The following is a 144,179-nucleotide window of genomic DNA, read 5'->3' on the forward strand; positions in this document are numbered from 1 at the left end:
GGGGACCAAAACGCAGCGGGTAAAGTGCTCATCCTCTTATTTATTAAAGAAAACAGTTAATCAATACAAAACAAATGACAAAAACAGTCCAGTAAGGTGCATAGACTATACTAGAAACAACCACCCACAAAACCCAGTGAAAAGAAACACAGCCAAATATTACGGTTCCTGTGCTTCACCCCGCCCCTTCCCAATCCTCCCACCACAGAGGTGGCTCTGGCTCTGGCCGTAGCTCCCGTTCAGCAGACTCTGGGCTGCACGGCATCGCTGGAGGCCCCGGGCTGAGAGGCGTCGCTGGAGACCCCTGGCTGAGGGGCGTCGCTGGAGGCTCCTGGCTGAGGAGCGTCGCTGGAGGCTCCAGGCTGGGGAGCGTCTCTGGAGGCTCCTGACTTGGGAGCGTCGCTGGAGGCCCCGGGCTGAGAGGCGTCGCTGGAGGCTCCTGGCTGAGGAGCGTCGCTGGAGGCCCCTGGCTGAGGGGTGTCGCTGGAGGCCCCTGGCTGAGGAGCGTCGCTGGAGGCTCAGGGCTGAGGAGCATCTCTGCAGGCTACAGACTCTAGGCAGTCTCTGCAGGTTCCGGACTGTAGGCCGTCTCTGTCGGTTCCGGACTGTAGGCCGTCTCTGTCGGTTTTTTACTGTAGGCTGTCTCTGTCGGTTCCGGACTCTAGGCCGTCTCTGTCGGTTGCGGACTATAGGCCATCTCTGTCAGTTCCGGACTGTAGGCCGTCTCTCTCGGTTCCGGACTGTAGGCTGTCTCTGTCGGTTCCGGACTGTAGGCCGTCTCTGTCGGTTCCGGACTGTAGGCCGTCTCTGTCAGTTCCGGACTGTAGGACGTCGCCGGAAGCACTGGACGGGGAACTGTCGCCGGAAGCTCTGGATGGGGAACTGTCGCCGGAAGCTCTGGACGGGGAACTGTCGCCGGAAGCTCTGGATGGTGGACTGTCGCCGGAAGCTCTGGACAGGGAACTGTCGCCGGAAGCTCTGGACGGGGAACTGTCGCCGGAAGCTCTGGACGGGAACTGTCGCCGGAAGCTCTGGACTGGGACTGCGCACTGGAGGCCTGATGCGTGGGGCTGGCTTAGGAGGCGCCAGACTAGTAACACGCACCACAGGGCTAGTGCGAGGAGCAGGAACAGGACATACTCGACTGGGCAGGCGCACCGGAGGCCTGATGCATGGGACTAGCTTTGGAGGCGCCAGACTAGTAACACGCACCTCAAGGCTAGTGCGGAGAGCAGGAACAGGATGCACTGGACTGGGCTGATGCACTGGAGGAAGAGTACGAGGAGCCGGAACAGGATACACTGGACCATGAACCCTCACCGGCGGTCTGATGCTTGCAACTTGCATCACCGGTCCTGGCTCAATGCTGGCTCTAGCATGACACCTGTGAGGAGCTTTCACCAAGCGCACCGGGCTGTAGCTGTGCACTGGTGATACCGTGCGTATCTCCGCATAACACGGTGCTTGCTTGCTCCGTCGCTCCCCATAGTAAGCACAGGTGCTCCTTCGTGCCCTTTCCGCCAGTACCTCTCTCCGGAATCTCGCGTCAAGCTCCTCGCTTGATTCCTTGACTGGCTCCTCTTTGCTCCACGGCTCTGTCCTGTACGCCAGGGAAGTTAGGTCAGGGCTCCCCACTGACTCAGCCCAACTCCCCGTATGCCCCCCCCCAAAAAACTTTTTTTGGGGCTGCCTCCTCACCTTCTGAAATGTAGGATATAATGCCTCATACCTCCGTCGTTCCCTCTTAGCTTCCTCCATCTCCTCCTTCAGGCACTGGTACTCCCCAGCCTGGTGCCATGGTCCTTTACCGTCCAGGATCTCCTCCCATGTCCAGGACTCCAAATAGCTCTCTTGCTGCTCCTTCCTCCGCTGCTTGGTCCTTCTTTGGTGGGTGGTTCTGTAACGCTCGGCATTGAAGGGGGACCAAAACACAGCGGGTAAAGTGCTCATCCTCTTATTTATTAAAGAAAACACTTAATCAATACAAAACAAATGACGAAAACAATCCAGTAAGGTGCATAGACTATACTAGAAACAACCACCCATAAAACCCAGTGAAAAGAAACACAGCTAAATATGGCCTCCAATTAGAGACAACAACAACCAGCTGCCTCTAATTGGAGGTCATTGACAAAACTCACATAGAACTAGAAAAGCTAGATAAACATAGAAATAAGAAAACTAGAACCTAAACCCACAATACCCGACCACACAAAACAAACACCCCCTGCCACGCCCTGACCAACTACAATGACAAATAACCCCTTTTACTGGCCAGGACGTGACACCCGCCTCTTCCCACAATCCTCTCTACTCTGTGGTCTCGTGACTAATGTGCTGAATGTTTTACTTTTTGTTTTCACTGTTTGTTTGTTTCCATCACCCCAACAGGAACTCAGACAAAGGAGTGGAGATTGCTTACCTAGGCACATGCACTGGCCTCTCTAGAACCAGCCTGTTTGTTGTCCCAGAGCACCTATCCAATCAGTGAGTACGATACTGAGCATCTGGCAAATCAGTGCAACAACTGGGACAAAGCAATGTACAAGTGACTTGTACTTTCACCAGTGACTTGTGGTTTCTCCTCTGACTCCTTCATGTCTTCCTGTGTCTCATCAGAGACTTCCTGATGGCAGAGGATAAGGAGGGGGTGTTCAATGCTGACCACTTCCCTCTGTGGTACAAGAGAGCAGCAGAGCAGGTTCCCGGCACCTTCGTCTACTCGATCCCCTTTGGAGGTATGGAGACACTTACACAAAATGTACCTTTACTCTATGTCCAGAATCCCCTCACCCGAAACACACCCGCTCCTAACACAAAGTGTTACACCATTTACTTGCACTGTATTTTAATTATGTTGTCTTTGAAATACAACTTCATTTTACTTTAATCAATATACAGTTTCTCTAATATACAGTAGCTCACTCTCCCTTATTTGTAATTGAGTGTCATCTGTAGCCTATTTTCCCCACATCCCTCTCAATAGATCTCTTTGGTTAACTGTGTACTTTATCTCTGTGGGTTACCATGGAGATTCAGTGTATCTGTGTCTCTGATATAGGGTGTAGTTAGCCCCGTCGCTCTGGGAGACCTGCACACATTAATCTGGTCTCCTGTCGCTGAAGGCGACATCCTGAACCCCGAAAACATATTTACCAGCCTTCTAGTTTTTCTATTTCTGATCAACTTTTCCTGTCACCGAAGGCAAATCTATAATCCAGAATGCCTTACCAGCTTTTACAGACTATACACTCTGTGAAAAAAAACATTTAAATCCAACTTTTCCAGAGTTTACCAAATTCACACCATATCGCCTGTGAAAAGGCTGTACCTATTCACTGACAAAATCATAGGCGGGACAGCACGAAATGAGACGCAGAGACGTGACTTCAACAAAAAGGACAATGTAATCGGTGTTCTTCTTTCAACTCTCCCCGGGACCGTACAAACAAAGGCCAGGGTAATGGCTATCAAAAAAATTATATAAATAAATAAAATAACAGTTGGTGCCAAACAGGGAATCCTACTGTCCTGGAATTCATCATAGTCATAGTCTCTGGCTCATAATCACTCCCCCCTCTGCCCCTTCAGGGAGCACAAACAATAACCAGTCAATTGGCCTCAGGTGAGCTCATCAGTAGTGGCTGTACTGCGGCCCACCTCCAGCAGAGGGAGCAGTCGGACCACTTGACCCGGCTGATCCCTCACACACCCTAAAGCCAAAGGTTTGTTGCCAGCTGAGATCACGCGGTAATCTTGCATGGCGACTACTACGGAGTATGGGGACAAGGGAGTGACTTCTGGAAAATGTGGATTTAAACGTTTATTTTTACCATAGTTCACACATTTTATAGCCCGTACCGATCTGTAAGGCATTCCGTATTATAGATTTGCCTTGTGACGGGAAAAGTTTCACGTAAATAGGTAAATCAGAGGGGCTGATAAATATGTTTTCGGGTACGGGATGTCGCCTGCACTGACAGGAGACACCTGAAACCCCACCTCTTCAAGGATACCTGGGATAGATATAATGGTTGTTCCACTGGAGATTATAGAGGCCGTATGCCGGGAGTCGCCTGTACAAGTCTCACTGAGCAAAGAGGCTAACTACACCCTATATCAGAGACACAGATACACCGAATCGTCATGGTAAAACCTATCAGAGACACACTGAATCGCCATGACAACCCACAGAGATACAGTACACAGGATTAACTAAAGATATCTATTGAGTGGGGTGTGGGGGTGGGGGTGGAAAATAGGCTACAGATGAAATTCAACCACAAGTTAGGGAGAGTGAGCTACTGTATATTAGAGAAGCTGGGTTGTTGTACAGCTCATCTCTCTCACTGCTGTCTGTAATTAATGTGCCCCACTTTCTTCCCACTGAGGGAAAGAGAGGATCAGGATCTCACTGTTGTTCCCTGTTGTCTACCAGCCTCTACCTTCCTCTAACTGCTCTCATCCCTTAGTCTGTTGTAAAATATCCCTCCTTTACTGTCACCTCCCCTGTTTAATACTATAACCTCCTCCAACAATCCCTGTCCCCAGAGGTTCTGTAGTGCTAGTACCAGAACAGGTTTTTATTTCATAAGAACACATCCCTCTCTCTGTGTCAGAATCACTTCTAACATCCTGGTTGTAGACTACTGATGGGATTCCATCACTGAGTGTAGTGCTGTGGGTTGCTATTGCCAGCTGAAGGCTGTGGGTATGGTGCCATCTTTTGGCTAGAAAATGATTATTCCCTTTTGTTTCTGTGACTTGGTTTTCCAGTTGTGATGGTGCTGAGGGTGGAATGGAATATATAGTGTATTTTATAAGATCTATTGAAATAGTAGGAATTGTTATTTTCCATTTACAAAACATTTGTTGATTGAGGCTAATATCTGTGCTTCTCTGTGTTATTGTTTTACTCCAGGAAATGAGAATAAGAGTGTGGTTTTGGCCAGCACTGCCATACAACTGCTGGATGACAGGAAGTCGCCTATTGTTGCTTGTAAGCTCTCTTGAAAGCCCCTAACTTCTCCCTTAACTTCTCCCTAACATAGAGAGCTACTGTACCTGTTATAGGCTTGTAACTATAAATCCCCCTCTGAAGACATGTGAAGAAACTCTTTAATACATTTTTAATTCCTCTTCTAGATGTACAGTGTGCTGACTGTGTTCTGTTTGTGTTTTTGTTAAAACCCACTATAGCCGTTGGGATTCAGATGAAGCTGGATTTCTTTCAGAGGAAGTTCTGGACCGCTAGTAGACAGGTAGACACACACACACACACACACACACACACACACACACACACACACACACACACACACACACACACACACACACACACACACACACACACACACACAATATCCAGTGCTGTGACACATGCTTTATGGATTATTCTAATAATTTATTAATCTTATTGATTCGATCCAGTGTGCTGCTCTGGATGGGAAGTGCACCATTAGCTGTGATAATGAGGTAAGGCCAGACAGTAGCTGTCTGTCACTGACTCATGCTACTTCCTGTTTCTTAGCCTGTTGTCCGTGTCTCAGCTTTTCTACTTCCTGTCTGTACTGTCTGCGACCTTTCTCTGTTTCCTCTCAGTATTGAATTATTAAATGACGTCATGCTTTGAAGATCTGAATTAATGTTCCTTTCTTTATATCTAACAGGACATCAAGTGTTACCTTATAGACAACAACGGATTTATTCTGGTCACAGAGGACTACTCTCAGGTACCATTAATAATATACTAAATATGTGTGCGTATTGTCCTGTAGCTCCCCTGGTTCTTAGTATTTGCCTTTAAATAAACATCTTCCTCAGACGGGGCTGTTTTTTGGAGAGGTGGAGAGTGCTGTTATGAACAAGCTGCTTCTCATGGGCTCCTTCAAAAGGTTAGAGGAGAAATCATGTTACAGTCATTACCCTGAAAACACACACACACACACACACACACACACACACACACACACACACACACACACACACACACACACACGATGAATGGTCTATTTTCTCCTCTCTCTAGGATCACTCTGTATGACTACCAGGCTCTCTGTAGAGAGTATGCTGGCAGCAGTGACAGCGCACGCTCTATATCACATGTAAGTACTTCCCCTAAATATTATCACATGTAAGTACTTCCCCTAAATATTATCACATGTAAGTACTTCCCCTAAATATTTTCACATGTAAGTACTGCCCCTAAATATTATCACATGTATGTACTGTCCCTAAATATTATCACATGTATCTACTGTCCCTAAATATTATCACATGTATCTACTGTCCCTAAATATTATAACATGTAAGTACTGTCCCTAAATATTTTGACATGTAAGTACTGTCCCTAAATATTATCACTTGTAAGTACTGTCCCTAAATATTTTCACATGTAAGTACTGCCCCTAAATATTATCACATGTATGTACTGTCCCTAAATATTATCACATGTAAGTACTGTCCCTAAATATTATCACATGTAAGTACTGACCCTAAATATTTTCACATGTAAGTACTGCCCCTAAATATTATCACGTGTACGTACTGTCCCTAAACTACTCATCAGACTTACATACATCCAGTCAATGCTAATTATTTAATGTCTTCTCTCCCAGCCCTTCTCCATGGTGAAATGGCTCCTGACCAAACTTGTCATGTGAGAATAATAAAATAATCACCTTGATACGATAAAATGAGATGCACTGATTATCAACCACAGTACATATTATTGTATTATTATATCAATGTATGTTTGTGTTTTCCTCATCAGTTTCCTGCTGGAGTTCAACCTTTACAGCTGGTGGCATGTTGATCTCTCAGTCAAAGGTCAGTGTGTGCAAGAATATACCTTGAGGTGTGTGTGTGTGGTGTGTGTGTGTGTGTGTGTGTGTGTGAGTGCTTGCACACATGCATGTGTGTGTGTGAGTCTTTCGTGTCTTTATTATGTTAACATTTACATGTCCCATTTCCAGCCCAAAGGTCGAGGGGTAAGATCATGATGGTGCCATGTGACACGGAGTACCCTGCCTTCGTCTCTGAGTGTACCATCAAAGAGACCACGGGAAACATCGACTGTGAGGGCTGTGCCAGGTACTTGTAACACAGTTCCCTTACCTGTGTATTAGGGACCGATAAACTCACTTAACCTGTGTGTTGATGGTGTATACACAATACAGGGTAATTTCATGCATTAGTTCTGGGATAGGCGCCCCGCTAGCGGGACAACTTACGGTGAAACTGGAGGACGCGCAATTCAAATAAATAATCATAAACATTATGGATATTAAACATTTAGGTACATACAAGTTTCTTCAATCAGTTGAAAGCTTAAATTCTTGTTAATCTAACTGCACTGTCCGATTTACAGTAGGCTTTACAGCGAAAGCATGCCATGTGATTGTTTGAGGACGGCGTCCCACATCAAAATATTTTGCCACCGGCACAGGTTTCATAAATTCACAAATTTAAATATCAAATATTCACTTACTTTTTGAAAATCTTCCTCTGATTTGTCATCCAAAAGGTCCCAGCTATAACATGTAGTGTCGTTTTGTTAGATAAAATCCTTCTTTATATCCCAAAAAGTATTTTTAGTTGGCGCCATCGATTTGAGTAATCCACTCGTTCAACATGCCAAGATAGGAATCCAAAAATCTACCCCTAAACTTTGTTTCAACAAGTCAAAATACGTTTCTATTTAATCCTCAGATACCCTAAAATGTAATTAAACTATACATGAATTTCCAAGTCTATGTCCCTGTAGTAAAACTCATTATTCTTACTCGTTTTGGAAGAAACAAGCCTGAAACCTTGAACAAAGACTACTGACACCCAGTGGAAGCCATAAAAATTGCATACTGGGAGCTAGATTTAATTATTTCCCTATACGTTCCATTGTAATAGCATGGGCTCTCTCAAAAAAAAAAACATTGTTTTTTTTTCGATGGATTTTCTCCTACCATATCTATTGTGTTAGTCTCCTACATTATTTTTACATTTCTACAAACTTCAAAGTGTCTTCTTTCCAATGGTACCAATTATATGCATATCCTGGCTTCAGGGCCTGAACAACAGGCAGTTTACTTTGGGTACGTCAGTCAGATACGAAGTGGAGAAAATAGGGGCCTAGCCTTATGTTAAAAGCATCAACTGAATCAACTCAACTCTCTCTCTCTCTTTCTTTCTCCTTCAACTCAACTCTCCCTCAGATCTTTTGTAATTCAGCAGATTCCCAGCAGTAATCTCTTCATGGTTGTCGTGGACAACAAGTGTGACTGCAGCTCTGCCCCCCTGGTTTCTATGGATCCCATCGAAATTATGTATATCCTTTACTAACCCTCAATAAGTTTGAGTGTATTTTTAGTACAAAGCTTTTGTGAGTGTTTTTTAGTATAAATGTTTTGTAAGTAGATGGGTTTTGTAAGTTAACTGTAAGTGAACTCTGAACTTAGACTTTAGTGTTCTGAGAGCGTGAATAGCTTCTTCATTGTCAGAGGTATTAATACATTTCTCATACATGTAGGTATTTATGAAGCGTGCATTACGGTTTGGTTGTCTCATCATGCTAGAATGATGTTGCAGAAACGGTCACCACAGTATCAGTTAAATGTATCTGAGGTGTGGTTCATCATCAGTATTTCTATCCTTAACCCCTCTGAACACAATGAGTCTCTGAAATGTGATAGGCTGAAGTTTCAGAAAGACAGAAAGTGGCCAGAATCGTGTCATCCTTTTCACCCCGAGGTACGCAGTGTGTAGATATGTGTGCGTCTGCGTCACAATTCTGTGATTACACGGAAAGTACATGAACGCCTGTTTATGAGTGTTTAATAACATGATATTAAGCATATATGTGACCATCTGAATATTGTCTGAAGCATATAGATATATAGTGTATGTATTAATTCATTTCTATGGTCTGAAACTCCTGTAATGCCCCATGTGTCTGATGCAGGAGAATGCCATGGAGTGTGGAGGAGCAGCAAGCCTCTCTGCCCCCCTTACAGCAGCACTGCTCCCCCTACTGGCCACTCTCATTAGCAGGTGACCACACCGCCCTTGAGGCCCACCGTCCTGGACCCAACACTGGACCTAACACTGGAGAGATTGATAGACAGGCGCACCATCAAATGCTGACAACGCACAGGGAGCCTCGCCAACAAGAAGAACTTGCTCACAACTAACTGAGTTGGTTATTACCAAAAGAGAGACGGACCAATTGTAAAGCATCTCCCTGACCAGCAGAGAAATAAGAAATTAGACATTGTTCAAGAGAAACAGAACAATATTCCAATTGGAAAACAATATGGACATTAGACAGAAAAAAATATACCTGCGAGCAGCAATGAACGGGTTTCACAGGATGACAGAAAGGACACAAGAACAGTTGGATAACAAAGCCAGCCCTCTGTGATGTAGGAACTATCTTCCTTTATGTGCAGTCAGTGAAAGCATTACCATGTTGATTTAAATTTCAGTTGGTTCACTCCACACTAGCGTTCCTAAATACTTCAATACACTCTCACAGCTGTAGTACGCTGACTGCAAGCGGCAGGACAGGATTTTACAGAATAAAATATCCACTTTTCCCTAACATGGGCAACAATATGTGATTATACAGATATACTAATCACAATATTTGACATAATTTATTTGCATGAGACAAAGTCCACTTGATCAATAGTTATTGCTCTAGTATCATATGGTGGCACTGGTGACGATGAGATCTATAGTGCCACCATTTGGTCTGGTGCAGCCATCTAAGGTTGCAGTGACTTTATATTCACATAGCTTCTAAGGACATACATAAGGTTTACATACCACATTTCATTGCCCGTTGTCCATCGGCTCAGTTCTTGTAGCCAGTTGCCCATGGTGGAATTATCTGCAGGGCTTGACATTAACTTTTTCTGCCACTTGTCCTTCAGACAAGTAAGACAGATGTTTTACTTGTCCGAACGGTTAATAAGGAGAACTGGCCAAAACCTCCCTCTGTTAAGGTGAGAGCAATGCAGATAATTGCAAAGGCTACAAGTCCAGCGTTCATCAAAGCACATCTCCCCTGCCACGACCTGCCTGCACTCTTGGCTCTGTCTTATATCAGTTTGTCAGAGTTTTGGTCAGAGTCTTGTAAGCAGGCACAGGTGTGAGCAATTAGTTAATGATTTAGTGATATCTTCCCTTACAAGCTGTCCTACAGCTTCACCACACTATCTCCATCCTGGGTGGAAAAGACCATCACTGAGTTGTTCCAAAGCCATGTGGTACCTCTGGACTACGCTGGTGGCTGCCAGTCTTGCACTGGTCATGCTCCCCGAGACAGTTGGGCTCCCGTTGACCTTCCTCCCACTGAAAGAGATGCTGCTGGTGCTTCCCGTTGCTGAAGAATGCCGGAAGTACCGTCTCGTAGATGCTGGAGGTCAGATGACGCCTATCGTGTGCTAGATGCAGCTGGCAACAGCAGCCCTGGATGCAGAACATCCTCTCTCCGGGACAATCCACAGCAGACTTGAACCTCGGCCTGTGATAACCCTGGGTCATGGGTTGACCTCCAGTCGGCGGGAAGGCCTGCGAGGTTGGGCAGGAAATCTCTCTCTCTCCCACCCAGCCGAGTCGTACCGGAGTCTCTGCAAATGATCAAGGAACACAGGGTTTGAGTTGTTTGAAATGCACCACAGTTTCAGGACCTCTCTCCATCCAGTTCTATACGGCAGAGGACATCTAAAACCTGCTCTATCACTTGGAAAGGGTGTTTGTAGCACCTCTGTAACTTAGGACATACCCCCCCACTTCTTAGCCTTATTTCGAACCCAAACCAATTCAACCACAGATTAATATAGATAATTGGCACGAAAATCAAAGTTAGCTTTCTGCTGACCGGAGGCATTAGCTTGGTGTCTTTTCAATGACCGCACTAATGTAGACAAAGTGTCATCCAGCCACAATACATATTCACTGACAGATGTACAATTTTTCCTGTGATCTATGTCAAGCATCACATCGACTAGAAGAACAATTTCTTAACCAAACAGCACTTTCAATGGGTTGAACCCGGTACTTGCATGAACACTACTATGATAGACCATCATGACATACGGTAGAAGAACATCCCAGTTCAACACACTGTCCCCCATCCTGAATGGAAAAGACCGTCCATGAGTCACTCCGAAGCCATGTGGTAACTTTGGACCACACTAGTGGCTTCCGGTCTTGCACTGCTCGTGCTCCCCGAGAAAGTTGGGCTACCGTTGACCTCCCTCCCATTGAAGTAGACGCTGCTGGCGCATCCCATTGCTGAAGAAGACCGGAAGACCCCTGTCGTGGATGCTGGAGGCCAGATGACCTCTCTCGTGTGCTAGACGCGAGCTAGCAACCCATCTGACTGGGCATGATAAGCAGAGGTTTGAGATTTATGGATGTTCAACACATCCACAAACTCCTCTGTCCATTTTGAGATATAATCTCAGTCTACCAGGATGTACTTTTCCCGTTGGCGGTGTTAGTGAGGGGACCCAAGATATCCACTGCTATACGTTCACACGGTCAAGAGGTGACAGACAGGTTTAGGGGTGCACAGGACGTCCGCCCTTGGGGTTTACGGGACGTGCAGTCCACACACTCCTTACACCATTTTTCTACATTGTCAAACCACCCCGTCCAGTCAAAACGGTCTTTGGCTTTCCCCTGTAGCTGTTGCACTCCTAAATGACCCCCTGTTGTTGTGCTATGTAGCATGTCCAAAACTGTAGCTTTGCACAGCTTTGCGGAGGACCACTTGTATCTTACAAATGGCATCAGAATTAGGCAAGGGGACACGCACTAAACTCAGCCCTTGCACCTGAAGCTGATCCCATACTGGCGCATATTAATAAGGTTTGATTACTCTTCCTCCCTGCGCTTGTCCCCTATACTGTACTTCTTGTAAGCAAGAGGAGAAGGCGTATTTCCGCGTCTTCTTGTTGGGCTTCTGCCAAGTCATCCCCCACCCTTGCTTCCTGTTCTAGCCATGCCAGCTGGTTGACATGCATCAATGCGCAAACCACAGGGCACTGATCAGAGGGAGTGCTTGACGCAACACAGGGCACGGCAGAGAATGCTGGTAGCCTTGACAGGGTGTCTGCACTCGCATGCTGCTTTCCGGGACAGTGCACAATATTATACTGAAAATTGGCCAACTGTTCCACCCACCGAGCTAGCTGCCCTTCTAAACCTTGAAAGTTGTGCAACCATTGTAGGGAGATGTGGTCTGTACACAGAATGAACTCTTTGCCTAAGAGGTAATGTTTGAAGTATCTTCTTGAAAGTAACCATGCCCAACAGCTCCTTCTTCGCTGTAGCATACTTGCATTCTTGCTTTGTCAGAGCTCGACTAGCATATGCTACCACACACTCCAATCCTTTCTTCTTTGATATGGTACAGCTCCTATTCCTTCATTGTTATCATCGGTCTCTAGGCTAAAGGTCTTGTTAGGATCTGGGTAGGACACGACTGATGCAGTAGTGAGGCTAGCTTTCAACTGCGTGAATGCCCGCTGGCAGTTTTCCCGCCATTGAAACTGTCTTCCTTTCTCAGTAAGCTGATGCAGAGAGGGGCAAGATTTACCTGGTGCAGCTCGGAAAGAACTTCATCCAAATGGAGGAGATGTTCTTGAACGGTACGCCCGGACACAATAATGTCATCCAAATCAACTAAACGGGTGGTCTACTGTGAATCTGCTAGGACTACATCCATCAACCTCTGGAAGGTACTAGGTGCATTGCATAAACCAAAACGTAAAACATTGAATTCAAACACCGTTTTTGATCTGTCTTTGGGGTCCAACCCGACTGTCTCGAGGGTGGAGAACCAGCGAGCCTTGTTCAAACTGTCAAGAGCATCGTCAATTCTCAGGAGCAGGTAAGCATCTTTCTCAGTGACATCATTGAGTCTCTTTTTTTTTACCAGAATGACAGGGGCTGTCCAGGAGCTACATGAGGGGCAGATGACGCCATGCTTTAGCATCTGCTAAATGTTGTCTACGGCTTCCTGTTGCTGTTGGAGGGGGGATCCTGCACGGGGTCATTTTAATGGGTTTGGCATTACCGTATCTATCTGATGCATTGTAAGGTGAGTTTGCCCTAGATCCGTATCTCCTGTACTAAAAACAGAAGTGTGCCGATGGAGCAGTTCACGAATGGAATGATTTCGGCGCGTTCAAAACCTCTCTTTTCCAAACTAAATTGCACCACAATGGTGTTTACAGACCAGGAAGGGGTGATGCCCTCTTCACTCCGCTTTTCGAAGTCCACTGTTTCACTATCTACCTCCACCTCAGTGAACAGAGTGGCAATTTCCATGCCCCGTTTTAGAATCTTGTTCTCATCAGTCATATTAATTACACGTACTGGCATAACCCCCTGGTCAATTGTACACACGACGTGAGCCACCTTGACATCACAATGGTTGAGCAAAGAGGAAGAGGGTTCCAGCATACCTTTGGTGTACTTCTTGGGAAGACCTTCAACTGCCCACGGGATAATTACTTCGCAGTGGGGTGAGACTACTGTATCATAGTGAACAGTAACAAGTTTGGGTTGCTTAGCATCATACAACAACAAGAGAGGTAGCTTCTTTCCCATTAGTCGGTATCATCTTCCTCCATATCAATCACATCCCCAAATGTAGCTAGAAAGTCAGTGCCAAGCAAAATGTCTTAGGGCAGGATATCCACCATAAGAATTCAGTAACTACAGCTAAAGACTCAAATTGACAAATGGTTTGCCAACGGCTCAGGATCTCAATTTCCCGCCCATTAGCTACAGCAACTTAGCCCTGGTAACCCATCAACTCAGTGTCTCCATTAGTTATTTTTAGCTAGGGAAACAATTGAAGCTTGAGCCCCGGTATCAACTGGTAGACGATAGTCCCACCCACTTAGTTTAGCATTGAGGTACACCCTAGAAGTGTTCTTGTCACATGGAGAGGCCAGCCTAGAAGGAGGAGGAAGGGGCGAGCATTTGGCCTGCCGTGCACACCCGCTCTAGTTTCCCGGCAGGTAGGGGCAGTTTCATCTCATATGACGGTTACATCCACATTCCTAGCAGAATTTGCTTCGCCCTCGTTCACTCGGTCATAAGCAAACCCGCTTTGTTCCCTAGTAGCGGGCCTAGCAGACCGAAGACTGACACGCCAGTCCCCACTACATACATAATCAATAACATGATCACGTGTAAACATGTTGTTTCGTTATGCAGGCTGTTTCGTTATGCAGCCTCCTCCTAGCCAGGAAGTTAGCACAGTTCCCATTGTGACTGTCACAAGGGTCTAAACATTTCCCAATAGCATTTTTCAACTGTGTGTAGTCACTTCTATCCTCAACGGAGAGACCGCTATAAATGTCTCGAGCCCGCCCCGATAGTAACAAAGACATATATTTTAACTTGAGCCCATAATTCCAATTGTTTACCTTGGCAGCCATTTCCAACTGTCCAGCCCAAACAGACCATTCCAGCCCCAGACCGGTAAATGTTTCTGGCATAAAGACAGGGCACACCGACTGCATGTTGGGGGGAAGGGGCTGACCATTATATGGGACGGGGGCTGCGATCTGGGCCGCACCTGTGCCTAAGTTTGTGTCCTCATGGTCTGACATACTGTATATCCCACCACTGTAATAAAGCTCGCTAGACCACCTGATAGGTGGGGCAAGTACTGGATTGAGCAGATTACTGTGAGCCACCATCTTTGTTTGACCGGTATGGTATGGTCCAGCGAGGTTAGGACACCAACACTCAACACAGATATAGAAAACAATGATCTTTATTAACGACACCATTTCATAAGACAGGGTGCGTGAAATGCTAGGTGACCGTATAAATTCATTGAACCCCTTACTTTGAGCTACACACTCTGGAATCCCCTTTCTGTTTGCCCCACATACCCTACGTTATATTTAAAAAACATTTAACAAGACTAGGCCAACGAAAGAGGACATCTGACATGACATTGAACGTTTAAATGCAATATTTATACTCACCGAAAGCTGAGACTCCCCTCTCTTTAAAAACAGTAACAGTAGTTGTTTTAAAAACAGTGTTTAAGCTGCGATTACATTTTGAAATCTTGCTCAACTGTCATGTGCTTGCACTTTCAGAATGAGCCTCTCCTTTCACTCCGCGCACAAAGTAGGGAGAGAGAGTGAGAGCACACAGGAAAATAGGGACAGAACATAGGACATGACAATAATACATGCTGCTAATGGCTAAATATACTGAACAAAAATATAAACGCAACATGCAACAATTTCTAATATTTTACTGAGTTACAGTTCATATAAGGAAATCAGTCAACTGAAATATATTCATTAAGCCCTAATCTATGGATTTCACATGACTAGGAATACAGATATGCATATGTTGGTCACAGATACCTTAAAGGTAGGGGCATGGATCAGAAAACCTTTCACTATGTGGTGCAACCACCATTTCCGTCATGTAGCGCGACACATCTCCTTCGCATAGAGTTGTTCAGGCTGTTGATTGTGTCCTGTGGAATATTGTCCCCCTCCTCTTCAATGGCTGTGCGAAGTTTCTGGATATTGGCCGGAACTGGAACACGCTGTCGTACAAGTTGATCCAGAGCATCCCAAACGTGCTCAGTGGGTTACATGTCTGGTGAGCATGCAGGCCATGGAAAAATTGGGACGTTTTCAGCTTTCAGGAATTGTGTAGAGATCCTTGCAACAAGGGGCCATGCATTATGATGCTGAAACATGAAGGCGGTGGATGAATGGCACGACAATGGGCCTCAGGATCTCGTCATGGTATCTCTGTGCATTCAAATTGCCATCGATAAAAATGCAATTGTGTTCGTTGTCCGTAGCTTATGCCTACCCATACCATAACCCCAGCGCCACCATGAGGCACTCTTTTCACAATGCTGACATTAGCAGACCGCTCACCCACACAATACAATACATCTGGTCTGCGTTGTTGAAGGCCGGTTGGACGTACCGCTAAATTCTCTAAAACAGAGAAATTAATGTTAAATTCTCCGTAAACAGCTCGTGTGGACAGACCATCTTGCAGTCAGCATGACAATTGCACACTCCCTCAAAACTTTAGACATCTGTGGCATTGTGTTGTGTGACAAAACTGCACATTTTAGAGTGGCCTTTTATTGTCCCAGCACAAGGTGCAGCTGTGTAATGATCATACTGTTTAATCAACTTCTTGATACGCCACACCTGTCAGGTGGAGGGATTATATTGGCAAATGAGAAATGCTCATTAACAGGGATGTAAACTAATTTGTGCACAACATTTGAGAGAAATAAGCTTTTTGTGTGTATGGACATTTTCTGGGATTTTTTTATTTCAGCTCATGAAACATGCGACCAACACTTTAGATGTTGACTTTATGTTTTTGTTCAGTGTAGTTAAACACTGACGTAAGTAGCCAGACTAGGCTACATGATATGTTTTGAATTGGCTATCTACTTATTATTATTTCTTCTATAGGCTAGCTTACCTGCTGCTGCAATGCCTCTCTCTCCTTGAGCAACAGCCCCCTCGACTTTCATGACCTAACAAACCCTGTTTGCTGACCAACAATCTGCTATAACTGGGCAAATAACTCACTAACTAGCAAGGAATAGCAACGAATGTGCGCTGGTGTCTAAACACGGATCTAGTTTTAAATTCAAACCCACTGGCACCTGAAGCCCCCATGAGATCCCAAATCTAGAAGCAGTTTAGCTAACGCATTAGCTAGCTAGCAAAATGCTAATTCTGTTTAACAAGAAAACAGCTGAGATTCCACAAACACTGTAGCTAGCTAGCTAGGCCTCCTCAGCAGCAATGTTATTAACTGTCATTGAAGTTGGTGGTCACTACTGGTTTCAGATGACGAGTAAAACTCTCCGCCATGTTTGGTGTTTTGGTAAGGGCTCAGAATGACGTCACGCACCAAAGAAGCCTCAAAACCAATCACGACAGATAAGGAATAGGGAATTGTTAATTGTTTCCTTGTTTTTTTAATCAAATGAATACATATTTTGATGCTCCTGGACACATAATCAGTGATGTAACCTGGAGTCATAGGGTGTTTCGGGTCAACATCACACACCCTCGCGCAGGCGACCCAACCAAGGTTGATCAGATCCTGACTGGCTCCCAATGGATCTCCTATCTTGATCCAGGGACATTGTGCTGCTGATGGCTTTTCTCCTCTTCACTCCCTTGATGCCAAGTGCGCTGCAGGCTCTGTAGAGGGATTGCCCAGCAAAACCCTTGTTGGAGCCTACCTCGATAGGCATGCACCTAGCCTTCCAACCCTGCTTCTGAAAGTCGATGACCAGTCCCTCATACTTTGCCCTCTTCCTCTCGTATGCCTCCTGAAGACGATCTTCCCAAGGGACTGACAGCTCAAAAATAATGATGGTCTTTGTGGACTCTGAGACCAGGGTTATGTCTGGTCTCATGGTTGTCTTGACAATGTGCTACAGGAAACTTTGTATGTAGGTGTCTTTCCTCATGCTGCACACATTTTCACTTGATTTTCACTTGATTGTGTGTTTTGGATCATTGTCTTACTGCACGTTTGACGTTGATAGGCCATTGTGAAGTGGATTTACAAAGGATTTAAATGGACATGTCAAGTCTGATTTCAAGATTTATCAATAACCCTAAATGTAACAATGTTCCATGGGCCTACACACTGAATTTGGTTTTATTTGGACCTAGGGTTCATGAGAATACCTTTTTCAAAGATTTTCCTAAATGTCCAAGATGGAGGAGAATCTATCCTAACAGACCTTATGAGTCCTTGAGGAAAATGTGTGCAGCATGAGGAAAGACACCTACATACAAAGTTTCCTGCCTCTAGGTGAAACGGGGCAGCAGATATGAAGGTTTAAGTTAGACTGCTTATAACAGCGCCTCCTATAGGCCAATCAGTGCCATTCTTTTTTACCAAGTTACTCTAGTTTCTGTGTACAAAATTAGAAAACATCTATGCTTCAGTTATTTGACCATGTCAAGGGGTAAAAAATTGAAGAATAACAAAAGGTTTCACAGCTTCGCTCTGGATCACTAATAAAGGATGAGAAAGCACTGTGACAGCAATGATGAGATCCTGAGCACATTACAGACCCCTCTGTGGATGCCAGAGCAAAGAAACCAATATCCCTGTGTACTGTACATGCACTGTAGAAAATAACAAGAGTTAGGTCAAGGTAGTTATATGAATTAAAAGAACAAAAAAATTCCACCTTTTAAAAAAAGAGTACTATACAATTGAAAAGAAACTGTAAAAAAAGATGGTATAGAGACGTGATTGAACGATTTTAGAGGTAAATATTTGTAGCTTTATTTTGACAAATATAATTCTGTCTTTTGGGATATGGAAGGGATCATGTAAAATAACAGAGACGAGAGGATGGTTGAACTCAATTTATTCTGCCTGCTTTAAATTTTACAGCAGAGAACATCTTAAACAGATTAAAAATATGCATGTGAAGGATAAAAAAAATACATTTAAGTTATGGGAAAGGAATAAAGTTCAGAGCTCTGTCTGTAAACTGAAAATATGAACATTTGCATGTTTTACATTTTTATTGTAACCTATAACCCTTAATGTTTACCTCGAACCCAAACCCCTACGTTTGAGGACGCTGCTACTATCTAAATAAACACAAATACCTATTTTCTATCATCTGTCTTTCAGCTCTAATTCTTTACTTAACTTCAACAGTTGCATTGATGTGGGTGTTGATTTACAGTTACCCTAATGGAATTAGCTAAACAAATGAATAAAAAAGCTACTGTATTTAACCCTTATGGTTTATCATAATGATCGTACACAAAAACATGAGAACGAGTAAAACATAAAATAAGTTTAAATACAATCTTGGAGCCAGGTTATAATAGGGAGCAGTGATAATACTGTAGCCATTCTCTACATACAACATCCTGTAAGAGGCTCAAAGGGTGTGTTGCAGACAAAGGACATTTTACGATCAGTAGCTACAGTGCCGTGAAAAAGTATTTTCCCCTTTCAAATTTTCTCTACTTTTGCATATTTTTGATACTGAATGTTATCAGATCTTCAACAAAAACCTCATAGTAGATAAAGGAAACCTGAGTGAACAAATACCACAACAATTATATATTTATTTAATTTATTTCAGAGACATAGTTATGTAGCACCCAATACACCTGTGGGAAAAAATAATTGCCCCCTTTCACTCAATAACTGGTTGTGCCACCTTTAGCTGCAATGACTACAACCAAACACTTCCTGTAATTGTTGATCAGTCTCTCACGTTGCTGTGGAGGATTGTTGTCCCACTCTTCCATGCTGAACTGCTTTAACACAGTGACATTTGTGGGTTTTCAAGCATGAACTGCTCGTTTCAAGTCCTGCCACAACATCTCAATTGGAATTAGGTCTGGACTTTGACTAGGCCATTCAATAACTTCACATGTGTTGCTTTTTAGCCATTTTCACTTGATTGTGTGTTTTGGATCATTGTCTTGCTGCATGACCCAGCTGTGCTTTAGCTTCAGCTCACAGACAGATGGCCTGACATTTTCCTGTAGAGTTCTCTGATACAGAGCAGAATTCATTGTTCCTTCTATTAAGGCAAGTCTTCCAGGTACTGAGGCAGCATAGCATTCCCAAGCCATCACTCTACCACCACCATGCTTGACCGTTGTTATAAGGTCCAAACACTGTGGAATGCAGTGTTTGGTTTTCGCCAGGCATAATGGGACCCATGTCATCCAAAAAGTTATACTTAAATTCATCTGTCCATAGAACGTTCTTCCAAGAGTCTTGATGATCATCCATTTTGAGTCAACATTTTGGACGATATGGGTCCCATTATGTCTGATGAAAACCAAGGAAGCGTTTGGTTGCAGGCATTGCAGTTTAAGGTGGTACAACCAGTTATTGAGTGTAACGGGGCAATTTTTTTTCACACAGGGAATTGGGTGTTGCATAACTTTGTTCATTAAATAAATAAAATAAGTATATATATTTTTTTTGTAAACTCAGGTTTCCTTTATCTAATATAAGGTTTTGGTTGAAGATCTGATAACATTCAGAATCAACAATATGCAAAAATTGAGAAAATCAGAAAGGGGGAAAATACTTTTTCACGGCACTGTAGAGAAAGTCATAGTTGTGGTTTCAAAACTACATCAGTAGGCTGTCCTGCTGGGCTGAGGTTGCTGGTGTGTCGGGGATTGAGCTGTATACGTGGTACATATCAGACTAGATAAAAGAAACAGGCAGTTTCACTTTAGACCTTTGAAAATACACATTGTACATACTGTATTATTGATTTAAGATGATTTAGACATGAAGCGCGAAAAATGCTAAAGTTTGTATCATTTATTTGCATTGGATTTGTACTACAAATTGTAAAACGTTAGCATTTGGAAACCAGGTAAATAAAGCAAAGCATGGATTGTTGTCATACCTTGTCAAAAGGATGGTTACAGGGTAAGGAAACCAGTGTGTAAATGTGTAATTATGTTGAACTATCCCTCTAATTGAAGTTCCAACAATGCATTTGATGTGATATAAATACACTTTATTTTAAAGAAAACTATGATTTTGTCATCTCTTAAGAAACAGCTTGGGCAGCAACATCTGGGGCCTGCTTGGAGACTGAGAATAAAACCAGTTTGGTCCCAGGTGGACAGCCCATTTGAAACCAACATCTACAGCCTACTTATTGCTCTAGCGGGAAAATTGAGGACTTGGGTAAACACCTGGGACCCATGCAGGTAAGTCCTCAATTCACACGCTAGGACAACTTATGAAGCCCAACATGGCAACCACATGTGGGGCCAACGTGGTTATTTAGCACAAAACTTTGTAGGCCCCTTGTGGTTATTCTATATGAGGGCTCGAGTGTTAACCCTTCCTTAACCCACTTGGGTTAAAATCTGGGGCACCCACATGGGTTATCATACATTTGCCCACTGTGGTCCCTCAATAAGACCAACATGAACCGACATAAAGACCAACATGGCAACCACATGTGGGGCCAACGTGGATACTGAGGACAAAACTTAGTGGGCCCACTGTTGGGTTTCTCTAATGGGGCCCGTGGAACAGCCCTTCATTAACCGATATGGGTCCCACATGGAAATGTTGACTGAGAAGGTGGAGTGAAATAGATTTTTGTCCGTTATTCTGCTAATTTTTATCACCGATAAAACATTTGATCTCAAACGGTTTTCTGTTCCCAAAACGAAAATCTGTTACGAATAGAGTGGACTAAGTTTTGCAGACTATCCTTTGGCAAAGGCGTTGTTTAGAAGGAGTGCAAGGGCAAATTGAGTTATTGCACATGTGCACTTTACAGAGTAGGTGTTCCCTAACAGAAATATGCAAATACATGCTAAAACACGCCAATAGGATCTCGCTAGTTCATGCTTGGCTCTGCCCACCTCCTTGCTTGTTCTGCCCAACTATGATCCACTAGGATTATTTTGCTCCCATTGGAAACGACAGGCTGTGGTCTATCTTGGTTTAGTTATACAAATCTTTGCCTACATCTCCCAGAAAAGGATGTCAAGGGGACATTTTAGATCTAAGAAATATAAAATAAATAGTTAATATTTTCCTTATTTTTTTAAGTTATCTTGGTAATGTCTTTGTTTACCCTAAACATTGTCAAGTTGATAGGTCATTGTGAAGTGAATTTGCAAAGTATTTAAAAAAGAAAAATCGGATTCCCTGATTTATCAATAACTCAGCCATCTCTGAACCAATCACTTAGCTTAGCTAAATTAAGAGATGTACCATGGGCCTACATACCGAATTAGGTGTTATTTGGACCCTTCCTGAGAATATACGTTTTTCAAAGGTTTGAAAAACCTTTAGGGGGAGTGATGAGCTCTACAGCAGAGTCTCACAACTCAATCGCTGGTTGAAAACTGTTTTCTGCCCCTCCCAAAAGATAGAATTTGTAGATAATTGGCCCTCTTTCTGGGACTCACCCACAAACAGGACCAAGCCTGGCCTGTTGAGGAGTGACGGACTCCATCCTAGCTGGAGGGGTGCTCTCATCTTATCTACGAACATAGACAGGGCTCTAACTCCTCTAGCTCCACAATGAAATAGGGTGCAGGCCAGGCAGCAGGCTGTTAGCCAGCCTGCCAGCTTAGTGGAGTCTGCCACTAGCACAGTCAGTGTAGTCAGCTCAGCTTCCCCCATTGAGACCGTGTCTGTGCCTCGATCTAGGTTGGGCAAAATTAAAAATGGCGGTGTTCGCTTTAGCAATCTCACTAGTATAAAGACCTCCTCCATTCCTGCCATTATTGAAAGAGATTGTGATACCTCACATCTCAAAATTGGGTTACTTAATGTTAGATCCCTCACTTCCAAGGCAGTTATAGTCAATGAACTAATCACTGATAATAATCTTGATGTGATTGGCCTGACTGAAACATGGCTTAAGCCTGATGAATTTACTGTGTTAAATGAGGCCTCACCCCAGGTTACATTAGTGACCATACCCCCGTGCATCCGGCAAAGGCGGAGGTGTTGCTAACATTTACGATAGCAAATTTCAATTTACAAAAAAAAAACAACAATGACGTTTTCGTCTTTTGAGCTTCTAGTCATGAAATCTATGCAGCCTACTCACTCACTTTTTATAGCTACTGTTTATAGGCCTCCTGGGCCATATGCAGTGTTCCTCACTGAGTTCCCTGAATTCCTATCGGATCTTGTAGTCATAGCAGATAATATTCTAATTTTTGGTGACTTTAACATTCACATGGAAAAGTCCACAGACCCACTCCAAAAGGCTTTCGGAGCCATCATCGACTCAGTGGGTTTTGTCCAACATGTCTCTGGACCTACTCACTGCCACAGTCATACTCTGGACCTAGTTTTGTCCCATGGAATAAATGTTGTGGATCTAAATGTTTTTCCTCATAATCCTGGACTATCGGACCACCATTTTATTACGTTTGCAATTGCAACAAATAATCTGCTCAGACCCCAACCAAGGAGCATTAAAAGTCGTGCTATAAATTCTCAGACAACCCAAAGATTCCTTGATGCCCTTCCAGACTGCCTCTGCCTACCCAAGGACGTCAGAGGACAAAAATCAGTTAACCACCTAACCGAGGAACTCAATTTAACCTTGCGCAATACCCTAGATGCAGTTGCACCCTAAAAACTAAAAACATCTGTCATAAGAAACTAGCTCCCTGGTATACAGAAAATACACGAGCTCTGAAGCAAGCTTCCAGAAAATTGGAACGGAAATGGCGCCACACCAAACTGGAAGTCTTCCGACTAGCTTGGAAAGACAGTACCGTGCAGTATCGAAGAGCCCTTACTGCTGCTCGATCATCCTATTTTTCCAACTTAATTGAGGAAAATAAGAACAATCCGAAATTTCTTTTTGATACTGTCGCAAAGCTAACTAAAAAGCAGCCTTCGCAAATGGAGGATGGCTTTCACTTCAGCAGTAATAAATTTATGAACTTCTTTGAGGAAAAGATCATGATCATTAGAAAGCAAATTACAGACTCCTCTTTAAATCTGGGTATTCCTCCAAAGCTCCATTGTCCTGAGTCTGCACAACTCTGCCAGGACCTAGGATCAAGGGAGATACTAAAGTGTTTTAGTACTATATCTCTTGACGCAATGATGAAAATAATCATGGCCTCCAAACCCTCAAGCTGCATACTGGACCCTATTCCAACTAAACTACTGAAAGAGCTGCTTCCTGTGCTTGGCCCTCCTATGTTGAACATAATAAACGGCTCTCTATCCACCGGATGTGTACCAAGCTCACTAAAAGTGGCAGTAATAAAGCCTCTCTTGAAAAAGCCGAATCTTGATCCAGAAATTATAAAAAACTATCGGCCTATATCGAATCTTCCATTCCTCTCCAAAATTTTAGAAAAAGCTGTTGCACAGCAACTGACTGCCTTCCTGAAGACAAACAATGTATACGAAACGCTTCAGTCTGGTTTTAGACCCCATCATAGCACTGAGACTGCACTTGTGAAGGTGGTAAATGACCTTTTAATGACGTCAGACCGAGGCTCTGCATCTGTCCTCGTGCTCCTAGATCTTAGTGCCGCTTTTGATACCATCGATCACCACATTCTTTTGGAGAGATTGGAAACCCAAATTGGTCTACATGGACAAGTTCTGGCCTGGTTTAGATCTTATCTGTCGGAAAGATATCAGTTTGTCTCTGTGAATGGTTTGTCCTCTGACAAATCAATTGTAAATTTCGGTGTTCCTCAAGGTTCCGTTTTAGGACCACTATTGTTTTCACTATATATTTTACCTCTTGGGGATGTCATTCGAAAACATAATGTTAAATTTCACTGCTATGCAGACGACACACAGCTGTACATTTCAATGAAACATGGTGAAGCCCCAAAATTGCCCTCGCTAGAAGCCTGTGTTTCAGACATAAAGAAGTGGATGGCTGCAAACTTTCTACTTTTAAACTCGGACAAAACAGAGATGCTTGTTCTAGGTCCCAAGAAACAAAGAGATCTTCTGTTGAATCTGACAATTAATCTGGATGGTTGTACAGTCGTCTCAAATAAAACTGTGAAGGACCTCGGCGTTACTCTGGACCCTGATCTCTCTTTTGAAGAACATATCAAGACTGTTTCAAGGACAGCTTTTTTCCATCTACGTAACATTGCAAAAATCAGAAATTTTCTGTCCAAAAATGACGCAGAAAAATTAATCCATGCTTTTGTTACTTCTAGGCTGGACTACTGCAATGCTCTACTTTCCGGCTACCCGGATAAAGCACTAAATAAACTTCAGTTAGTGCTAAATACGGCTGCTAGAATCCTGACTAGAACCAAAAAATTTGATCATATTACTCCAGTGTTAGCCTCCCTACACTGGCTTCCTGTTAAGGCAAGGGCTGATTTCAAGGTTTTACTGCTAACCTACAAAGCATTACATGGGCTTGCTCCTACCTATCTTTCCGATTTGGTCCTGCCGTACATACCTACACGTACGCTACGGTCACAAGACGCAGGCCTCCTAATTGTCCCTAGAATTTCTAAGCAAACGGCTGGAGGTAGGGCTTTCTCCTATAGAGCTCCATTTTTATGGAATGGTCTGCCTACCAATGTGAGAGACGCAGACTCAGTCTCAACCTTTAAGTCTTTACTGAAGACTTATCTCTTCAGTAGGTCCTATGATTAAGTATAGTCTGGCCCAGGAGTGTGAAGGTGAACGGAAAGGCTGGAGCAACGAACCGCCCTTGCTGTCTCTGCCTTGCCGGTTCCCCTCTTTCCACTGGGATTCTCTGCCTCTAACCCTTTTACAGAGGCTGAGTCACTGGCCTACTGGTGTTCTTCCATGCCGTCCATGGGAGGGGTGCGTCACTTGAGTGGGTTGAGTCACTGACGTGGTCTTCCTGTCTGGGTTGGCGCCCCCCTTGGGTTGTGCCATGGCGGAGATCGTTGTGGGCTATACTCGGCCTTGTCTTAGGACGGTAAGTTGGTGGTTGGAGACATCCCTCTAGTGGTGTGGGGGCTGTGCTTTGGCAAAGTGGGTGGGGTTATATCCTGCCTGTTTGGCCCTGTCCGGGGTATCATCGGATGGGGCCACAGTGTCTTCTGATCCCTCCTGTCTCAGCCTCCAGTATTTATGCTGCAGTAGTTTATGTGTCGGGGGCTAGGGTCAGTCTGTTACATCTGGAGTATTTCTCTTGTCTTATCCGGTGTCCTGTGTGTATTTAAATATGCTCTCTCTAATTCTCTCTTTCTCTCTTTCTGTCTTTCTCTCGGAGGACCTGAGCCCTAGGACCATGCCTCAGGACTACCTGGTATGATGACTCCTTGCTGTCCCCAGTCCACCTGGCCGTGCTGCTGCTCCAGTTTCAACTGTTCTGCCTGCGGCTATGGAACCCTGACCTGTTCACCGGACGTGCTTGTTGCACCCTCGACAACTACTATGATTATTATTATTTGACCATGCTGGTCATTTATGAACATTTTAACATTTTAACATTTTGACCATGTTCTGTTTTAATATCCACCCTGCACAGCCAGAAGAGGACTGGCCACCCCTCATAGCCTGGTTCCTCTCTAGGTTTCTTCCTAGGTTTTTGGCCTTTCTAGGGAGTTTTTCCTAGGGAGTTTTTCCTAGCCACCGTGCTTCTTTCACATGCTTTGCTTGCTGTTTGGGGTTTTAGGCTGGGTTTCTGTACAGCACTTTGAGAATATCAGCTGATGTACGAAGGGCTATATAAAAATAAATTTGATTTGATTGAAAAGATTTCCAAGATGGAGGAAAATCTACCCTGTCCTTGAGGCCAATATGTTCAGCATGAGGACAGACACCTACATACAAAGTTTCAAGTATCTAGGTCAGGGGCATTAAACAAATGTTTCCCCGGGGGCTGCATTCGGTCATAAACGAGGTCCGGAGGACCCCACTGACAACTGTTTATATTTCCTCGCCATGAAAAATGTCCCTAAATAGTCCTCTATCCATCGTTTAAAAAAATGTTTAAGCTCCCTGACTGTCTAGCTTTCATTTCGGTGATTATAAGCAATCTAGACAGTCAAGGAACTGTATGAATGTAGGTCTATTACTGTTTCTAAAGTTTAGATTTGATTTTAGTCACTTTAAAGTACAATGAAATCAAAAAGTATTCAGACCCCTTTACTTTTTCCACATTTTGTTACGTTACAGCTTTATTCTAAAATTGAATTTAAAAGAAATTCCCTCACCAATCTACACACCATAATGACAAAGGAAAAACTGGTTTTTAGAATACTTTCCGAATGCACTGCATATTGAGTTTGTTTTTCCCCACTCAAACCAGCCGTATGTTTGACACTCCTGCTCTAGGTCAAATGGGGCAGTGGAAATGAGGGTTTAAGTGAGTCTTCTTATAACAGCTCCACCTATAGGCCAATCGGTGCCATTCTTTTTGACCAATTACTCATGGCCTCTCGTTTCTGTGTGACAAATTAGAAAAAGAGTTACCAATCTATGTGTCACGTCCTGACCCTAGTAGGATGTCATTTTCTATAGTAGAGTAGGGCAGGGTGTGACAGGGGGTGTTTTGGGTTGTTCTATGTTTTCTATTTCTATGTTTAAGTTGTAGTTTGTCTATTTCTATGTTGGGATTGTTTGGGGTTGATCTCTAATTGGAGGCAGCTGATCCTCATTGCCTCTGATTAGAGATCGTATTTAAGTAGGGGTTTTTCCTCTTCCTGTTTGTGGGTGATTATATTTTGTGAGTGTGTTTGTTCATCCTGTGTCACGGTTTGTTGTTTTGGCATTAAGTTTACTTTGTTACTTGCATTTAGTTTCACGATCAAATAAATATGTGGAACGAAACAGATGCTGCATTTTGGTCCCTTTCTTATAACAGCCGTGACACTATGCTTGAGTTATTTGACCACGATGATACTGACCTTGCGCTTTGATTTGGAAGGTATCTAGAAATAAAAAAAGGGTCACTATGCAAATTAGCCATTCTAAGAAAATCTTGAGACACATTTTTTCAAAACCAGTATCGATTAGCATGAGTCACAGTTCTATAGTAACATAATGTTAGTAACTATTTATACAAGTTCATGATATTATTACTTCAGATCAGACATCTTATTGAGCTCACGTTATTTAGTAGCAACAGCAATACCCCTCTAGGTAAAAAATAACATATTCATATCAAATTAGAATGGACTGATAAAATGAGACATCAACTTACCACAGCTATAGCTGTAGACTATTAGAAGAACTTGGAATGGAGGAATAACTCTCAGACAAGGAGGATGACCAAAAATAGATGACCAGCCATATCAGGGGTGAACAACACCATTTTCACAGATCCTCAGACTCTCACAAACTACTAGGAGTATGGTGTCTGTGACTGATAGAACGGTTTGAATAGAGAGATAGATGAGAAACTTCCTCGCAGAAAAACCACAAATAAAGTCCATAAACTATCAAGTAGTGTCTCACATCATGAGGTTGGGGGAAGGTCAATCAGTCAATGTTCTATAGTTATATTTTGCTCCTAAAATATAAAATGAACCCAAAAGCATTAGCTTCACTGTCAGAGTAAATTCATATGTTTATTTGAGGCCTATTTGACTGTAAGAACTTTGATAAAAAGAAGTAAGATTCATGTACAGCATTGGCAACACCCACAAGTTAATATTCTGGCTGTGACTCCATGTCTGGCTCTGTAACTCAACAACACTACATTTCTGTTGACATCTTGAGGTGCTTACAGTAATTGTCAGAAGCATTCATATGTTTCTCATGTTGGTATTTTTAGAGGGCGTATTTAGTTTGGGTTTTCATATCTGAAATAGTCTGGTAAAGATGTTAAATGTTAATTAAATGTAACCATAGCATCAGTTGAAGGTTTCTGAGGTTTGGTTCAACTTCAACAGTTGCTTTTATGTGTAAGGTGGATGTTGGTGTTATTTTACAGTTTGCTTAACTGACACCTAATGGAATTAGCTAAACAGATGAATAAAAAGCCAATATACTTATTAAGCCACCTCAGTTTATCAGAATAAAAACATGAGAAATAGAAATACCAAAAATACATTCACAGATACAGGCGTAAGAGATAGGTAGGTGTTTAACAGAAAGTCTTATTGTCTGACCATTAAACTCAAGACATGCTCTATATACAGCATCCTGTGAGAGACGAGCATTTAACTTGTTGAGCGGAACAGACATATGCCATTATATGAGAGGGGTATTCTGGGATCTGTAGCTAGAGAAAGTGACAGTTGTGGTTTCACTATGAGTTTGCTGGTCTGTCGGGGGATTGAGCTGTACATGTGGTGCATATCAGACAACAAGACAGAAACAGACAGTTTGACTTACAGTATTTTGCATATAAATGATATGGTAAGAACAATTTAAAGAAGTGCAGAACACAATCACATGGGTGATGGTGAATAAGACAAACTATGGCTATCATTTTTGTTTGTGCTGTACTTTTTGAGATGCCTGCATATCCACTCCAACAGTGGGCATTAATGTGGATGGTACAGAAGTGATCAAACTGTAGCTTCCTGTTTCCCCTGAATCCACCTGGAAGAGAGAGAGAAAAATAGATCTTAGTTATCCTGTCTGTCTGTCTAGAACAGCAGTCAACCAACTGTTGGTTTGACAGTTTGAATGTTCAAGGGTCGTTCTTGAATTGTGATGGCATTTGGGCATTAATACATTTTTGTTGATTTTTTATTAATTTAAATGTATTTAGGCACATCTTCCCATTATAAATCAACTGATATGGCAGATTAATGACTTTAAATCATGTTTACCATTATGGTAACATTTTGCCACCAGTAGAGTAACACAAATGACAATGTTTTGGTCGTTTAGGTTAATTACCCTTTCAAAATAATTGACTAAATCGATATGATTAATCGTTTTGCTCACAATTAAATTGAGTTACACCAATTGCACTTCGTATTTAGACACACCAAATGATCAATGGAATCCTCAAGTGTACGGCATACTAAAAGGGATGGATTCTTTTAGAATGTTCTTTAATGGCCTCCTGAGTGTCGCAGCGGTCTAAGGCACCACATCGCTGTGTTGCGGGGTTACTACAGCCTGGGGTTCAACCAGCTATGACCGGGCAGTCCCATAGGGCGGCGCACAATTGGCTCAGTGTTGTCCGGGATTGGCTGGGGGGTCTTTACTTGGCTCATCATGCTCTAGCGACTCCTTGTGGTGGGCCGGGCACCTGCAGGCTGACTCTGGTCATCAGTTGAAGGGTGTTTCCTCTGACACATTGGTGCAACTGGATTCCAGTTTAAGCAAGCGGGTGTTAAGAATAAAGAAAATCACTTATGGGTCAACATCTATATATTGCTCCCAGCGGTGATCAAAGCTCAGAACGCTTATATTGTGAACATTACGAATTTGTGTCACAACCAAAGTCTAATGGTTTTAAATGACTGTTTTGTATTGTCTGGAAACTCACTTGTAGACTTCGCTTGCAGTAGGTCTCTTAAAAAAGAGAAGCCGTGCAAAGTTATTAAACAGAGGTGCCTAGTTATTCTTCTATTGTTGATATCAGGTAACGTGCAGCCTAACCCTGGCCCTGATATGCAATGCCTCCAAACCCCCTCTGATTTTAAATCAAGATCTGGTCTTGGTATTTTTCATTTAAATGTACGCAGCCTGTTGTCAAAAATGGATGGGGTTAGGATTTGGGCTAAATCAACTGATGCTGATATAATTGTGTTTTCTGAAACCTGGCTCAGCAAGTCTGTTCTTGATACGGATATTTGTATAACTGGTTACAATGTTTATCGCACTGATCGGGTTAAGAAAGGTGGGGGTGTGGCTATATATGTAAAAACGAAATTCCCTGTAAGTGTGGCAAAGTCTGAAACTATTTGTAAACAGTTGGAATTTCTTGCTTTGAATATTGAGGTTTCTAAGGGTCTTTCTATAACTGTGATTGGCTGTTATAGACCCCCCTCTGCTCTCGGTGATGCATTTTCTTCTTTGACGCACCTCATGTCTAAACTTCTTTACAGTGAAATGATTTTGATTGGTGATCTTAACTGGTGTTGGTTAATGCCGGTGTCTGATGATTTAAAAATGTTTTGTAATTCTATGAATCTTACCCAGTTGATTAACTCACCCACTCGCCCTAATCTAAAATGCCCTGATAAATCTACCCTGATTGATTTGATATTGACAAATGTTCCACATAAATATTCTGCGGTTGGTGTTTTTTGTAATGATTTAAGTGACCATTGTGCTGTTGTTGCTATTAGAAATACTAAGATTTCTAAGTCTAACCCGCGTTTTATTCGTAAGAGAAATCTGAAGTGTTTCATTGAGCAGGCTTTCTTTCATGATTTGTTTTATTTTGACTGGAGCAAGATTGAGCTTATCCCTGATGTGTAAACTGCTTGGAAATTCTTTCATGATGGTTTTCTCCAATTAGTAAACAGACATGCTCCATTCCGCAGGTTCAGGGTTAAAGGGAGGGATAATCCATGGTTTTCGTCTGAGCTTTCTTGCATTGTTCACGACCGTAATCTAGCCTGGGCTAAAGCAAGGAAATCGTGTTCTGATGCTGATTGGCTTGTTTTTTAGGCAGTTACGAAACAAGTGTTCTCTCTCTTCTCAGGAAGGCCAAATCTGAATATTTTATGTCTGTTACCACTGATAACCTGAATGACCCTAGAAAGTTTTGGAAGGCTATTAAGTCTATGTCTGGTAACAGTAATGTTAATGAATTACCGTCATGTGTATTGAAGGGACTCTGTTGCTATATATGACAAAACTGAAATGCTGAATTGTTTCAATGAGCACTTTGTATCATCTGGTAGGCTGTTTGATTCAGTGTCCTCTGTCTCTGTACAACCTTGTGTGGATGAACCAGTGAGAGCTGGTCAAACTTTTAGCTTTTTGCCATTCTCAGTGCAGGTGGTACATAAAGCCCTGAAATCCTTAGATCAGAGAAAGCCTGCAGGTCCTGATCTTTTGGATCCCTGCTTTTTAAATCTGGCAGCTGATTTCATAGCTGAACCACTTGCATATCTGTTTAATCTAACCCTGGAATGTAATGAAATTCCAAAGATCTGGAAATCAGCATTTGTCCTGCCACTTTTAAAAGGGGGAGATCCAACTCTTTTAAATAATTATAGGCCAATCTCAAAGCTGTCACCCCTGGTGAAAATACTTGAAACCCTTGTGAGTGGCCAGCTAAAAGAGTTTTTATATACTAACTCTATTTTATCAATGTACCAATCGGGTTTCAGGAAGAAACATAGCACAATTACAGCAGCCATGAAGGTTTTAAATGATATCACTGAAGCTCTTGACAAAAAACAGCATTGTGTCTCACTTTTTATTGATCTCTCTAAGGCTTTTGATACAGTTGATCATGCTATACTAAGGCAGAGATTGTCGAGTGTAGGTCTTTCAGAGCATGCAGTTGCATGGTTTGTTAACTATCTGTCTGATAGAACTCAGTGCACTCAATTTGATGGGCTTAGGTCTGTTAAATTGTCTGTCTTAAATGGTGTGCCCCAAGGCTCTGTACTTGGTCCTCTCTTATTCACTATTTATATAAATAATTTAGACAAAAATGTCCAAAATGCGCAACTTCATTTTTATGCTGATGATACTGTTATTTACTGTTGTGCTTCATCTCTTACAAAAGCTTTCCAGAACTTGCAAACTGCTTTTAATACTGTTCAACATACCTTGTCTCAATTGAAGCTTATCCTCAATACTGACAAAACTAAACTTCTGGTGTTTTCTAAAGCAAGAAATAGACCCTGAACCTTTCACCTATTACTACCTTTCAGGGCAAGGAGATTGAGGTTGTAACCTCATATAAATATCTTGGAATTTTGATTGATGATGGCCTCTCTTTTAAAATGCATATTCAACAACTTACAAAAAAATTGAAGCTGAAATTAGGATTTTATTTTAGGAATAAGGCTTGTTTTTCTTTTGAAGCCAGAAGGAGGCTAGTATCAGCTACATTTATGCCTTTACTAGACTATGGGGATATTTTATATATAAATGCTTCCGCTCAGTGTTTGAGATCAATTGACACCCTTTACCATGGTACTTTGAGATTTATTTTAAATTGCAAAACCCTTACGCACCACTGCACTTTGTATACCAGGGTTGGCTGGCCTTCTCTAGTCACTCGTAGGCTCAGTCACTGGTATACTTTTTATTTACAAAGCCATTTTGGGTTTACTACCTTTTTATTTGGGCATTTTTATTGTTCAGAAATGTGGTGGGTACTCTCTTCGTTCGAGGGACTTTATCTTGCTAACTGTTCCAAATGTCCGAACTGAATTTGGTAAAAGGGCTTTTATGTACTCTGCGCCATCGTCTTGGAATGCCTTACAAAATACTTTTAAACTGGAAGAACTTGTCCCGATTGGTATTTTTAAATCACTGATGAATGATCTTGAGACTGATTCCCTGACCTGTCAATGTTTTTAATTTGCTGTTTTTGATTTTGTTATATTCTTTGTTCATTTTATGTTTTTTACTAGATTACTTGTAGTTTTTCATGTTGTTTGTCTAATTTTTGTAATGACTTGGCGCTGCCTATCTTGGCCAGGACGCTCTTGAAAAAGAGATTTTAAATCTCAATGAGCCTTTCCTGGTTAAATAAAGGTTAATAATAATAATAATAATATTTTTTGTGAGAATCTTTTTTACTTAAATTATTTGTGTGTTTACAGCATTTTTTTTACTTCAGTCTGATAAATATCTGAAGAAAAAGTTAATCTGATAATACCTGTGGAATATATAAATGCTTGATTTACACTACTGTTTAAAAGTTTGTGGTCAAGTAGAAATGTCCTTGTTTTTGAAAGAAAAGCACATTTTTAATCTATTAAAATAACATGAAATTGATTAGAAATACAGTTTGGGCGTTGTTAATGTTGTAAATGATATTTGTAGCTGGAAACGGCTGATTCTTTATGGAATATCTACTGAGGCCATTATCAGCAACCATCACTCCTTTGTTCCAGTGGCACATTGTGTTAGCTAATCCAAGTTAATCATTTAAAAGGATAATTGATCATTAGAAAAACCTTTTGCAATTATGTTAGCACAGTTAAAAACTGTTGTTCTGATTAAAGAAGCAATTTAAACTGTCCTTCTTTAGACTAGTTGAGTATCTGAAATATCAGCATTTGTGGGTTCGATTACAGGCTCAAAATGGTCAGTCCACTCTTGTTCTGAGAAATGAAGGCTATTCCATGCGAGAAATTGCCAAGAAACTGAAGATCTCATACAACGCTGTGTACTACTCCCTTCACAGAACAGCGCAAACGGGCTCTAATCAGAACAGAAAGAGGAGTGGGAGGCCCCGGTGCACAACTGAGCAAGAGGACAAGTACATTAGAGTGTGTAGTTTGAGAAACAGACGCCTCACAAGTCCTCAACTCGCAGTTTCATTAAATAGTACCCGCAAATCACCAGTCTCAACGTCAACAGTGAAGAGGCGAATCTGGGATGCTGACCTTCTAGGCAGAGTTCCTCTGTCCATTGTCTGTGTTCTTTTGCCCATCTTAATCTTTTCTTTTTATTGGCCAGTCTGAGATATGGCTTTTTCTTTGCAACTCTGCCTAGAAGGCCAGCATCCCAGAGTTGCCTCTTCACTGTTGACGTTGAGACGGGTGATTTGCGGGTACTATTTAATGAAGCTGCCAGTTGAGGACTTGCTGCCAGAGAGACTAGGCGAGATCTACCTTCCTGTGGGTTTTCAGTTCAACCTTAATTTAACACACCTGATTCTACTAATTATCTGCTCAACAAGACCTTAACTAGCTGAAACAGATATGTTAAATTAGGGTTGGACTGAAAACCTACAGGACTGTAGATCTCCAGGAAGAGGGTTGGGCAGCCCTGCTCTACAGGATCAATGTTTACAGGTCCAAAACAGCAAATGTCACTGCAAAAGAAAACATTTTGCCACCTCCAAAGACTCTCCAAAGAAATTCAGAGTCATCATTGTCCAAGACCAAGTCAAGACTGAGTGAAAATGGATCCCAGACCGAGACACTCAATATGTGGTATCGAGACCGAACTCGAGACTAAGAAAAGGAAATTAAAAACATGGTGGGGATATTATTTTGAGAACAAACGTTTAACATCTATATCGATTGCCATCAGTCAAAGTGCACAAGTAACATCATGTTAGTAACTACCCACTGGGTAAAAACTGGTTGAATCAACTTTGTTTCCACATCATTTCAACAAAAAATTAAATGTGATTACGTTGAATCAATGTGGAAAACTGATTGGATTTGAAAAAAATATTTGATCTCTTTTCACCCAACTTTTCATCTAAATCCAATAAAATTGGTGAAAGACCATGTGTTCTTAATGTTTTGTATACTCAGTGTACAATATTCACATGAAATATGATCAAATTAGACCCTCAATACCAACGATATAGCTGTATACAGTGTATATATAGTAGTGCAAGAGTTGGATCAGAGGAATAACTCACAGCAAAGGAGGATGATCAAAAACAGATGACGAGCCAGATCAGGGGTGAATAACGCAATGTTTCAGAGAAACAGACGATCACAAACTACATAATAAGTACCGTGTCTGTGACTGAGAGAATGCTTTTAATAGAGAGGAAGACGAGGAGCCTGCTCACAGGAAAACCACAAAGAAAGTCCATCAACTGGTGTGATTAGAGGTAAATGTCTCCTGCTCCTAACATGAGCCCAAACCATTTGCTTATCTGTCAGAGTAAATAACTATATTTTATTCAGGCTTTCTTTTTAACTATACTGCACAATAAAAAGCAGGTTTCATGTACAGCTGCAGTATATATTGACAACATCCAAAAGCAAGAAATAAGAAACAGTCTTGCTGTGGCTCCATATGACTCTCCACATTGTGCATTAGAGGCAATATCTTTCCTATCTACTGTAGTTACTAGCTTAATAAGATAATAGAGGTGCAGATACATAAGCAGTAAACAACGATACTGAACATTTCCATGGAAATATAGCATGACAAGTGGGGTTTCATTACTCATGACATGCTTGTTGTAATGGTCAGAAGCATGAATACATTTCTCATATTGGTGTTTTTGGAGGGTGAATTTAGTTGAGTTTTTTTTATATCTTGCTAAAAATGTCTGGTAAAGTAGATGAATAGTTTCAGTTAGATGTATCTGAGGTTTGGTTCAACAGTACTTCTGTCAATCTCCTCAACACAACTAGTCTCTGAAATATGATAGGCTGTAGTTTCAGAAGGACAGGATGCGGTAATAGACTCGTCTAACTTTACACCCTACAGTGGTGTATGTGTGTGTGTGCGTGTGTGCACTCGTGCACCTGTTTGCAGGTGTGGATACGTGACAGCATACATGTACTGGTTGGTATGTGATCTGTAGACTGTCTGTGACTGCTGCAGGAGAATGTAGGCATCTTTGCCTCCCTCACAGTAGAACTAACCACAATACAGATCATCTGTAAAATGTCCTTTGAATAATATTTTTAGTCCAGGACTAAGCATTTTTGTCTCTGGGAAAATCAGGGGAGAAGGGCCTTGGTCCGGGAGGTGACCAAAAACCCGATGGTCACTCAGAGTTCCTCTGTGGAGATGGGAGAACCATCCAGAAGGACTACCATCTCTGCAGCACTCCACCAATCAGGCTTTTATGGTAGAGTGGCCAGATGGAAGCCACTCCTCAGTAAAAGGCACATGACAGCCCGCTTAGAGTTTGCCAAACGGCACCTTAAGGACTCTCAGGCCATGAGAAACAAGATTCTCTGGTCTGATGAAACCAAGATTGAAGTCTTTGGCCTGAATGCCAAGCATCACGTCTGGAGGAAATCTTGCACAATATCTATGGTGATGCATGGTGGTGGAAACATCATGCTGTGGGGATGTTTTTCAGCAGCAGGGACTGGGAGACTAGTCAGGATCGAGGGAAAGATGAACAGAGCAAAGAACAGAGAGATTCTTGATGAAAACCTGCTCCAGAGCACTCAGGACCTCAGACTGGGGCAAAGGTTTACCTTCCAATAGGATAACGACCCTAAGCACACAGCCAAGACAACACAGGTGTGACTTTGGGACAAGTCTCTGAATGTCCTTGAGTGGCCCAGCCAGAATCCAAACTTGAACCCGGTCAAATATCTCTGGAGAGATTTGAAAATAGCTGTGCAGCGACGCTCCCATCCAGCATAACAGAGCTTGAGAGGGTCTGCAGAGAAGAATGGGAGAAACTCCCCAAATACAGGTGTGCCAAGCTTGAAGCATCACACCCAAGTGGACTTGAGGCTGTAATTGCTGCCAAAGGTGCTTCAGCAAAGTACTGAGTAATGGGTCTGAATACTTAGTTAAATCTAATTTTCAGTTTTTATGTACAGAAATGGCCAGAAAAAGGTGACATAGACAACAGTACATCGGTTTTTGGATTTTCTTGAATAATCAAGATCAAAATCAAATCATGTAAAATACTAACAAAGACGAGGGAATGGTTGAAGTCTATGTATTCTGGTTACTTTATTGTTTTACAGAAGAGAGCATTTCAAACGGAGCAAAAAACATAGGATTTGTATTTACTGTACCTTAAATCTCTTATAGAATAGGGATTTATTTTTTATTTTATTTTATTTCACCTTTATTTAACAAGGTAGGCCAGTTGAGAACAAGTTCTCATTTACAACTGCGACCTGGCCAAGATAAAGCAAAGCAGTGCGACAAAATAAAAAACACAGTGTTACACATAAACAATGTGTACAGTTTGTACAGTGTATATGGGAGGTGAGGGGGGAGCCACCCCTTTTCAACAAACAAAGCCATCCCCCATAGAATAATCGACTATCCTGACCGCTGGGCTCAAGTGTGCATCGAAACAGAATGTAAGCTCATGTTAACTGGAAAACAATGTAATGAAGTTGTGTTCTCACACCATTTACATCATAACCACTCCGCATTCACTGGTCTAAAAGGCTAGAATGTGTCTACAACACTGCACATTGAAGGAGCGACTGAGGTGCTGAGTAAATTGAAATTAAACTGGGAACTTGGAAAATAACAAATAAACATGGCAATTTGAATAGCATTTAGGAAATCTAAATTTTTCAGTTTTGATGATCTGATGTTGCCAACAATGTAAACATTTTTAAAACCAAATGTTATATTTTGTAGCTTATACAAAAAAGTATGTGGGCAATATCAATATCAATACTTTTGTTATAAGATCGGGCTTTTGGGGTTTGATAACTTTTGCTGCAAAAATTGTTAAATTAACATTTGTAACGGATTGGCAGTCGTGGTGAAGGAACGAGGCACAGGAAGCAGCGAGCACAGGGTAGTGGCGTATTTAATGTACACTCACTCATCAAACAAAATACTCCCAAACACAGGGGAGAAAATACACACGGCGTAAAATTGCGCCGACACGAACATAAGCCGTCACAATATAAATAATCCCGCACAACACGGAAGCGGACCAGCTAACATAAATAGCCCGCTAATTAACCAAACTAAACACAGGTGCACAAAACCAAAAAGAAGGGAAAACCAAAAAGGGAATCAGTGGCAGCTAATAGGCCGGTGACGACGACCGCCGAGCACCACCCGAGCAGGAGGGGGCGCCACCGTCAGTGGGAATCGTGACAGTACCCCCCTCCTGACGCGCGGCTCCCGCAGCGCGCCGACACCGGCCTCGAGGACGACCCGGAGAGCGAGGCGCAGGGCGATCCGGACGAAGGCGATGGAAATCCTTCAACATGGATGGGTCCAAGACGTCCTCCGCCGGCACCCAGCACCTCTCCTCCGGGCCGTACCCTTCCCAGTCCACGATGTACTGCAGGCCCCTCGCCCGGCGTCTCGAGTCCAGAATGGCCTGTATGCTGTACGCCGGGGACCCCCGATGTCCAGAGGGGGTGGAGGGACCTCCGGCACCTCACCTTCCTGCAGGGGACCAGCTACCACCGGCCTGAGGAGAGACACATGAAACGAGGGGTTAATACGGTAATAGGAAGGGAGTTGTAACCGATAACACACCTCGTTTATCCTCCTCAGGACTTTAAAGGGCCCCACACACTGCGGCCCCAGCTTCCGGCAGGGCACGCGGAGGGGCAGGTTCCGGGTCGAGAGCCAGACCCTGTCTCCCGGTACGAACACGGGTGCCTCACTGCGGTGGCGGTCAGCACTCCTCTTCTGCCGTCCACTGGCCTCCTTCAGGGAGTCCTGGACGGCTCTCCAGGTCTCCTTGGAGTGCTGTACCCAGTCCTCCACCGCAGGAGCCTCGGTCTGGCTCCGGTGCCATGGTGCCAGGACCGGCTGGTAACCCAAAACAGACTGAAAGGGTGACATGTTAGTAGAGGAGTGGCGAAGTGAGTTCTGGGCTAACTCAGCCCAGGGAATGTACCTCGCCCACTCCACAGGCCGGTCCTGGCAATACGACCTCAGAAACCTGCCCACCTCCTGGTTCACCCTCTCCGCCTGCCCATTGCTCTCGGGGTGAAAACCGGAGGTCAAACTGACCGAGACCCCCAGCAGCTCCATAAACGGCCTCCAGACCCTGGATGTGAACTGGGAACCTCGATCAGAGACAATGTCCTCCGGCACCCCGTAGTGCCGGAAGACGTGGGTAAATAGGGCCTCCGCAGTCTGCAGGGCCGTAGGGAGACCGGGCAATGGGAGGAGACGGCAGGACTTAGAGAACCGATCCACAACCACCAGAATCGCAGTGTTCCCCTGAGAGGGGGGAAGATCTGTCAAGAAATCTATAGACAGGTGCGACCATGGCCGTTGTGGAACGGGGAGGGTCTGTAACTTCCCTCTCGGTAGATGCCTAGGAGCCTTACTCTGAGCGTACACCGAACAGGAAGAGACATAGGACCTCACGTCCTTAGCCAAGGTGGGCCACCAGTACTTCCCCCTGAGACTCCGCACTGTCCTCGCCACACCAGGATGACCCGCAGTAGGTAGCGTGTGCGACCATCGAATCAAACGATCACGAACACCGAGCGGCACATACATGCGACCCACGGGAACCTGCGCAGGCGCAGGTTCCAACACTAATGCCCGCTCGATGTCCGCGTCCACCTCCCATACCACCGGTGCCACCAGCCTAGACGCTGGAATGATGGGAGTTGGATCGATGGGCCGGTCCTCCGTGTCATATAGACGGTACAGCGCGTCGGCTCTAGTGTTAAGGGAACCCGGTCTATAGGAGATAGTGAACCTAAACCGGGCGAAGAACATGGCCCACCTTGCCTGACGCGGATTCAGTCTCCTCGCTGCCCGGATGTACTCCAGGTTTCGGTGGTCGGTCCAGATGAGAAAGGGTGTTTAGCCCCCTCAAGCCAGTGCCGCCACACCCTCAAAGCTTTTACCACCGCTAGCAACTCCCTGTCCCCCACATCATAGTTACGCTCCGCCGAACTGAGCTTCTTCGAAAAGAAAGCGCAGGGGCGGAGTTTCGATGGCGTACCCGAGCGCTGTGATAGCACGGCACCCACCCCAGCCTCGGATGCGTCCACCTCCACTATGAATGCTAGAGACGGGTCCGGGTGCGCCAACACGGGTGCGTCGGTGAACAGGGTCTTCAACTTCTTGAAGGCTCCGTCGCGCCTCCGTCGACCATCGCAACGAACCGGCCCCCCCTTCAGCAGTGAGGTAATGGGAGCCGCTACCTGGCCAAAACCCGGATAAACCTCCGGTAGTAATTGGCAAAGCCTAAGAACCGCTGCACTTCCTTCACCGTGGTTGGAGTCGGCCAATTACGCATTGCCTTAACGCGGTCACACTCCATCACCACCCCGTGGTGGAAATGCGATAACCCAGAAAGGAAACGGCTCGTTTGGAAAACACACATTTCTCAGCCTTAACGTATAGGGCATGCTCCAGCAGTCTACCAAGCACCTTGCGCACCAGGGACACATGCGTGGAGCGGGTGGCGGAATATATCAGGATGTCATCGATATAGACAATCACGCCCTGCCCGTGCAGGTCCCTGAGAATCTCGTCAACAAAGGATTGAAAGACGGCTGGAGCATTTTTTCAACCCATACGGCATGACGAGGTACTCATAATGGCCCGATGTGGTACTAAAGGCGGTTTTCCACTCGTCTCCCTTCTTGATACGCACCAGGTTATACGCGCTCCTGAGATCCAGTTTCGTGACGAACTTTGCTCCGTGAAATGATTCCACCGCCATAGCGATGAGAGGTAGTGGGTAACTAAACCCCACCGTGATAGCGTTTAGATGGAGGGCCGAATGTACCCCTGTCCCAGGGATTCAGTGACATATGTCTCCATAGCCGCTGTCTCCTCCTGTGACAAGGGGTACACGTGACTCTTGGGAAGCGCAGCGTTAACCTGGAGGTCTATCGCACAATCCCCCTGTCGATGGGGTGGTAATTTAGTCGCCCTCTTTTTACAGAAGGCGATCGCCAAATCGGCGTACTCAGGGGTAATGCGCACGGGGGACACCTGGTCGGGACTCCCCACCGACGTGGCACCTATGGAAACTCCTAGACACCTCCCTGAACACTCCTCTGACCACCCCTGAGAACCCCCTGTTTCCCACGAAATACGGGGATTGTGACCAGCCAGCCAGGGGACCCCCAGCACCGCCGGAAACGCAGGCGAATCAATAAGGAAAAACTAATGCGTTCCTTATGATTCCCCTGCGTTACCATGTCCAGTGGCACCGTGAGACTCCCTGACTAGCCCTGACCCTAATGGTCGGCTATCTAGGGAGTGCACGGGGAAGGGGGATCTATCGGCACCGCGCGAATACCCAGCTTAATGGCAAGTCCACGATCCATAAAGTTCCCAGCTGCGCCTGAATCGACTAGCGCCTATGCTGGGAAGAGGGAAAAGAATTAGAAAACAAAACAGGTAAGAACACGTGACCAACAGGGTGTTCTGGGTGAATCTGGTGCTGACTCACCTGGGGTGACCGAGAAGTGTTCTGCCTGCCCTCTCGACTCCCAGACTGGCTCCTCCAGCACCGGTCGGCCGTGTGTCCTCTCCGACCACAGCTGGTGCAGGAGGAGCCAGCTCCTCCGGTGCCCCTTGGCACGGCCCCCCCTACCTCCATAGGGGTAGGGGCGGGGGTGCACGGAGGTGGAACGGGCAGGACCCTCTCCCGAACGCCTGCGGGCAGCCAGCAGATTGTCCAAACGAATGGACATGTCGATGAGCTCGTCCAGGGATAGAGCGGCATCTCGACAGGCCAGCTCCCCTGCGGACGTCCGCCCGGAGACTGCATCTATAGTGGTCTATGAGGGCCCTGTCGTTCCACCCTGCCCCAGCAGCTAAGGTTCTGAACTCGAACGCGAAGTCCTGAGCGCTCCTCGTCTCCTGCCTGAGGTGGAACAGCCGTTCACCCGCCGCTCTCCCCTTCCGGAGGGTGGTCGAACACGGCCCGAAAGCGGCGGGTGAACTCTGGATAATGGTCCCTCGCCGAGTCTGGGCCATTCCAGACCGCATTAGCCCACTCCAGAGCTCGGCCCGTCAGGCAGGAAATGAGGGCACTCACGCTCTCCTCTCCTGAGGGAGCAGGTCTGACGGTGGCCAGGTACAGCTCGAGCTGGAGCAGAAATCCCTGGCACCCAGCCGCCGCCCCATCATACTCCCTCGGGAGCGCCAAACGAAGCGCGCCTGAGCCAGACGTAGTGGGAGGAGGAGGTGGCTGCATCGGAGGAGCCGGAGGTGGAGAGAGGAGACCACTTCTCTCCCATCGGTCCATCCTCTCCATCATCTGGTCCATCGCGGATCATATGCGGTGGAGGACCGTAGTGTGGTGGAGGACGCGTTCCTCCATCGAGGGGACAGGGGTGGCCGCTGCTCCTGCTGATTCCATGTGGTGCGGGATTCTGTAACGGATTGGCAGTCGTGTTGAAGGAACGAGGCACAGGAAGCAGCGAGCACAGGGTAGTGGCGTATTTAATGTACACTCACTCATCAAACAAAATACTCCCAAACGCAGGGGAAAAAATACACACGGCGTAAAATAGCGCCGACACGAACATGAGCCGTCACAATAGAAATAATCCCGCACAACACGGAAGCGGACCAGCTAACATAAATAGCCCCGCTTAATTAACCAAACTAAACACAGGTGCACAAAACCAAAAAGAAGGGAAAACCAAAAAGGGAATCAGTGGCAGCTAATAGGCCGGTGACGACGACCGCCGAGCGCCACCCGAGCAGGAGGGGGCGCCACCGTCGGAGGGAATCGTGACAACATTAGACTTTTTCCCCAGTTTTTTGGGGTACATCTGGCTTATATTATAAGCATATTTCAACGCAAGATGAATTTCACCAAAAAATGTCTTAGCAGTACCACTTTGGATCTTAATGACTTAATTTCAATTAATGTAACTTTATTTCCTATTTACCTGTTTTTTATTATGTGTGAATATGTTATATATTTATTGATTTTTAAATTGTCTGTATCTATCGATTTTGATCACCAATATATTTTATTTAGTAAACTGTATCAAACCGTTATGGAAGGAGGTATCACACAGATGACAGAATAGATATAAATACAGTATATATTTACTTGGGCATTTACTTAAAAATGTGTTTAAAGGGGAGTATGCCCCAGACCCCTCCAAAATCCCCAAATAAAAAATACTAACACATTAACAGATATTATGGATAGGCATGTAACACATGCCAGGTGTCAATGTGTGATACAATAAATTAATGCAGTTCCAAGCATTTTGGGGGCCCTAAGCGAGATTTGCCCACCTCGCGGACAAAACATTTTAGTGGCCCCGCTCATGGCGGCGGAGAGAAACATTTGGAGCTTTAAAGTTAATGTCCTGCAATTCTACACATCTTGCCCTGGGGCGGAGAGAACTTTGCAGTTATTAAGCTAATTTCCTGCAATTCAACACATTATGTCATTGCCGTTGAAATAATATAATTCAGGTTTAAAGATCATTTACTGCAATTTTACACATTTGGCCATGACTTATGCCATGTTCATTTGTTTTCCGAGTGAGAGTGACTAACAAAATCATTGGGGGCCCCTGGGTAGTAATTCGGCCATTACTACATGGCTTAGATAGCTGGCGAGACTAACTTGCTTAGCAATCTATAAAATATTATCTGACATGGGATAATTGAGTGACTGTCAGTGACTGACATAACAAGAGAAAAACTTCTGATGCAGAACCACATTTCTAAACTGCACGTTGTGTATTCTACTATCCTACGATTTTTTTGGAGGGGGGAGGGGCCTCTAGCGGCTGCTTACTGTATGTCGCTTATAGATAGAAACGGCACTGCGGTAGATGTATTAGATACTTATTTACAGTAACATGATGTGTGATAAATAAAGGACATCCTGAAAGAAAGAGTATTTCTGTGAGACATACAGAGAGCCAGTGGTGTAGTTTCAGTGTGTCTGCAGAAGACTGTACAACCCATCAGGCTGGGCTGAGGTTGCTGGTCTGTCGGGGATTGAGCTGTATACGTGGTACGTATCAGACTAGAGAAAAGAAACAGACAGTTTAACTTCAGTCCTTTAATTCTACAGTACTGTAAATGTAATGTAATTTAAAAGGATGTAACATCAATCTGAAACTGAGAGTCGTTCACAATCACCAAACACAGTGGGTGATTCTGAACTTATATTGTCATTTTCAGATGACTTTCCATTTTCTTCAAAAGGACCTGTACAACACAGAGGGAGCCTGAGTGAGTGTTTGTGTGTGTGTGTGTGTGTGTTTATGCACGTGTCAGTGTGGGTGTGGTTCTGCTTGTCACTTTGCTGTGCTTAATGTCCCTTCACACTTCTACTCCTGACTCAAACCATCCTGTAGACGTACAGCTCTATTCTCATGCTGTAACACATTATCTTATGTATAACTTATATACATACATGCTTACTGATATGACTACCTCAGACCAACATCCAAGCCTAAACAACTTTGAGTCCTATAGAAAGCCCTACATGTTATGAATCAGTGGGAAATAGTTAAATAGACAAACCTAATGGTACAGATGTGGATGGTACAGAAGTGATCAGGTTGTAGACCCCTGCATTCTCTGAATCAGCCTGGAGGAAAGAGAGAGAGAAAGGTCCTTATTATCCCTCAGTCTGTCTGTCTGTCTGCCTGAAAACAAGTATGTATCTATATCCAAGGTTATTATTTTTACTGTACTTACACCTTCATTTGCAGATACCTGCACTGGACCTGCATCTCACAGAGAGAGACAAAGTAAGAGGTTGTGTGTCTGTGTGTGTGTGTGTGTGTGTGTGTGTGTGTGTGTGTGTGTGTGTGTGTGTGTGTGTGTGTGTTGTGTGTGTGTGTGTGTGTGTCTGGGGGTGGGGGGGGGGTCAGAAGAAGTGAAAATAACAGGGCTTGATGTGACTTCACACTTCTCCCACTGCTGGCTAGGCAACTCTACCAGCAAGCAGTACTGTATCATTTTTAGTCAATAAGATTTTTGCAACGTAAGCTTAACTTTCTAGACACGGACACAAATGATCCATTGGTAGTTTGTTGTAACCAAGTATTGGTGCTAACCGTGTGTTATTGGATTCTAGCATGCTAGTTAGCTACAGCGTCATAAAACACGGTGCACTGGGTGGGTTTCACGGAAGAATACTGTACCAAGTTATCTAGCTGAATAAACTAAGGTTGAGCCTATTCCTGGAAATATTGAACCACTGTAGTTTACATCAATTATAATCTCCAAAGTGGAAGTTGGAAAAGTTATACTTGAGTGTTTCAGTGAATGGTTTGTGAGGGAGGCCCTGCTCTCTCGCTTCCCCAGTTGTTTAGTTAATTTTCCTTCCAATCTCCTTTGCATTAGCGTAGCCTCTCCTGTAGCCTGTCAACTATGTGTCTGTCTATCCCTGTTCTCTCATCTCTGCACAGGCCACACAAACACTTCACACCGCATGCCACTCTAACCTGGTGGTCCCAGCGCGCACGACCCATGTGGAGTTCCAGGTCTCCGGCAGCCTCTGGAACTGCCGGTCTGACCCATCTGTCTATCTCCTCCTTTGAATTCCATGCTGTCACAGTCACTAGCCCATTCAAGCTTAACCTGTTGAGGGTAGGGGGCAGTATTGACACGGCTGGATAAAAAACGTACCCGATTTAATCTGGTTACTACTCCTGCCCAGTAACTAGAATATGCATATAATTATTGGCTTTAGATAGAAAACACTCGAAAGTTTCTAAAACTGTTTGAATGGTGTCTGTGAGTATAACAGAACTCAAATGGCAGGTCAAAACCTGAGAGATTCCTTTACAGGAAGTGGCCTGTCTGACCATTTATTGTCTTTCTTTGACATCTCTTTCAAAAACTTAGGATCTCTGCGGTAACGTGACACTTCCCACGGCTCCAATAGACTCTCAGAGCCCGGGAAAAACCTGAATGTCGTCATTCCAGCCCTAGGCTGAAACACATTATCGCCTTTCTCAAGCGGCCGATCAAGGGACTGTGGACTTAGGCGCGTGCACTGGCTGCCCCCGTCTTTGTGTTTTTTCCTCGGTTTGCCGAAAAGGAGATTCCTGGTCGGAATATTATCGCTTTTTACGAGATAAATTGCATAAAAATGGATTTTAAACAGCGGTTGACATGCTTCGAAGTACGGTAATGGAATATTTAGAATTTTTTGGTCACGAATTGCGCCATGCTCGTAACCCTGATTTACCATTTCGGATAGTGTCTGGAACGCACTAACAAATCGTCGCTATTTGGATATAACGATGGATTATTTTGGACCATACCAACATTTGTTATTGAAGTAGCAGTCCTGGGAGTGCATTCTGACGAAGACAACAAAGGTAATCAAACTTTTGTAATAGTAAATCGGAGTTTGGTCAGGGCTAAACTTGGTGGGTGTCTAAATGGCTATCTACTGAGAATATTGCAAAATGTGCATTCACCGAAAAGCTATTTTAAAATCGGACACCTCGATTGCACAAAGGAGTTCTGTATCTATAATTCTTAAAATAATTGTTATGTTTTTTGTGAACGTTTATCGTGAGTAATTTAGTAAATTCACCGGAGGTTTGCGGGGGGTATGCTAGTTCTGAACGTCACATGCTAATGTAAAAAGCTGTTTTTTTTATATAAATATGAACTTGATTGAACAAAACATGCATGTATTGTATAACATAATGTCCTAGGTGTGTCATCTGATGAAGATCATATATTATATTATATATTTATATTTTATTCATTTAGCAGACGCTCTTATCCAGAGCGACTTACAGTAGTGAATGCATACATTTCAAACATTATATATATTTTTTTCCGTACTGGTCCCCCGTGGGAAACGAACCCACAACCCTGACGTTGCAAACACCATGCTCTACCAACTGAGCCACAGGGGACCTAGTCAGCTTTAGCTTATGAAAGAAAAGACATCAGACCATAAAATGTTCTCCTTACTTACCTTATCATCAAAGGTTAGTGCTGCATTTAGCTGTCTTCTGGGTTTTTGTGACATTATATGCTAGCTTGAAAAATGGGTGTCTGATTATTTCTGGCTCGGTACTCTGCTGACATAATCTAATGTTTTGCTTTCGTTGTAAAGCCTTTTTGAAATCGGACAGGGTGGTTAGATTAACGAGAGTCTTGTATTTAAAATGGTGTAAAATAGTCATATGTTTGAGAAATTGAAGTAATAGCATTTCTAAGGTATTTGAAAATCGCGCCACGGGATTCAACTGGCTGTTGCGTAGGTGGGACGAATTCGTCCCGCCTAGCCCAGAGAGGTTAAGTCAAACGACACCGCTGGTCCTGCTCACATTGCCCTAACCTATACTTTGACCTCTTTCTCCCCTCTCTCTCCAGATGAAATCTTGCGACATGTGACGACCGGCCGCCCAACAACCTGCCCGCTTGACCCTATCCCTCCTCTCTTCTCCAGACCATTTCCGGAGACCTTCTCCCTTACCTCACCTCGCTCATCAACTCATGCTTGACCACTGGCTACATCCCTTCCGTCTTCTAGAGAATGAGAGTTGCACCCGTTCTCAAAAAACCTACACTCGATCCCTCCGATGTCAACAACTACAGAGCAGTATCCCTTCTTTCTTTTCTCTCCAAAACTCCTGAGCGTGCCGTCCTTGGCCAGCTCTCTTGCTATCTCTCTCAGAATGACCTTCTTGATCCAAATCAGTCAGGTTTCAAGACTGGTCATTCAACTGAGACCGCTCTTCTCAATTTGTATTTGCAGAGATGGTAATTTAGAGGCCCAACACACCTTCTGTAGGACTCACTGTTGTGCTGGGAGGCAAAGTAGATCTAGGACCTGGAGTCATACCCACTGAGAAAACACATATTAATGAAATTAGCATTTTATTAAAGATCGTATTAATGATCATCATGGTGTTGTTGGCCTTTTAAATACCTTCATGACTTTCTCTATTCAAAGTGGGCTAAGTAAGACTATAAAAATCACTACGGACAGATTGCTTCTAGCCCTGGTAGATTATATTTCTCCTCATTATAGAAATGATAAAACCAATTCATAAGGTGATAAAGTCTTTCAGGACAGATAAGGTGTTGATTGTTGTTGACAGTTTCCTAGAATGAAGTCACCATGTTATCTAACAGCAGAAGTATAACAGCGCATAGATATGATCTAAACACTGAACCAGTTCAACAAAGAATTTAAACTACACAACCTGGGACTCAACACCAGATCAACCTGGGATCTGGCCCAGAATAAGGCAGTGTGGAGATCCATATGTCAAAGTGCTATGCTCCAAGGAGCGAGCGAAAGTGAGTGAGTGATTGAGTTAGTGGGGGGAGGGTCAGAATTAATATAGTCATTTTAAACAAATCAAAGGGTAGTCAGATCACGAAGACCTGCAGCCCTGATAGATTTGTTTAGATAATGACTCACCTGTAAAGCTGTACCCATCACTGCGTGGAGAGAGAGAGTTTGGTCCTGAGCTCACTCTGTAGTCACAGCTCACCTCCTTACGTTTCACTGTCTGAAGACGTCTGATCAGATCACTCTCAACCACAGAGAATTGACAGAACCAGCATTTGGAATCTGTGTGTTTCGTCTTCCAGATGTGTGCTTTTTAAGATGCTTACTCTGCTCTCCAACATACAGGTTACAGGTGGTGTCATAACTGACAGAGCCAGGAATTAAACAGGTGATGATGAAGTTCTCTTTCAGACTGACTGTAATATTTGGTTTCTGACCTGTTGGGAGAGGACAACGACTTAATGAAGTACAAGGCATACTATTCTGCATATAAAAATATACTGTAGAGCCTACAGTCTTTCACAATGCGTTCAAATCATGATGGTCATAAACATGACATGGACATATGATTTGTATAACTATTTTGAATTAACTTGGACTGTGATTGAAAAACATTCATTAAATTAATTAAAGCAATAAATTAAGCATATTTCCAATGGGCACAGACGTCAGTTCCACACCTAGTTTTGATTTACATTTGATTGAGTTGTCAACTAAAAAAATCAACAACATTTCAGCCATGTCATTGGATTTAGGTTCAAGTTGGGTGAAAAAAAGACAAACATTCCCCAAATTATTTCAGCAAATCCAATACATTTTCCACGTTGATTTAATGTCATCAGAAGGAAAAACTTTGTAATTTTTTGTTGAAATGACGTGAAAAGAACATTGATTCAACCAGTTTTTGCCCATAACATTCTACACTTAAAAAATGTACATGTAATACATATTTCTGTAGTTTTTATGGAAGTATCTTACCTGTAATAATGTATTTATCACTGCGGGGAGACAGAGAGTGGGATCCTGTGTTCACTCTATAGTCACAGCTCACATCTCTCTCCAACTGCAGATGCCTGAACAGATCATTCTTAGTAACACTGAAGGTACAGAATAGTTTGGATAATGCTGTGTTAAATCTCCTGACCCAAGCGTCTTTGTAGGCCTGAGGCTGGTCTCCAGTGTACAGGTTACAGCTATGACCATCACTGACAGACTCAGGAAGTACACAAAAATGGTGATGTCATGAGAAGATTCGTCATTGACACTAATGTCTGGTTTCTGCAGTTCACCTGTGAGGAGAACACATCAATAACTGTCCATACTGTAGGTTAATGAGAAAACAAACCTCTTTTTGTACTAGGTAACTAAAAGAGTAAGAAACAAATAGTTTGTATATGTTAGCATGACATTACATATTCCAATCTGATTACAGTGAGCCAATCAGATCAGTGTATTCATAATAATAATACAATTTTACCAAGAATAGTGATAGGAGCAGGATGACTGTGCGTCGATGGATAGTGAGTCTCTACTGTGTAAAAACATCTCAGTTTGACCTCAGCAGATAAACGTTCACCTGCCCACGAGAGCAGCACAGCCCCTGTGAGTGACTTCGTACAGGGTGAGTGTTTAGGATCTCTCCCCTCTGTGTAGAAGTAACACTGAGACACAGAGAAGGATGGAGGAGGGTCACAGCTCAGCTGAACTGAGTCTCTCTCTCTGATGACTGTAGAACTCACTGTCAGCCTGGGCTGAGGGAGGTCTGTAATATCAGAATAAGGAAGTAAACAACTTTCAACAGTTTGCTGAAATACATTGCATGAAATAAACCCTAAAATCTAAAAGTGCATAACTTCATCTCTTATTGCTTCAGTCAGTATTTAAAATGTATATTATATAAATAATATAAAATAATCCGGTGTGTTAATCTTGGACCAGAATAGAAAAACTGGAGTAAATAATACATAAACTACCCGCTTACCCAGGAGAGTGACTGAGACAGGGTCACTGTAAGGAGAGTAGATAGACATCTCTACAGCATTGTAGATACATCTCATGTTGACCTTGGTGGTTGGACCACGACCTGCCCATTCAAGCAGCTTGGTCCCTGTGAGTGACTGTTGACAGGATGTGGTTTGTTGGAGATGTTGTCTTTCCTCTATGTAGAAGTAACACTGAGACACAGAGGTAGATTGAGAAGTGTGACATCTCAGCTGAACTGTGTCTGTATCCCTGATGACTTCAGGACTCACTGTCAGCTGAGGAGGGACTGTTAGTTCAGAGAGAAATAGTATGTAAATCTAATATTCAACGGATTACTATGTTCATAAAATCCTCATGTGTAACAGACCTGAGCATTTCAAGAACATGACTCATCACTTCAAATTAATTCTAGATTTTAAAAAGACAGTAAATCCTTTTGTGAAACAGTAAGTCGTTGAAATCAGAATAATATTGTTGCAGGTTAGTGCATTGTTGCCGAATGTATCTCAGAACATGTTAAGATTCAAAAGGAGGGTCATGTTTACAATTATGTAAATAACCTGCTTACCTTGGACAGTGACTGAGCCAGGGTCGCTGTCAGAGGATGGGGAAAAACTACCAATAGCATAGTAGAAACATCTCACATTGACCACAGCAGGTGAACGTTGTCTGACCACAGAGGGCTACAGGATGGTTTAAAGTCTCTTTTCTCAGTGAAGAGATAACACTGAGACACGGAGACGGATGGAGAAGTCTCACAGCTCAGCTGAACTGAGTCGCTCTCTCTGATGAAAGCAGGACTCACTGTCAACCTGGGAAGAGGAGGGCCTGTAAGATCAGAAGAGAGGAGTATTTAAAATGTTTGACTTGTTTTGAGAAATTTACTGACAACCATTCAATTGGATTTAAATATGCATGTCTATTATAAATCAAGTAAATCTATCAACATTTAATGTTTCAAAACAATTATCTTCATGCTTATTGAGACTAAAGGATTTTGATAATAAGGTCCATTCCTTCATATAATGATAATATGTGAAATATATATTGTTTTAAGTAATGGCTTATTACAACATACATAAAAATATTCCAGACTGGGCTGAGGAAGATCTGAGAGGACAGAGGAACTGAGTATTTTGTTACTGGTTTGGGAAATGTACTGTCAGCCGTTGAACATAAAACAATCACACTTTGTTTTTTCAAACCCTAGATCTTTGAGAATAATTCCCAGCGATAGTATGAGAAATAAAGGTGATATAATATATTGCTTCATGCAACGGCTCTTTCCAAAAGACAATAATAACGTATTTCTAGAGGACCAACTGAGCAGTAGAGTGTTTGCAGTGTTTACAGCTATAGACATTTGTTTTACCCTGAATTTGGACATATACAGTGAACTTACTTCTGTAGGTTCACTGTATATGGATTTAAACTGCCAACCTTCAGCACTGTATTTTATTAACCATTTATCCGTAATTCCTTTTGAATTCATAGTGTCAGATGGATACGCTATCAGCTAATGTTATGTTTGAATGATAAGAATAAATACCATGATTATTATTATATTTTTACTGGGTAACTAAAAACTCATAATAATGATACTGACCTTGGGCTTTGATGGATTGGAAGGTGTCTAGCAATTATAAAATAGGTTATCGTCTGACATTCAAAAATAAAAATTATACATGAGATGCCTGAACACTTCACACAAGTTGTTAAAGTAGCATAACCTACTGTAATGCATTAATGGGGATCAAGCAGTGGTCATTCTTATCTGAACAAAATGTAAAATAATGATAGAGAGAAATAAATAAGGTGATGAAAGGAAGATACAAGACACTAATCATAGCCATGAGATTCAGATCTATCAAGAGTTCCTAAAGTAAAATAGTAAAAAGTAAGACTAAAAGAGGGGAGAGAAGAAGAGGAATATCCTGTAGCACAAACAGATGATGAAACTGTAGAAATGTAGAAATAACTCACCAAAAAGGAGGACGACCAAGAACAGATGACCAGCCATATCAGGGATGAACAATGCCATTTGTCAGACAGCTACATACTGTTAGTCTGACTTCACAGTAAGGTGTGTGCTGAGTCAGAGGATTGTTTGAATAGAGACGTAGATGTGGAGCTTGTTCACAGCAAAACCACAGAGAGCAGAAACCTAAACACCAGACTCATACAGCAAGTGTGAGCTAATGTTGCAGAAGTAAGGGTATCTGAATAACAGAGTAATTTATCGGTCATACACTCCCCTCCATATGCATTTGGACAGCGAAGCCAAAAAATATATATTTGTCTCTATACTCCAGTATTATAGATTTGAGATAGAATGTTTGTGACAGTACAGAATGTGACAGTACAGAATGTCCCCTTTATTTTAGGATATTTTCATAAAGTTTTCATTCACCTTGACTTATTATTATAATATTATTATTATTATTGTGTTACAGCCTGAATTCAAAATGTATTTAAAAAAAACATTTCTCACCCATCTTCACACAATACCCCATTATGACAACCTGAAAACAAGTGTTTTTGTCATTTTTGCTAATTTATTGAAAATGAAATACAGATATATCTCATTTAGATAAGTACTTAAACCCCTTAGTCAATACTTTGTAGAAGCACCTTAGGCAGCGATTACCGCTGTGAGTCTTTCTGGGTCTCTAAGTATCTAAGAGCTTTCCACACCTGGATTGTGTAAAATTTTCCCATTATTCTTTTCAAATTTCTTCTTGATCTATCCTCAGTTTTCTCCTATCACAGCCATTAAACTCTGTAACTGTTTTAAAGTCATGATTGGGCTCATGGTGAAATCTTTGAGCGGGTTTCTTCCTCTCCGGCAACTAAGTTAGGAATGATGCCAGTATCCAAAGTGTAATTAATAACTTCTCCATGCTCAAAGGGATATTCAATGTCTTCTTCTTTTTTTACCCATCTACCAAAAAGTGTCCTTCTTTATGAGGCATTAGACAACCTCCCTGGTCTTTGAGGTTGAATCTGTGTTTGAAATTCACTGCTCGACGGACCGACCTTACAAATAATTAAAGAGATGAGGTAGTCATTAAAAATCATGTTAAACACTATTATTTCACACAGAGTGAGTCCATGCAACTTATTACGTGACTTGTTAAGGACATTTTTACTACTGAACATATTTCAGCTTTCCATAACAAAGGGGTTCAATACTTATTGACTATTTTATTTTAATTTTTTACATAATTCCACTTTGACATTATGGGGTATTGCGTGGAGGCCAGTGACAAAACATCTCAATTTAACCTATTTTAAATTCAGGCCGAAACACAACAAAATGCGGAAAAAGTCAAGGACTGTGAATACTTTCTGAATGCAGTGTATGTTTTACCGTTTAGAAATAAAAGCATTTTATGTATATAGTCCCCCCTTTTGAAGAAGTCACAAGTATTTGGACAAATTCATGTATAGTGTATTAAAGTAGTCAAACATTTAGTGTTTTGGTACCATATTCCTTGCACGTCATAAATACATCAAGGTTGTAACTCAACAAACCCGTTGGATGTATTTGCAGATTGTTTTGGTTGTGTTTAGGATTATGTTTTTCTCAATAGGAAATGAATTGTATCCAACCGTTATGGAAGGAGGTATCCCACAGGTGACATAATAGTAAATGTAATTGATAAGGGGTATTTTATGAGGATATAACACCAATCTTAAACTGAAAGTCATAAAACACATTGAGAGAGATTTTTTTTTACCTTTTTTAACAAGGCAAGTCAGTTAAGAACAAATTCTTACAATGACGGCCTACACCGGCCAAACCCGGACGACGCTGGGACAATTGTTCCCCGCCCTAAGGGACTATCAATCACAGCCGGGTGTGAAACAGCCTGGATTTGAACCAGGGTGTCTGTAGTGACGGCTCTTGCACTGAGATGCAGTGCCTTAGAGTGCTGCGCCACTCGGGAGACCCAGAAGTGAGAGAGAGGAGAGAGAGAGAGAGAGAGAGAGAGAGAGAGAGAGAGAGAGAGAGAGAGAGAGAGAGAGAGAGAGAGAGAGAGAGAGAGAGAGAGAGAGAGAGAGAGAGAGAGAGAGAGAGAGAGACTTTAATCCTCTAGTCAGTCTCTGTGAAAACAATACTATATATAATAATATAACAACATAATTTGTACTGTACTTACATGTTCATTTGCAAATGCCTGTGTATCCACATCAACGTTACCTGCACATCACAGAGAGAGACAATTCCATGAGTAAGAGGTTGTGATGTATGTATGAGTGTGTGTTTGAGGGGGGATCGTGTGTATATTACATGTCTACATTGCATGTGTGTTACTTCGTCGAGTTTGCCCTATTGCGTTGGTATTATCCAAATAGAAGAAGTGCAAGTAACAGAACCACCCTGCAGATCTACAGCTCTATTCTCACGCTCCGCAGATGCTCTGACACATTAATTACTGTTTTAAGTGTCATATATGTGTTTTGATATGGTTTAGGCCCAAAGTTTAAGCATGTACAGTAGCTGTGCACTTGCAGATGGTCCCGAGATCTGAGGGACAATCCTGAGGGCGTGAACGTGGACAGTACAGATGGGATCTGAGAATCGATTCCAGCATTACCTGAATCCACCTGTAGTAGAGAGAGAGGGAGAGGAGAAGAGAGAGACGTTTTATCCTCCAGTCTAACAAACTGTCTGTCTATTCTAATCTCTAACTCGTGACATGGACTGCACAATCCTTTGTATCACAGGAAGTGATTGTGGGTTTTGTGTCATTCTGAGGTCTACACATGTCCAATGCAAGATGTAGGTTATTTGATTCAAAATAGTTTATTTGACTAAACGCTGTACCTACTTAAGAACATGTTTACAAGGTTAAACACTAATTAATGTATTAGGAAATTATTTCAGGTGAAAAACATCTGATTTGGTAATAAACATAAATTACGATATAAATTACCATGGCTTTCTTATCCAATGGGTTTTGAGAAGGAGACAAGGAAAGAGGACGCAAGGAGTATGCAGTCGAGATCGGTCTTTGCCACTGTCTGTCACTGTCACTGTGTTCCATCTCAGTAAAGAAACAAGAAGGGCCCTAGCCTGATGACCACTGTGGCCATGCCTGTGTTCAGCACCAAGAACGAGACCGTAAGTGTGTGTGTCTGTCTGTCTGTGTGTCTGTGTGTCTGTGTGTCTGTCTGTCTGTCTGTCTGTCTGTGTTATACTCACTCATTCTCTCTTCTCTCCTCTACAGAAGAACCAGGGTATTCTCCTAGGGGTAGTGGGCACAGACATTCCTCTTCAGGAACTCATGAAGATCATCCCTAAACACCTGGTACTGGGTTTACTAACCCATGTTTATGACCCATTAGATGCCTTGTCATTTCCTGTTGTACTGTACTCTATTTCATGTAATGTAAGTATCTCTATATATTGTTTTTGTGCCTTCAGCTGGGTATCCACGGTTACGCCTTTGCCATCACAAACAACGGCTACATCCTGACCCATCCGGACCTGAAGCCACTGGTAACACACTGTCTTTTAAACCCACTCATACACTATGTCCCCTGCCTAGGGTTGTAAAATCAAAGGTTTCCTCAGAAATAATGGTTAGAGGATTCAGGATTTCCTGCTTATTCCCTCCTTTATACCAGGAATCGTCGAAGCAGGATTTCTGGAAAACCTGGGAATTCTGGGAAAGTTGCCTGAATTTTGCGACACTACCCCTGACCCTAACCCTGTCCCTAACCCGAGCCTTGCCACAATGCACTAACCCTAACCCGCACAGCCTTTACACATACCAACCTCTGGAGTGGTTAAACAGCTACAGTACATTGCAGTTTTCCCCTCCCCAATCAAACTCCTCCCAGAGAGTCCTAGCAAAATTATTTTGTATAATTTTTTGGAACATTTTAATTGAAAACAATCACAGTAAGGTACTTAATTGTTACCCAGAAATGATTTGATATTAAGATACAAATGGCTGCCTTTAAAGACATGTTCCGGAACTTTTGCGACTACTAAGCGACTACTTCCCGCTTTGGGACGGATGTGTCAGTGTGTAGTTCATACATGCATAATCTATGAGCAGAATTACTGTCTTACCTCAATTAACCACGAAACCCCTAGTTTGTTTTTCTGGAAGCTGTGCTGCACTATTTTCCCTACATTTTCCCCCACGTGGGTCAGCCTCCTAGCAATTGGTGTTCTAGCCAATGAGCTTCAGCCCCTCACCATTTGAGGGAACACTAGCAAGATGCACACACAGCAGAGCAAGAGAGAGAGAGAGAGTGCAGTGACATGTTGCATGTACAGTATGTGTACATACGGTGCATTAGTAAAGTATTCAGACCCCTTGACTTTTTCCACATTTTCTTACTTTACAGACTTATTCTTAAATGGATTAAAAAAAGTTTTCTCATCAATCTATCCACAATAGCCCATAACGACAAAGTAGCTCACTCTCCCTTATTTGTGATTGAGTGTCATCTGTAGCTTATTTTCCCCACACCCCTCTCAATAGATCTCTTTGGTTAACCCTGTGTACTGTATCTCTGTGGGTTACCATGGAGATTCAGTGTATCTGTGTCTCTGATATAGGGTGTAGTTAGCCTCTTCGCTCTGGGAGACCTGCACACATTAATCTGGTCTCCCGTCGCTGAAGGCGACATCCTGAACCCCGAAAACATATTTACCAGCCTTCTGGTTTATCTATTTCCGAATAACTTTTCCTGTCACCGAAGGCAAATCTATAATCCAGAATGCCTTACCAGTTTTTACAGGCTATACACTCTGTGAAAAAAAACATTTAAATCCAACTTTTCCAGAGTTTACCAAATTCACACCATAATGCCTGTGGAAGGCCGTACCTATTCACTGACAAACTCATAGGAGGGACAGCGCGAAATGAGATGCAGAGACGTGACTTCAACAAAAAGAAGTACACTGTAATCGGTGTTCTTCTTTCAACTCTCCCCGGGACCGTCCAAACAAAGGCCAGGGTAATGGCTCTCAAAAAATAATATAAATAATAAAATAACAGTTGGTGCTAAACCTATAACAGGGAATCCTACTGTCCTGGAATTCATATCATAGTCTCTGGCTCATAATCACACTCCCCCCTCTGCCCCTTCAGGGAGCACAAACAATAACCAGTCAATTGGCCTCAGGTGAGCTCATCAGTAGTGGCTGTACTGCGGCCCACCTCCAGCAGAGGGAGCAGTCGGACCACTTGACCCGGCTGATCCCTCACACACCCTAAAGCCAAAGGTTTGTTGCCAGCTGAGATCACACGGTAATCTTGCATGGCGACTACTACGGAGTATGGGGACAAGGGAGTGACTTTTGGAAAATGTGGATTTAAACGTTTATTTTTACCATAGTTCACATATTTTATAGCCCGTACCGATCTGTAAGGCATTCCGTATTATAGATTTGCCTTGTGACGGGAAAAGTTTAACGGAAATAGGTAAATCAGAGGGGCTGATAAATATGTTTTCGGGTACGGGATGTCGCCTGCACTGACAGGAGACTAGATTAATGTGTACAAGTCTCACTGAGCGAAGAGGCTAACTACACCCTATATCAGAGACACAGATACACCGGATCGTCATGGTAAAACCTATCAGAGACACACTGAATCGCCATGACAACCCACAGAGATACAGTACACAGGGTTAACTAAAGATATCTATTGAGTGGGGGTGTGGGGGGTGGAAAATAGGCTACAGATGAAACTCAGCCACAAGTTAGGGAGAGTGAGCTACTGTATATTAGAGAAGCTGGGTTGTTGTACAGCTCATCTCTCTCACTGCTGTCTGTAATTAATGTGCCCCACTTTCTTCCCACTGAGGGAAAGAGAGGATCAGGATCTCACTGTTGTTCCCTGTTGTCTACCAGCCTCTACCTTCCTCTAACTGCTGTCATCACTTAGTCTGTTGTAAAATATCCCTCCTTTACTGTCACCTCCCCTGTTTAATACTATAACCTCCTCCAACAATCCCTGTCCCCAGAGGTTCTGTAGTGCTAGTACCAGAACAGGTTTTTATTTCATAAGAACACATCCCTCTCTCTGTGTCAGAATCACTTCTAACATCCTGGTTGTAGACTACTGATGGGATTCCATCACTGAGTGTAGTGCTGTGGGTTGCTATTGCCTGCTGAAGGCTGTGGGTATGGCGCCATCTTTTGGCTAGAAAATGATTATTCCCTTTTGTTTCTGTGACTTGGTTTTCCAGCTGTGATTATGCTGAGGTGCTGAGGGTGGAATGGAATATATAGTGTATTTTATAAGATCTATTGAAATAGTAGGAATTGTTATTTTCCATTTACACAGCATTTGTTGATTGAGGCTAATGTCTGTTGATTGAGGCTAATGGTCAGGAAATGAGAATAAGAGCGTGGTTTTGGCCAGCACTGCCATACAACTGCTGGATGACAGGAAGTCACCTATTGTTGCTTGTAAGCTCCCTGAAAAGCCCCTAACTTCTCCCTTAACTTCTCCCTAACATAGAGAGCTACTGTACCTGTTATAGGCTTGTAACTATAAAGCCCCCCTCTGAAGACATGTGAAGAAACTCTTTAATACATGTTTAATTCCTCTTCTAGATGAACAGTGTGCTGACTGTGTTCTGTTTGTGTTTTTGTTAAAACCCACTATAGCCGTTGGGATTCAGATGAAGCTGGATTTCTTTCAGAGGAAGTTCTGGACCGCTAGTAGACAGGTAGACACACACACACACACACACACACACAATATCCAGTGCTGTGAGACATGCTTTATGGATTATTCTAATAATTTATTCATCTTATTGATTCGATCCAGTGTGCTGCTTTGGATGGGAAGTGCACCATTAGCTGTGATAATGAGGTAAGACCAGACAGTAGGTGTCTGTCACTGACTCATGCTACTTCCTGTTTCTTAGCCTGTTGTCCGTGTCTCAGCTTTTCTACTTCCTGTCTGTACTGTCTGTGACCTTTCTCTGTTTCCTCTCAGTATTGAATTATTAAATGATGTCATGCTTTGAAGATCTGAATTAATGTTCCTTTCTTTATATCTAACAGGACATTAAGTGTTACCTTATAGACAACAACGGATTTATTCTGGTCACAGAGGACTACTCTCAGGTACCATTAATAATATACTAAATATGTGTGCGTATTGTCCTGTAGCTCCCCTGGTTCTTAGTATTTGCCTTTAAATAAACATCTTCTTCCTCAGACGGGGCTGTTCTTTGGAGAGGTGGAGAGTGCTGTTATGAACAAGCTGCTTCTCATGGGCTCCTTCAAAAGGTTAGAGGAGAAATCATGTTACAGTCATTACCCTGAACACACAACACACAACACACACACACACACACACACACACACACAATGAATGGTCTATTTTCTCCTCTCTCTAGGATCACTCTGTATGACTACCAGGCTCTCTGTAGAGAGTATGCTGGCAACAGTGACAGCGCACGCTCTTTATCACATGTAAGTACTGCCCCTAAATATTGTCACATGTAAGTACTGTCCCTACATATTATAACATGTAAGTACTGTCCCTAAATATTATCACATGTCTGTACTGTCCCTAAATATTTTCACATGTAAGTACTGTCCCTAAATATTGTCACATGTAAGTACTGCCCCTAAATATTTTCACATGTAAGTACTATCCCTACATATTATAACATGTAAGTAGTGTCCCTAAATATTTTCACATGTAAGTACTGTCCCTAAATATTGTCACATGTAAGTACTGCCCCTAAATATTGTCACCTGTAAGTACTGCCCCTTAATATTTTCACATGTAAGTACTATCCCTCCATATTATAACATGTAAGTACTGTCCCTAAATATTATCACGTCTGTACTGTCCCTAAATATTTTCACATGTAAGTACTATCCCTACATATTATAACATGTAAGTACTGTCCGTAAATATTTTCACATGTAAGTACTGTCCCTAAATATTGTCACATGTAAGTACTGTCCCTAAATATTTTCACATGTAAGTACTGTCCCTAAATATTGTCACATGTAAGTACTGTCCCTAAATATTTTCACATGTAAGTACTGTCCCTAAATATTTTCACATGTAAGTACTGTCCCTAAATATTTTCACATGTAAGTACTATCCCTACATATAACATGTAAGTAGTGTCCCTAAATATTTTCACATGTAAGTACTGTCCCTAAATATTGTCACATGTAAGTACTGCCCCTAAATATTGTCACCTGTAAGTACTGCCCCTTAATATTTTCACATGTAAGTACTATCCCTCCATATTATAACATGTAAGTACTGTCCCTAAATATTATCACGTCTGTACTGTCCCTAAATATTTTCACATGTAAGTACTATCCCTACATATTATAACATGTAAGTACTGTCCCTAAATATTTTCACATGTAAGTACTGTCCCTAAATATTGTCACATGTAAGTACTGTCCCTAAATATTTTCACATGTAAGTACTGTCCCTAAATATTGTAACATGTAAGAACTGTCCCTAAATATTTTCACATGTAAGTACTGTCCCTAAATATTTTCACATGTAAGTACTGTCCCTAAATATTTTCACATGTAAGTACTGACCCTAAATATTATCACGTGTACGTAGTGTCCCGAAACTACTCATCAGACTTACATACATCCAGTCAATGCTAATTATTTAATGTCTTCTCTCCCAGCCCTTCTCCATGGTGAAATGGCTCCTGACCAAACTTGTCATGTGAGAATAATAAAATAATCACCTTGATACGATAAAATGAGATGCACTGATTATCAACCACAGTGCATATTATTGTATTATTATATCAATGTATGTTTGTGTTTTCCTCATCAGTTTCCTGCTGGAGTTCAACCTTTACAGCTGGTGGCATGTTGATCTCAGTCAAAGGTCAGTGTGTGCAAGAATATACCTTGAGGTGTGTGTGTGTGTGTGTGTGTGTGTGTGAGTCTTTCGTGTCTTTATTATGTTACGATTTACATGTCCCATTTCCAGCCCAAAGGTCGAGGGGAAAGACCATGATGGTGCCATGTGACACGGAGTACCCTGCCTTCGTCTCTGAGCGTACCATCAAAGAGACCACGGGAAACATTGACTGTGAGGGCTGTGCCAGGTACTTGTAACACAGTTTCCTTACCTGTGTATTAGGCACCGATAAACTCACTTAACCTGTGTGTTGATGGTGGGCTTAGGGGTTGGGGGGTGTTGGTGGTTGTGTGTGGTTGTGTTTATACACAATACAGGGTAATTCCATGCGTTAGTTCTGGGATAGGCGCCCGCTAGCGGGACAACTTACTGTGAAACTGGAGGACGCGCAATTCAAATAAATAATCATAAACATTATGGATATTAAACATCTAGGTACATACAAGCGTCTTATATCAGTTGAAAGCTTAAATTCTTGTTAATCTAACTGCACTGTCCGATTTACAGTAGGCTTTACAGCGAAAGCATGCCATGTGATTGTTTGAGGACGGCGTCCCACATCAAAATATTTTGCCATCCGGCACAGGTTTCATAAATTCACAAATAGCGATTAAATATTCACGTACTTTTTGAAAATCTTCCTCTGATTTGTCATCCAAAAGGTCCCAGCTATAACATGTAGTGTCGTTTTGTTAGATAAAATCCTTCTTAATATCCCAAAAAGTATTTTTAGTTGGCGCCATCGATTTGAGTAATCCACTCGTTCAACATGCCAAGATAGGAATCCAAAAATCTACCCCTAAACCCCTTTGTTTCAACAAGTCAAAATACGTTTCTATTTAATGCTCAGATACCCTAAAATGTAATTAAACTATACACGAATTTCCAAGTCTGTGTCCCTGTAGTAAAACTAATTATTCTTACTCGTTTTGGAAGAAACAAGCCTGAAACCTTGAACAAAGACTGACACCCAGTGGAAGCCATAGGAATTGCATACTTGGAGCTAGATTTCATTATTTCTCTATTACGTTCCATTGTAATAGCATGGGCTCTCTCAAAAAAAACAAATTTCCGGTTGGTTTTTCTATGGATTTTCTCTTACCATATCTATTGTGTTAGTCTCCTACATTGTTTTAACATTTACACAAACTTCAAAGTGTCTTCTTTCCAATGGTACCAATTATATGCATATCCTGGCTTCAGGGCCTGAACAACAGGCAGTTTACTTTGGGCACGTCAGTCAGATAGGAAGTGGAGAAAATAGGGCCCTAGCCTTATGTTAAAAGCATCAACTGAATCAACTCAACTCTCTCTCCCTCCCCCTCTCCCTCTCTCCCTCCCTCAGATCTTTTGTAATTCAGCAGATTCCCAGCAGTAATCTCTTCATGGTTGTCGTGGACAACAAGTGTGACTGCAGCTCTGCCCCCCTGGTTTCCATGGATCCCATCGAGATTATGTATATCCTTTACTAACCCTCAATAAGTTTGAGTGTATTTTTAGTACAAAGCTTTTGTGAGTGTTTTTTAGTATAAATGTTTTGTAAGTAGATGGGTTTTGTAAGTTAACTGTAAGTGAACTCTGACAATGAAGAAGCTATTCACGCTCTCAGAAAACAAAAGTCTAAGTTCAGAGGTATTAATAGATTTCTCATACATGTAGGTATTTATGAAGCGTGCATTACGGTTTGGTTTTCTCATCATGCTGGAATGATGTTGCAGAAACGGTCACCACAGTATCAGTTAAATGTATCTGAGGTGTGGTTCATCATCAGTATTTCTATCCTTAACCCCTCTGCACACAATGAGTCTCTGAAATGTGATAGGCTGAAGTTTCAGAAAGACAGAAAGCGGCCAGAATCGTGTCATCCTTTTCACCCCGAGGTACGCAGTGTGTAGATGTGTGTGTCTGCGTCACAATTCTGTGATTACACGGAAAGTACATGAACGTCTGTTTATGAGTGTTTAATAACATGATATTAAGCATATATGTGACCATCTGAATGTTGTCTGAACCATATAGATATATAGTGTATGTATTAATTCATTTCTATGGTCTGAAACTCCTGTGATGCCCCATGTGTCTGATGCAGGAGAATGCCATGGAGTGTGGAGGAGCAGCAGGCCTCTCTGCCCCCCTTACAGCAGCACTGCTCCCCCTACTGGCCACTCTCATTAGCAGGTGACCACACCGGCATCGAGGCCCACCGTCCTGGACCCAACACTGGACCTAACACTGGAGAGAACGATAGACAGGCGCGCCATCAAATGCTGACAATGCACAGGGAGCCACGCCAACAAGAAGAACTTACTCACAACTAACTGAGTTGCTTATTACCAACAGAGAGACGGACCAATTGTAAAGCATCTCCCTGACCAGCAGAGAAATAACAAATTAGACATTGTTCAAGAGAAACAGAACAATATTCCAAGGGGAAAACAATATGGACATTAGACAGAAAAAATATACCTGCGAGCAGCAATGAACGGGTTTCACAGGATGACAGAAAGGACACAAGATCAGTTGGATAACAAAGCCAGCCCTCTGTGATGTAGGAACTTTCTTCCGGTATGTGCAATCAGTGAAAGCATTACCATGTTGATTTAAATCTCTGTTGGTTCACTCCACCTTAGCGTTCCAACATACTTCAATACACTCTCACAGCTGTAGTACGCTGACTGTGCAAGCGGCAGGATAGGAATTTACAGAATAAAAGATCCAATTTTCAATACATTCAGACAACATAACATGGGCAACAATATGTGATTATACAGATATACTAATCACAATATTTGACATAATTTATTTGCATGAGACAAAGTCCACTTGATCAATAGTTATTGCTCTAGTATCATATGGTGGCACTGGTGACGATGAGATCTATAGTGCCACCATTTAGTCTGGTGCAGCCATCTAAGGTTGCAGTGACTTTATATTCACACAGCTTCTAAGGATATACATAAGGTTTACATACCACATTTCATTGCCCCTTGTCCATCGGCTCAGTTCTTGTAGCCAGTTGCCCATGGTGAAATTATCTGCAAGGCTTGACATGAACTTTTTCTGCCACTTGTTCTTCAGACAAGTAAGACAGATTTTTTACTTGTCCGAACGGTTAAGGAGAACTGGCCAAAACTTCCCTCTCTTAAGGTGAGTGCAGTGCAGATACTTGCAAAGGCTACAAGTCCAGCGTTAATCAAAGCACAGCTCCCCTGCCACAACCTGCCTGCACTCTCGGCTCTGCCTATATCAGTTTCTCAGAGTTCTGGTCAGAGTCTTGTAAGCAGGCACAGGTGTGAGCAATTAGTTCATGATTTAGTGATATCTTCCCTTACAAGCTGTCCTACAGCTTCACCACACTATCCCCATCCTGGGTGGAAAAGACCGTCCCTGAGTTGTTCCAAAGCCATGTGGTAACTTTGGACTACGCTGGTGGCTGCCAGTCTTGCACTGGTCATGCTGCCCGAGACAGTTGGGCTCCTGTTGACCTTCCGCCCACTGAAACAGATGCTGCTGGTGCTTCCCGTTGCTGAAGAATGCCAGAAGTACCGTCTCGTAGATGGTGGAGGTCAGATGACCCCTATCGTGTGGCTACATGCGAGCGAGCAACCCATCTGACTGGGGATGATAAGCAGAGGTCAAGATGTTCAACACATCCACAAACTCCTCTGTCCATTTTGAGATATAATCTCAGTCTACCAGGATGTACTTGTCCCGTTGGCGGTGTTAGTGAGGGGACCCAAGATATCCACTGCTATACGTTCACACGGCCAAGAGGTGACAGACGGGTTTAGGGGTGCACAGGTCGGCCGCAGTTCACACACTCCTTACACCATTTTTCTACATTGTCAAACCACCCCGGCCAGTCGAAACGATCTTTGGCTTTCCCCTGTAGCTTTTTCACTCCTAAATGACCCCCTGCTGTTGTGCTATGTAGCATGTCCAAAACTGTAGGCACCACAGCTTTGTGGAGGACCACTTGTATCTTATAAATGTCATCAGAATTAGGCAAGGGGACACGCACTAAACTCAGCCCTTGCACCTGAAGCTGATCCCATACTGGCGCATATTAAGGCTTGATTGCTCTACCTCCCTGTGCTTGTCCCCTATACTGTACTTATTTTAAGCTAGAGGAGAAGGCGTATTTCCGTATCTTCTTGTTGGGCTTCTGCCAAGTCATCCCCCACCCCTGCTTCCTGTTCTAGCCATGCCAGCTGGTTGACATGCATCAATGCGCAAACCGCAGGGCACTGATCTGATATACACTACCGATTTAAAAGTTTGTGGTCAAGCAGAAATGTCCTTGTTTTTGACAGAAAAGCACATTTTTAATCTATTAAAATAACATGAAATTGATCAGAAATACAGTGTAGACATTGTTAATGTTGTAAATGATATTTGTAGCTGGAAACGGCTGATTCTTTATGGAATATCTACATAGGCGTACAGAGGCCCATTATCAGCAACCATCACTACTTTGTTCCAGTGGCACATTGTGTTAGCTAATCCAAGTTGATCATTTAAAAAGGGTAATTGATCATTAGAAAAACCTTTTGCAATTATGTTAGCACAGCTAAAAACTGTTGTTCTGATTAAAGAAGCAATAAAACTGTCCTTCGTTAGACTAGTTGAGTAACCGGAGTATCAGCATTTGTGGGTTCGATTAAAGGCTCGAAATGGTCAGTCTATTCTTGTTCTGAGAAATGAAGGCTATTCCATGCGAGAAATTGCCAAGAAACTGAAGATCTCGTACAATGCTGTGTACTACTCCCTTCACAGAACAGCGCAAACTGGCTCTAATCAGAATAGAAAGAGGAGTGGGAGGCCCCGGTGCACAACTGAGCAAGAGGACAAGTACATTAGAGTGTCTAGTTTAAGAAAAAGACGCCTCACAAGTCCTCAATTGGCAGCTTCATTAAATAGTACCCGCAAAACACCAGTCTCAACGTGATTTGCGGGTACTACTTAATGAAGCTGCCAGTTGAGGACTTGCTGCCAGAGAGACTAGGCGATCACAAACTGTCTCCCCAACTCCCAGTGACCTCTGCTACCAGGCCACCAATAGGTTGCTAGGGAGCAGGACACCTGAGAGTCATTCTGCCTGCTCAGGTCAGAGCCTCCTCAGTCTCTCTCCAAGTAGACAAGAGTGATGGAGTGAGTGGACAGAAGTGAGTGATGTTGTTATTGAAAGTTGTGCATTTACTGTTGGTTGTTACTATTGCTAGTAGTTGATGCTGTGTATTATACAGTCCTTTGCTTATGTCACTATCTCCTTATACAGTTAATATTATTATTGCTCATGTGCTGTTTCTCATTCAATGTTTATTAGTATATTAATTCATATTATTCTCTGTTCAGAACCACATCCATCTCATAAGTCCTCTGGAAATAAAGTTATTTAGTGTGAGTAACGCTGTGCGGTTGCCGTAATCCTCTGACTGGGAAAGGTGGGTTTTTCATGCTCAGTAGTTTACCATGTGTATCAAGAATGATCCACCACCCAAAGGACATCCAGCCAACTTGACACAACTGTGGGAAGAATTAGAGTCAACATGGGCCAGCATCCCTGTGGAAAGCTTTCGACACCTTGTGGAGTCCATGCCCCAACGAATTGAGGCTGCTCTGAGAGAAAAAGGGGATGCAACTCAATATTAGGAATGTTTTGTACACTCAGTATATGATGATACTCTTATTCATAACAAAAAAAACAGGTAGCTAAATATAATCTGCCTTTAATGAGAAGAGTTCAAATCTAGGCCTATTTATTTCATTTTTGGATTCTAAAATAATTAGAAATCGGCATCTATTTCATTTCCATGATCATTGCAGAATAAATTCCTCATCTTTTCTGACTGTGATGGTTTCATACTTGCGAAATAGTTTATAGGCCCTCTACAGCAGGGCTGCCCAACCCTATTCCTGGAGATCTACCAACCTGTGGGTTTTCAGTCCAACCCTAATTTAACACACCTGATTCTACTAATTAGCTGCTCAACAAGACCTTAACTAGCTGAATCAGATACGTTAAATTAGGGTTGGTCTGAAAACCTACAGGACAGTAGATCTCCAGGAAGAGGGTTGGGCAGCCCTGCTCTACAGGATCGATGTTTACAGGTCCAAAACAGCAAATGTCACTGCAAAAGAAAACATTTTGCCACCTCCAAAGACTCAACTGGTTTAAGGATGAAATTCAGAGTCATCATTGTCCAAGACCAAGTCAAGACCGAGTGAAAATGGATTCGAGACCGAGACACTCAATATGTGGTTTCGAGACCGAACTCGAGTCTAAGAAAAGGAAATGAAAAACATGGTGGGGATATTATTTGTGAGAACAAACGTTTAACATTCATATCGATTGCCATCAGTCAAAGTGCACGAGTAACATGTTAGTAACAACCCACTGGGCAAAAGCTGGTTGAATCAACTTTGTTTCCACATCATTTCAACAGAAAATGCAATGTGATTACGTTGAATCAATGTGGAAAACTGATTGGATTTAAAAAATATATTTGATCTCTTTTCACCCGACTTTTCATCTAAATCTAATAAAATTGGTGAAAGACCATGTGTTCTTAATGTTTTGTATACTCAATATCCACATGAAATATGATCAAATTGATCAAATTAGACATATAGCTGTATACAGTGAATATATACACTAGTGCAAGAGTTGGATCAGAGGAATAACTCACAGCAAAGGAGGATGATCAAAAACAGATGACGAGCCAGATCAGGGGTGAATAACGCAATGTTTCAGAGAAACAGACGATCACAAACTACATAATAAGTACCGTGTCTGTGACTGAGAGAATGCTTTTAATAGAGAGGAAGACGAGGAGCCTGCTCACAGGAAAACCACAAAGATAGTCCATCAACTGGTGTGATTAGAGGTAAATGTCTCCTGCTCCTAACATGAGCCAAAACCATTTGCTTATCTGTCAGAGGAAATAACAATATTTTATTTTTTAACTATACTGCACAATAAAAAGCAGGTTTCATGTACAACTGCAGTATATATTGCCAACATCCAAAAGCAAGAAATAAGAAACAGTCTTGCTGTGGCTCCATATGACTCTCCACATTGTGCATTAGAGGCAATATTGTTCCTATCTACTGTAGTTACTAGCTTAATAAGATAATAGAGGTGCAGATACATAAGCAGTAAAAAACTACATTGAACATTTACATGGAAATATAGCATGACAAGTGGGGTTTCATCACTCGTGAGATGCTCGTTGTAATGGTCAGAAGCATGAATACATTTCTCATATTGGTGTTTTTGGAGGGTGAATTTAGTTTTGTTTTTCTATATCTTGCTAAAATTGTCTGGTAAAGTAGTTCAATAGTTTCAGTTAGTATCTGAGGTTTGGTTCAACAGTACTTCTGTCAATCTCCTCAACACAACTAGTCTCTGAAATATGATAGGCTGAAGTGTCAGAAGGGCAGGATGCGGTAAGAGTCTCGTCTAACTTTACACCCTACTGTGGTGTGTGTGTGTGTGTGTGTGTGCATGTGTGCACTCGTGCACCTGTTGGAGGTGTGGATACGTGAGAGCACACATGTACTGGTTGGTATGTGATCTGTAGACTGTCTGTGACTGCATCAGGAGAATGTAGGCCACTTTGCCTACCTCACAGTAGAACCAACCACAATACAGATCATCTGTAAATTGTCCTTTGAATAATATTTTTAGTCCAGGACTAAGAATTATCTGTCTCTGGGAAAATCAGGGGAGAAGGGCCTTGGTCCAGGAGGTGACTAAGAACCCGATGGTCACCCTGGCAGAGTTCCTCTGTGGAGATGGGAGAACCATCCAGAAGGACAACCATCTCTGCAGCACTCCACCAATCAGGCTTTTATGGTAGAGTGGCCAGACGGAAGCCACACCTCAGTAAAAGGCACATGACAGCCCTCTTAGAGCTTGCCAAATGGCACCTTAAGGACTCTCAGGCCATGAGAAACAAGATTCTCTGGTCTGATGAAACCAAGATTGAAGTCTTTGGCCTGAATGCCAAGCATCACGTCTGGAGGAAACCTTGCACAATACCTATGGTGATGCATGGTGGTGGAAACATCATGCTGTGGGGATGTTTTCAGCAGCAGGGACTGGGAGACTAGTCAGGATCGAGGGAAAGATGAACAGAGCAAAGTACGGAGAGATCCTTGATGGAAACCTGAGACCAGAGCACTCTGGACCTCAGACTGGGGCAAATGTTTATCTTCCAATAGGATAACGACCTTAAGCACACAGCCAAGACAACACAGGAGTGGCTTTGGGACAAGTCTCTGAATGTCCTTGAGTGGCCCAGACAGAATCCGGACTTGAACCCGGTCAAACATCTCTGGAGAGACCTGAAAATAGCTGTGCAGCGACGCTCCACATCCAGCCTGACAGAGCTTGAGAGGGTGCAGAGAAGAATGGGAGAAACTCCCCAAATACAGGTGTGCCAAGCTTGTAGCATCATACCCAAGAGGACTTGAGGCTGTAATTGCTGCCAAAGGTGCTTCAGCAAAGTACTGAGTAATGGGTCTGGATAGTTATTTAAATATCATTTTCAGTTTAAAAAAAAAATGGTTTTCTTGATTATGGGGCATGTGTGTAGCTTAATGGGGGGGGACTATATCCATAAAGGATAAGGAAATGAAAAAAGTAAGGTGTTGAAGCGCTGTATATGGACTGAAAGAAACATTTAAGGAAAATAGCACATTGGTCTTCACCGATGGCCAGAAAAAGGTGACATAATGCAACAACTATGTACTGTTGTCTATCTTGAATAATCAAGATCAAAATCAAATCATGTAAAATACTAACAAAGATGAGGGAATGGTCAAAGTAAATTTATTCTGCTTACTTTTTTGTTTTACAGAAGAGAGCATTTCAAACGGAGAAAAAAACATAGGGTTTGTATTTGCTGTACCTTAAAGGTCTTATAGAAGAGGGATTTATTTTTTATTTTGTTTTATTTCACATATATTTAACCAGGTAGGCCAGTTGAGAACAAGTTCTCATTTACAACTGCAACCTGGCCAAGATAAAACAACAACAGAGTTACACATAAACAAACATACAGTCAATAACACAATAGAAAGATCTATGTATGGGAGGTGAGGGGGGAGCCACCCCTTTTCAACAAACAAAGCCATCCCCCATAGCATAATCGACCATCCTGTCCGCTGGGCTCATGTGTGCATCGAAACAGAATGTAAGCTCATATTAAGTGGAAAAAAATGTAATGAAGTTGTGTTCTTACGCCATTTACATCTAAATCACTCCGCAGTCATTGGACTTCAAGGCTAGAATGTGTCTACAACACTGCACATTGAAGGAGCGACTGAGGTGCTAAGTTGAAATTCAACTGGGAACTTGGAAAATAATAAGGTAACAAGTAAACATGGAGAAATTGGGAGATTTGAATAGCATTTAGGAAATCTATATTTTTCAGTTTTGATGATCTGATGTTGCCAACGATGTAAACATTTTTAAAACCGAAATGTTATATTTTGTAGCTTGTAACAAAGTATGTGGGCAATGTCAATATCAATAATTTTGCTATAAGATCAGGCTTTTGGGGTTTGCTAACATTTGCCGCAAAAATTGTTAAAATAACATTAGACTTTGTCTCCAGATTTTTTGGGTGCATCTGGGTTATATTACAAGCATATTTCAACGCAAGATGAATTTCACCAAGAAAAATGTCTTAGCAATACCACTTTGGATCTTAATGACTTAATTTATCTTAATTTCCGATTTACCTGTTTTTTGCATTATGTGTGAATATGTTATATATTTATTTATTTTTAAATTGTCTGTATCTATCGATTTTGAACACAAATATATTTTATTTAGTAAATTGTATCAAACCGTTATGAAGGAGGCATCACACAGATGACAGAATAGATATAAATACAGTATATATTTACTTGGGCATTTACTTAAAAATGCTTAAAGGGGAGTATGCCCCGGACCCCTCCAAAATCCCCAAATAAAAATACTAACACATGAACAGATATTATGGATAGGCATGTAACACAAGCCAGGTGTCCATGTGTGATACAGTAAATTAAGGCAGTTCCAAGCATTTTGGGGGCCCTAAGCGAGATTTGCCCACCTCGCGGACAAAATATTTTAGTGGCCCCGCTCATGGCGGCGGAGAGAAACATTTGGAGGTTTAAAGTTAATGTCCTGCAATTCTACACATTTCGCCATGGGGCGGAGAGAACTTTGCAGTTATGAAGCTAATTTCCTGAAATTCAACACATTATAGCATTGTCGTTGAAATAATAAAATTCAGTTTAAAAGCTAATTTCCTACAATTCTACACATTTTGCCATGACCTATTCCATGTTCATTTGATATCTGAGTGAGAGTGACTAACAAAATGTCAGGGCCCCTGGGCATTAATTTGGCCATTACTACATGGCTTAGATAGCTGGCGAGACTAACTTGCCTAGCAATCTATAAAATCTTAGCTGACATGGGATAATTGAGTGACTGTCAGTGACTGACATAACAAGAGAAAACTGCTGATGCAGAACCACATTTCTAAACTGCACATGTGTATTCTACTATCCTACGTTTTTCTCTGGAGGGGCCTCTAGCGGCTGCTTACTGGATGTCGCTTACAGATAGAAACAGCACTGCAGTAGATGTATTAGATACTTATTTACAGTAACATGATGTGTGATAAATAAAGGACATCCTGAAAGAAACAGTATTTCTGTGAGACATACAGAGAGCCAGTGGTGTAGTTTCAGTGTGTCTGCAGAAGACTGTACAACCCATCTGGCTGGGCTGAGGTTGCTGGTCTGTCGGGGATTGAGCTGTATACGTGGTACGTATCAGACTAGAGAAAAGAAACAGACAGTTTAACTTCAGTCCTTCAATTCTACAGTACTGTAAATGTAATGTAATTTAAAAGGATGTAACATCAATCTGAAACTGAGAGCCGTTCACAATCACCAAACACAGTGGGTGGTTCTAACTTACATTGTCGTTTTCAGATGACTTTCCATTTTCTTCAAAAGGACCTGTACAACACAGAAGGAGCCTGAGTGAGTGTTTGTGTGTGTGTGTGTGTGTGTGTGTGTGTGTGCACACGTGTCAGTGTGGGTGTGGTTCTGCATGTCACTTTGCTGTGCTTAATGTCCCTTCACACTTCTACTCCTGACTCAAACCATCCTGTAGACGTACAGCTCTATTCTCATGCACTAACACATTATCTTATGTATATATTAACTTATATACATACATGCTTACTGATATGACTACCTCAGACCAAAATCCAAGCCTAAACAACTTTGAGTCCTATAAAAAGCTCTACATGTTATGAATCAGTGGGAAATAGTTAAATAGACAAACCTAATGGTACAGATGTGGATGGTACAGAAGTGATCAGGCTGTAGACCCCTGCATTCTCTGAATCAGCCTGGAGGAAAGAGAGAGAGAAAGGTCCTTATTATCCCTCAGACTGTCTGTCTGTCCGTCCGAAAACAAGTATGTATCTATATCCAAGGTTATTATTTTTACTGTACTTACATCTTCATTTGCAGATACCTGCACAGGACCTGTATCTCACAGAGAGAGACAAAGTAAGAGGTTGTGTGTCTGTGTGTGTGTGTGTGGGGGGGGGGGGGGGCAGAAGAAGTGACTTCACACTTCTCGTCCTGAATCTAACCACCCTGGAGACTTACAGCTCTGTTCTCACGCTTTCAAGGTGCTCTGATTAAAAAATGTAAGTCAGTATGGTTGGCATTGAGTGATTAAGTGTTATTGTGCTGAGGGTCCCAAATTCACATCCCAGGTCAGGAAGACGGGGATAGAAGACATTCTGTTACAAACTCACCTGAGGGCAAAAATGTGGACGGTATAGAGGTGATGAGAGAATAGATCCCAGCATCCCTTGAATCCAACATGGCTGCACTGCTCATAGCTCCCATCACCAAATCACCTAGAACAGAAACAATATAAAAATGAAATTAGAATATGTGTTTGTACATGCATGTGTGTAGTTGTGTTAGTAGTGTGTGCAGTGTTTGATGTATTTTGTTTTGGAACATACATTGGCTCTGATCATCCTGTCTGGCTGTAGGTCTGTACAACATAAAAGTATAAGAAGGTTGTGGTAAGAACATCTCATCATGGATAATACAGAACTAAAGGTTGATACAATCTGCATCATATTCACAAGGGGAATTCTTAACTCTGAGAATTGGTTTTCTCTGAAAAACAAATTAGGCTAAATGAATGATATTGAATATTGCCTACACTACACAATATCACCAAAAGGAGTTGAAAGATTAACCCATGTCAAAGGCACTTACATTAATGAGAAGGAAAATGTTTGCAAATGACTTGTTATGCAGAATCAAAAGTACTCACTGGTCCTCCTGCAGAGATAGACAGCTGTCAATCCCATCAGGAACACGCCCACTCCAGAAGCCATACCCACTGCTGCCTGCCATAATTGCACTGCTGTTTGGTGACATGATGTCATCAGAAGAGTTCATTAGCTCTTAATCCAAATGTAAATACTTCAATGGTAGACAGGTGTTAGAATACCACATTATTATTAGTCTTGGTAAACGTTTCCGTTTTCATATATGTGAGAAAGGACAGCTAGTTAGCTAAACATTTTAAATTTGAGTCTGTGAATGAATATGTTTGTGCTTTTCTAATAACCAATTAGACTGGGTTCATGCAAGTGACTGATTGATCGTGACTGGGAGGAAGCTTCACTATCAGTATAAGCAATTTGGCAGTGCACCAAGAACATTGTTTTGAAATCCGAAAGGGGTGTCTCAGTTTCAAGGTCTCAGCTTGAAGAGAAGAAGCCTCGTGAGGTATTGGTTGGTCTCATGCATGAACCAAACGTTAATGATGAATTAACTATGAATAATAAATAAACTAAATCTTGCAAATATAACTTGTCTGTTTAACTTCTATGGGCAATGTGGGACGCTAGTGTCCCACCTGCGGGACACAGCCAGGGAAATATCAGGGCGGCAAATTCAAAAAACAACAAAATGTCATAATTCAACTTTCTGAAACATACAACTATTTTACACCATTTTAAAGATACACTTGTCCTTGATGTAACCACATTGTCCGATTTCAAAAAGGCTTTACAGCGAAAGCAAAACATTAGATTATGTTAGGAGAGTACATAGACAAAAATAATCACACAGCCATTTTCCAAGCAAGGACATGTGTCAATAAAACCCAAAACACAGCTAAATGAAGCACTAACCTTTGACGATCTTCATCAGATGACACTCCTAGGACATTATGTTACACAATACATGTATGTTTTGTTCGATAAAGTTCATATTTATATCCAAAAACAGCATTTTACATTGCAGCGTGATGTTCTGAAAATGTATTCCTACCAAAACGACCGGTGAATGTGCACATCAATTTACCAAAATACTCACCATAAACGTTGACAAAATATATAAAAATTATTTTAAGAATTATAGATAGACTACCCCTGGATGCAACCGCTGTGTCATATTTTAAAATAGCTTTACAGAGAAAGAACATTTTTCAATATTCTGAGTACATAGCTCAGCCATCACGGTGAGCTATTCAGACACCTGCCAAGTTCGGTGCAACATAAACTCAGAATTAGTATTAGAAATATTCTCTTACCTTTGTCAGAATGCACTCCCAGGCCTGCTACTTCCACAAGAAATGTTGTTTTTGTAAGAAATAATCAATATTTATGTACAAATACCTCCGTTTTGTTCTTGCGTACAGATCACACAAAGGCATAACGCGCGAGCGCAGAACGAGAGACGAAAGGTCAAAATGTTCCATTACCGTACTTAGAAGCATGTCAAACGCTGTTTAAAATCAATCTTTATGGTATTTTTAACGTAAAATTGCAATAATATTCCAACTGGACAATAGCATATTCATTCAAGAAGAAAAAGAAGGAACGGCGTGCTCGTGTGACCGCGCATATCCAATCCCTTTGTTGCCAGGCAGACCACTCAGTAACTGAGCTCCTATTAACTGCCCAGTGACAGGAGAATGCTCAAACCACTTTCTGAGGGCTAGAGACAGCCAATGGAAGCCTTAGGAAGTGCAACGTCACCCCACAGACACTGTAGCTTCGATAGAGAATCAAAAGAAGAACTACAATTCTCAGACTTTCCACTTCCTGCTTGGATTTTTCTCAGGTTTTTGCCTGCCATATGAGTTCTGTTATACTCACAGACACCATTCAAACAGTTTTAGAAACTTCAGAGTGTTTTATCCAAATCTAATAATATGCATATTCTAGTTTCTGGGCCAGAGTAGTAACCTGTTTAAATTGGGTACGTTTTTCATCCGGCCGTGAAAATACTGCCCCCTAGCCCAGACAGGTTAAGCACTATATAAGAGAACTAATGGGACTTCTCCGGCGGAGCTCCCGACCGACATTTACTATGGTACATTAAGTTTGTTGGAACCTCTCCAGCTTGCTGATAACAAAGAATGATTAATTTAATATTGACTTCAGGTGCCACTGATGGACATTTCCACGACAAGTCATTTAGCAGAGGCTCTTATCCAGAGCGACTTACATTAGTGCATTCATCTTAAGATACCTTGATGAGGCAACAATATATCACAATCACAAGTACATTTTCCCTCAACAAAGTAGTTATCAGCAAAGTCAATTCTAGCAGGAAAAGACAAGTGTATTTTTGCTGTGGGATTACTAAATAAGGATACTTACCCAAAACTATTTTTTGACTGTTTGAATTCACAACGCTGTCTGTGGAGCTTTGACCTCCTGTGCACATACAAGAGAGAGACGGTTTGTTAACAGTTAACACACATCACCAAACTCACTTTCAGTTGGACTCTTTGGGGTGTCAGTTGTCAAAGTAGTACTAACAGTCAAATCTGGTGCAAAGCAAAGTCATTGGATCTGGTTATACAATAAGGTATCTTAATGGGATGATTTAATCAATCGAATATCAACCTGTTTTCTAGTAATTTGGCACATTTGTGATGAAAAAATTTATAGAAATACCTGGGTTAGATAATATAAGTCAATCTTTTTCAGTTTTACCAACTAAAGATGACCAACACACCTGATGTAGGATTCACTGCTGTGCTGGGGGCCAAAGGAGAGGTCAAACCTGGTGAGAAGAGATGAGAAGAGAAGTGTAAATTTGTTTCATATAAAATAAAATGGTTTTTGTCACATGCGCCGAATACAACAGGTGTTACAATACAACCTTACCATGAAACACTTACTTTCAACAATTCAGTTTTTTTAAGTAAGAAAATATTTGCTAAAAAAATTCTAAACAAATAAAATTAAAAAAACATTTAAAAAAGTAACACAATAAAATAACAATAATGAGGCTATATATAGGAGGTAATTCAGGTAATATGTATATGTAGGAAGATGAAAAATGACTATACATAGGTAATGAACAGTGAGCAGCAGAATAAAAAAGGAGGTCAATGCAAATAGTGTGGTTAGCAATTTGATTAACTGTTTAGCAGTCTTACGGCTCGGGGGGAAGACGCTGTTAACAGTTAACACACATCACAACTTAGTCAACACCAATAAACAGAAATCGTGTGGACATACTCACTTTCAGTTGGACTCTTTGTTGTGTCAGTTGTCAAAGTAGGACTAACAGTCAAATCTGGTGCAAAGCAAAGTCATTGAATCTGGTTATACAATAAGGTATCTTAATGGGATGATTTAATCAATCCAATATCAACCTCTTTTCTAGTAATTAGGCACATTTGTGATTAGAAAAGAATACAAAGACCTGGGTAAGATAAAATAAGTCAATTTTTTTCAGTTTTACAAACTAAAGATGACCAACACACCTGATGTAGGATTCACTGCTGTGCTGGGGGCCAAAGGAGAGGTCAAACATGGTGAGAAGAGATGAGAAGAGAAGTGTAAATTTGTTTCATATCAAATAAAATAACAGGTGTTACAATACAACCTTACCATGGAACTCTTACTTTCAACAATGCAGTTTTTTTTAAATAAGAAAATATTTGCTTTTTTTAATAAATAATTAAATAAATTAAATAAAGAAAACGTTTCAAAAAGTAACACAATAAAATAACGAGGCTATATTCAGGAGGTAATTCAGGTAATATGTATATGTAGGAAGGTGTAAAGTGACTATACATTGGTAATAAACAACGAGTAGCAGCAGAATAAAAATGGAGGTCAATGCAAATAGTCTGGTTAGCCAATTGATTAACTCTGTAGCAGTCTTATAGCTTGGGGGTAGAAGCTGTTAAGGAGCCTTTTGGACCTAAACTTGGCAATCCGGTACCACTTGCCATGCAGTACCAGAGAGAACAGTTTATGACTTGGGTGGCTGGAGTCTTTGACAATTTTTAGGGCCTTCCTCTGACCCCGCCTGGTATAGATGTCCTGGATGGCAGGAAGCTTGTCCCCAGTGATGTACTGGGCCGTACGCACTACCCTCTGAGGTCGGATGCCGAGCAGTTGCCATACCAAGCGGTGATGCAATCAGTCAGGATGCTCTCGATGGGGCAGCTGTATAACTTTTTGAGGATCTGATGACCCATGCCAAATCTTTTCAGTCTCCTGAGAGGGGATAAGCATTGTCATGCCTTCTTCACAACTGTCTTGGTGTGTTTGGACCATGATAGTTTGTAAGTGATGTGGACATCAAGGAAGTTGAAGCTCTCAAACCCGCTTACACTACAGCCCCGTCGATGTGAATGGGGGGCGTGCTGAGGGAGCGCTTGCTGTCCTGGCATCACACTGCCAGGTATCTGACCTCCTCCCTATGAGCTTTCTCATCGTTGTCGGTGATCAGGCCTACCACCATTGTGTCGTCTGCAAACTTAATGATGGTGTTGGAGACGTGCATGACCACGCAGTCGTGGGTGAACAGGTAGTACACAAGGGGACTTAACACAAACCTCTGACGGGCCCCTGTGTTGAGGATCAGTGAGGCAGATTGTGTTGTTGCCTACCCTTACAACCTGGGGGCGGCCCGTCAGGAAGTCCAGGATCCAGTTGAAGAGGAAGGATTTTAGGCCCTGGGTACTTAGTTTAGTGATGAGCTTTAAGGGGAACTATGGTGTTGAACGCTGAGCTTTAGTCAACAAACAGCATTCTCATGCAGGTGTTCCTTTTGTTCTGTTGGGAAAAGGCAGTGTGGAGACCAATAGCGATTGCGTCATTTGGGGATCTGTTGGGGCGGTATGTGAATTGTAGTGGTTCTAGAGTTTCTGGGATGATGGTGTTGATGTGAGCCATGACCAACCTTTGAAAGCACTTCATGGCTACAGATGTGAGTGCTACAGGCCAGTAGTCATTTAGGCAGGTTACCTTGGCGTTCTTGGGCACAGGGACTATGGTGGTCTGCTTGAAACATGTCGGTATTACAGACTCAGTCAGGGAGAGGTTGAAAATGTCAGTGAAGACACTTGCCATCTGGTCAGTGCATGCTCTCAGTATGTGTCCTGGTAATCCGTCTGGCCCTGCGGCGTTGTGAAAGTTGACCTGTTTAAAGGTCTTACTCACATCGGCTAAGGAGAGCGTGTTCTCACAGTCGTACGAAACAGAATGGTGATCTCATGCATGGTTTAGCGTTGCTTGCCTTGGTACAAGCATAGAAGGCATTTAGCTCGTTTGGTAGGCTTTCGTCACTTGGCAGCTCACGGTTGGGTTTACCTTTGTAATCCATAAAAGTTTGCAAGCCTTGCCATATCTGACGAGCGTCAGAGCCAGTGTAGTAGGATTCAATCTTAGCCGTGTATTAATGCTTTGCCTGTCTAATGGTTCGTCTGAGGGCGTAGCAGGATTTCTTATAAGCATCCGGATAAGTGTCCCTCTCCTTGAAAGGGGCAGCTCAAGCTTTTTGCTCAGTGAGGATGTTGCCTGTAATCCATGGCTTCTGGTTGACGTATACTCCTCAATGCCATCGGATGAATCCCAAAACATATTCCAGTCTGTGCTAGCAAAACAGTCCTGTAGCTTAGCAAGCGTGTCATCTGACCACTTCCGTAATGAGCGAGTCACTGGTAAGTCCTGCATGAGTTTTTGCTTGTTAGCAGGAATCAGGAGGATAGAATTATGGTCAGATTTGCCAAATGGAGGGGGAGGGAGTGATTTGTACACATCTCTTTGTGTGGAGTGAAGGTGGTCTAGAGATTTTTTTCCTCTGGTTGCACATTTCACATCCTGGTACAAATTAGGTAAAATGGATTTAAGTTTTCCTGCATTAAAGTCCCCAGCCACTAGGAGCGCCGCTTCTGGATGAGCATTCTCGTGTTTGCTTATGGCCTTATACAGCTCGTTGAGTGCGGTCTCAGTGCCTGCATCGGTTTGTGGTGGTAAACAGACAGCTGCGAAAAATAATAGGTAAATAGTGTGGTCTACAGCTTATCATGAGACATTCTAGCTCAGGCGAGCAAAACCTCGACTTCCTTAATATTAGAGATTGCGCACCAGTTGTTATTGACAAATAGACACAGACCACTACCCCTCGTCTTACTGGAGGTTTATTGTTCTGTCTTGGCGATGCACGGACAACCCAGCCAACTGTATATGATCCATGTCCTCGTTCAGCCATGACTCGGCGAAACATAAGATACGGATGGTAAAGCAGGATTATCCACTTGCAGACGAATTCTCACCAAGCATCAGGATCTGCGACCCCTGTATCGGCGTCTCCTCTTGATGCAAATGACGGGGCTTTGGGCCTGGTCTGTGAAGAAAACTGTGAAGGAAACTTTTTCCTTCAATTCATTAAGAAGAAATCTTCGCCCAGCGAGTAATCGCTGTTGTCACGTCCTGACCAATAAAAAGGGTCATTTGCCATAGTAGTATGGTCAGGGCATGGCAGGGGGGTTGTTTTGTGTATTATTATTTTTTTGTTCTAGGGGAATTTGTTCTAGTTTTTTTATTTCTATGTTTCGTTTTCCATGTTTGGCCGAGTATGGTTTCCAATCAGAGGCAGGTGTCTTTCGTTGTCTCTGATTGAAAGCCATACTTAGGCAGCCAGTTTTCCTTTGGGTTTTGTGGGTGGTTGCTTTCTGTTTAGTTTGTTAGTATACCTGACAGAACTGTTTGGCTGTCGTTTGTTTTTTCTTTGTGAAGTGCCTTCATTAGAAGTAAAAGACGAGCACTCGACACGCTGCGCCTTGGTCTCCATTCCACGACCCCTGTGACAGCTGTTCTGATGTCCAGAAGCTCTTTTCGGTCATAAAGAGACGGTGGCAGAAACATTATGTACAAAACAAATTACAAACAATGCAACAAAAAAACAGCCATAATAGCACAATTGGTTAGGAACCCGTAAAACGGCAGCCATCCCCTCCGGCACCATTCATATCTAACACAGGTAGAACAATTTAGCGTACAAGCAGCCATGAATAAGTCTATGAGTAAACCTGTTGGAGCTTTAGTGAATTAGAGTGAACTAACAATGCAATTGCAAAGTAAAGGATATTTACTAGTTGGTCTCACTGTGATGTCAGGGGTCAAAGTAGAAGTAACAGTCGAAACTGCTGGAAAGTAATACAAGTGAATTCTGTATCTGATTACACAAGAAGAAAGGTATTCATTATTTCTGATAGAGAACAACACAACTCAGTCAGTAGAAAGATGAAGTGTTCACAATTTCATAATTTGGCATATTATTATTAAAACCCAGACCCCTAAAAGCTTATGGTGTACCACGGGATGCCCCGTTAAGATCCCACATAATGCTTACATGGATATTCCCTTCATTAACTTCTAGAATGGTCTCTGCCACTTATGATTGCCTGCTGTCTGTTAAATGCTCTACATTGGGTGTCACTCTAGTATGGAACCGTGAAATGCGGGTCTGAGGCACGACCTGAACTGGGATACCATTTGGGAAAATGTATTTGTTACCTCTAAAAACCCAGCACACCAGACTATATATTATAAGCTTAGACATAGAAGTTATGCAACCTCATTTAGACGTTTTAAGATGAAGCTGATTCCTACTCCAATATGTGATAGATGTCATATGAATACTGTTGGAACACTAATGATTTGAGAATGTCCTGTGGTGTCCCAGTTCTGGTCACATGTTTCAGATTTCCTTACAAAAATGTGTTTCCCTGTGAAGATCCACCTTTATTTTTGTTGAACTCTCAAACTCTTCATTTGTACTGCAATTGGTTCAGAAAATAATAATTTATGCGGGGTTAACAGCAGCAAAAAAGGTTATCCTTAGTGGATTACCCCTACAATCCTCTTGCCTCAAACATGGTTATCATGTTTTCAAGATATTATTCCTATAGAGCGATCAGTGGCCATGATAAAGAAAGCTCTGGCAAATACAATTGAGACATGGGATGTATTAACAAAAACTCTATCAGATATCAACACCTCTTGAACAAGCAATGGACCTACATGGTAAGGGAGTTGGGGGACGACGTTTTATCTTCTGAGAATAATATAGAATATTTTTTATTGTAAACTCGTCTTCCTTCCTGGAAATGTCTTATTTGTCTGAGAAAAGACAGGTAATCAGCTAGAGATGGATGCTTACCCAGAACGCTTTCTGTGGAGCTTTGACCTCCTGGGCACACGCAAGAGAGAGACTGTTTAATAACAGTTAACACACAACACAACTTATTACGCCACTAAACTAAAATCATGTGGCCACTTTGGGGTGTCAGTTGTAAAGTAGAACTAGTTGTCGAACCTGGTGCAAAGCAAAGTCATTGGATCTGATTATACAAAAATGAAGGTATTAAAATGGGTTGATTTAATTAATGAAATATCATCCTCTTTTTTTTTCTATATTTTTTATTTTATTATTTTTATTTTGTTGAATTTTTATTTATTTATTTTTTTTTTAAATCGGGAAAATTTGTGAGAAAAAACCTGGGTAAAATAAAGCTAGTCTATTTGTTTAGGTCCTATCTGCTAACTAGAGAAAGATGACCAACTCACCTGATGTAGGATTCACTGCTCTGCTGTGGGTCAAAGGAGAGGTCAAACCTGGTGAGAAGAGATTACACAAGAACAAATGTAAATTAATGTAATATCTAAGGGCATTCAATAAGCAGAAAGAGAGGAGTAAACTACACATTACCTACAAATCAGATGGACTAAAAGAACACAAATCTGGACTGAAATTACAAGCAGCAATGAATGGGTCAATTCATAAATCAGATGGAGCTTTAGTGAATTAATGTGAACAAAAATATACATGCAAGTTAAAATTAGTGGATCTACTTACTGGAAGTTGCTGTCACTGTGGTGTCTGGGGTCAAAGTAGAAGTAACAGTTGAAACCAGTGGGAAGCAATATGATTACACAAGAATAAGGTATTACATTAAATTTTGTTCACTTAATTTTAGAGGCCCATATTCTAAACCATTGACTGTACAATTTGTATTTGCAGAGATGGTAATTTAGAGGCCCAACACACCTTCTGTAGGACTCACTGTTGTGCTGGGAGGAAAAGTAGATCTAGGACCTGGAGTCAAACCCACTGAGAAAACACATATTAATGAAATTAGCATTTTATTAAAGATCGTATTAATGATTATCATGTTGTTGTTGGCCTTTTGAAATACCTTTATAACTTGTCTTTTCAAAGTGGGCATAAAAATCACTATGGACAGATTGCTTCTAGCCCTGGTAGATTATATTTCTCCTCATTATAGAGATGATAAAACCAATTCATAAGGTGATAAAGTCTTTCAGGACAGATAAGGTGCTGATTGTTGTTGACAGCTTCCTAGAATGAAGTCACCATGTTATCTAACAGCAGAAGTATAACAGCACATAGATACGATCTAAACACTCCACTAGATGAACACAGACATTCTATTACTTGTGCTGATGATCCCAGACATTGGTGTTGAGGCTGGTGTCATATCTACAGAACAGCCTAATTATCTAACAGAACAGCTTCATTTACACATGAACACAACTATTCTTATTGCTGAAACATGCTTTGCTTTAAAATAACAGCAGTGCCACTATAAAAGCACAGATGTGTAGCCAACCTGCTGTAGAAGGTGTCTGTACAGTTGTTGGATCACTGATGTGAACTCCCACCAGATCTGAAATCATTTGGGATTGAAATGTGGTATTTAGTTTGTTGGTCAGAATGAATATAGTCATACTAAGAAGATGCTAAAATCAAAGTGAGTCAGATCATGAAGACCTGCAGCCCTGATAGATTTGTTTAGATAATGACTCACCTGTAAAGTTGTACCCATCACTGCGTGGAGAGAGAGAGTTTGGTCCAGAGCTCACTCTGTAATCACAGCTCACATCCTTACTCCTCACTGACTGTAGACCACTGATCAGATCACTATGATTTGGAGTGAATTGACAGAACTCCTGTCTGGGTGCTGAGGTGGATTGTCTCTTCTTGATCTTTGCTGTGAAGGATGGCTGACTCTCCTCTCCAACATACAGGTTACAGGTGGTGTCAGGACTGACGGATCCAGGAATCAAACAGATGATGGTGAAGTCCTCATCAAATTGGACTGTAATGTCTGGTTTTGGATCTGTTAGGAAAGAACAGAGACTCCTTTTTACATCACTCTATTTGAATGTAATGTATATGTCACAAGTGACACTGACTCTTACTAAACTAGAGCCTGCAATTCTTTTTATATTACGTATCAGAATATCTTATTTGATATCATTTATATTTATGAGTTCCATTTAATCATGTGTGCTGTGTGTTTATAACGATTGCCTTTCACTTAATTCCTTACATTCTGACGTGTGAAATCAAATTGAATCGTATGGACTATTTTGCTTGCTTGTATGATGTGCTGTGATTCCACAGAGTAGCATGGACTAAAGTGACATTGAAACAGCTGTTGCCAATTCTCTATCACCTCCTGCCTCCCCAAACTAATTGCTAAACACGCCCCAGAACTAGAGTTAAAAGGAGCTGAACCAGGGACCTCTCGACTGACTCCCTGCACCTCTCCGCTGGTCCCCTGCTGTAGGAAAGACAAATCACAACACGCTCTACAGCACTACTAAAGGAAAGTGCTTATTTGAAACGTGTGAGTGTGACCCCAATTGTTGGCCAGTACATCCTCTAATTGTATGTTTTCTGTCCCCCACGACTACAGACACTGGGGACACGCCTGACGCAGCTGAGAGGCTACACCCAACTCTACCACACAGCCAGGCCGGTGAGGAGCGAGGGACAGAAGGCGACCTGCCATTGAACACCAAACCAGCAATCGACTACCAGACCAGCCATCAACTAACGATCCCTGCTCGTGAGGAAGAGCCGAACCCTGTTCGGGTAGAGCCAAACTGATCCTGCTCGGGTAGAAACGAACGAACAAACCCTGCTCGGAAGGAACCGAATGAACATTGGCCACCGATCGCGAATCAACTGCTGTGTTAGTTTGGCCCGTTGCTTCTAGTTAGCCTACAGCCCTAAATCCCAGCCTATTTATACGTTTCTAATAGGACCGTAGTGATACTGTGTATTACTGTGTAAAGCTGAGTTTATAAAGAACCTTTGATTGTACTTTGGCCTGTCTCTGTGGTTGTTTTCCGTGGGATCTTAGAACTCTACTTCTGACATATACATTTCAAATATTTGTCTTCACAACAACTATTTTGAAATGACATTGGATGAGATTGTGATTTAAACAGAATCATTCAAGACAATCTGAATATAACATTTCTTACCAAGAATAGATAGAGAGACAGAACCACTGTGCATCGATGGATAGCAAGTTTCTACAGCGTAAAAACATCTCAGTTTGATCTCAGCAGATGAACTTTGACCTGCCCACGAGAGCAGCTCAGTCCCCGTGAGTGACCTCGTACAGGGTGAGGGTTTAGGATCTCTCCCCTCTGTGTAGAAGTAACACTGAGACACAGAGACAGATGGAGGAGTCTGACAGCTCAGCTGAACTGAGTCTCTCTCTCTGATGAGAGCCTGGGAGGAGGTGGGTCTCTTTCAAAGTTGCATTTAAAAAACATTACAGGTAATCCATACATACTAACAGTATGGAAAATCCTTTAATCAAATGTTCAACTATGTCAGGATTTATGTTTGTACAAAGTACAGTAAATCCTATCATTATGTGAAATGAAGACGTTTAAGAAATACAACAGAAGATCTCATTTTCAGAACGAGTATAATTAATACGGTATAACAGTGAAGTGTATCATTGTTTAAACCACCTACTTACCCTGAACAGTGACTGAGACAGTATCACTGATAGATGTGTGAGACCTCCCTACAGCATAGTAACACGATACTTTGACCACAGATGGAAATGTTTGATCTGCCCTCTTGAGCAGCTCAGTTCCTGTTATTGTCTGCGTACACAATGAGTCTGGAAGATTCTTCCCCCCCCTCTATGTAGAAGTAACAGTTAGACACATGGAGAGATGGAGGAGTCTCACAACTCAGCTGAACTGATTCTGTCTCTCTGATGACTGTAGAACTCACTGTCAGCTGAGGAAGGTCTGTGAGAAAAGGGGAATTTAGCATTTAGCAGTTTTGAGAAATTTACTGATAGCCTAATCCCTCCTTGTTATTTCAGACTTAAGGACCTTGAGTCCATTACCTCATGCAGCGACAGTATGGGAAATGAAGGAGATATAATATATTGCTTGATTGCTTCATGTAATAGTTTATGACAACAAACAGTATGATAACATATCACAAGAGGAACATGGTAATGATGTCACAACAGTACATTGTTTACAACCATTCAAATAGTCTTCTTACCCTGAATTGTGACTGTTGAAGGCTCACTGTATATGGATCTAAACTGTGAACCTGTAGCACTGTACTGACATTGTATTTTGACCTCAGCTGGTGAACTCTGACCTGTCCACCTCACCAGTAGTGTTCCTGTGAGTGTCTGTTGACAGGGTGATGGTAGGGTGAATTCCACTTGCCCTTCCATACATACATGAAGGGAACTCTCGTGCGCCAGCTGTGTGGTTAGTGAGAAAGTGCATATTGCAAATGTACGCTCCCTTACTAGACGTCCGACTACGTCCGATAAATCCGCGGACGGCGTCGGGCCGCTCACAGGGGCCTGATCTTCCAGGAAGTCATCGAACGGAGTCTCTCGGACCTTCCATTTCCATTTAATAAAATTTTCACATTTTGGTCATTTCTTTGCAGTTCCGGATTATTCCACGGGAGGGCGAATGGAATCACATTGCAAACGTAACATATATCACCGATCACGACGCAGCTTTTTCTCCTAAATGGAAAATAATTCGGAGACGAAACTCGGTCAGCGTGGGTTTGGTATAATGGGCAGCTGGCCCCGAACAGGATGAGTCGAGGCCTCGACGCTTTTCGAGTTAAGGCTATTTTTCTGGGATTGAAAGTCAAACAGGAAAATAGAGTGCTGATTTGACCGCTTCACATCAAACTACATGAGCCTACGGTGTCAGGAGAAAAGGAACCATGCATTTACCAATGTTCATTTCAGAGAAATTGTACAATGACACATTGGTGATATTCAACAATAGTTTTTTTTTTCAAAAAAGTTACATATCCAGTTGCAGCGTGTTCAGATGAGTCCATTAAGGCGGGTTTCGGAGCTCTGCGAGATTTCTGTGATTTTCTGTGATTTTCTGAAACAACACACACTTGTTCAACCCTCTGTAAATAAGTCAGTTCTTAACAGAAACACTTAAAAGTCAATATTATATCAGAGCCTAACGTTCAGCTTCCTGTGTCAACCAGAAGTGCCTTAAAATGGTGTCATAGGGGCTGTTTTGAAGGGTTAAAAAGGTGACTAGGCAACCCTCATGAACTGTAAATCAGTCATTTATCCCATCAGATGTCAAAGAAAAGCTCTCTCACACACACACACACACACAGAGCAAGGACGGAGTGACACAGTGCGGTGCTTGAAGACACAAAGAGCCTGCAATGGCATTACCATTACCTCTAGGCTGTGCCGAGTTCAATGAGACGCCCCGCTTGACCGTAGCTCGCTCGGTCTGAGCGCAGCGACCGTGAGAAAACTAGGCAAAAAATGATGCCTGCACCAATATGTCAAGTGCTTTTGGGTGACAGTGAGAGAACCGTTAGGGTTAGAAGCACAATTCAACCTCAGGAGCGTTCCTGAGGTCCTCCCGATCTGTGCAAGCCTAACCTTTGACCCTGTGGCATTAACCCTTCACAGTGAAAAGAAGGTGTTTAGATCAAAAAGTGTGCAATGACTTCTCTCCCCATAGGAATACATTGACTATTCTCCTAAATTCAACCTGAAGCCTATGTGGGTTATGAATGCCTTATGAGCCTGTCTTCTATAACAATCCATCAGGCTACTGTGAGGTCTACCTGTGTCGATTCTAACGTTCCTGGAGCAACCGGAAGTTGTTAAAATCACCCTAGAGCTATTGTCATATAACGTGCACATTGTGAAAATAACGCAACTCAACCATGTGTCATTCAGTAAATTCTAAAGGTAGAGGCTTCATATTCAGGATTCTGTTTATGCCTACCCCAAAGACTACGTGTGTTGAGTAAGAGCTTCCTGTGACAACCGGAAGTAGTTAAAAACACCCTAGAGCTATTGTCATATGGCCAACCTGCAGATAGTGAAAATCAAGCAACTCAACCATCTGTCATTCAGTCAATTCTTAAGGTAGAGACTTCATATTCAGGATTCTGTTTATGTCTACCCCAAAGACAACGTGTGTGGAGTAAGAGCTTCCTGTGACAACCGGAAGTGGTTAAAAACAGCCTAGAGCTATTGTCATATGGCCAACCTGCAGATAGTGAAAATCACGCAACTCAACCCTGTGTCATTCAGTCAATTCTTAAGGTAGAGACTTCATATTCAGGATTCTGTATATGCCTACCCCAAAGACAACGTGTGTCTATTATTTTTGCAAAAAAAACTAAAACACACACACACAGCTTGGCCATAGGGACATAGTGTGTGGCTTAGAGGCTTATACCGCCTTCAATAGTTACTTTCGTTCAAACGATTCAAGAACCGTCAGACCTAGAGCGCCGAAATTTTAGAAACCTGTTCTAGTGCTCAAGTCGATAGTGCACGGTGATTTATGTGGCTCTAGAAGGTTCTCAGACCGAGAAACCGCCTCGTGCATTTGCAATATGTACAATTCATTTTGAATATCACGGACATGGCGACATGTAGAAATGTCCCAGAGTCGCAAGACTAGGTGCATTGAAACCGCCTCGGCCCATAGAGACGGACCCCAATGTCTCTGTCCGATAGCTCATTCAGGGACCCCGTAGTAATGCCCTGAAAAAGTGGATTTTCAGCACCAATTAAGGCCATTGCTCGGGCACCGAATGACCTATCGAGCCGAAACTTGGGATTCGGGGTCGCCTCACATAGGCCTACACATAATGTCAGAGCTGGACCCGCAGCTAGACCGTAACTATGTGTTTTATGGTTAAAACTGAAGGCGCTGTGAATTATGGGCCTGCTCTGACATATGTGATAGTTGGCTTCTATACGAGTTGGAAAAAGTGGATTTGGTGTCAGATGGAATCAGTTTGGTGTCAGAATGACATCTAATTGACTGATGGACGCTGACTGCTGGGTGACGAGCGATGGAGAGGAACCACAGTCACTGCACGGCCATCCCCAGTTCATCGGGACAGTCAATTATGCATTTCTGCAGAATTTTTGAGCATGCCTAAATTCGTGATGCTAAATTCCCATTGAATCATATTGCAAACGTAACGCGCAATATTGCAAACGTAACGTGCATTTGCAATATGATTCAACAGCAAAAAATATCACCAAAGTTGACATGATGATCATATTGCAAACGTAACGCGCAATATTGCAAACGTAACGCGCATTTGCAATATGATTCAACAGCAAAAAATATCACCAAAGTTGACATATGAAATCAACACAATGAGCGATAGAGAGGAACCACAGTCACTGCGCGGCCATCAACAGTTCATCGGGACAGTCGATTATGCATTTCTGCAGTGTTTTTGAGCATGCCAAATTCGTGATGTTAAGGCCCATTGAAACATATTGCAAATGCGCATCCGTGCACATGGTGACCCGAAATGGGTTACCAGGATACATTTTTTAGAAGGGTTTTAAATGCCTTTAGGGGGGTGCAAGGGGTCCACGGTTGGGTAGGGAGCACCTTCCATCAGTGCCCATCCAGTATGGGGCGCCCCTAGTCATTTTGGACATTTTTCAACAACAAAAAATAAATAAATAAAAATATCGATAAAAAACGACAGTCCCACTTCTCTCATGTCACCATCAAGCCATGGAGAGGAACCACAGTCACTGCACGGCCATCCCCAGTTCATCGGGACAGTCAATTATGCATTTCTGCAGTATTTTTGAGCATGCCAAATACGTGATGCTAAATGCCCATTGAATCATATTGCAAATGCGCATCCGCATATTTGCAATATGATTCAACAGCAAAAAATATCACCAAAGTTGACATGATGAAATCAACATAACGAGCGATGGAGAGGAACCACAGTCACTGCACGGCCATCCCGAGATCATCGGGCCAGTCAATTATGCATTCTGAGCATGTCAAATTCGTCTCCCTCATCATAAATGACAAGTAGACCATCTGCGTTGATTAATGGCTTAACATAGGGCTATATATCATTTGGGCAGTATAAATGCCATTTGGACCATGGTTCACTGACTTTTGGGTTTGGAAACCGACTTCCTATGATCGTACATGGCTAACGGACAAACATCCTGATTTGGCACATTCAATACTTTCATACATGTATAATTGACAAAAAAAGAATTGGACATTTCATTTGCACATTTCTAATGGTATTTGGCAAAAAAAAGAAAAAAATATGTCACTTTTGACTTCCTATGAAATCATATTCCAAATGCACAAATCATATGCCTTATGCACGAGCAAATATGTCACTTTTGACTTCCTATGAAATCATATTCCAAATGCACAAAACATATGCCTTATGCACAAGCAAATATGTCACTTTTAACTTCCTATGAAATCATATTCCAAATGCACAAAACATATGCCTTATGCACAAGCAAAAACAACCCAAAGAATTATGTCAATAAAATGTCAAAAGTATGTCCATACAGCTCTTATACATGTGTAATTGACATAAAAATCGAAAGAATTTCGAAAAACGGTCCAGAAACCACTTTTTAAGGGGTTGAAAAGTTTTCCAAAAATATGTCCTTTTTTCAAAATTTGACTCTTGGGTCTTGAATTGTGTTACATTTGCAATATGAAAATTCACTGCGGCGAGCTCTAGCCATCTATTGGATATTTGCTGTGATTTGGCACATTCAATACTTTCATAATTGACACAAAAAATTTTTTTTAAATGTCACTTTTTTCCTATGAAATCATATTCAAAATGCACAAAACATATGCCTTGTGCACAAGCAAAAGCAACCCAAAAAACGACGTCAATAAAAAACGTCATAAGCATGTTCATACAGCTCTTATACATGTGTAATTGACATAACAATAGAAACTACTTTGTTAAGGGGTGATAAGTTTTCCAAAAAAAATTCATGTTATCAAAATCTGACCTTTGGGTGTAGACTTGGGTATCATTTGCTGTATGAAAATCCACGGTGGAGCGCGCTCGCCATCTAAAGGAAATTTGGGGTGTTACAATTGCCATCGGAAAATTGCCATATGATTGGCCCGGAGATGGACCGCTTTCGGTGGTATTTACAATCGTGTGTATGATTCGTGCTATGCCAATATGTTCCCATGTTATTTTGTCCAAATCAGGGGGGTTTTCCCTTACATTTTGAAGTAACACTCAGAGATAGATGGAGTCTGACAGTTCAGCTGAACTGAGTCTCTCTCTTTGATGACTGCAGGAATCACTGTCAGACTGGGCTGAGGAAGATCTGTGACAGAGGGATGATGGAGTGTCTTTTTTAATTGACTTATAAATACATTTTCAATTTTTAACTACTCATACAGATAATGTACCACTTAATATTATATGAGTTTGAAAGAGAAAAACAATTAAGACACTGTTGTCTATTTAAGCAATAAACAATGAGAACCCGTGGCAGGAACAGCCCTTAGGAGGGAGTTATCACACAATAATCCTCGGCTTCGATGGGCATTTTGCTTTTGTAAAACGGATACCAACATTTAAACAAAAGATTAAGAACATGTCTTTCATTAAAGACGTATTATTGTTCTGAGTAAATGTGTTTTATTTTCATCCTTCCACCAGGACATATGCTCATTGTGGAACGTTGCTATATGGGCACAGCCAAACAACGGAAGTGATGGATTTTTTTTCTGACCAGAACTGTCCCAGAGCTTGTGGAGGTGTGTCTGCGCTTTACCAGCATCATACATATCGGTGAATCGCTGTGACATATGAAAAACAAGTGATAGTGTAATCAATCTGGAATACTACGTAAAAAGGTAACGAACGTGTTAAATGATTGTGACGTAGAGTCATATCTAGGTCCTGATTGGTCAACAAGCTTATTTTACGCTTCAAATAGTGTTATTTGACACATCAAACAGTGTTATTTCACTTGTATCTTTTTTGAAATGCGAAGACCCAAATGGCGTTCCATACTTTCCAGTGCAAGACACACTGACATCACGTACAGATGCGCGTGACTCTTGGCTGCAGTAAGAAAGCCACGCCATCTGCTCCCATTCAACATAGCCTACATTTACGTTTTTATTACTTCTAAACAAAATAACCTTTTGGAGGCTCACCTACGCTGACAATGATGTTTTGATTCTTGCTTGAATTGTCACTGAGATTATATTTGGTTGTGATCTTTGTAAAATAACTATTTTGGATGCAGCAGGTTGTTAGCTACAATGCTAAACACTCACTCACAAAGCCATAGCAAAAGATACATTTTACTGTTTGAAGTTGAAGTTATTTTAAGTATAATGCAGTTGATTTGCAATGATGACAGAAACATTATAATAAGCAGGACATTCATACGAGCCTTAAACTCCAATGATAATCCAAAGTAGCATGAAATGCACTAATATGCAACACGTAAATAGAGGCTTTTTTTGTTCTGTCACCACAGTGGATTGAGCAGTCAAATGGAATAGTGAATAGACTATTTTTTGTGTTTGCAAACGTTGCGCATCGCTCTCGTGCGGCAACGTTTACAGCCAGGCAATTTATAAACTTGATCTCCACTGTAAAAAGCATTTAGATATTATATCCCATTTACTTTAGACTAGCATGTGGTTTTCAACAGCGGAGATTTGTATTAACCTTGCTGTCTGTCTCCGACATTTGCAACATTGTTTCAATTTTGAAATCCGATCATCTCCAGCTGTCACATAGTAATGAACGAATGTGTCGGATGAGACAGTTTGGCAGCTTTTCTCAGCCAGTCAAAATCAGGAATCAGTATCATTTTTATGGATATATTCAAAGAAATGCCAATAGAAAAACACAAAATGCAGCTAGTTTACTGTCATTCCAGCTTCAGTTTAAAGTGATTATGTTAACTGTGTACTGTAGTTGGCTAGCTCCTCTGAATAGTGTCCTGGAGAGAGAGCACATTTTCTATGCCAGGCGAAATCTCGCATCGAGTCATTAGCTCATTGTTATGGATGTATCCCCCCCAAAATCTATAGAAAACAGCTTAAACAAATGCAAATGCAGCTTCTTTGCTGTTATTCTGGCTGCACTGATTGACGTGACTGTGTTAGCCGAAGTTGCATAGCTAGCAAGCAAGGGATAAGAACATTGACAGCCATCCTGGCAACGGAACATTTAGAATGATCCACCAGCTGGCTTTGGTACCAACCCTAGATTTGTGTCGGGACTACACGGAGTATACCAAACAGTAGGGGCATGGATTTTACAAAGTGTCGAAAGCATTCCATGGGGATGCTGACCAATGTTGACTCCGATGAATTTATCAAAATAACGTTTTTATTGAAAATATTTCAATCACTACTTGAATATTTTGGTAACCCGTTGTTTTGTCTGGTATCCTAAAATGTTCCATAATGCAGCTTTAAATTCATAATAATGCTACTGACCTTTGGCTTTGATGTACTGGAAGGTATCTAGACATAACAAAATGGGTCATTATCATGCTCTTTTAGCCATTATGAAAAATAAGAAAACATGAGATGGGAACACTTTACACAAGCTGGCGAAGCAGAATAGCCTGGAATGCATTCACAGCCATGTTATCAAGCAGTGGTCATTCTTATCTGAACAAAATGTAAAATAATGACAGAGAAATATAAATTAATAGGATGATCAATGGAATAAGACACACTTATTATAAACATAACATGTTGAAATATTAAGAGTTCCTAAAGTAAAAGACTAAAAGAGGGGAAAGAAGAATGGAATATCCTGTAGCACAAACAGATGATGGAACTTGGAACGGAAAAATAACTCGGAAAAATAACTCACCGAAAAGGAGGATGAGCAAAAACAGACGACCAGCCATATCAGGGATGAACAAGGTCATTATTTAGACAGCTACATACATACTGTTAGTCTGACTTCACAGAAGATGGTGGCAGTGACTGGGACAAGGGACATAGAAAAAATGTTTCAATAGAAAAATAGATGTGGTGCTTGTTCACAGGAAAACCACATGGCTCATATGACAACTGTGGGCTAATGTCATGTTGCAGAGGACAAGGAGGCTGAACATTCAGAATCATTTATCGGTCATTGTTTTTATGATCTAAAACTGTCTTTAACAGATTTTATTTTGTATCATTATTGCCGGCAATTCGATTTTTAAAACTAACAAACTAACTTGTCTGTCTGAGAAAAATATTTATCTTCGACTTTTTGTTTTACCTTTTTTACAGCTGCACAAAGTTTAACTACAAAAACCCTGCATTTGTAGTTGAGAGTTTGATGATCTCTAAAATGTAGAATGGGTTTTCATATTTCATTTATGTTTGGTGAGTCATGTTTAGTAATATGCCAGAGCAGTGAAGGTAAACTGATAAGCGCAGTAAAGGAAAGGAAAGGATGGAAGGAAGGAACGGAGGAGAGAAGAAGCGAGTTCACACTACTCGGACTGATCAGTTTACCTTGAATGCTCTGACTGGTACCTAAATGTCAGCGCCGGTTCAGATAAACCGCGTGCTTTGCTTGAAGTGCATAACATTGAACGTGTGTAGGCTGAGAATGCAGTTGCTGTTTTTAAACTAACGTTTTTATATAGCCTAACTTTGAGATTAACCGTTTGATCATGCCTCCTTAAAAAAAAGCAGCAGCCGCCGAAGTAGTAACGGCTATTTGGTTAGATTACGGTTGATACATTTGTCAATTTCATTGTTAGAATCCAACAAGCACCTGCTGTGGCACGGAAAACTCCTCTTCATCCACCTACGATGGTGATGGTTAAAGAAGCGCTGAAGAAGTTGGACTCTCGAATGGTCTCATCGCAGGCCATTCGCGGCTACATAACAGAGAAATATCCATCTGTGGACCTGATGAGGTTGAAGTACATGACACGCAAGACCCCCAAAAAAGGAACCGAGGGCGGGGTATTGGTGAGGACACCAACTCGATAGCAAACGGCGCACAGGGGAGGTTTCGGGTAAGTGACCCATGCATGTCTAAATCTTCTTAAAGTAAATGCCCAGTGTTTCCAGATTTCTATGAAATATGACCTATAATTTACAACATGAGTGAAATGGTTTTCCTTCCAAACAATTCTAATTGAGTATGTTAAAGCAGCTTTCCTGTTTGAATTGTGTTTTTTATTTATATATTACTACATTGAGCAATTACATACAATTTCCAGCGGCACACTGACTCACGTAATGATGAAGCCATAGGCTACTACTCACGGTGACGGCCAATGCGCTCCTCTTGGCAATAGCCTATCTCAAGATGAGCTACTTTGAAAAACAAGGCTGCTGGTCACTAAAAAATGGGAGTTGAGAATTATATTGGTTCTACAGACAGTCTTCTATTTTCAGCAGTAGGCATTTGCTTTAAAAACGATGTTTTTTCCCGCGATTGTTATTTTGAAATGTGCAGACAGCTGCAACCAACTATATACATATAATCCATGGACGGCAGTTCCCGTTCAAATCAGGACTGGCAGCCATTGCTAGTGTACCCATGAGTTACCACTCAAATTGCCAGGGTAAGAGATTCCAAAAATCGATGTTTTATGTCTATGGTCACAACACAACAAGCTGTACATGCTGCCCAAATTGCAGCCTTCCCAACAGTAGGCAACCAGAAACTGGCAAAAATCAAGGAAAAAATGTATTGTGCTCATCACTCCTAGGATTTAGACATCACCCTATAATCTGCCCAATTGTATGGGATCATTGTTATTGAGCTACTGCCATTGCAATGGAGGACATTTAACATTGTTCATTCAATGACTTGTATGGGTATCTCATGTCTCCTCACGGTGTCCATGATTGCATACATACACACACATCACTAACTCTTGTCTCTAGAAGCTGTGAAGAAAAAGGCTACAGCCAAAACACAGAAGGAGAAACCTTCAGAGGCAAGTGTGGTTTCAGTAATGTTCTGACTATTGGCATTGTTCAAGTGGTTTTGGTGTATAGGGACTTTTTTTTTACACTTTTGTCATGAGTACTGTTCCCTATTTGGGCTTTATCATGGTAAATTTGAATCTCAAATTTTAAATGGGGGATTGCATTGCAAACCTGTCATTTTCATCTTTCAGGATGCAAAACTCAGGAAGTCCGCAAAAGCATCTGCTTCCAAGGTGGCCCCTGCTAAGAAGCCCAAGTTGAAGAGGACAGTGGGGAAGAGGGGACAGCTGAGGATCAACCCAAAGCACAGAAGACTACCAAGGGTGAAGGGGCAGCCAAGAAGGGTGCAAAGGCCAAAGCTTTCCAGAAGCCTGCAGAGGGTGATGAAGGGGACACTGCTGCTCCTGAAGCTAAAAATCACAGTGAAACGAGGCAAGAGGGCAGCAGCAGAATGACTGCACTCCTTTTATCCACTTTTTATGTTTTTAAATAAAGCCGTTTTTGTACTACTTGTTTGTGGCATTTAAGTGTAGACCTAACTGCTGTAAAATGTAATCTCCACTTTTCCTGTAGATGAGTGTTGATGGTGGCTAGGGGTTTGTAAAGATGTTTAATGATTCACTGATGCAAGATATATATATATAAAAATCTGTTAAGTTCTTGTTTAACCTTGCGCAATACCCTAGCTGCAGTTGCACCCCTAAAAATTAAAAACATCTGTCATAAGAAACGAGCTCCCTGGTATACAGAAAATACACGAGCTCTGAAGCAAGCTTTCAGAAAATTGGAACGGAAATGGCGCCACACCAAACTGGAAGTCTTCCGACTAGCTTGGAAAGACAGTACCGTGCAGTATCGAAGAGCCCTCACTGCTGCTCGATCATCCTATTTTTCCAACTTAATTGAGGAAAATAAGAACAATCCGAAATTTCTTTTTGATACTGTCGCAAAGCTAACTAAAAAGCAGCATTCGCAAATGGAGGATGGCTTTCACTTCAGCAGTAATACATTTATGAACTTCTTTGAGGAAAAGATCATGATCATTAGAAAGCAAATTACGGACTCCTCTTTAAATCTGGGTATTCGTCCAAAGCGCCATTGTCCTGAGTCTGCACAACTCTGCCAGGATCAAGGGAGATAGTGTTTTAGTACTACATCTCTTGACACAATGATGAAAATAATCATGGCCTCCAAACCCTCAAGCTGCATACTGGACCCTATTCCAACTAAACTACTGAAAGAGCTGCTTCCTGTGCTTGGCCCTCCTATGTTGAACATAATAAACGGCTCTCTATCCACCGGATGTGTACCAAGCTCACTAAAAGTGGCAGTAATAAAGCCTCTCTTGAAAAAGCCGAATCTTGATCCAGAAATTATAAAAAACTATCGGCCTATATCGAATCTTCCATTCCTCTCAAATTTTAGAAAAAGCTGTTGCACAGCAACTCACTGCCTTCCTGAAGACAAACAATGTATACGAAACGCTTCAGTCTGGTTTTAGACCCCATCATAGCACTGAGACTGCACTTGTGAAGGTGGTAAATTACCTTTTAATGACATCAGACCGAGGCTCTGCATCTGTCCTCGTGCTCCTAGATCTTAGTGCCGCTTTTGATACCATCGATCACCACATTCTTTTGGAGAGATTGGAAACCCAAATTGGTCTACATGGACAAGTTCTGGCCTGGTTTAGATCTTATCTGTCGGAAAGATATCAGTATGTCTCTGTGAATGGTTTGTCCTCTGACAAATCAATTGTAAATTTCGGTGTTCCTCAAGGTTCCGTTTTAGGACCACTATTGTTTGTTTTCACTATATATTTTACCTCTTGGGGATGTCATTCGAAAACATAATGTTAAATTTCACTGCTATGCGGACGACACACAGCTGTACATTTCAATGAAACATGGCGAAGCCCCAAAATTGCCCTCGCTAGAAGCCTGTGTTTCAGACATAAAGAAGTGGATGGCTGCAAACTTTCTACTTTTAAACTCGGACAAAACAGAGATGCTTGTTCTAGGTCCCAAGAAACAAAGATCTTCTGTTGAATCTGACAATTAATCTGGATGGTTGTACAGTCGTCTCAAATAAAACTGTGAAGGACCTCGGCGTTACTCTGGACCCTGATCTCTCTTTTGAAGAACATATCAAGACTGTTTCAAGGACAGCTTTTTTCCATCTACGTAACATTGCAAAAATCTGAAACTTTCTGTCCAAAAATGACACAGAAAAATGAATCCATGCTTTTGTTACTTCAAGGCTGGACTACTGCAATGCTCTACTTTCCGGCTAAAGTACTAAATAAACTTCAGTTAGTGCTAAATACGGCTGCTAGAATCCTGACTAGAACCCAAAAAATTTGATCATATTACTCCAGTGCTAGCCTCCCTACACTGGCTTCCTGTTAAGGCAAGGGCTGATTTCAAGGTTTTACTGCTAACCTACAAAGCATTACATGGGCTTGCTCCTACCTATCTTTCCGATTTGGTCCTGCCGTACATATCTACACGTACGCTACGGTCACAAGACGCAGGCCTCCTAATTGTCCCTAGAATTTCTAAGCAAACGGCTGGAGGGAGGGCTTTCTCCTATAGAGCTCCATTTATATGGAATGATCTGCCTACCCATGTGAGAGACGCAGACTCAGTCTCAACCTATAAGTCTTTACTGAAGACTTATCTCTTCAGTAGGTCCTATGATTAAGTATAGTCTGGCCCAGGGGTATGAAGGTGAACGGAAAGGCTGGAGCAACGAACCGCCCTTGCTGTCTCGGCCTTGCCGGTTCCCCTCTCTCCACTGGGATTCTCTGCCTCTAACCCTATTACAGGGGCTGAGTCACTGGCGTACTGGTGTTCTTCCATGCCGTCCATGGGAGGGGTGCGTCACTTGAGTGGGCTGAGTCACTGACGTGGTCTTCCTGTCTGGGTTGGCGCCCCCCCCCCCCCCTTGGGTTGTGCCGTGGCGGAGATCTTTGTGGGCTATACTCGGCCTTGTCTTAGGACGGTAAGTTGGTGGTTGGAGACATCCCTCCAGTGGTGTGGGGGCTGTGCTTTGGCAAAGTGGGTGGGGTTATATCCTGCCTGTTTGGCCCTGTCCGGGGGTTTCATCAGATGGGGCCACAGTGTCTCCTGATCCCTCCCGTCTCAGCCTCCAGTATTTATGCTGCAGTAGTTTATGTGTCGGGGGGCTAGGGTCAGTCTGTTACATCTGGAGTATTTCTCGTCTTATCCGGTGTCCTGTGTGAATTTAAATATGCTCTCTCGAATTCTCTCTTTCTTTCTTTCTTTCTCTCGGAGGACCTGAGCCCTAGGACCATGCCTCAGGACTACCTGGTATGATGACTCCTTGCTGTCCCCAGTCCACCTGGCCGTGCTGCTGCTCCAGTTTCAACTGTTCTGCCTGCGGCTATGGAACCCTGACCTGTTCACCGGACGTGCTTGTTGCACCCTCGACAACTACTATGATTATTATTATTTGACCATGCTGGTCATTTATGAACATTTTAACATCTTGACCATGTTCTGTTATAATATCCACCCGGCACAGCCAGAAGAGGACTGGCCACCCCTCATAGCCTGGTTCCTCTCTAGGTTTTTGGCCTTTCTAGGGAGTTTTTCCTAGGGAGTTTTTCCTAGCCACCGTGCTTCTTTCACATGCATTGCTTGCTGTTTGGGGTTTTAGGCTGGGTTTCTGTACAGCACTTTGAGATATCAGCTGATATACGAAGGGCTATATAAATCAATTTGATTTGATTTGTTTCATGCACCTGCTTAATCAGTCTCTTCTGCCAGATTAATTACATCACCAGTACAGTGACTTCCCGGTACCTGGAAAATGTTGATGGTTAAGTTGTTTTCTATACAGTCAGGACTTTGTTGTTCATCCACCATAGGTTGATGACCATGGCACGATTCGTTGGGATAATCTGGTACAGTGAGTGTGCAGATGGTTGAGATCCATCTGAGCTTGGAACACACTGGACATGACATCTTGGTACCAGTCTCCTGAGGGACGGCCCTGATACTGGTTTTTCACTGTTCTCTCCACCATGGAATTTTTGATGCTGCTGGTTTGTGGTAGCAGTCTTTCTATACAGTTAGAATTAACCATCTCAAAAACAAACATTTCCCATAACTATTAACTTTTCTGTTATGGGTCAGTGCCCACAATGGTGCAATGCAAAATGTTGTACCACTTCAGTTTGTCCACAAGGGGGAGGAAGAACTAATTGGGTCTTCAGTTTGATATTCAAAGGTACCCAAACCAGAGCATTGCTGTCCGCTGGTGCTCCTGGTTCTTTATTCCCTTTAAGTTTAACCAGCTTTTACTCAACCACCCCTACGGAGAAGAATAAAGCATTAATGCTGTGGACCTCAAGGCCTGGATTTGAAAAAGGATACACGGGAAGAAGCGAAGCAAGGTTTTACTCTGCCCAGAATCTGTCCACGACGTGAGCAATTCGTATGGAGGTCAATGAGTTGTATTTGGTCAACAAATATTTGACACGTGGGGGTTATTTGATCGAATCCAAGTTTTGTAATTGTTAGATTGTGGACTCGTGGCATTTCTGCAACTGAAAAAACTACTTCATATTGGAGTTGTGCCTGTTGTGATACTTATGGATAACCCATTTTAGCATAGACATTGCCATGGAGGGCTTTCACTATTTTAACATAGTCAACTGGGTGGGAATTCCTACGAGTCAGGAGAAATCTGCCAATATAGAAAATTGAATAATTTAAAATGGAGAGCATAGACAACGCCATTGAAGCTGTCACAGATGAGGCCTATCTATGACCTGGTCACACTTATCTGCCCTCATTGGCTAGAAAAGGTCTCGCCTGCCTTCCATCTTTGAGGACATTGTTAGAGCTCGACTAGCTTGTCAATATAGGCAACATTTGCAACACATCAAAAACACGAGGTTGAAATAGGGGGTACTGACTCAATCCTTCATTTTTAAAACCGCATGTTTATTCGTTTTAAAAAATAAAAAGTTAACATTTCATTGTCACTAATAGAAACAGTACGGAAGCACTGAAAGTCTGAGCAGTTTCACAGCTCTTCAAGTATGTTCATTCAGTTTATAGATTAGTTTATAGTCTCAGCAGGGGCAGATCCAACAGGCCAGGCCAAGAGTACGGGGCTTCAAGCAGAGCATATTCCGACTCAGTCCTGATCCAATCAGGCCCAACGTCGCATTTAGCTCGTCCAATAGAAACAAGTCAAGAACCCATCACTTGCTTGATCCAGTGATAAAATCTAATTTGTCTACAGCAGTGCACTGTAGCTATTCACATCAATTCTCCCAGAAAGAAGAGCGATTTGGTGAAATGGGCAACGACTGGGGTGATTAAGAAGAGGGGCAGAGGAAGACAAACATGGAAGAGAACATATTGGGAGTAAGAAAAGGGAGAAAGGAGAGATTTTAGGGTTAAAGAGAGAAAAGGAAGAGAGATTTTGGACGTAGAGAAAAGGAGATCAAAAAAAGGGTGAAGTCACTAGCCATGTGGATCATCAACATGCCAGCTGTTTACCTTCCCAAGCCTGCCACAAGAGAAAGCCCTCAAGTATCTGCATTAATGACTGCAATAACAAGAAGAAACAAATTCAATACCACTTGAAACAATTCTAAAGCAAGAAAACGTCTTCCACGTGTAAACAATTTCACTGCTTGGAGAGACCGAGAGAAATAAGTGTGCAGATCTCCTGGCTCCTCATCATCCTCCTTTCCGCTAAGCCCGCCCTTTGTGCTGGCCTGGCTCCACCAAATGCATCAGAGGCAGTGTACGGGTTTGTTAGTTAGTCACAGCCCCCCCACCAGTCCCCGACTCTGTCCCTCATTGTTCAGGGAGCCCCGCCCCGCCATCACCTCCCTTCGTCACTCATTAAGAGAGCCCCACCCCTGTAGGTCAACTCGGGGATAGCAGGAAGCGATCCAGGTACTGCGAGATGACCTCCCAGTTCCTCCACAGGAAGGCGAGGAGGACGACAAAGAGCAGCGTGGAGAAGGTGCGGCTGCGCGTCTTCATCAGGGGCACCACGCAGTTGGCCACGGTGGAGACGAATACCAGGAGCACGGCCATGACGGCTAGCAGCACGTTGATGAGCTTGCCCAGCAGGGTCCGGGCCGTGGCGTTCTCTAGGCCCTCTAGCTGGACCACCTGCTGCTGTTGTTGCTGCAGCTCCATCTTGGAGATACGCGTCTGGCACACCTCCAGAGCCTCCTACATATGGGGGGGGGACACACACACACACACATGGTTAAACAGGTTGGAACGTCATCAACTCGCGTCACCACAAACACAGCAAGACCCTATCGTAGAACATATCAAGGGGGGGGGAGAAAGAAGAAAGCAAATTGAGTTCACTGGAGCTAAAAAGGTATGAGGTAAAAATTCTTTATTTCAATTGCTGACAGAACCTACCTGAATGTCTCGAGCTCTCTCGTAAGACTGATAGGCGATCTTCTCCTCCATGCTGGCCAGCTCCTGCTTCAGGTTCAGGATCTCATTCTGGTGCAGCTCTGTTAAGTCATTCAGCTGCTCCTCCAAACGCTCACACCTGAACACACACGGTACCAATCAAACACTTCCTTTCTTTAACCCCTCCCCACCCATTTGAGAACATAAAAATATATTTTCATTATTTTTTTGGACAGCTTTTGCTACATATACATGTATTTTCTTATTTATTATAAAATGTGTCATGAAAGGAAGTGTTAGTGGAAATGTTTGCTGGTGCTGAGTGATAAGAGTTCTTCTGAACTGAGAAAGTATACCGGTATTCTAAATTTAGTAACAAGGGGATTTTGCATCTCTTAGCAACTTAAGTAACTGCCGAGTTCAGTGAGTATGTACTCTGCCTTCAGAAAGTATTCATACCCCTTGACTTATTGCACATTGTGTTACTGACTGAATTCAAAATGTATTAAATAGATTTCTCACACATCTACACAACATCCCATAATGGCAAAGTGAAAACATGCTTAGAGTTTTTTGCAAATATATTGAAAATTAAATATCTCAATTTACATAAGTATTCACACCCCGGAGTCAATACATGTTTGAGTCACCTTTGGCAGCGATTACAGCTGTGAGTCTTTCTGGGTAAGTCTAAGAGCATTGCACGCTTGGATTGTACCATTTTTCCCCATTATTATTTTCAAAATTCTTCAAGATCTGTCAAAGTGGTTGTTGATCATTGCTAGACAACCATTTTCAAGTCTTGACATAAATTTTCAAGCAGATTTAAGTCCAAACTGTAAGGAACATTCACTGTCTTCTTGGTAAGCCACTCTAGTTGTAGATGTGGCCTTGTGTTTTAGGTTATTATCCTGCTGAAAGGTGAACTCATCTCCCAGTGTCTGGTGGAAAGCCGACAAACAGGTTTTCCTCTAGGATTTTGCCTGTGCTTAGCTCCATTCCGTTTATTTTTTAATCCTGAAAAACTCCCCAGTCCTTAATGATTACAAGAATACCCATAACAATTCAGCCACCACCTACATTAAAATATGAAGATAGGTAGTCTAATCTAATGTGTTATTGGATTTGCACCAAACACTTCATATTTCAGGAGAACAAGTTGTAAAACAGGATGAATGTTTTGGTATATTTTAATTCTGTACAGGCTTTTTGAGTAACTACAATGTTTTCCCCATCACAACTATTAAACTCTGTTAAGTCACCATTGGCCACATTGTGAAATCCCTGAGCGGTTTCCTTCCTCTCTGGCAACTGAGTGAGGAAGGACGCCTGTGTCTTTGTATTGACCATGCAACATATGACTTCTTAAGCAAATTTTTACTCCTCAACTAATTTAGGCTTGCCATCACAAAAGGGGTTGAATACTTAGACACGAAATTTCAGCTTTTCATTTTGAATTTGTAAAAATGTCCAAAAACAATTCCACTTTTACATTATGGGGTATTTGGAATATTTTAATTCTGTACAGGGTTCCCTTTCACTGTCAATTAGGCTAGTATTTTAGTTAGTCTTAATCTAAAATACTAACCTAACGTAACAAAATGTGGAAAAAGTGAAGGGGTGGGAATACTTTCTGAAGGCACAGTGGCTACGGAAAGTATTCAGACCCCTTGACTTTGTTACAGCCTTATTGTAAAATTAACTAAATAGTTTTTCCCCCCTCAATCTACACACAATACCCCATAACGACAAAGCGAAAACAGGATTAGACATTTTTGCTAATTTACACAAAATAAAAAAAACTGAAACATGACATTTACATAAGTATTCAGAGCCTTTACTCAGTACTTTGTTGAAGCACCTTTGGCAGCAATTACAGCATTGAGTCTTGGGCATGACACTACAAGCTTGGCACACCTGTATTTGAGGAGCTTCTCCCATTGGAGAAACTGATGCTCCCTGCATCTGACGGTCAGTCTCAGCAGAGGGAGAGAAAAGCAGAGTCCACCTCTCACGGTCCCTGCTCGCTCCTTTCCTCCGGTGAGACTGACCAGAGAGGACAGTCTTCCACCTGATGACGAACCTCGAGTCGCACCACATTATTTCTGCCTCATGCACAAATTCATGTTGTTCAATAACTAGAGAAAGTTAAATATTCCTCTATATTAAAATAGACACGACGAGCTGCTAATAATAAAAACGCAGGCCTATCGATACACTTGGCTACTCAATTCATTAATTTCATTCATTGCAGCGCGCTGGTTGTAGCACTAGTGGAAGTAGGGAGAAGTGCGTTTTTGTTTTGTGTTGACAATGCTGAATAAAAACTTAAACATGAACTCCGTTACAAAAACAGCAGCTCCTTGCTGTATTCTTTGACAGGGTGTCTTTAGTCATAGTTTTCAAAGTTGAAGTCTCAAGTAGGCTTGTATCAAACTTTGCTGTGGGGGTCGTGGAAGCTGTAGGCATGGTGATTTGAACTAGCCGATTGGCCAGCACAGTAGGCGCGCTTGATTTAGAGCTCCTGGTCCGCCGATTAGGCAGAATGTGTCCCTTCAGAGAAAATGGTTCAAAATGTGAACACTTTGTCTACCCGGCACACAGTGCTTCTGAATCAAGTGCCCCTACCGCCAACAGAGCAAGACTAATAAATAAATAAGCGCACAAGGCTTTATTTTTACATTTGAGTCATTTAGCAGACGCTCTTATAGAGAGCGACTAACAGCAGCAATTCGGATTAAGTGCCTTGCTCAAGGGCACATCGGCAGATGTTTCAACTAGTCGGCTCTGGGATTCGAACCAGTGACCTTTCAGTTACTGGCCTTACCCTTTTAACCGCTAGGCTACCTGCCACCCAGGTAGCCTTTTCTACAGAAATGTTTGATCAACTGAAAATGCCTTGTACGTCGCCCAGTCAATCGACCCGTTGGTAACCACTGGTCTAGTCTATTTAATACCGGTTGTGTCCTAGGTTGTGTGTGGCATGCAGTGGCAACCTGTATCTCTCCTCCTGCAGGGCCTGCATGATCATGGTGTAGTCTCTCTGGTAGTGGCTTTTCAGGCTGTCAAACGACTCATCCAGCCGACCTTGGCTGTCCCGGAGTTCCTGGACCTCGTGGAGCAGCGTGTCCAAGCCCAAGCTCTGGCCGTGCTCCAGTGTGTTCAAGCCCTTAGAGCTGGGCGGGCCCCCGGGGGCCCCTGTGATGCTGTTGGCCCCAGCCGAGCCGGAGGTGGCACTGGAGCAGTCGTCCTCGCTGCCGTACTTGGGGCTAGAGGCCCCCCCCAGGGTCCTGGACCCCCCAGTCCCCAGAACGTGACCATCCTCCTGGGGCTCGTCCAGGGAGTCCTTCAGGGCAGAGATGTTGTCAGCGCTGCCAAACTTGTTGCGGATGAGGGAGGCGATCTCTCGAGGCTTGGACACCACGGCCCCGGCCGCCGAGTGAGTGGCGTGGGAGAAGCTGGAGAGGCCACCGGTGACCTGTTGGGGGAGATGGGTCAGTTACTAACTAGGGAGGGAGGGGGGACTACGGTGGTAGTGAAAACACATGGGACAGAGATACCAGACCTGGGTTCAACTTAGGGATGTGACAAATGGACAATTTTGATAAGTGTTTTAACTGCCATTTTCTTTTTACGATTTATCAGAATAAATCTGAAAATTCCACATTAATTCACAATGCAGAATAATGGTCCTAATGCATGACCGTTGGGCCGGGCAATGAAGTTATATCTACTGCAGTCTCGGCCACGGCATGTTTGTAAGGGTACGTTGAAGCTTTTTAAAATGTCGACACAAAACTCTCCGGAGATAGTTTCGAAGCGCGACTGAACGGGCATTTTACTTGTCTGAAAAAGAATATCACTGAAGCGGTACTAACTACCAGAAGTGTCAATCAAATAATCGAGAACTGACTGCGCGCAACTTTAGGTCTTAAAGTTTGTTAAATACCATAAGACATTTAATAGGAAGAAAATATTTTCCGATAGGAATCGACTGCTAAGATTTAAAAAAAATAAACGATTGGAGACCGATTAGTTGCCGTGCTTCGCAAACACTTGCATCTTTCTTAGCGAGAGTCAGAGAGAGAGGGGAGGGGCAGAGTATAGGCAGGTCGGCCACCAGGCAGAACTGTGCACTAGGCCCATCTGTCGGCATTCAGAAGCTGTACCACGCAATGTATTTCGCAATTTCTTAACTTCTGTCTCTCAGCTTCAGTAAACCAATGAACAGGCTAGGAAATTCTACATGCAACAGACCGAAGACTGAACACACACATATATCATTAGCGATGGGGGGGGGGGAATCCCGATTTCGTTTAAAACGTTTCACACCCCTAGTTCAAATACCACTTCATCTTTCAAATACTTTTAGCGTTTGCTTTAGTCTGCCTGGAGTGACAGATGTGCACGGTTTGCGACTCTTCTATAAGTTATTGCACCAGTCAAGCTCAATCAAGCCCAGCTGAAGTATGAAATTATTTCAAATAGTATTTATGAACCCAGGTCTGAGACATACATATTCTACACGCAATCTATTGAATTCTGTAGGAAACTGTGTGCTGCTAATTACTCTGAAAAGGACAGGTGGCTAAAACCAGACAAACTAGATTTTGATGGTGGTACTCACATTAGCAGTTGCAGTGGCACACTAGTGGTAGAAATAACACTGGTGAAAAATACGTGGGATGACCTCATAAGGAAAGTACATGTGATGTTAAAATGTTCATAAGGCTAACCTTAGCGCCCACGCCCTTGAGGCCTTGGTGCATGTCTCGGAGCACGTCTTTGGGCTGACGGGGGATACCGTTGTGCTCCACCTCTCTCAGTTTGCGGTGGTAGTGCTCCAGCTTCCTCTGCAGCTGCTGAATGGTCTGGGCCGACTTCTGGTTCTTCTTCTCAAACACCTGTTTGATGCGGGCACTCTGCTGCTTGTCCGCGTTGTTGGCCAGCTTCAGGTACTCGGCCACGTTGTCGTCTCTGGCCGTCTGCTCAATCTTGATCTGCTCGGTGAGCTTGAGGATCTTCTGCTGCAGCTGGGCGATGGCCTGTTTTGTGCGCTGGGGGTCGGGGGTGGTGTCGACCGAGTCCAGCCCGTAGCCGTCGGCACCGCAGGAGAGGGCGTTGGGCGATACGGCCGGGCCGGAACCTTCCAGACAATCCAGCTGACCCAGGAAAGACAGTAACGAGGAGGAAGAGAAGATGGGAGGAGAGAAGGATAGATCAGAGACTCGTGTAAGATTGAGGAAGAGCATTAAAAAAGTAGCCAAATGGGGTGGAAAGTAACTATAAAGGCAAACATGATAAAAATCAGCCAACACCATATAATCATAATATAGGGTCTCCAATCAAAAACACATTTTGACCAATGTGTAAAATAATGTTAATTGTGTAGATAATCATCCAAGAAAACCCAGTGATCCAAACCTCATGTCTCTATCATAATCCCTTCAAAAGTTAGTTTTTACCCTTGTAGGATGGTCAGAATTAGGTTGACTAAATGACAACCCATTTTTTGTATATAAATATATCACACACAACCATTGAAAAGTTTGGGGTCACTTAGAAATGTCCTTGTATTTGAAAGAAAAGCACATTTTTTGTCCATCAAAATAACAAATTGATCAGAAATACAGTGTAGACATTGTTAATGTTGTAAATGACTATTGTAGCTGGAAACAGCTGATTTTTTATGGAATATCTAAATAGGCGTACAGAGGCCCATTATCAGCAACCATCACTCCTGTGTTCCAATGGCACGTTGTGTTAGGTAATCCAAGTTGATCATTTTAAAAGGCTATTTAATCATTAGAAAACCCCTTTTCAATTATGTTAGCACAGCTGAAAACTGTTGTTCTGCTTAACGAAGCAATAAAACTGGCCTTCTTTAGACTAGTTCAGTATCTGGAGCTTCAGCATTTGTGAGTTTGATTACAGGCTCAAAATGGCCAGAAACAAAGAACTTTCTTCTGAAACGCGTCTATTCTTGTTCTGAGAAATGAAGGCTATTCCATGCGAGAAATTGCCAAGAAACTGAAGATCTCGTACAACGCTGTGTACTACTCCCTTCACAGAACAGCGAAAACTGGCTCTAACCAGAATATAAAGAGTCGGAGGACCTGGTGCACAACTGAGCAAGAGGACAAGTACATTAGTGTGTCTAGTTTGAAAAACAGACGCCTCACAAGTCCTCAACTGGCAGCTTCATGAAATAGTACCCGCAAATCACCAGTCTCAGCATCAACAGTGAACAGGCGACTCCGGGATGCTGGCCTTCTAGGCAAAATGGTTTTCTAATGATCAATTAGCCTTTTAAAATGATAAACTTGGATTAGCTAACACAACATGCCATTGGAACACAGGAGTGATGGTTGCTGATAATGGACCTCTGTAGATATTCCATTTAAAAAAAATCTGCCGTTTCCAGCTACAATAGTCATTTTACAACATTAACAATGTCTACAGTGCATTTCTGATCAATTTGATGTCATTTTAAAAATGGACAAAATATAAAAATGCTTTTCTTTCAAAAACAAGGACATTTCTGCGTGACCCCAAACTTTTGAACGGTGGGGTATATCTCTATCGCGTCAGCTAGGCTGGATTCGGTGTAAGGTGGCCCGTAGCCTTCATTCTGACAGGCTCACTTTCCCATTGAACGGGTCGTCGTTCTCGAAACCGCAGGACATAAAACAAGAGGTAAGATGGATATCGATCAGATGTCTTGGTAAAATGTATTTCATAACATAAGGAAGCTTTGGGTTTGTGGTAGATTCTGCCTATTATATACATACAGAAGTGACATTTTCACCCCCTCTGGGCAGTGGCTGGACACCCTACATAATGTTACCTCAGACTGACTTACCATAAAGGAACATGTTAATAATTTGTAAAAACAACCGAGTCGTACCTTCCATAAATATCTCCAGAGGAATCCATGTCTATATACTGAGCAGTAATTCATCAGACAGGGATGCCATAGAGAGTGTAAGTTCCCTACTCACAGTAAATGATGAGGTGGCTTAACTGAATAAGCTAAAGCTTTTTTCTTAATCAGAAAAATAAAAATGTTATGTTCTCAAATCTATTTTCTACACAGAGAAGTGGGATTCTAGAATGGCGGTGCTGGAGATCAGAACATAAATCATTCATTCTGGGCTGTTCTGGGGAGTTGGGCCAGACGAAAGCCGCTAACTACAGTGGAGTTGCCCTTCCATCCCACCTTCCATCACTGTCAGTTCAGACAGCTTATGTAACAGACAGCCAGTGGGGATGGACAGGATTTTTGCCTTCTCTAAGACAGACTGAGTCGCTCAACTACAGACACATCCAGACGGTACTGTAGCTAGCCACTAGCCTGTTAGCTGCTCATGTAACGCGAGTTAATTACAGTTCACACAGTAGGGTGGCCACGGTCTGCTGTTGGTGGAACAGACTGCTTAGGACTGTCATCCTACTGCCCGATTCATACCCTTCCTGCTCAGAAGGCTTGGTGTTCCTAGGGTTATGCACTGTGCACGATGGGTATACCTCAGACACAATGATGGGCTAGTTGTACGAGATGTCTAGGAGTTCAACACTCAATCCTAACAGCGTGAAGGATTTAGAAATGCACCGTCCTGCTACTAAGTCAGTCAGTATTCATTCATTGGCAAAATATTGCAAGACAGTGTACTCCAAATTTCTACGGATTTGAGCAATTCCAGTGAGGACCAGTGTACATCTAAAATGTTGGAGGACAGTGTCAGAGGACCATCCGCTTTTCAACTTGTTTTGGCCTGCAAGTCAAGCCTTCACTGGCTGACCTGAAGTACACTTGGAGACAGCCACAGCTAAATATAGAAAGGCTTAGAGCACATAGTGACCAACACACACACACACACTGACCTGCCAGTAATGACAGTTCCTTACACTCCTTCATCCAAGAACATCCAGAGGAAGGCAAGCCAGTTAGCCCAATATGATCAATTTCATTTCACAGTAAATCATCATGAATTCTGACCTTCCAATACTGTGCTTCCATTTAGATATGCGTTCTCTCTAGCACCAGCTGCTTGTTTATTACATATTTTGTTTTAAATATATGTGAAAAACTTGCAGTGGCCTGTCTGCACCAGTGGGTAGGTTTTACAGGGGACTGTAGGGCCCTAGTTTCAACTCACCCTGTCAGGCTCCTCAGTGGAGTGGTACCCGGAAGTGAGCAGCATGTCGGCCAGTGCGGGGCTGGTGGGCGTGTCCGTGGTGGAGGAGGAGCGCGGGCGGCCAGCCTGCAGCAGCATAACCTCCTGGGTACTCCTCCGGTGGATCTGGGGGCTGCCTTTCTGGGGGGGGTCCCCGGTCCCCCCCGCCTTGGTGCGGCGGCTCTGCAGACTGGTCCCTCGCTTCATTATGGGGGGCGCGCCACGGATTTGCTGCAGAACGCGGCTCAGAGCTGCAGGGGGAGCGGAGGAAGTAGTGTGGGGGTCAGAGTCCGGACCGGGTGCTGAGTGGGCGTCCCCAACCTCTGGCCCCCCACCATCAGGGGGCTCAAGGGCGGGGCCACCTGAGGAGGAGGCGGCAGCGTCGTGCGGGGAGACGGACGAGCGGCGGCGCTGCGGCTGGAAAAGCTGCTTCAAGCCGTGGCCAAGCGCGCCCATGTTCTCCAGTGCATTGTGGGTGATTTTGGACAGGCCGTGCTCCGACTCAGACGCCCTTCGGCCCACCTCCTGCTCCACCCGACCTCCCGCATCCGGCTCCTCAGGACTCTGCTCACTACTAGCCTGATCCATCAGGGGGCGCCAGGCTGACGCTCAGCCACAGGGTGAACTCTGGGGGTGCGGGGGTCTAGCTACACCCCAACACCACACCCCCTTTAAGAGGCAGCTTCAAAAGTCGGGAAGCAAGGAGTATGGCGCTCGCTCACTTGGGCCCTGTGCGCGTGCATGCGGATTGGCTCAAAGACATGCTCGTCTAACACAAAAAGGAAAATAAAATGGATTATGACATGCAACAGTGAGTGGATGGGACAAAAGAAAGCACCAGAATTAAAACAATGATTACAAAAAGCGGCAGGCAGAGGTTGAACTCGTGTCAGCTTTGAGACATTGAGGCTTGAGTTTAGTTGACTCGATTATATATATATATTTGTATGTTCAAATATTCTTTTTTTTAAATTACAATATTACACTGAACAAAAATATAAAAACGCAGCATGTAAAGTGTTGGTCCCATGTTTTATGAGCTGAAATAAAAGATCCCAGAAATATTCCATACACACAAAAAGATTCTCTCAAATTGTGTGCACAAATTAGTTTAAATCCCTGTTAGTGAGCATTTCTCCTATGCCAAGACAATCCATCCACCTGACAGGTTGGGCATATCAAGAAGCTGATTAAACAGCATGATCATCACACAGGTGCACCTTGTGCGGGGACAATAAAAGCCCACTCAAAACCATGCAGTTGTCACAATACAATACCATAAATGTCTCAAATTGAGGCAGCGTGCAATTAGCATGCTGACTGCAGGAATGTCCTGCACAGCAGTCACCAGAGAAGGTAATGTTAATTTCTCTACCATAAGCCGCCTCCTGCCAAATTCTCTCAAATGACGTAGGTCCAACCAGCCTCACAACCACAGACCACGTGTATGGCCTCGTGCAGGCGAGCAGTTTGCTGATGTCAACATTGTGAACAGACTGCCCCATGGTGGCTGTGGGGTTATGGTATGGGCAGGTATAAGCTATGGACAACGAACACAAATGCATTTTAAAATCGATGCCAATTTGAATGCACAAAGACACCATGACGAGATCCTGAGGTGCCCAGCATCTGTATTCCCAGTCATGTGAAATCCATAGTCGGGTCTAATGAATATACTTAAATTGACCGATTTCTTTACATGAACTGTAACTAAAGTTTTTGAAATTGTTGCGTTTATATTTTTGTTCAGTATGGTAAATCCATATGAGCCAAACCACAACGTCTGATCTCCAAACCCACTTACAAAACAACTCTACTAAAGAAAGCAGTCTTCTACAGCAATGATGGGTGTCATGCTAAACAAAATACTTTCCAAAAACAATTTCTGAAATGCTGGGGTTTTATTGTACAGTTTCCATAGATAGTGGCACTTTTAGAGGAAGTGGCACTTTTAGAGGAAGAAAACATGTCACAGGACCTGGGTTAACGAGCCTAATCTGACTGTGGTTTCCTTGTCAGGCAGAGGTTAACAAACATTGCCTTAATTTGTTATTTACTTAGACAGTCGTTTGTAGTCTAAGATAAGATACACAGCATTTCAGAAACGATTTCTTTACTAAAATGGGTGGGGAAAAAACATATCCTTTGAGGATTTCGAATGAGTTTAAAGTAAATAGTATGAAAAAGATAAGTTATAATGAAACAGAATATAAATGAATATAACGGAATCTTCTGGTGTGTTCTTATCTGGCTGAGGCACCCAGAGTTGCGCCATGATACCCCTGTAGAGAGCCTTGACCTCAGAGACCAGATCAAGCATGGAGCCGTGAGCGGAGATGGCTAAGGCTAAATCCACATCGTCTGAGAGTTGAACTCCAGGAAAGCACTTTAGATAAAGACTGTATTTTACTTAGCAACAGCATAGAAAGGGGGAAGAGATATGGAGGAAGAGAACGCGAGGGGAAAGGAGAGAGCAAGAAGAAACAGGTGGCAAGAAAGAGAAGAGAAATAAAAAGAAAAAAAGAAAAGAGAGCCAGATCTTACCCTCCGTCCAGCTTCTCCTCTTCCGACTTACAGCTCAGGGTTGGCTGCGGAGGAAGAGGTCAACGTCAGAGGGAAATCACTATCAAAATGGAACCAATGACGAGATACAAATAAATGACGCTGGCAACGGCGGCACACGGACCCGTGCTCAAATCAGCCGTGTACAATCTGCACAGAATTAACGAGACCTGTACGCACACACACTGAGGGGCTTCAGGGACTCCTCCTAGAATACATTTTGAGAAGTCCTCATCTTAACAGCAAATATCTTCACTGCCCTGTGCACACTCAAGATATGAGACCATGACATGAAGGTGTGTGGAACACCTCACAGTGATGACTCCATCCAGATTACTCAGGAGAGCTACGAGCAGAGCAGCAGAGGTCCGACACATCATGAGTGTTACAGTAAATAACGGAAGTAATGAGGGCCATAACGCTTGAGAGACGCTGACCAGCAGAGCTCCTTTTGTGCAGTGAGCAAAGAACCTGCCTTTAGAGTCAAAGCCTTCATCCCAAACGGAACTAGATCCTACTACATAGTACACTACTTTTGATGGGCTCTGGTCAAAAAGGTAGTGCACTATACAGGGGACAGGGTGCCGCTTGGGACAGAGTAAGTTGCCCGTCAGTGAAACCCACCAACCACACCAGTTGCCCAATCCGCACACAACTAAAGGAAGAGGAAAAGGGAAAGAATTCAGTCACCACCAGTTTACTGGCACCAGCAGGACACGATGCCTCCCACACAACTCCCTACCCACTCGCAAATTATGATACATCACCAGAATTTCCTCTCACATTAGCAGATTGGAGGATGCGGAGAGAAACTGCCTGCATAGCGCAACGCCCAAATACAGCATAGAAAAACACTACTAAATGACAGAGTGAAAGTATCCCAAATGGATAGGATTGAGAGATTGCGTCCTTTGAGTAAGTCCCTTCCTCATAGCCGGAACACTAAGCCTGTAACATTAACCCAACACTTGAGGTAACACTATGGCTAATCTCGCCCAGAAGCGCTGCACACATAGCAGTAACTAACACTTGACCTCACCAAATAGACTAAAGTAGATGTCAACAACAGGCATATCTGCATACTCCTCATCTATCAGTGGAAATCCCCTAACTCTCTTACCCGTTCCCCTCCTCATTTCACCCCATGTTTAACTTATTGCAAGCGAGACTGAAAGGTCCGGCTATATATATATATAGGCCCATTTGCAGCCCCGAATTCACCGAGGGGACGCAGTGGTTAACAAGTGAGCAGGTAGGCTACACACAAAACAAAAGCACACACAGTGACATGCATGTTCCACAGAGTGATTAGGGAGTCTAATGGCATTATGAATGCATTATTAAGCAGACACGAGTGACTCCAAGACTCAGCACAGCTATTGTACGTCACTGTCAACAAGCAGGCACCCCAAACCATCTTATGGATAAAACACCCTCTGCCACAATCAGATAGGCTCATAGGCTAATGGAAGTACGGAACACAAGACCTAATGCTGTAATATCAGACTACCTACTGCCACAGATGTAGTCCAACATGCACATCCACTGCTGCAGTTTGAAACATCCATTTTATTTATCTAGGCAAGTCAGTTAAGAACAAATTCTTATTTACAGTGACGGCCTAGGAACAGTGGTTTAACTGCCTTGTTCACGGGCAGAACGACAAATTTTGGCCTTGTCAGCTCGGGGATTCGATCTGGAAACCTTTCGGTTACTGGCCCAACGCTCTAACCACTAGGCTACCTGCAGCCCCGTTCTACGAGTACATGGACAAGTGTACTAACAGACATTCACACAGTGACGCACACCATGACACCCCCAGTCTCTTTTCCTCCTTTAGGGCGCTACATTATCTCTGTCAGAAGTGGGTCAGCCAACACTCTCCTATCACTGGGAAGATCTCAATTGCATACTCCTCGCGTCCTCCCTCCTTCTCAAAACCCATTGGATGAGAAAGCCAGAGGTCACTTCAGTCTGACCTTCTCCTCTAATGGGTTTTGAGAAGGAGACGAGGAGAGAGGACACGAGGAGTATGCAATTGAGATCGTCCCCCTCGGCCGTCTCATGCACGCAGCCTTCCAAGGTCACACCAGCATGTGTGTAACGTGTGTGTGTCTCTCTCTACAGTCTATACTGCATGTGCCTACATGGAGAAGATACATTCATGCAAAAGTATCTACCACATTGGCAACCATATCTGTACTTGTATCCATTCACTGTAACTGTCTACTTTCACATGGCATCTACAGCAGGGCCCTTTGTCCAGGAAGAGGACAATGTCTTAGTGAGCTGGGTCCGCCTGCATCCATCTTCTCATCTATTTTTACCACTGTTCATCTACCAAAAGCTATTCTTCATTCTGATGAAAGCCAACATGGCTGTAACATTAACGCCCCAACTATTTCAGGCTCCATTTTTTTAAAGCTCAAAAGCAGCCTTCTTGTTCACAAAAATAGCTTTATGAAAGGTGCGATTGGAAATTAGTCTAAGATCCCTTTAGTTTGGCTTGCTACTTTAGTTTGGCTTTACTGGGAAGCATACCTTGAGTTCCAGTCATCAGCAGGCCTATTGGGATTTCACTGCATAGGAAAAGCCTAAGTATTCCAAGGAAATGTCCAAAACCCACTTCCTTTGCACACTCTTTCAAAGTACAAGAGCTGGGATGTCCTTTTCTCTTCAGTCAACAGTTTCCACTGATGTTTCGGAATGTCACATGCTGAAAAGGAAAGAGGGGAGAAATATGTCAGAGCAGGTTTACAAACATCTTTACCATTAACCCAATGAGTCCCACCATATCGCTGGTGCGTTTTGGACTTCTAAACCATTTTAAACATTGTGTTTGAGCTTCTGGTTTGTACAATGGAATTGGTCTATTTCTTCTGCATCCGTAGATTCCATTATTCTGTGTGCTTAATGGGGGCTGAGCTAGAGCGGTGTTTGTGAGACAAGGGCGTAGAGTCCAAAGAGCTCTTCTACATAGAAGATAATTGGAAATCCCAGGACATGATGTCTATAATAAGCTCACAGTTTCTGTCACAAACTCCACACAACTAATTCTGTACTTACAGCATTCATCATGTTTTTGCTTTGGCGGACCTTATTTTATTGACATTTGCCGATAAAAACTCATGAATGCACCGGTTTATGACGAATTGTTGTGTTCTACTCGCAATCCTGGTTGTCCTATAAAGAAAATGGTTTTAAACAAAATTGTATTTGTGACGCTAATGTAAGGGCTGAACATGCAGACAAATGAAAGTCAGATATGATTTTTGCTGGGATCTCAGGACTAATAGGGTTAAGATCGTGGTTCATCCATGGCCTACAAATTGACTTAATATTATCGTAGTGCTAAATATGATCATAATGCTTTTGAGAAACTCCCTGTAGTTCAATTACACATTTGTGACTCACTCATAACTGTGGTTAAGTATCAAAAGTATAAATTATTTCGAATTCCTTATATTAAAGCAAACCACATGGCACCATTTTCTTGTATTGTTAATTTACGGAAAGCCAGGGGCACACTCCAACATCATTTACAAACGAAGAATGTGTGTTTAGTGAGTCCGCCAGATCAGAGGCAGTAGGGATGACCAGAGATGTTCTGTTGATAAGTGCGTGAATTTGACTGTTTTCCTGTCCTGCTAAGTATTCAAAATGTAACGACTACTTATAGGTGTCAATTAAAATGTATGGAGTAAAAAGTATAATATTATCTTAAGGAATGTAGTGAAGTAAAAGTAGTCAAAAATATAAATAGTAAAGTGCAGATAACCCCAAAAAACGACTTTCAAGTATATTTACTTAAGTACTTCACACCACTGGACTTAATACAGTACATTCTCCAGATTCAATTTGCTATTGCACTGCATATCCTTCTGTCTAGTCCAGTGGGCTGTCATAAAGACTAAGACAAAACAGGTGCACAGACACTGGCCTGGGACAGACAAACCAATGTCAACATCTTCAAGGGATGTGATGGGCCGTCCTGTCAACACAAAGCACTAGAATAGCTAGGCCTAATACAATCCTGGCTAAATCGTGCGAGATTAGTTCAACTGCCACAATCAGTCGGCAACCTAGACAGCTAACTTTGCCTCCACTGGAGTAGCCTATTTCTGTGAGCTTGCTATTTCTTAGCTAACTGACTGAGATCGATTTTCCAATCAATTAAATAATCGTTGTGTGGGGTTTGTTTTTACAATAGGAGACATTAGCTAGTTGACTACCGAGCTAAACGCAGAGCTGTTAGCTCAATTAATCCGATAAACGTAATCAGACAGAAAGCCGTTGATAAACGTGTTTGCTGCAAGATATGTGGAGGTGTTCACGCCCAAAACCGGCCTGTGCGTAATTAGCTAGCAATAAGACACCTAGGTAATTACAGTCACACTTCAATCTAACGTCAAGGTATTGCTAAGCAAATGACTACATACCTTAACTACCGAGACTATAAAGTGGAAAAGAACAGTTATCCCATCCCATTTCAGAATAGAAAATGACAGCCGCGCAGACGTCACCGTCAGTGGCCAAACAACACTACCACCAGCGTCATCAATATGAGCATGAGCCATTTAGCCAGCTATTAGCATAGGTGTGGATTTTTTATCGAGGTTAGCTAATGTTACATCCACTATCGTGGACAGGCCTAATTTAAATGCTAACCAGGCAATAGACATAACATGAAAAATATGGTTTGCGTTCAGAGACATTTTAGTTGTTGCGTATGGCTAATGATCTCACAGACAGCCTGAAAACATCCACCCACCCGGTGTTTTGTAGGACGTAACGACATAGCTAGCTAACGTTAGCTAGCAGGTTTGTGCCCGTGGATTTCCACCGCAGCACATCCCGACGTTACACCGGCTGAGTGGCGTCCATGTTACCCCCTCCCTGACACAGACACCACACTGAACAACAAGTTACACCTATTTACTAACGTAGCCAATATTAATAGCAAACGTTAGCTAGTTTAATTCAATGACAATGTAACTAGCGCGCATCTGTTTATTGGAAATGTGTAATAGGGCATGGTTGATCATATATGAATGCTGACACACCCCAACACAAACCGTAGTCAGCTCATGCCCAAAAAGTAACGACACATTAAAGTAAATCGCTTGCACCCACACAACTAGCTAACGCTTATCTAAGTTTAGTTAAATCTAGTAAGAAAGAACATGTTGGTTGGGAGTAACGTTAGCTAACGGTGGCTAGCTAGTTTTAGCGATAGCCAGCTAAATCGTTAGTTAGCTAGCCAGACAGCTACTACACAGTTAGCTTAGCTAACACCAGGTTGAACACAAGTTGATAAACAACACACCTCTTTCGAGAATATACAACTACAAAATGAGAAATTCTACACTCGACATTGATATTACAGTTCGCCAATCAAACTATATTGTGTAATTTACATATTACAACTTACATGGTCGCTGAAAGGACTGTGTTGATGAACGTTCATTTCTCCCGATGGAACACTCCCACGATGACGTCAAAGAGCGTTTTCAACGTAGGTGGTGATAGTGCCACTCATCTGACATTTATTTTGATACGGAGAAGACAAACCGTCTGAGAAGATACTAAAATATTATAATGTAAAAGGTTAAAAGATATATATATATATATATATATATTTACATATATATATATATATCATTGCTAATTAACATTAACATTAGCAATTATATATATATATATGGGCTCTGGAGGTTAAAAGATATATATATATATATATATCATTGCTAATTAACATTAGCAATTATATATATATATGGGCTCTGGAGCGGCACAGTGGTCTAAGGCACTGTACTACAGTCCCTGGTTCGGATCCAGGCTGTATCACATCCGGCCTTGATTGGGAGTCTCATAGGATGGCTCATAATTCGCCTAGCGTCGTCCGGGTTTGTCCAGGGTAGGCCGTCTGACGGCCGCCGTCATTGTAAATAATAATTAGTTCTTAACTGACTTGCCTAGTTAAATAAACGTTAAATAAATCAAATAAAAAAACATGTAGGAAGGGATTAGGAGAAAGTGAGTGGTAGCAGGATTAATAATAATAATAATATATAGCGCTGTAAAAAGGGCTGAAAAGTGACTGGTAACAGGAATATATAAATACTATGGTAATATACTAATGGTAATATATATACAGTACATTCAGAAAGCATTCAGACCCCTTAACTTTTTCCCCAAAAAATTATGTTACAGCCTTATTCTAAAATCTTTTTTTCCATTGATCAATCTAAACACAATACCGCATAATGACGAAGCAAGAACAGGTTTGTAGAAATTTTAGCAAATTTATATGAAATATCACGTTTACATAAGTATTCGGACCCTTTACTCAGTGCCTTTTTGAAGCACCTTTGGCAGCGATTACCACCGAGTCTTCTTGGGTATGACGCTACAAGCTGGGTACACCTGTATTTGGGGAGTTTCTCCCATTCTTCTCTGTAGATCCTCTCAAGCTCTGTCACGTTGGATTGGGAGCGGCGCTACACAGCTATTTTCAGGTAGATAGGGTTCAAGTCCAGGCTCTGGCTGGGCCACTCAAGGACATGCAGAGACTTGTCCCAAAGTCACTCCTGTGTTGTTTTGACTCTGTGCTTAGGGTCATTGTCCTATTGGAAGGTGAACCTTCGCCCCAGTCTTGAGGTCCTGAGTGCTCCGGAGCAGGTTTTCATCAAGGATCACTCTGTACTTTGCTCCATTTATCTTTCCCTTGATCCTGACTAGTATCCCAGTCCCTGCCGCTGAAAAACATCCCCACAGCATGATGCTGCCACCACCATGCTCCACTGTAGGGATTGTGCACGGTTTCCTCCAGACGTGATGCTTGTCAGTCAGGCCAAAGAGTTCAATCTTGGTTTCATCAGACCAGAGAATCATGTTTCTCATTGTCTGGGAGTTCTTTGGGTGCCTTTTGGCAAACTCCAAGCGGGCTGTCATGTGCCTTTTACTGAGGAGTGGCTTCCGTCTGGCCACTCTACTATAAAGGCCTCAATGGTGGAGTGCTGCAGAGATGATTGTCCTTCTGGAAGGTTCTCCTATCTCCAGAGGAACTCTGGTGCTCTGTCAGAGTGACCATCGGGTTCTTGGTCACCTCCCTGACCAAGACCCTTCTCCCCCGAATGCTCAGTTTGGCCAGGAAGCCAGCATTAGGAAGAATCTTGGTGGTTCCAAACTTCTTCCATTTAAGAATGATGGAGGTCACTGGGTTCTTGGGGACCTTCAATGCTGCAGGAATTTTGTGGTACCCTTCCACAGATCTGTGCCTTGACACAATCCTGTCTCAGAGCTCTACAAACAATTCCTTTAACATCATGGCTTGGTTTTACCTCTGACATGCACTGTCAACTGTGGGAGCTTATATAGACAATTGTCGTGGAAATGACCACCAGGGACACCTGAAGTCAATCTTAAATGAATAATTCTTTATTATCAGCAAGCTGGAGAGGTTCCAACAAATGTAATGCACCTAGTAGTACACATCTGTCAGGAGCTCCGCTGGGGCAGTCCCATTAGTTCTCTTATATACTGCTTCAACAGACAAGTTATATTTGCATGATTTAGCTTATTCATTATTAATAATTAATTCATAATTAACGTTTGGTTTGTGCATGTGACCGACCAATACCTCATGAGACTTCTTCTCTCCAAGCTGAGAGCTTTGAAACTGAGACACCCGTTTCAGTTCTCAAAACAATGTTCTGGGCGTACTGCCAAATTGCTTATACTGATAGTGAGGATTCCTCCCAGGCACGATCAACCAGTCACTTGCATGAACCCAGTCTAATTGGTTATTAGAAAAGCACAAACATAAAATGTTCCTTCACACAGGTGTGTGCCTTTCCAAATCATGCCCAATTATTTGAATTTAGCACAGGTGGACTCCAATCAAGTTGTAGAAACATCTCAAGGATGATATATGGAAACAGGATGCACCTGAGCTCAATTTCGAGTCTCATAGCAAAGGGTCTGAATACTTATGTAAATAATGCATTTCTGTTTTTCATTATGGGGTATTGTGTGTAGATTGATGAGGAAAAAAATGATTTAATCAATTTTAGAATAAGGCTGCAATGTAACAAAATGTGGAAAAAGTCAGGGGATCTGAGTACTTTCCGAATGCACTGCACATGTAAACATGAGTAATAGTGACCAGTAGCAGGATAAATCAATAGATACTAATCAGCAGAAGCATAGATATGTGCATGTGCGGTGTCAGTAATGAGTGTGTGAGTCTGAGTGGGTAGAGACTTGTGGTTCGGCATAGAGTCAGTGTGGATAGTCTGTGGGAGAGTGAGAGCAGTAGTTGTTAGCCATTTAACAGTCTTATGGCCAGGGGATAGAAGCTGCTTAGGTCTGAGGTCTGTTGGTCTGAGCCTTGATGCACTGGTACTGCCTGCTGGATGGGAGCATGAAGAACAATCCATTTCTTGGGTGGCTGGAGTCTTTGGCAATTTCTCAGGCCTTTCTCAGACACCGCCTGACGTGAACGTCCTGGATGGCTGGGAGCTCACCGCCAGTGATGTACTGGGCCACCACACCACCCACTGTAGGACCTTCTGGTTGACTTTTTCCACAACCAGTCAGGATGCTCTCAATTACATTTTAGTCATTTAGCAGACGCTCTTATCCAGAGCAACTTACAGCAGTGAATGCATACATTTCAATTCATTTCATACATTTTTTTTTTTTCCCCCCGTACTGGCCCCCCGTGGGAATCAAACCCACAACCCTGGCGTTGCAAACACCATGCTCTACCAACTGAACCACAGGGAGGTCAATGTGCAGCTCTAAAAGTTCAGGAGGATCTGAGGGGCCATGCCAGATTGTTTCTGCCTCCTGAGGGAGAAGAGGCGCTGCTGTGCCTTCTTCACGACTGTTCTGGTGTGAGAGGAACATGTTAAGTCCTCAGTTATGAGAACAATGAGGAACTTTTTTTAATTTCACCTTTATTTAACCAGGTAGGCAAGTTGAGAACAAGTTCTCATTTACAACTGCGACTTGGCCAAGATAAAGCAAAGCAGTGCGACAAAAACAGCAACACAGTTACACATGGGATAAGCAAACGTACAGTCAATAACACAATAGAAAAATCTGTATACAGTGTGTGGAAATTAAGTAAGGAGGTAAGGCAATAAATAGGCCACAGTGGCGAAGCAATTACAAATTAGCAATTAACACTGGAGTGATAGATGTGCAGATGAGGATGTGCAAGTAGAAATACTGGTATGCAAAAGAGCAGAAAAACAAAAACAAATATGGGGATGAGGTCGGTAGTTGGTTGGATGGGCTATTTACAGATGGGCTGTGTACAGCTGCAGTGATCGGTAAGCTGCTCTGACAGCTGATGCTTAAAGTTAGTGAGGGAGATAATAGTCTCCAACTCGGTGATTTTTGCAATTCGTTCCAGTCATTGGCAGCAGAGAACTGGAAGGATAGGCAGCCAAAGGAGGTGTTGGCTTTGGGGTTGACAAGTGAAATATACCTGCTGGAGCGTGTGCTACGGGTGGGTGTTGCTATGGTGACCAGTGAGCTGAGATAAGGCGGAGCTTTACCTAGCAAAGACTTATAGATGACCTTGAGCCAGTGGGTTTGGCGACGAATATGTAGCGAGGACCAGCCAACGAGAGCATACAGGTCGCAGTGGTGAGTAGTTTATGGGGCTTTGGTGACAAAACGGATGGCACTGTGATAGACTGCATCAAATTTGCTGAGTAGAGTGTTGTAGGCTATTTTGTAAATGACATCGTCAAGGATCAGTAGGATAGTCAGTTTTACGAGGGTATGTTTGGCTGCATGAGTGAAGGAGGCTTTGTTGCGAAATAGGAAGCCAATTCTAGATTTAATTTTGGATTGGAGATGCTTAATATGAGTCTGGAAGGAGAGTTTACAGTCTAGCCAGACACCTAGGTGTTTATAGTTGTCCACATATTCTAAGTCAGAACCGTCCAGAGTAGTGATGCTAGTCGGGCCGGTGGGTGCGGGCAGCGAACGGTTGAAGAGCATACATTTAGTTTTACTAGCATTTAAGAGCATTTGGAAGCCACGGAAGGAGTGTTGTATGGCATTGAAGCTCGTTTGGAGGTTTGTTAACACAGTGTCCAAAGAAGGGCCAGATGTATACAAAATGGTGTCGCCTGAGTAGAGGTGGATCAAGGAATCCCCCACAGCAAGAGCGACATCATTGATATATACAGAGAAAAGAGTCGGGCCGAGAATTGAACCCTGTGGCACCCCCATAGAGACTGCCAGAGGTCTGGACAACAGGCCCTCCGATTTGACACACTGAATATCTGAGAAGTAGTTAGTGAACCAGGCAAGGCAGTCATTTGAGAAACCAAGGCTGTTGAGTCTGCCGATAAGAATACGGTGATTGACAGAGTCGAAAGCCTTGGCCAGGTCGATGAAGACGGCTGCACAGTACAGTCTTGTATCGATGGTAGTTATGATATTGTTAAGGACCTTGAGCGTGGCTGAGGTGCACCCGTGACCAGCTCAGAAACCGGATTGCATAGCAGAGAAGGTACGGTGGGATTCGAAATGGTCGGTGATCCGTTTGTTCACTTGGCTTTCGAAGACTTTAGAAAGGCAGGGCAGGATGGATATAGGTCTGTAACAGTTTGGGTCTAGAGTGTCTCCCTCTTTGAAGAGGGGGATGACCGCGGCCGCTTTCAAATCTTTAGGAATCTCGGACGCTACGAAAGAGAGGTTGAACAGACTAGTAATAGGGGTTGCAACAATGGCGGCGGATAATTTTAGGAAGACAGGGTCCAGATTGTCTAGCCCAGCTGATTTGTAGGGGTCCAGATTTTGCAGCTCTATCAGAACATCAGCTGTCTGGATCTGGGTGAAGGAGAAGCAGGGGGGGGGGGCTTGGGCCAGTTGCCTCCGGAGGGTGCAGAGCTGTTGGCCGGGGTTGGGGTAGCCAGGTGGAAAGCATGACCAGCCGTAGAGAAATGCTTATTGAAATTCTCGATTATCATGGATTTATCGGTGGTGACAGTGTTTCCTAGCCTCAGTGCAGTGGGCAGCTGGGAGGAGGTGCTCTTATTCTCCATGGACTTTACATTGTCCCAAAACATTTTGGAATTAGTGCTGCAGGATGCAAATTTCTGTTTGAAAAAGCTAGCCTTTGCTTTCCTAACTGACTGTGTATATTGGTTCCTGACTCCCCCGAAAAGTTGCATATCGCGGGAACTATTCGATACTAGTGCAGAATGCCACAGATGTCTTTTGTACTGGTCAAGGGCAATCAGGTCTGGAGTGAACCAAGGACTATATATGTTCTATGTTTTAAAAACATTGAAAGGGGCATGCTTTTTTAAGATGGTGAAGAAAGCACTTTTAAAGACCAACCAGGCATCCTGTACTGACGGGATGAGGTCAATATCCTTCCAAGATACCCAGGCCAGGTCAATTAGAAAGGCCTGCTCGCAGAAGTGTTTTTGGGAGCGTTTGACAGTGATGGGTGTGGCCGTTTGACCGCGGACCCATAATGGACGCAGGCAATGAGGCAGTGATCGCTGAGATCCTGGTTGAAAACAGCAGAGGTGTATTTAGAGGGCAAGTTGGTCAGGATGATATCTATGAGGGTGCCCATGTTTACGGATTTGGGGTTGTACCTGGTAGGTTCCTTGATAATTTGTGTGAGATTGAGGGCATCTAGCTTACATTGTAGGACGACCGGGGTGTTAAGCATATGCCAGTTTAGGTCACCTAACAGTACGAACTCTGACGATAGATGGGGCGCAATCAATTCACATATGGTGTCCAGGGCACAGCTTGGAGCTGAGGGGGGTCAATAACAAGTGGTGACAGTGAGGGACTTATTTCAGGAGAGATGAATTTTTAAAAGTAGAAGCTCGAACTGTTTGGGCATAGACCTGGATAGTATGATAGGACTCTGCAGGCTATTTCTACAGTAGATTGCAACTCCGCCCCCTTTGCCAGTTCTATCTTGATGAAAATGTTTGTAATTGGGGATGGAAATTTCGGAATTTTTGGTGGCCTTCCTAAGCCAGGACTCAGACACGGCTAGGACATCAGGGTTGGCGGAGTGTGCTAAAGCAGTGAATAAAGCAAACTTAGGGAGGAGGCTTCTTATGTTAACATGCATGAACCCAAGACTTTTATGCTTACAGAAGTCAAGAAATGAGTGTGCCTGGGGACACACAAGGCCTGGGTTAACCTCTACATCACCAGAGGAACACAGGAGGAGTAGGATGATGGTACGGCAAAAGGCTATAAGAACTGGTTGTCTAGTGCGTTGGGAACAGAGTATAAAGGAGCAGATTTATGCACGTGGTAGGATAGATTTAGGGCCTAATGTACATGTAACAGTGTAGGTTCCGTCCCTCTCTTCGCCCCAACCTGGGCTCGAACCAGGGACCCTTGCACGCATCAACAACTGACACCCACCGAAGCATCGTTACCCATCGCGCCACAAGAGCCACGGCCCTTGCAACGCAAGGGGCAACCCTACTTCAAGTCTCAGAGCGAGTGACGTCACCGATTGAAACGCTATTAGCGCGCACCACCGCTAACTAACTAGCCATTTCACATCGGTTACATACAGACAAGGGTATGGTAGGGTATAGTGGAGAAAAACCTAGGCATTGAGTGACGATGAGAGAGGTTGCATCTCTGGAGGCGCCAGTTAAGCTGGGTTCGGTCTCTGCATGTGTGGGGGGTGGAGCAAAGGAGCTATCTGAGGCATGTTGAGCGGGACTTGGGGCTCTGCAGTAAAAAAAAAAATTAGAGCTACCCTAAACAACAGTGTACAAGGCATATTGACATTAGAGAGAGGCATAAAGAAATCACATGTTGATTGGGAGAGTTAAGATAACAACAGGTAAGACAACAACGGGTAAACAGCTAAGACAACAACAACGGTTAAATGGCGATGAATGGGCAGAGAGGGTCAGTTAGCTACACAAAGGGCCTGAGTTAGAGGATGGGGCCGACAGATAAACAAAATGAAGTATCGTGTTAATGAAGAGCTCTTGCCTTGAATCTCTTGACCCTCTCCACTGCAGACCCGTCGATGTTTCCTGTAGTCCACGATCAGCTACTTGGTCTTGCTGACGTTGAGGGAGAGGTTGTTGTCCTGGCACCATACTGCCACGTCTCTGACCTCCTCCCTGTAGGCTGTCTCATTGTGTGTGTGTGTGTGTGTGTGTGTGTGTGTGTGTGTGTGTGTGTGTGTGTGTGTGTGTGTGTGTGTGTGTGTGTGTGTGTGTGTGTGTGTGTGTGTGTGTGTGTGTGTGTGTGTGTGTGTGTGTGTGTGCCTGTGTGTGTGTGCGTGTGTCTCAGTCACCAGATCTCAACCCAACTGAACCCAAAAATACCAAATTATGGAATTTGGTGTCGCATCCCTCCAATAGAGTTCCAGACAATTGTAGTATCTATGCCAAGACACGTTGAAGCTGTGCTGGCGGCTCGTGGTGACCTAACACCCTATTAATGGTGTTTCCTTTGTTTTGGCAGTTACCTACATATAGGTACTTAGTTATATTAGTTGTATTAGTTGTAGCAGTAGTTTTATTAGTCGGTCAATTCGATTGTAGGTCTATTAAATGAATTAGACAGTAGCTAGTTGCCATGTTATTCTTGTTACTAAGTATTGTTTTGTTTATCTTGAAAATCAGATGATGCATCTCAAGAGAGTTCATACTGCAAAATTTCAAAACTGTTTTTTTTTTAATAACTTTGGTGCGATTGTTCACAACTAAGCACAAAAACCTAAACAGAGCATCAAAACGGCTCATTTTCAATTGACTGAGTACAACAAACAAATTCACAAAGTCAGTTGTTCACGGCACCAAACCACTCTTTCAATTAGGATAGATATTCAATCTAAGTATCTCTGAATGGCACACGTACACAATCCATGTCTCAAGGTTTAAAAATCCTTCTTTAACCTGTCTCCTCCCCTTCATCTACACTGATTGAAGTGGATTTAACAGGTGACATCAATAAGGGATCATAGCTTTCTCCTGGATTCACCTGATCAGTCATGGAAAGAGCGGGTGTTCCTAATGTTTTGTACACTCAGAATATATAGACATGGCTGTAAATACTACATCATCATTCTCCATCAGCCAGTGTGCTTCCATAGGACAAAGTGGAAAGAGTCACTTATGTGCTACCATTTGGAATTATAGTGTAGTGTGCAATGCACTGCGGAAATACCTGGATTGCACAGGAGGTTGGTGGCACATTAATTGGGGAGGACGGGCTCATAGTAACGGCCGGAACGGAATGGTAATCGAACTCAAACACATGATTTCCATGGGTTTGATACCATTCCAATTACTCCATTCCAGCCATTGTTATGAGCCTTCCTCCCTCAGCAGCCTCCTGTGAACAATATATACCATTCATTATTTGAATTTCATTGATACACTGTAAGCTGATTAAGTTTTGTCAAGCAGAGAGACAGGTGATACTGTATCAGTTGACAAGTCACGTAGAAAAGGGGATCTTGTACAATGTTGCATGGGGCAGAAATGGCTTACAACACTTTGCTATGTTTTTACAGTAGCCAACTGCTTTATAATACCCCTATTTCTGATGATTTGTCCTACGTATGTACTGTACAAGGATAATGATACTGTAAGACTGACATAATTCTCAACAAGCTCACAACCTGCCATTAGATACAACAACAACAAAAAAGATTATTGCATGTCAAGTTATAATCAAATACTGTATGGGAAATGATATTTACCATCTACTATTCTTTCTATTTAGCACTTCAAAAAGAACAGTTTTGAAATGTGTATTTCATATTTTTTGCTATTGGATTAAATGGTAGTTTAAAAGCTAGAAAGCCGGTGACGACGACCGCCGAATGTCGCCCGAACAAGGAGAGGCACCAACTTTGGCGGAAGTCGTGACAATGACTAAATGGGGAGCCTATCATTCATTATCTGATATATTGGTAATGGTCTATTTCTTAGACTTAGATCTTGCATGAATAACTCAGGGGTGAAAGACGTGTGAAAACCCAACACATGCATAATAAAAGGTTCTGAACATAAGATAGGGGGAATTACAAGTGTTATCAGTATAGAGTTGTGTACTTTTTGAACTCCCGTCACATACAGTATGTTACCGAGGTCAACACATCACCCATTTCTACATTGAGTAGGGTATCGCAAGAGTATGGCAGTATTCCACTAGCCACGTAATGTAATAAAATTGCACGAGACTCAAGCCACGGACCAGTGGATACCCAACTGACCCATTTTGTTTCCCTTTGCAGAAGTGGCCCTTGAGCATGACAGGTGTGCAGTACATTAATCCACAAAAGCTAGTGCTACCCTGTACCATATATAAACAGATGCAATAGCTCAGTGAACTCAGTATAATCGCTTTGGGAGAAAGAGCTGATAGATGCATTGAAAATAAATTGTTCCCTTTATGCAGCGTTGACTTGGAGAACCATGCAGGCTTCATGAGTCCAGAGGACTCCACTCTGCCTAACAGTATACCCAATGAGTGTGTTTAGGAGTGGTACTTGTGGTTGGAACTGCAGTTGAAATAGTGGTTGGGGGTGTTGTTGGGACAGAGGGTTGTTGAAGGGGACACTGAGGGAAATGGTATTGGGGAAACAGGCCATAATGGTATCCCTGGTAGACGTACGGGTATCCAGGTGTTAGTGGTCTTTAACAGGTGCAGGTGCCTGGGTCGTGAGTTCAGGGATTATGGGGTTTAGGGGTAGGGGGAGTAAGAGTGGGTTCAACAGGAGATGTTGACACAGGCACGGCTTTCTGGCCAGGGTGATGAGATTAAACATGGTATTTGGGGTAACTGGGCTGCTGAGGGAGGAGCCTTGCTGTCAGCAGGAGAGGATGGAGAGGGAGGGAGTGTAGTAGCTGCAGTGGTGGTTGGTGCAGCGGTGGTTTGAGGGGGGCTGCAGGGCAGGAGACTCTGAGCTCCCCATCAACCGAAAGCATAGACCGCAAACACATCATCCTGAGGGGGATAAAACAGTGGTGTAAAGTAACTAAGTAAAAATACTTTGAAGTACTACTTAAATCGTTTTTGGTGGGTATCTGTACTTTACTCTGCTATTTCTATTTATTTATCTTTTATTTAGTCAGGGGAAACCCATTGAGACCAGGGTCTCATTTTCAAAGGTGCCCTGAGCACAGCAGTACAGCAGTACAACAACTTTCAACATTACACCCACAACAATCTCTTCATCGCTGGCATACCGGACACCCTGACGAGCCCATGCACCTATCATAGCTTTTTTTGTTTATGTCATAAATCATTTTGACAGTAACGCTCAGAAGTAATTCATTCATAAACCGTTTTTGTTACGTTCGTCGTAAAGATTGGACCAAGGTGCAGCGTGGTAGGCGAACATTTTACTTTAATTAAAATGAACACCGACAAAACAACAAAATACAAAACGAACGTAAAGTTCTGCAGGCTATACAAAATCAAGATCCCACAAACTAAGGTGGGAAAAAGGCTGCCTAAGTATGATCCCCAATCAGAGACAACGATAGACAGCTGCCTCTGATTGGGAACCATACTCGGCAAACAAAGAAATAGAAAAACTAGAATGTCCACCCAAATCACACCCTGACCTAACCAAATAGAGAAATAAAAAGGCTCTCTAAGGTCAGGGGGTGACCATTTTAATTTCCATATCTACTAGGAAGCTAAGTGTTTGTTTCTTCGGCTTCAGGAATGTGACTGAAAAAGTACCCAAGGTCTTAAAAAAAAATGAACTGATTCAAGTTATAAGGGGGACATCGGTTTACAAATGCCGTGGTCAAGGTTGAAACGACGCCAATGCAATGAGTGGAGCTTACTTGGGTGTTCAAAAAGCCCTTATCAGACGGAGAGCTTTATGCTTCTTATGTAGTTCTTTATGAGCCTTAGTTTAGAAAACGATCTCTTCGCAGAAACGACAGTTACAGGGATGGTATAAACAGCTTGATTGTCGACGCAACATCAGGGAATCTGTGCAGAAGGGAGGAGTGCTTCAAATACAGCAGTTCTGCAAAATCTTTAATTGAGCCTTTCGTTCTCCTTAATTGCCAGGCTCAACACGTTACAGAAATAGATTAACTGTATAGGAAGCTCTGGGGACAGGTTGTCTAGATACTGGACAGCCAATAAATTGGCAGACGCAAACAGATTATAATATTTAGTGGACAATAGTTATTGAGTGCTTGAACAAAAAAAAGCGGTTTGCGATTTTCATTCATGCTGGTAAACCAGCGTTTGAGTTGTGTGGTTACAATATCAACAGTCGATTATCTCTGGTATATCTTGGCATGCATCATTCAAGCCTAAGTTTAAAGACAACGTCTCAGGCAAGATTGTCTGGGTTGGCAATACTCAGTATAGAAAACAGTCGGGCATGCAACCTGGACCTACAGGCCGTAGTGAAAACATTTGCACACAAAAAAAAGTGGACTTCAGAAGACCAGGGGAGTCTCTCAAGTTGGATTTAATTTGATTCAGGCCTAATTTAATTCACCTTGAATATTGCAGCCCATTTGTGTAGGCTATTAGATAGACAAAACCAGCTGAGTTCAACAATAAATAGTGGATGAACTTATCCTCAATCCGACTAGGCTACTTGTTTCCTCATTGTTAGGCTATTTGATATGTACTTTTTATGAAATGTTTATAAATAGCACCTAAATCGCAGCTAAAGACGATATTTAGCTATAGATAGTACACGGTATAATGAAACAATCCCTAGTAAGCTAGTGTTTTGAGGGTGGGCTGACTGTATTATTTGGCATTAATAGACTGGTTTTAAGCACAATAACTTTCTATCGAAGCTGGGAGAGAGCGCGAGGACGGCTCATGTCATGCAGGTTCAGGTAGCCTATACAGGACAGCTGTTTTTTGTAAAATATCAGTTGGTAGCTGGTTATTATTCTGGTTAATATTTGACAATGTGCAATGTTTGCGTTTTCAACTTTAACTACAGAAAAAAGTAATTGCGTTAATGCCACCAGTCAGCAGTCTAAAAGTGCAGCATTGCGACACCGTGTATAGCTTTGTAAAATGTCAACCTTAACATGAGAAAATGACGACCAAATAGCCCTACCAATAGACATTTCTCCATTAGCTAAAGCAAGTCTATGCCCCGGCACCATAAAAAGCCTATCATTGATTCGATAGGCATGCAGCCGCGTTGACATTGAATTTCAGCACCATGGACAGCGACCAGTAGTTTACTTTTTGAGTGGCTGTCTGGCTGACACATTCGACTATTATAATAATCGCCGACCTTGGCGGCAACAGGTAATCAAGTTGCAAGGAGTTCTGCAGACTATTCCAAGAATGGCTTGCATCAACACTGAAAGCCGATCTACCTATATCGGTAGGCTATGGACCAGTGGAACCTGGAGAGTTACCCATCCCTGTGAACGGGTTTGGTGCCTCATATTTGTACATTTTAACAGTGAAGTGAGGGAGCTTTGTTGGGAGCTTTGTTGGGAGCTTTGTAAACAAAAGGGGAGTAAGGAAGTGATCTATGGTACTTTAGTAGCCGACATTCTGATACAGGATGCAGTGATGAGTATTAAACCTATTAATATTAATATTTTTACTCCACAACATTCCTAAAGAAAATGTGCACTCGTTACATTTCGAATGCTTAGGAAAAAATTGTCAAATTCACGGATTTATCAAGAGAATGCGCTGTGGCAAGTCAGTTAAGAACAAATTCTTATTTACAATGACAGCCTACCCTGGCCAAACCCGGACAATTGTGCACCGCCCTATGGGACTCCCAATAACGGCCGGTTGTAATACAACCTGGAATTGAACCAAGGTCTGTAGTGACACCTCTAGCACTGAAATGCAGTGCCTTAGACCACTGCGCCACTCGGGAGCACCTAAAGAAAAATTATTAATTTGTAAATTATGTCTGAGTGTTAGTGTCCCCAGCTATCCAGAAATTAAACAAATAAAATAAAAAAAGACAATCTCGCTGTCTGGTTTTCTTAATATAAGGAACTTTATATTATATATAGCATTTACTTATGTGTATTTTATCAAATACAATTACTTTTGATATATTTACAACCAAATACGTTTAGACTTTTACTCAAGTAGTATTTTACTGGGTGACTTAAATTTTTACTTGAGTCATTTTCTATTAAGGTATCTTTAATTTTACTCAAGTATGCCAATTGGGTACTTTTTCCACCACTGTAAACTGGTGATCATCACTTACTCTTACTCCAGAGAATGGGAGCGTTCAAGCGGATCCCTTTTGTCAAGTCGGTGACCAACATCTTTCAAAGTTTGTTGTACTATGGGGATAAAAATTGTCTGACTTGCGCCTACGTGAACTTTACAACAATCATGTGATCAAAGGTCATGATGTTTTGACTGCAGTCGACTTGCTGCTCCTCACCAGCTGCAACTAGGGGCCATTGTCTGCATTGTGGGAGGTATTATTTGGCACAACTAATCATTCAAATGTTTTTGTTTTACCAAAGCGAACGGGACCAAAGACATGACTAATCAGGAAGCAACTTTGCCTTGAATAATATGTATACGGTGGATACAGAAGCAGTGGCAGGACATAGAATAAAGCATTTGAGTGGCATTATGTCAGTCCTGTGAATGTGGTATAATGGCCAATGTGAATGGAGACTCATTTTTTTATAAATAAGTAAAAGTTAGTGAGCATCCATGGAGGAAACGTCACCTGTTGTGTGACATGGCAGCCTTGGTATGGTGCAACAAACATCACATCTCTGCGTGACCTATTCGCAGAGAAGCCACAGTGAGTTGGCATCCGGAACAGGGGAAGAACAGGAGACCTATCACCTGACAAGACAGAAATACCTCAGACTCACCCCCAACTCATTTGGGACTCAGAATTTACCTGCATCAGCTAGATCAGTGTTTAATTATATATATATATATAAAATGTGGAGCTCTCCCCCTTTGACCTTAAAGGTCATTGCTTCGTTGCTGTTACTGATGGCCCCATGCCCTGGAGTTTAGCATCCAACTGGTGCCATTCTGGGAAAGAAAACGAATAAACAGGATCTGTAAAGGCTCAAACATTTTCCTTCTTTAAAGGGGCAATCTGTGATTCAAACAACAAAGTGTGGCACCTTGCCACTTTCTTGGTAAACAGCTGAGGTATGGCGCTGGACCAGGGCCAGATTACCAAACAGGCACATAGGGCACGTGCCCTGGGGCCTCCTGTGCCTGGGTTCCCGACCTCTGAGAGATCCCCAGATAGCAGGGCCCCCCCCAGATAGCATATGAACACATCAGTTGAGGGCCCCCTGGATGTCGGGACTTAAGCCCTGGCAAAATGTGTAGAATTGGAGGAAATTTGCTTTAAACTGCACAATTTTCTCTCGGCCTCATAGCAAAATGTGTAGAATACCATGAGATTAGCTATAAAACTGCCCGTGGCAAAATACTGTATGTAGAATTGCAGGAAGTTAATTCCTACAAAGTACAAAAAAATGTCACCAGTTGTGGGTGACACTTCGAAAGTACATTTTTCTAATGTTATTTATTTGAAATTTAGCAGGAGAAACTCTTGCGACGCATCATCTCTTTTTCAAGTGTCCCACATTTAAAAAATTGAAATAAAAAATACTCTGTGACAAGAATAATATAGCAACTACTAATGACTGACCATCCATGAGATTAAAATGATAGTTCTAACCAGGTGTTGAAGCTATACAGCATTTTAGTATTAGGCTACATGATTTACAAATAAATCGAGTAAAACAAGCATATCTTTTTGGTTCTGATGGGGTAAAACAGTTTAACTATTATTATTTGGAACACAATTATTTTAGTGAAAAAAAATGTGGCCTTGTGACTTACCTTGAGATGCAGGTTGGTCGGCCTGATAACCAGCCTCAAATGCAAATGTCAGAGATCCGTTTTGAGTCTTAATGCTGTCAGATGTTATTACGGCCGATTCATCGTTGGTGCTACCGAGACCTACACTTCTCAGTTGGACTTTATTACCAACTGTACGCCTCCCGGAACGGACATTCAATTTTGGCATCTTTTGGCACAGGAATGCTTGCGTCTTGTGGGTCTGGCTTAGAACAGAGCTCAGCGTCGCTGTCACCATAAAGTACAAAAAAGGATGTTTCCACGACATCCCACTTGTCATCGTCTTTCGCATGCTGGCGCACACAACATTCGGTGTAATTAAGCTAGTTTGTATGAACAGACTGAGGGCTCTGCTAGAAGTTGACCCACATTTAAAGCTGCCCAATTGATGTTGTTGTGCCCTTGAGCAAAGCACTTAACCCCCCACAAAAACAGCTCCCCGGGAGCCCAGTGTGACAGACCCCGCACCTCTCCAAAACCTGGACAGTATGTGTTTCCTTCGGAGGGGTTGGGTTAAAAGCAGAAGTCAAATTTCAGGTTGGCCCTTGTGTGCAATTGACCAATAAAGTGATCTTAATCGTACTCTTTTACTGAAATTCATAATGAGATGGTAAAAACATCACAATGAACATTATAACTTTATAATACAAATGCAAAAAAAGAGTAATAAGTAGACTTCTTTAACTGAAATATTTATTAAGAGAACATCGAGTTAAAGTACAGTAAGTGAATTTAGCATAGAGACCTGATAAACAACACTGAATATGTTTATATCTTATATATGACTTTATCAAACTTCTGATGAGTGGTGCTGTTCCCTGGCCAAGTGTTCACTGTGGAACCACTCAAGTCCTTTCGTACTGATATGAAGTGACATGGGCATTTGGATGAGGTGATGATGACATCACGGTCAGCTCTGTAACAGATCTGTAACATCATCACTGCAGCCCACACTGGACCAGTCATCCTCCTGAGGGACCCCGGGCTTATTCAACTTGTTTGGAACAATAGACATGTATATATCATTGTCTGGAATGTTCTCCTGGTGCTCAGGGTTTGGAGATGGCTGAAGGATCTGGTTATCAGAAGCCTCCAGTGGCTGTGGCTGGGGGTCCGGCTGTAGCTGTGGCTGGGGGTCCGGCTGTAGCTGTGGCTGGGGGTCCGGCTGTAGCTGTGGCTGGGGGTCCGGCTGTAGCTGTGGCTGTGGGTCCGGCTGTAGCTGCGGCTGAGGGTCCGGCTGTAGCTGCGGCTGTGGGTCCGGCTGTAGCTGCGGCTGTGGGTCCGGCTGTAGCTGTGGCTGTGGGTCCGGCTGTAGCTGTGGCTGTGGGTCCGGCTGTAGCTGCGGCTGTGGGTCCAGCTGTAGCTGCGGCTGTGGCTCCGATTTTGGCTCTGCCTCAGGCTGTGCCTGCTCGTTGGCTCTGAAATGATCAGAAGTTGCAGGCCTGGAGCCAGCCTCCACCTCCCACCTACAGCCAACATTAGAGGTGGGAGAGGTGGGAGAGGTGAGAGAGGTGAGAGAGGGTGGCGTGATCTCACTGTCCGCCAGTGAGGTGTCAGTGTCAGCACCAGCTTGGTGGGTCCAGGTGGAAGGAGGTGGGGCTGTGAATAGGCTGCCTACCCCTAGCAGGAGCGCGTTGTCGATGCTGCGGCTGAGGTTGATCGGCGACTGGGGGAGCATGTCAAACTCTATGAGGGAGAGGATGCACTCGCGCTCACCCACCCGCTGCCACAGTAGGTGGGTATCACCGCTGCTGCTGGTAGTGGGTTCTCCACCCTTGTGATGAGATGGTGACATGGTGTCCCTCAAGCTGTGTGTGGTGGGGGGATTGTCATAGACACGTATGGAGCCACTGTCTGCTTCCGAGTGATGCTGCCCCGCCCAGTTTTTCGGTATGAGCTCTGCCCAGTTTTTCTCAAAATTCCTGAAAGGCCCTATCCGCAGGATTTTCCAAAACGATGCTCTCTCTGGCCTCCCTTGGCCATTGTCGCTCCTGGCACGGCTCCTCCGAGGGGTCCAGAACACCCAGGAGCCCAGCACCAGCATAGAGAAGCCCCAGAACAGCTCCAGCACCCGTGCCCAGAACTGCCCCAGCCACCAGCCCCAGCCAAAGCGCCTCCAGTCCCCCAGCAGCCCATAGAGCCAGAGCAGGCTGTAGATCTGCAGGCCGGAGCACAGCACACCCAGGAGGGCACACACTGCCGTCACGCGTCTTGCCCGCTCCTCAATCCTCTGAGGGGCCCCCCACTGGTGTACAGGGGTCTTGGAGAAGGGCTGCAGGTGGGAGAGTGACTGAGTGAGAATGCCCAGGCAGAGAGTCAGGCCCCAGCAGAGAGAGAGGCTCTGTAGAACCAGTGGAAAGGCATGGGACAGGGTTGGGGAGAGCAGGTCGGCTGCCAGCAGCAGGGTACAGTGTAAGACTGCCAGACTTCCCACCACACGAGGGCGCTGCATTGCTGGGGACAGCAGAATCATCGCCAGGGCAACCTGTGCCCACAGCAGCAGCAGCAGAGGCAGATTATAGAGGGCAGTGAGGACCGGCCGAGACAGGATCCGGCGTGTGCCGTACGGGTCAGTGAGGAGGAGGACAGCACGCAGAGCCCCGGTCAGCAGCAACAGCCTATTGGCCAGGGTTAGGACATCACAGAGGGGGGGGAGAATATTAGACCGCCCAACCATTCCCAACACAGCCACACAGGACAGAAGCAGGAAGAGTCCAGCAGAGCCATAGACGTGGAGCTCCCAGGCGAAGGCCAGCGTGCGGCTCAGGTCCTCCCAAAGAAGGAGGGTGCCGTTGGTGCCAGTAGGGAGCACACAGGTGCCAAGACCCAGCACACAGGGGCCTCCATTCAGGTTCTGATGTGTTACGGGACCAAACACACCGTAGAGGACAGAGGGCGCAGGCCAGAGTTGACCCTTAGCTGAGAAAGTGAGGAAGATGTGTGAGAAAAATAGAATAGTTTATAATCTCATCTCAAGTGATATAGAAAGCAAATTAAGAGAAAGAGAAATTGCCCGACTTAGAACTAACAACAAAAAGGGCCATTTACTGTTTTCTTCATGTTGATGGATTATGTGTTTCACGTCATGTGATGGTTGTGCCGGCAACTCAGTCGATTGTATGTCGGGAAGGGATTGAGTTTGTTCCTTTTCTGAAAAAAAAATAATCATACACATAGAACTTCTAGCAGAGGAAACACTTGGGTATTTTGTGAGTAATTAGAAATAAAAACTGAATTAGAAAATAGTCAACTCTTGTGCCACTCTTACCTCTTTGAAACTGCCCTGTCACAATGGGTGCTTGTTTGGGATTGGCTGATGACAGGGTGGAGGACTGGGACAGTTTTCCCCAAGTGTCTCTGCGTATGGGAACCGCTGAGTCAATCACAAACATGTATTTTAACACAACCACATCTTCTTCCTCATTCTCCTCCAGTGCTCCAAGCCCTTCTTCTTCTTCGTCTTCTTCGAGAGTGGCCTCTGTAATTGTGTCTTTAGGGGATTGGTGGGAGCTGTGATGAGTTAATGGGTTTGGAGAAATGTTTCTTTCTGATGTCGAGTTGACAGTTGGCTCCATTTGTTTTGAGATCTCTACAATAGAATACGCAGGTTCCAGATTGAGTCCACTGTCATCGTCCCCTATGGGTGACAAAGATAATTTAGACGGAGCTCTAAGTGTAAGCTTGGTCAGTGGGCTCTTGGCCGGTGAACGCACATCCTCTGACGTTTGTAAGCCAGCTGGGCCTGCTGTGCTGACGCTGTCTTGGGTCTGTTTTTGGGGCGTGGGAGGGGGGTAGAGAGAAGTAGGGATGGAGGAATGCACTTCAAGTTCCTTCGCTTTCTTCTCCTCATTTCCAGGCGCAGAATTGATAAGAAGTGGGCTGGCAGGTCTCTCTTGTTGACTTTCTATTATAGCTGTGTCCCCAAGTCCACTATCATCCATAGACTCATCACTGCCATATGATGTGCCAACCAATGCCCCATCTAAGTCCTCCATACTGGTAATCCTGTTGCCTGGCACCTGCATACCGCTGGCGGGCAGACGGATGTCTGTCCCTGACTGTTGTGTTGTGGTAAACTTCGGGGCTGTTGTACCCATGTTGGAGGTGGTGCTGAGGGAGTTAGAGAATGCAGGGAGTGGGACATGGTCAGAGTTGCTGGATGACGGTGAGGTGGAGGTGGCCCTGATAATGTTTCCAGGTGAACAGTGAAGCAGTGTGGCCAGCACCAAGGAGAGAGATAAGAGCCACACCATTGCTCAACGTAACCTTGAAGCAGCAATCATACCTTATAAAAGACCTGCAGAACAACAGAAAGGAAAACGTAAGTGAGGTGGCTAGAAGCTATAGGACGTAGCAGCAGGCAGACAGGCATAGCACTCCACTTGGACAAAGTAACTATAATGGATAACATTCACTATCTGTGACACACTGACTATGAGTCTGGGAGTTGTTGTTCATGCTTAGGTAATGCGGTTTTCCAGGGTAATTTGCAGGTAAAGGGGTTAGTAGCATGACGTTTGTCAGGGTGAGCAGCAGGACTGTTAAGTAGCAGCTTGTAAAGGTAAGCTAAGGGTAAAGTGTCAAACAGCTTCCCTCCTGATTATTAATCTGCACTTCCAATCCATTAAGAACCAATAAATCCCCTCGGTAATCCTGTGTGTGTGTGTGTGTGTGTGTGTGTGTGTGTGTGTGTGTGTGTGTGTGTGTGTGTGTGTGTGTGTGTGTGTGTGTGTGTGTGTGTGTGTGTGTGTGTGTGTGTGTGTGAAATGGCTAGCTAGTTAGCGGTGGAACGCGCGCTAATAGCGTTTCAATGGGTGACGTCACTCACTCTGAGACCTTGAAGTAGTTGTTCCCCTTGCTCTGCTTTTGTGGCGCGATGGGACGGAAGCTATACTGTTACATGTGCCTACAGCTGCAAGTAGTCTGATCTGCTGAAAGTTTGCAGGTGTGTCCTTTTTGTCACAGCCTATTTGTTTTTTGCTTAACCTTCTCCCCAAGTATTGCACAGGGAGGAAGTGTTTGGTGCTCAATATTAGTGTTTCCTTGGTGCAATCTGACACCATCATAAAAATATGATACATCATTTCACTGTGATTTATATGAGGCATATGCAGACTGTGCATATCTCAACAGACACACACAATACTAATATCCTCCTGTCTTACATATCTTCACATTATTTACTATTAGTTCAGCGGTCATCAAATGGAAGTTGAAAAACGTGCCCTTTGTGTTGACAAAATGTAGCTAAACTTACACAGTTGGGTCATTTCACAAATGTTTTGAGAAGTGTAACTTGCTTAAAAAAAAACATTGATTTCACCTAATTATAACGTTCTGTCATAAAGAGCACATGTTCAACTTCATTAAAAAAATGTTTTCCTGTTTCAAAAGGTTAAATAAAAAGTAGTATAGTAAGTGCCTATTAAGTGCCAAATAAAGTAACAGGATTGAACTTAACAGGGTTGACCGTAATAGGGTTGACCGTAATAGGGTTGATCGTAAAAGGGCTGACCGTAACAGGGCTGACCGTAACAGGGTTGACAAATTCTTAAATAAGCCATAAATCCCCTCGTGACGGGGGGAATGGAAGCTTGTTGTGTGCAACAGGGAGGGGCAATTGAATGCAAGCTTCACAAAAATAAAAATAAAAGTTACAACATTTCTAGCCTATCTATGGGTAGCAGGGTTGATGTCTTTAGCTGCTCCCACTCAGTGTTCCACCACAAAACACCAGAAAATGGCCAGAGAGACTAGAACCACCACACCTGCTTTTACATTATGACTTGACTATTGGATGTTCAATGTTTATTTTGAAAAAAATAAAAAGGAATAGTTTCACCGTATTAAAACGAGAGGTCATGTCACGTAACAGGGTTGCCCTTAAAATGAGGGACAGATGTAAATTAATCACTAATCACATGAAATAAATCATTATCTTAAGAAATAACTTTGTGAAAGTAACAAAATAACTAGGGCTTTACAATGATGGTGAAAACTTCAATATATTTTCGGGTTAAGTGGGTTAGAATCTTCCTAGAAGTCAGAGGGTGCATATTGGTGCACAATTTCGCACAAAAGGCACGCATTTCTTGTGACGATTAATGGTACTTCACACACTCTTTTCCTCTCTGCACTTGCAGCATCTCTACCTCAATGCATGGTATGCCTGTTCTATTCTCTGAGAATGTCAAGGCCTCTTTCAGTAACTTTGAGGCACAGTAACAGATGCTTTAATGTGCCAATTGAATTTCCCTCAAAAGCAATTAAAAAATACAACTCTTTTAAAGCATACCTGTGATTCTTTAGACCTCCGCTTCACATTTGTTGTGTTGTTGGGTAGCATACTGGCTTTCCCTTTTCTCCTGTTGGTCTCATGGGTCAAGTGTAGCCATTTGTAGTTGTCCTGTTAGGATTTGTTAGAGTGATGCTCAGAGTCTCTTGCTCCTATACAATATCACAGCGGTGTTCTGTAATCTCATTAGTCAAGGATTACATTAAGATCGTTAGATTGGCACAAAGCTACCAGCAGTGCACGAGGACAGTAGAGAACAAAACACACACAGAGAGAGACAGACAGACACAGATGCATAAATGTATAGAGAAATAAGGTTAGTTAGATTTGTGTATTATTTACTGTATTTCAGTGTGGTGGGAGGGTTTGGGATAAGGTAAGCAGAAGATGGATGTACACACAGTTTACTTCACAGTATATGTAAATATGCATGAGAAAATACTCATAAGAGTGTAATGCTGAGTTAGGGTGGTTATAAGAGTGTAGAGTTTTCCACTAATGTCTAGGTGTGTTTGAGAATGTTTGTATGTACAGTACCAGACAAAAGTTTGGACATGCCTACTCATTCCAGGGTTTTTCTTTATTTTTACTATTTTCGACATTGTAGAATAATAGTGAAGACATCAAAACTATGAAACAACACATATGGAATCATGTAGTAACTAAAAAAGTGTTAAATATATTTTATATTTGAGATTGTTCAAAGTAGCCACCCTTTGCTTTGATGACAGCTTTGCACACTCTTGGCATTCTCTCAACCAATTAACATCTGTTAATTGGAATGCATTTCAATTAACAGATGTGCCTTGTTGAAAGTTAAGTTGTGGAATTTATTTTCTTCTTAATGCGTTTGAGCCAATCAGTTGTGTTGTGACAAGGAATGGGTGGTATACAAAAGATAGCCCTATTTGGTAAAAGACCAAGTCCATAAATAAGTAAAGAAAAATGACAGTTCATCATTACTTTAAGACATGAAGGTCAGTCAATCTGGAAAATTTCAAGAACTTTTAAAGTTTGTTTAAGTGCAGTCGCAAAAACCATCAAGCGCTATGATGAAACTGGCTCTCATGTGAACAGCCACAGTAAAGAAAGACTGAAGGTTACGTATGTAACCACGGTTATGTGAGCTATTTGGATCACTCCAATATATTGGTTTCACTAGGCGACGAACCCCCTTCATAAACCTGGACCAAGGGATGGCGCACCACTGGCCATCTACCCCACATGGCAGGCAGATATAGTGGCCAAATACTCTCTCAGTGCAGAGGCTGTCAAGTCCTCTTCCAAGCGAGACTGGAGGTATTAGAGGACATACTGCACCCCGCATGACTCGGGCACAACCACATACCAGTGCACCAAGAGCAGAACAACCGCCAGCGCAACTGGTATACCACGGTTGTAGCCGGCGCCCTTGCGTTCTGCATGGAGTTCATTACACCCTCCTGTAGTCCTAACATGGACCATTGGTGCCGTTCAGTGGCCAAGCCCACAGACTGAGGCGGTGCGGCCTCGGATGCCATAGAGTTCCCCCGGCCTGAGACAGCAGGTCCGGTCTCATGGGGAAGTTGCCAAGGTGTCCCAGACAACAGCAACAGGAGAAGGCTGAAACAGGGTTGTCTGGGCCAGTATGGGGCCATCAGAAGCAGACGATGCTCTGCCAACCTGGTCCTGTCCAAAATAGCCTGGATCAGGGAAAAGGGGGGAATGCGTAAAGCTCCAGCCCTGGCCAGTCGTGAGCCAGAGCATCAAAGCCCAGAGGCCCTGGTGGCTCCGACATGGAGTACCACAGGGGGCAATGCACATTGTCCAGGGAGGCAAACAGGTCCACCTGCGCCCTCCCAAACTTGTCCCACAGGTGCAGCACCACCTGGGGATGTAGGCTCCAGTCCCAAGGTGGCGGGCCCTCCCTCAAGACCATATCCGCTGCCACATTCAGGATGCCAGGTACGTGTGCTGCACGTAGAGAAGCTAGACAACCCTGAGCCCAGAGAAGGAGCTCCAATAACATAACATGGAGGCGGTGCGACCTCAGTCCACCCTGATGGTTGATGTAAGCCACCACTGTGGTGTTGTCCGTTCTCACCAGGACATGTCTTCCCTTCAGATGTGGAAGGAAAGACTGCAGGGCCAGCAGTACAGCTCAGAGCTCTAGTGTATTGATGTGCCTTCCGCTCCAAGGGGGTAGCCAACAGCCGCTGGCCGACCAGCCCTTGGTCACACCCCCCCAGCCGAACTGGGAGGCGTCTGTGCTGACCAGCTCCCGGCGGTACATCCTCAGCATCTCCACCCCACCTGAGAGAAAGGAGTGACAGCGCCACCTCAACAATGCCCGGAGGCACTGTGCGGTCACCCTCAGCTGGCGGTGACGGTGGCGCTTCGGGTGCAGTGGGTAGAAGTTGAACCACCGTTGAAGAGGCAAGAGATGGAGCAGGCCCAGGGGAATCAACAAGCGTTGGCAGGTTAGGACGGATACAATCCGCCCCTGCCGAAAGTGGTTGAGGCAAGATTAGATCGCCTGAACCCTTCCGGTGAGCAGGCGTGCTCTCATGAGGACTGAGTCCAGTTCCATGCCAATGAAGGCCACCCTCTGGGTTGGTGTCAGATGACTTTTCTTGTCGTTTACAGTAATGCCCAGCCCGCCGATGTGGGTCAGGAGCATGTCGCTGTCTGACAGGACCTGGGTCCTGGTTGGGGCACTAATCAGCCAATCATTCAGGTAATTGAGGATCAACAACCCTCTGGACGTGAGAGGTGCCTGGACAGTATTCATGCACTTTGTGAAAGTGTGGGATGCTAAGGAGAGGCCGAAGGGAAGAATCATGAATTCGTAAGCCCTCCCTTCGAAAGCAAATCGGAGGTACTGCCAATGAGCTGGGTGAACAGGAACATGGAAATACGCATCCCTCAGGTCCAGCGTCACAAAGCACTGGTCCCTGGGCACGGACTGCAACACGCGGGCTGGGGGCAGCATGTGGAACCTCAGTACCTTTGAGTACCCATTGAGGTTGCGGAGGTCCAGAATCGGTCAAAACCCTCCATCTCTTTTTGGCACCACAAAATAAGTGGAGTAGAACTCACCTAGATGTTCTGAACTCTCAATCCTGCGGATGGTACCCTTGTCCATGAGTGAGGAGATCTCCAGCCGGAGGGCTTTCTTCAGGGGGTCGACCACCGTGGTGACACGAAGGCCCCTGAAGGACCGGGTCTGGCACCGGAATTGGAGTCGGTACCCCTTGAGCATTATGGACAACACCCATGGGGACTCCACACACTCCTCCCACTTTGGCCTTTGACACCAGGAGAAGCGGCCGAGGCCGGGGAAGGGTATGTCAGGGGTCCTGCCGGGGCCCGCCTTTCCTCTGGTGCCCCGAGCGCCTGGGTCCCCCAGGCACGTCCCTATGGCGGTGATGGTTGACAGGTTGTTGTTCCACCGCACACTGTTCCACCACTGTCGTTCCTCAGCATGAGGCGATGGGGCAGGAGAGGGACCCCACTGTCGTTCGGGTGCTGGTGGGTGGCGGCATGAACTGTCTCAGGGTCTCCCGGTCCCTACGAACCTTATCGGTCTGCTCCAGAATATCATTAACCCCTGTGCCAAAGGTCAGCCCTGGGGTGATGGCGAGAGTGGCAAATGTGCTCTGGAGAGCAGCTGGCAGACGGGATTGGGCCAGCCAGAGATGGCGTTGGGAGGTAACCACCTGCGCCATGGCCCGTCCTTTGGAGTGGGCCACATCCCTCTGGAGCAGGGACAGCAGGCAAGACACCTCCATTGCTTCCCGGAGGAGCTCCTCTGTGCCCCCCTGCATCTGGGGCAACAGAGTCTGCAGGTAGGTAAGGCGGCCAAGAGAGCAGAGGGACCCATATGTGGCTTTCAAGTCCGCATCAAAGACTATGGGGGGGTCCTGGCTTCAGTTGCGGGTTCCATCCTATAATCGCCCGGTCCGGGAGGACCATGGCAGCTATCATGGTGTCCACGGTCGGGTACTCCCGGAAGATGAGTGACTCTGCACCCGCCACAAAACTCCATGGTTCAGTCCCTGCTGTGAGTCGGAAGCGCCTCCTGGCAGAGGCCCAGCTCTCATGCAAGGCCTCGCGGAACTCAGCAGAGATGGGGACAGATGGAGAGTCATCACTGTCCACCAGTTTGATGTCCAGTGCAGTGGCTACCCGAGTGAGTAGGCCCCTCATAGCCCCTCAAGCTGCTGGGGGTGATGAAGCCCCACCGCCGGCTTCTGATGGCCTGTCAGCCTGGTAGCCC

The 144,179-nt window shown here is 43.1% G+C and overlaps 4 protein-coding genes, 2 long non-coding RNA genes and 1 pseudogene across 12 annotated transcripts; 2 read left to right on the top strand and 5 right to left on the bottom strand.

The window, feature by feature from the left end:
- The first annotated feature begins 2,499 nt into the window (after positions 1–2,499).
- LOC106565323 (voltage-dependent calcium channel subunit alpha-2/delta-3) lies at positions 2,500–65,540 on the top strand. Of its 3 annotated transcripts, none has more exons than XM_045692027.1 (13): positions 2,500–2,738; positions 4,922–4,999; positions 5,200–5,261; positions 5,431–5,475; positions 5,670–5,732; positions 5,824–5,894; positions 6,029–6,104; positions 6,618–6,658; positions 6,773–6,828; positions 61,201–61,318; positions 62,477–62,589; positions 62,929–63,011; positions 63,221–63,409. In XM_045692027.1, the coding sequence occupies exons 1-13, from the start codon at positions 2,630–2,632 to the stop codon at positions 63,311–63,313; spliced, it is 1,008 nt and encodes a 335-aa protein (XP_045547983.1). In that variant the 5' UTR covers positions 2,500–2,629; the 3' UTR covers positions 63,314–63,409. The 3 variants fall into 3 exon arrangements, with proteins under 3 accessions (XP_045547983.1, XP_045547982.1, XP_045547981.1); XM_045692026.1 differs by lacking the exons at positions 61,201–61,318; positions 62,477–62,589; positions 62,929–63,011; positions 63,221–63,409 and adding exons at positions 6,975–7,092; positions 8,211–8,323; positions 8,663–8,745; positions 8,957–9,595; XM_045692025.1 differs by lacking the exon at positions 62,929–63,011 and having other exon boundaries at positions 62,477–62,587; positions 63,221–65,540.
- LOC123725601 (uncharacterized) lies at positions 44,009–48,501 on the bottom strand. Its single transcript, XR_006758143.1, has 5 exons — positions 48,374–48,501; positions 47,729–47,791; positions 44,668–44,696; positions 44,491–44,557; positions 44,009–44,172 (listed from the first exon to the last, which is right to left on the bottom strand). It is a non-coding gene; the product is annotated as an uncharacterized lncRNA (long non-coding RNA).
- Positions 55,154–55,732, top strand: LOC106565150 (uncharacterized). The gene is made up of 3 exons (XR_001319619.2): positions 55,154–55,355; positions 55,462–55,542; positions 55,659–55,732. It is a non-coding gene; the product is annotated as an uncharacterized lncRNA (long non-coding RNA).
- Positions 65,541–82,920: 17,380 nt separating the features above from the next.
- On the bottom strand, positions 82,921–93,645 carry LOC106595549 (uncharacterized). 2 transcript variants are annotated; one of them, XM_045692030.1, is made up of 6 exons: positions 93,508–93,645; positions 93,123–93,149; positions 90,874–90,979; positions 85,855–86,033; positions 83,333–83,644; positions 82,921–83,191 (listed from the first exon to the last, which is right to left on the bottom strand). In XM_045692030.1, the coding sequence occupies exons 1-6, from the start codon at positions 93,563–93,565 to the stop codon at positions 83,088–83,090; spliced, it is 786 nt and encodes a 261-aa protein (XP_045547986.1). In that variant the 5' UTR covers positions 93,566–93,645; the 3' UTR covers positions 82,921–83,087. The 2 variants fall into 2 exon arrangements, with proteins under 2 accessions (XP_045547986.1, XP_045547987.1); XM_045692031.1 differs by lacking the exons at positions 82,921–83,191; positions 83,333–83,644 and adding an exon at positions 85,392–85,589.
- Positions 93,646–100,534: 6,889 nt separating this feature from the next.
- On the bottom strand, positions 100,535–118,257 carry LOC106565144 (transmembrane and coiled-coil domains protein 1). 4 transcript variants are annotated; one of them, XM_014131934.2, is made up of 8 exons: positions 118,178–118,257; positions 115,288–115,462; positions 112,729–112,772; positions 110,167–110,435; positions 106,744–107,169; positions 105,004–105,485; positions 102,011–102,146; positions 100,535–101,809 (listed from the first exon to the last, which is right to left on the bottom strand). In XM_014131934.2, exons 4-8 carry the CDS (start codon positions 110,389–110,391, stop codon positions 101,495–101,497), a joined length of 1,584 nt encoding a protein of 527 aa, XP_013987409.1. In that variant the 5' UTR covers positions 110,392–110,435; positions 112,729–112,772; positions 115,288–115,462; positions 118,178–118,257; the 3' UTR covers positions 100,535–101,494. The 4 variants fall into 4 exon arrangements, with proteins under 4 accessions (XP_013987409.1, XP_013987406.1, XP_013987407.1 ...); XM_014131931.2 differs by having other exon boundaries at positions 110,167–110,953; XM_014131932.2 differs by lacking the exon at positions 118,178–118,257 and adding an exon at positions 117,186–117,284 and having other exon boundaries at positions 110,167–110,953.
- Positions 118,258–134,297: 16,040 nt separating this feature from the next.
- On the bottom strand, positions 134,298–140,041 carry LOC106565143 (proline-rich transmembrane protein 3). Its single transcript, XM_014131930.2, has 4 exons — positions 139,922–140,041; positions 136,895–137,923; positions 136,675–136,776; positions 134,298–136,545 (listed from the first exon to the last, which is right to left on the bottom strand). The coding sequence occupies exons 2-4, from the start codon at positions 137,877–137,879 to the stop codon at positions 134,537–134,539; spliced, it is 3,096 nt and encodes a 1,031-aa protein (XP_013987405.2). The 5' UTR covers positions 137,880–137,923; positions 139,922–140,041; the 3' UTR covers positions 134,298–134,536.
- Positions 140,042–141,371: 1,330 nt separating this feature from the next.
- Positions 141,372–144,109, bottom strand: LOC106565295 (uncharacterized; annotated as a pseudogene).
- Positions 144,110–144,179: the final 70 nt, after the last annotated feature.

Source organism: Salmo salar, chromosome ssa12 (genome assembly GCF_905237065.1).
Source record: "Salmo salar chromosome ssa12, Ssal_v3.1, whole genome shotgun sequence".
Classification (NCBI taxonomy): domain Eukaryota; kingdom Metazoa; phylum Chordata; class Actinopteri; order Salmoniformes; family Salmonidae; genus Salmo; species Salmo salar.

What these genes read in the sequence shown, in the direction of transcription:
- LOC106565143 (XM_014131930.2), bottom strand. Translation starts at nt 137,879, where the DNA reads ATGGTGTGGCTCTTATCTCTCTCCTTGGTGCTGGCCACACTGCTTCAC. An exon ending in GACAGGGCAGTTTCAAAGAG is followed by an intron (nt 136,777 to 136,894) that starts GTAAGAGTGGCA and finishes TTTTTTTTTCAG; the next exon opens with AAAAGGAACAAACTCAATCC. An exon ending in CCATCAACATGAAGAAAACA is followed by an intron (nt 136,546 to 136,674) that starts GTAAATGGCCCT and finishes TCACTTTCTCAG; the next exon opens with CTAAGGGTCAACTCTGGCCT.
- LOC106595549 (XM_045692030.1), bottom strand. Translation starts at nt 93,565, where the DNA reads ATGACCTTGTTCATCCCTGATATGGCTGGTCGTCTGTTTTTGCTCATC. An exon ending in CCAGTACATCAAAGCCAAAG is followed by an intron (nt 90,980 to 93,122) that starts GTCAGTAGCATT and finishes CCTCTGTCACAG; the next exon opens with ATCTTCCTCAGCCCAGTCTG. An exon ending in TCTGAGTGTTACTTCAAAAT is followed by an intron (nt 86,034 to 90,873) that starts GTAAGGGAAAAC and finishes TCATGTATGTAT; the next exon opens with GGAAGGGCAAGTGGAATTCA.
- LOC106565323 (XM_045692025.1), top strand. Translation starts at nt 2,630, where the DNA reads ATGGCAGAGGATAAGGAGGGGGTGTTCAATGCTGACCACTTCCCTCTG. An exon ending in CTACTCGATCCCCTTTGGAG is followed by an intron (nt 2,739 to 4,921) that starts GTATGGAGACAC and finishes GTTTTACTCCAG; the next exon opens with GAAATGAGAATAAGAGTGTG. An exon ending in GCGCACGCTCTATATCACAT is followed by an intron (nt 6,105 to 6,617) that starts GTAAGTACTTCC and finishes CTTCTCTCCCAG; the next exon opens with CCCTTCTCCATGGTGAAATG.
- LOC106565144 (XM_014131931.2), bottom strand. Translation starts at nt 110,772, where the DNA reads ATGGATCAGGCTAGTAGTGAGCAGAGTCCTGAGGAGCCGGATGCGGGA. An exon ending in CCACTGAGGAGCCTGACAGG is followed by an intron (nt 107,170 to 110,166) that starts GTGAGTTGAAAC and finishes TTCCTGGGTCAG; the next exon opens with CTGGATTGTCTGGAAGGTTC. An exon ending in TCAAGGGCGTGGGCGCTAAG is followed by an intron (nt 105,486 to 106,743) that starts GTTAGCCTTATG and finishes CTCCCCCAACAG; the next exon opens with GTCACCGGTGGCCTCTCCAG.